The sequence below is a fragment of the Chrysemys picta genome, chromosome 2 (assembly GCF_011386835.1).
Source record: "Chrysemys picta bellii isolate R12L10 chromosome 2, ASM1138683v2, whole genome shotgun sequence".
Classification (NCBI taxonomy): domain Eukaryota; kingdom Metazoa; phylum Chordata; order Testudines; family Emydidae; genus Chrysemys; species Chrysemys picta.
The window spans coordinates 8056454-8200632 of record NC_088792.1 but is presented as its reverse complement, the minus strand read 5'-3'; positions in this window follow the sequence as shown (position 1 = coordinate 8200632).

Genomic DNA, 144179 nt, shown 5'->3' with positions numbered 1-144179 from the left:
CATTCACCTCCTGGGTGTGATGTTCTGTCCCATCTAGTGGCACTGCGACCACTTAGAGAGAGAGATAAAATAAGTCTGCTCTACAGCATTCGCTAATAGGGAGCTGGCTTTTAGCTCATGCGGTAAAGGCTCATGCACTAAGCTCCTGAGACCCCAGGTTCAATCCTGCCTGCTGAGGACCAGGGTCTGTCGGCATTACACTTACAATCTAAATAATCAAGACAGATAGGAAGGGAAACACCCACAGCAAGGTGGAGGCGCTTGCCTGAGGTTCTGGACATACCCAAGAATAGAATCTACGTCTTCCGAGGCCAGTAGCCAATCCTCTGCCTCTTACACTGCAATGCTACAAATGGGCAAGTTTCCAAGGGTTTGGAGCTGAGTTAGTTAACGTTTTCTGATTTTTTAATTAAATGTTTCATTTCTCTAATGGGCTAAGCTGAGGTCCAGGCTCAAACACCCCTAGAGAATCAATGCTTGAAAAAAATATCCATGACATTTAGGGCATTTTTTTCCCTACTGCTTCCAACCAAGATTACTATAAAACTCGGCAAGAGCCAAAACCCCAGACAGAGAGGAAATTACAGTTTATCCACGACTTTTCCTGTTTTCTACTATGGATCTAACCCTCTGCAGATGGGCTGAATGGTTTGGGCCTATTTTGTGATGGTTCCATCTGCAAGGATAGCCCTCTTCTGTCTGCAGGAATTGTAGGCTTGGCCTTTCTAGTTGCCCATAGAAAACCAATCTGGTTATTGAAACTCGCCAAGTCAAATGTTTGGAAGGGTTTTCTTTAACCACGCTTTTCGGAAAACCTCCTTCTTGGAAAAACAACAGCACAACTTCCTGGTTGATGGTCGATTCACTGTCTTGGAATGAGCCACTTCACCCACTGCTGGGATAGGGTAGGGGATCACATTCAATGTTTGACATCATCCCAAGGGAAGAGTTGTGCAACGCAGTGGTAATTTTAGGTTTGCTTGATATTATGTGCTTTATGGTAGAGCTTCGGCAGTCAGCAGCGTTGAAGTGCGTCACGGTTTGTTTTTAGGAACCACTGTGTATTTTTCTCACTGTCACACGCCACTGGTAAGTGGCAGGCTGGAATCTGCCATTTAGACCTTCTCTCCTCAACATAGGCAACTTCTAACTAGTGGATACATCTCATAGGTTAGAAACAAAAAATTGAATATATTCTGTATGGCCCAGCGTACTGCCCAAAACAATATGATTGTGACCATGGAGCTTCGAAGGTTCAGAGATGCGGTCTGGTTTAGCTCAGCAGCTGAAAGCCTGGATGCTTAGCTGAACATACAGGGATTTCTTTGGGTCTGGAAAATCGAGCTGGGAAATTTCCCAAGACCAGACTTTCATGGCATTTCAAGTACTTTTTGTTTCCAGCCAACACAGAGACACTGATGGAACAACTTTCTTTCCACTTCAACCCTTCTTCTGAATCCTATCTCAGGCTAGGTCTACACTGAGGGGGGGAGATCAATTTAAGATACGCAAATTCAGCTATGCAAATAGCTTAGCTGAATTGGACGTATCCTTTTTGACTTACCCCGCTGTGAGGATGGCGGCAAATCAACCGCCGCGGCTCCCCTGTCGACGGCGCTTACTCCTCCTGATGAGGTGGGAGTACGCGCGTCGATTTGGGGATCGATATATCCATCTAGATGAGACGCAATAAATCGGTCCCCGAGGATCAATTTCTACCCGCCAATCTGGGCGGGTAGTGTAGACTAGCCCTCAGTCCAAACTTAAAGTGGTCAGGACATCTCCACTGAAACATTTTGTTCTTCAAAAAATGGTGTGTGCGGGGGAGGGGGAGTTGCAAACATTTTCCCAATGCTTTGATCAGCTGTAGTCAAAAGCAAGACATGAAGAAGGACATGGCAATGAATTCAAATGTTTAATTAATTAGCAGGCCAGATCCTCAGCATAGTTCGACTGAAGTCCTCTCTTCCTTCTAATCCCTCTTAAAACTTACTTCTGATGCAGTTGTGATAAAAAATTAGCCAACTAACAAGTACCAGGAAGAGGAGCAGTTGACAATAAATAATAATTAAAGCAGATCAAACTTTTTTGCAATGCAATTTTCCCCATCAGAAATGTTGTTTTGTCAAAATCAATATTTTCCTCAGGAAAATGTTGATTTTGAGTATCCTTTTTGATTTCCCAACTAGGAGAATTTAAACAAAAGGAAAACCTTGCTTCAGGAGGCCTTTTTGTAACAAAAAATGTCATTTCAACCCGTTGAATCATTTTATTTCAATTAAACATGTCCAAAATGTTTGTCTCGGCTTTTCTCATTTGAATCTTTTCAGATTTTTCCAGTTTGCATAAAAATGTTTCAATAGTTGGACTTTTTATTAGGATTCTGACTGGAAAAGTAATTTTGCAATGTTGAAATTTCTCACAAAGGAAAAAATCCATTTTCTGAACAGCTCTACCAACAATTATAGGCGTGACTGGTAGTGCCTTCTTTTATTAGGTTGCCTGTCACTTCCCGTTAAGAGACCAGTTATCAGTTGCTTATAACTTTGCCGATTTTTAACAGTTTGGGCTGAAATTTTCCAGACTGGGTTTTTGCCTCAGGCTGCTTTTTTTTTTTTTTTTTTTTTTTTTGGTTAGTTTTATGTTAAATTTCAATCAAAACCAATTTGGATAGCTCAGTAGTTTGAGCATTGGCCTGCTAAACCCAGGGTTGTGAGTTCAATCCTTGAGGGGGCCACTTGGGGATCTGGGGCAAAATCAGTACTTGGTCCTGCTAGTGAAGGCAGGGGGCTGGACTCGATGACCTTTCAAGGTCCCTTCCAGTTCTAGGAGATAGGATATCTCCAGTTAAAAAAAGAAAAAAAAAAAAAAAAGTTGCTTCCAAGAATAAGGTTAGGGAGAAATATATAGTGTTGCCCCGGTTAAAAATATGTCTTACTACTGTTTCATTGAGACGTTCTAGTGCCCCTTTGCTTTGGAACAAGGCCTGGAAATTTGTCCGGGAGTAGGCCTTTGTGCGAGGGATGTGCCTTTCACTACCTTGAGAAAATCTGCCCAAATAGACTCATAGACTTTAAGGTCAGAAGGGACCATTATGATCATCTAGTCTGACCTCCCGCATGATGCAGGCCACAAAGCCGTCCCAACCCCTTTCCCTTGACTCTGCTGTTGAAGTCCCCAAATCCTGTGGTTTAGAGACTTCAAGTCGCAGAGAATCCTCCAGCTAGCGTCCCCTGCCCCATGCTGCGGAGGAAGGCGAAAAACCTCCAGGGCCTCTGCCAATCTACCCTGGAGGAAAATTCCTTCCCGACCCAAATATGGCGATCAGTAGAACCCCGAGCATGTAGGCAAGACTCTCCAGCCAGACCCTCATTGGCCAATGATACTATTTACCAGCGATGGCACAATGTTCATTTGACCAAAATCATGTTATCCCATTAAACCATTCCCTCCATAAACTTATCTAGCTTAATCTTAAAGCCAGACAGGTCCTTCGCCCCCACCGTTTCCCTCGGAAGGCTGTTCCAATATTTCACCCCTCTGACGGTCAGAAACCTTCGTCTAATTTCAAGCCTAAACTTCCCCATGGCCAGTTTATATCCATTCGTTCTCGTGTCCACATTAGTACTGAGCTGAAATAATTCCTCTCCCTCCCTGGTATTTATTCCTCTAATATATTTAAAGAGAGCAATCATATCCCCCCTCAGCCTTCGTTTGGTCAGGCTAAACAACCTGAGCTCCTCGAGTCTCCTTTCATACGACAGGTTTTCCATACCTCTGATCATCCTAGTGGCCCTTCTCTGTACCCGTTCCAGTTTGAGTTCATCTTGGCCAAGTTAGAAGCCTTTGATAAAATCACAGTTCATCCATGCTCAGTAGAGATTTCTTCGATTTTAGCAGCTAAAATGTATGACAGTTCCATCCATGCTCCGCCCCCTCGCAACTCCTAGCGCTGACCACACGGCACCTGCTCCATTGCTATAGAGTGACTGAGCATACTCCAGCCCAGGGCTACAGGGGCAGCTTGACTTTCCCAACAATAGCGGCTCTTATCTGCCTGGCTCGGGAACTGAGATCCTGTGCTCTCAGAGTTGCAGCACAGAGGAGGAAGCCACCTGATTTGAATGCAAAGGGGACAAATGTTGGACCACCGGGGAGGGAAAGGAGTAGATTGGGGCAAGGAATCTGGGGAGACTGGGACTGGAGGGGAGCGGGAAGTGACTGGGACTGACTAGGCAAGGAGACTGGGATGGGGAGATGGACGCAAAGGGGGGAGGAGCTTCTCTGCTTCAGGGACTCCTATGGGATTTGCAGCAGGGCTGGGTGCTGGGCCGGCTCTGCCCCAGAACGGTCCTTGTGTAAAGGGGCCAACAATGAATTGAGTCCATAGCTGACAAGCTTGCGCTCTGACCACCAGAAGCAGTGTATCTGATTGGCTGGATGAGACTACGCCCGGTATCGATTACATTCCAATAAATTCCAAAGCTGCATGTGACAAGGGAGAAGACGAAAAAGAGGCCAAGGGGGGAAAAAGAAGAATCAGGGCTTGTGTTTACGTCGGGTGGTGAATCTGCTGCGGACTGTTTCCATGATCCGTAACGTGTGGGATATAAATAACATGACCCGGTACCACATTAACAATTGCACTTGAGGGAGAGTGGAAAGAATGGATAAAAATCAACTTGGTAACTTGAGATTAGCGGAGCTGTGACGCTTTCCTTTGGCTAACTCCTAGCTCTGCGCTTTTCAGCAGACCTGGTGGGTTTTAAATATATGTTATGGTTCCCACGACCTTCAGATAACCCAGAAGGAGGCGTCAGCGCGTCAAGGCATGGACAGATAGGAAAGCATGTGATTTTACAAGAAAATACACCAGGCCGCTCGAAGAGCCGCTCGGTAGTGCCCCCGAGAACTATTCCGTCATCCGTGTTCCTAAAACTCTCTGGAAAGCAGTGAGGGCATTAACAGCTAGACAGCACTGTCGGGCGCGCTGGGAGGAGAAAGGAAGGCTATAAAAATTGGCTTGAAAATAATATTTATTGCTCATGAATCAGTGTGTTCCTACTGATTTACACTGGCGTACCTGAAATCAGAACCGTGCCCTATTTACACACCAGCGCTCTAAGGCAGCAAAGCACTTAAGCACTTGCTTAAATCCACATCCCTGTTTCACAAAGCACTTAAGTTTGAGCTTAATTTGAAACACATGTTTAAGTACCCTTAAAGTCACTGGGACTTAAGCAAGTGCTGTGGTCAAGTGCTGTACTGAACAGGGCTGGTTGGATGTACTAAAGAAGGGAAGGGGTAGTTGATGGTTAGGGCAGTCGCATGTCACTTAAGAAGCCTCAAGTCCTTAATCTATCACATACCTTCTCTGGGGGGGAATGTGACTTCCTTGGGCATGTCTTTCTGCTCAGTTGCCCATCTGTAGGAATAACCTCAATTCCTTGCCTCACTGGGGTGTTGTAAGGACGGCTATATTAAAGATGAGGTTCTCAGAACCGATACAAATGGTGACTAGATAAGTGCCTAATATTCAGACTGCAAGAGGCAGGTGGCCCTTGACTTTGATCAGAGTTCTGCACCTCTCAGGGCTGAAAAACTATGACGAAGGCACTTTTAGTGCATCTCCCAAGCACATTGCTGCATTTGGCTATGTTCAAATCACGTTATTCCTTTGGCCTAGGAATCCCCTTCACCTGTGTTTGCTTTACTCCTTCCTGTCTTATTACCAGCTTCATAAAATTCATAATGATATTAATGTCCTAATTTCATACTGTAGGGCTGGGGATTATTACACTGGCAACCAACCAGATTTACTGCCGTACTGTATAATGCAAATGTTATGTGCACATGCTTTTTTACTACTAGGGTACTGGGAGAAGGGGAGTTTTCATGGGTATGAGAGGGAAATAATAATTTGTTCTTTAAAATAAAAGAAGGGCGATACAGTGCTACTGAGTAAGGATGAGAAAGCTGGGGGGGGGGGAATCCCAAAGAGCGGCTCTTCTGAGGAATCTGTTTTTTTCTGGATAAGAATCAGAAAATCATAGAACTGGAAGGGACCTCGAGAGGCCCTTGATACTGGAGCATGCATGCCACGAGGCCAACAGTTGTGGCAACTCTCATGATATTATTGCGAGTCTCACAATATTTGATATTTTTCTTATAGCTGCAGCTCCTGGAGTCATGTAACTGTGTGAGACTCTCAGCTTTCTTTGGGGGGAAAAAAGTATATTTCTAGCCCTTGTGGTTGTAGGAAAAGGATTGAATACATGATTCCCTAAAGGTTTGAAAACCAAAAGACCAATAAAAGGAACTCAACTTTTTTTTTGTTTAAATCTCATGATTATTCAATCAATCTCGTGATCTTGGTGGGACCCGATACATGATTTCTGAATGCCTGGGGTTTGCCAATCAGGGTCAATAATACTAGGCACTTACTGTTTTCAAAGCACTGAAAAATCACTAGCTAATTAATCCTCAGGACGCTCCATTCTTATTATCTCGGTTTAACAAAAGGAGAAGCAGAGGCACAGAGAGATTAAGTGACTTGCCTGTGAGGTCATGCAGGGAGTGAGTCTCAAAGGTAGAATTCAAACTCATTTGTTCCAGGTATCTAGAGCCACTGGACCGATAGCATCCCGACTTTTCCAGCCTGAGGCCCTAGCCAATGAAAAAAAAAGTTAAGGGGCCACAATCATTGTTATTTATTATTTGTATTATGATAGTGCCAAGGGCCCCCAGTCATGGCTCAAGATGCAACGTGCTAGGGGCTGTACAAACACAAAACAGATGGTCCCTGCCGCAAAGTCCTAAGCATCAGAACTTTGGGACAGATTCCTTGGCCTCTTCTGCACCCTTTGCATCACTGCGACAGACAGATAAGTCTGATTACCCCTAAGTCCCCTGCCTGCTGATACTGGGCGACTCTCCGGTGGGCATAGCCAGTTTCTGTGCCGCCACCCCTGCCAGCCCATTGCACGAATTTCACTGAATTTCCTCCCCGACCCTTGTGTTGGTTTGTTTATTTGTTTGGTGCCAACATTGAACATTTTGGCTAAAAATGTATTGAAATTTGAAAACGGGATGAAAGATTCCATTGAAATTGTGAAAGCTGGAAAATGTGCCGTGGGTGGTATGTTCTCAAGGCAGGGAGTGTGGTCTGGTGGTTAGACCAGGCACCTGGGACTCAGGCAGGTGATTCAGTAGGGTTTCATTTGGCTCTATTATCCTTGCCCTCCTAACGAAGGCATCTGAGTCTACTTTTATTAATATTTGCAACGAGCTTCGAGCTGCTCAGATAAAAGGAGTATAAAGAACACTCCTCTGGATTACTGCTTTTATGAGCAACCTGTTTCTAAGATGTTATAGGTGGGGCTGGTAACACTGCCTATTATTAAGGGTGCTTGACACTTCCCATTATAAGACCCTTTTTTCAGTTCCCTCTCACTTCATCAAGCTATAACAGTTCCGGTTGAAGTGATCTATGCCGCCTGTCTGCCTCAGTGTGAATATTTTTAGGAAAACATCAGGCAAAAGGGTCCAGCTGTTTCCGAGAACAAGGCTAGGGGAAAATACATGATGTTGCCTCTGGTAAACGCACCATCCCTTGCCTGGCAGGGATGGTGTGGAGAGCAGTGAATGTTTGTGAAGCACTCAGAGGCTGCAGTGAGGAGCATCATAGAAAAGTCCAGGAGGAAATGAATCAGTCTGTCGTCAGAGCAGGGTTTGAGGAGTGTGCAGTAAAGAAGGCCTAGGCCCTCCCACTGAACAACGAAGAGGAAACAAAATATTGAAGAGCTTCCCTGTCAGTGAGCACTGTCCGTCCTGTGCACTCAGTGAGGCAGGAGTCCTATGGGGAAAATCTTACAGAATTAAAGACGTATCATAATGCATATGCACAAGGCGGCGGAATGAAAGGCAGCCTTAATTCTGGCATTCCCTATCTGTTCGCATGCTTGATAATGATCTTATCATGTAGCTTTTTTGTGTGTGTCATTGAGCCAGGGCTGGCTCCAGGGTTTTTGCGGTGGGGAAAAAAAAAAAAAAAAGCCGCGACCGTGATCGGCGGCAGCGCCACCGCGCCGCTTTCTTCTTTGGTGGCAATTCGGCGGCACATCCTTCCCTCCGAGAGGGACTGAGGGACCCGCCACCAAATTGTCGCTGAAGAGCCCGACGTGCCGCCCCTTCCCCTTGGCCGCCTCAAGCACCTGCTTGCTGGGCTGGCGCCTGGAGCCGGCCCTGTATCGAGCACTATAACTGGGGAGGAGCCCAAGGCTTTATCTAGCTAGCTACAGTTCTCTTGGTTTCCTGTCCTTAGACGCTCCAAAAGAGCCAAGTGCTTAGTCCCAAGAAGCCCGCCGCACACATGCTGACTCGAGACTGGGCGCAGAATGGGAGCAGAACGCCAAAGGTCATTGGGAGTGCTCAGCGGGGCTAAGAAGGCCAGAATTATTGACCGATGAAGTGTCCTTTCAGTGCACAACCCTGCCTTCCAAGTTGGGCGCGTTCTTGCCCGTATATCTGACAAAACAGGAGTGAGTGGGACCCGTTAAACTCATTCATACTAGCTACTGGAAGAGCTCAATGCTTAATGGCCAGTAAGGGCTGCAGTTAAATTCACGTATCTGAAAAGAATTCAGCACTATGGAGCATTATTGGACACCAAGAATTAGACCCTATTAAGAGGCAGTGTGGTCTAATGCAGGAGTCGGCAACCTTTCAGAAGTGGTGTGCTGAGTCTTCATTTATTCACTCTAATTTAAGGTTTTACATGCCAGTAATACATTTTAACAAGGTTTCTTTCTATAAATCAATGGAGATATCCTATCTCCTAGAACTGGAAAGGACCTTGGAAGGTCATCAAGTCCAGCCCCCGCCTTCACTAGCAGGACCAAGTACTGATTTTTGCCCCAGATTCTTAAGTGGCCCCCTCAAGGATTGAACTCACAAGCCTGGGTTTAGCAGCCCAATGCGCAAACCACTGAGCTATCCCTCCCCTTATGTATATAGTTACCTATAACTAACCTATTGTTGTATGTAAAGTAAATAAGGTTTTTAAAATGTTTATGAAGCTTCATTTAAAATTAAATTAAAATGCAGAGCCCCCCAGATCGGTGGCCAGGACCCAGGCACTGTGAGTGCCGCTGAAAATCAGCTCACGTGCCACCTTCGGCACGCGTGCCATAGGTTGCCTATCCCTGGTTTAGTGGCTAGGGCGCTGAGTCCTGGCACCTCTAGGCTTGACCATTCATAGCCCAAGCACCTCTGGGCTTGCTGTATCAGTTATGAAAGTAAAAAAAATTGCTTGAGCCCCAGCACCTCTCTCCTTACAAATGAAAGACTCCTGGGGATAGCTCAGTGGTTTGAGTGTTAGCCTGCTAAACCCAGGCTTGTGTGTTCAATCTTTCAGGGGTCTACTTAGGGATTGGGGCAAAATCAGTACTTAGTTCTGCTAATGAAGGCAGGGGGCTGGAGTCAATAACCTTTCAGGGCTCCTTCTAGCTCTATGAGGTATATCTCCATGTTTTTTGGGGGGGAAACTCTGCCACTGACCTGCAGTGTGGCCTTGGGCAAGCCATATTAACCATTCTGTGCCTTGGTTTCCCCTGCTACCTTTTGTCTGTCTTGTCTTTTAGATTGCAAGCTCTTTAGGGCAGGGTCTGTATCTATTTGTATAACAACGACCAATCTCAGTTGGTGCCTATAGGTGCTACTGTAATACAAATAATAATAATAGAAATAATTATAATTAATGGGATAAAAGAGCAAGGGAACATTGTAAGATTTCATGAGACAGATGCTTTCGTTGCTATTTTTCAATCACACTAATTCAAAGTATACGGCTTTCTGGAGTCAGACCTATGGCCTTCTTTGTAGTGACATGCCTGTTGCTTCTTATGAATATTGAGACCTCTTGGGTTCTGACACTAATCTCCGTTTTCCAGAGGAGGTAGAAGAAGGGGAAGCGATTAGGCCAAGTAACGTTGGAGAACTGGTAGCAGAGCTTGGACTTGAACAGAGGGTTTTCTGAGGCAGAATGCACTGCCCTATTCACTAGGCCACACAGCTTCCACTGCTTAAGAACCAGAGTAAACAAAAGCATTTCAGAGGCTATTATCTGCAACACAAACGTCATACCAGAAATGCAAGGCTAACTGCAGTTGGAGGACTTTGGATGATCTTTTGGAACAAGTAGCCTTGAGCCATCAGAACTTATGAGGTCTGGTATAACTTAGGTTTGTTTGGGTTGTTTGATTTTTTTTTTTTCTTCTTCAGAAGTTCCTCCTTCATTACAAACCCTTCATTCTCTTGCCCTGCCAAGACCAGTCAGTGGTTTGTCTGCAAATCCAATCTGACCACACGCTGTGATCTCAAGGCCCAAACCCGCAAGCACTTAAGCCCGGCAGTGATGTTACAAACGCGGTCCCATTGAACTCCTACGCTTAAGTGCTCCCAGTATCAGGCCCTACGGCTTTAATCAACTGAGATCAAATCTTTCCAGGAAGAAGAAGGAAAATTATTCAAATCAAAGATCTGCTTGAGTTCCAGGGCAAATAGTTGGGCTGGATTCAGGTATTGCTGGGTGAGGTTCAATGGTCTGTAGTGTGCCGGAGTTCAGACTAGCTGATCCCATCTGGCCTTCAGATCTGTGACAATAAACAAATAATAATTGAGGAAGTCAGATTAAAAAGAAAAGGGAATTAAAATCAAAGGATTCTCCCCCTCCCCCCCAAAAATTGGTAGTTAAGGAGTAGCAGCCCAGGGACTCCCACTTTTTCTCATTGGAAGCAAAAGTTCAGAGGAGCACGAATCAAATCCTGAAAGGAACTCAACCACTACAGAGAGCGTCTTCAGAGGGCCATGGTCTGGAAATCAGAGGGGCAGCTCTGTTTTGCATTCATTGACTTGGGGCTTTGACACTTCGATGCTCCGTATTCTGGCTTTGATCTGTCACTGTAGTTTTTCAGAGGGGGTGGGGGGGCGCATTCCACTCAGCTATGGAGAATTGCCCTTTAAGACCCCAATCCTGCTCCCACTGAAATCCATACCAAAATTCCCCAGTTTCATTTCCTATCACATTGCATTTGGAATCACAGGGTCCGTCCTCACCACTGTGGGCCAAGCAGGCTCTCTGCATCTTGCAGATTTAAAACCATCCATTGAACAAGCCCTAATTCCCCAGAAGAGTTTGGGCCCTGATCCTGGATCAGTGAAGTTAAGTCGGGGGTGGGGGGAACAGATTTGTCTAAAAGTGTGTTAGACCAAAAGATAAACACCAGAACTGGAACTACTCCCAGAGAGCCTGATCCAAACCTCAATTAAATTACTCAAAAGAGTCACTTTGACTTCAACGGGTGGTGGGTCACACCCAGAGTAGTGTCGCTACTCCACTTGAGTAAGGGTGGTGGAGTCCAGCCCTTAACAACTACAGCCTCACCCGAGATAATAAAGTCCGGCAGAGTTTAATAGGCTGTGATAACTTTTCTGTAGCATTTTCAAACCATTCTCTGGGATTTATTCGAAAATTAGTCGCAATCCCATCACATTTGGTAGGATGGTCCCAAAAATCCAGGAAGAGGATCTCATTCACTCTTTAATTCGGCAGCTTGTTAGAGCAATTTCTAGCAGCCCCTGTTAAACTGCTGTAGGACCCAACTGGCTTCCAGACAAAAGGAGCTGGGTGATCAGACCTGACTGTTACATGGGTGCACTGGAAAGCACAAGGAACCTCACACCCCCTGTAGCATCCCACACAAGGGCCAGGTTCTCTAACAGTAACTACTGGACTCAAACGGATACAGAGCCTTGTCACGTGACAGTTATTTGGTTTCAAAGCTCTGATCCAGGTCACGTGTCTGGGGCCAGAGAATTAAGTTCCGTTTCTTGCCAGCTCTCCTGTATGCTGGGCCCTTATTACAGGGACAATTGCTGCCCCCAGGGGAACTCCTTAAGTGAAAGAGGGTGAGGACGGGCAGAAAGGAAGTAGAGAGATGGCTCCGCCTCCTTTCATACCAACCTGATTGCCCCACCCCCTTTTCACACCGGCTCGCAGAGCAGATCATATATATCTGTGCTTACAACTGTCATTCCCCAGCTCTTAGAATGACAAAATGGATATTTTCCTCTCTAGTGGATTATTTAGGGTATATACAGAAAATCAAGATTCCTGGGTTTTGTTCCACATCCTGCCACTGACTCTCTGTGTGACCTTGGGCAAGCTACTATACCATCCCATGTCTCAGTTTACCTGCCTGAAAATGGTCATACTTTCCTCCCGTACCAGGGTGTTGGGAGGCTTAATTCCTGTCTGCTTTGAAAATGCAAAGCGGGACCTAAATGCTCAGTCTGGCTAATTCAGCCATCACTAATAAAGCAATTTACTCGTTAGAACTGTGCATGCTCACTGGCGTATTTAAAAGGGCTAGGGTCAGATCCCAGGTTGGTCTAAATCATTGTAGCTCTGCTGTCTGCAGGGGAACGATGCTGGGTTACATCAGCTGAGTCTATGTATCGGCCAGTCCTCAGCAACTTTTGGGGGGCTGCTCAAGGAAAAAAGCCGAGGAAGGATATTTGGGGCTATAATGTCTAGTGTAGGGTTAAGCTGCATTTCTGATTAACATGTAACCCTAATGGAAAAGCATAACATAATTTAATAGGGATGAAACCAATAGTTTTATAGACTACACAAGGCTAATTTATCTATCTATCTACCTATCTATCTATCTCCATACACCCCATCTATCTATCTATCTATCTATCTATCTATCTATCTATCTATCTATCTATCTATCTATTTCTAACCTACCCACGGGAGGAAGTGTGGATTGGATAGAGCACTCAACTAGGATCACTTCCCAGCTCTGCCATTGGCCTGCTGGGTGACCTAGGGGAAGTCACTTCACCACTCTGTGCCTCAGTTTCCCCATCTGTAAAATGGGGCTAATGATACTGACCCTCCTTTTTGAAGTGCTTTAAGCTCCACTAATGAAAGGTGCTAAATAAAAGCTAGGTATTATTATCTCTCCCCAACATATCCACCTCTCTAGCCGTCATCTGCTTGAATCACACTTGCAGAAATCTCCTTTAAAATAAGATAAGGAAGCACATGTCCTGAGCTCTACTATACTAAATAATGTCTGTATTTTTCTGGAGCACTCCGGGGCTGTTTATATGAAAAAGCGTGAAGCACAAATAGATGCATTATATTGCACATGACAATTAGCATGTGTACCATGTAGACTTCTAAAAAGATGGTCCTTTTATGGCCGGGTCAGAGGACTTGTGGGCTGTGGGTAGTGGTGTCTGCTTGATAGATATGCTTAACGGCAGAGATTTTCTTTGAATCACCCAGAAAGTCAGGATGCCAAGGAATAGTACGGGTTCACTGAGGCAACAGTTTTTTCCAGCTGAAAGCTAGTCATCCCGAAGCATGGATGCCAGGCCCGAGCGCAGGTCTGTCAAGACACGCAGGGTTAGGCTTTCAGGAGGGGGGAGGAGGGCCTCTGACATGATCGCTAGAGGCAACAAAGAGGTAACTAAACGCCTGGACATGCGCTGCAGGAGGCAATTTCACTGGTCCGGGAAGACGGAGAAACAGCTGTGTGAGATCAACGAGAGGGCAATGGCCCTGAAACCGCGACACCAGGGCAGCGTTCGAGCCGGATGGAGAAGCGTTTGTGGTTTGTCACTTTGGACTTGCCTGATACCAGACTGTAAATAATGACCTCTTTTTTGTTCTCTGCTAGTAAGATGGCTGCCTGCAGGAATGACCAGTGCAGCGAGCCAGACGTTCAGCTGATGTGATTCAGAGCAGCCCCATGGACTTACCCCAGGTGGGGATCTGGCCCCATTGACTGCCTTCGAGCTGTTCTGACTTACACCAGTGGAGGGTTTGGCCTGATTGACTTCATTGGAGCTAATGCTGATTTGCACCAGCTGAGGATCTGGCCCCATTGACGCCAATGGAGCTACCCTGACTTACACCAGCTGAGGATCTGGCCCCATTGACGCCAATGGAGCTACGCTGATTTACACCAGCTGAGGCTCTGGCCCCATTGACGCCAATGGAGCTACGCTGATTTACACCAGCTGAGGATCTGGCCCCATTGACGCCAATGGAGCTATGCTGATTTACACCAGCTGAGGATCTGGCCCCATTGACGCCAATGGAGCTATGCTGATTTACACCAGCTGAGGATCTGGCCCCATTGACGCCAATGGAGCTAGGCTGATTTACACCAGCTGAGGATCTGGCCCCATTGACGCCAATGGAGCTAGGCTGATTTACACCAGCTGAGGATCTGGCCCCATTGACGCCAATGGAGCTACGCTGATTTACACCAGCTGAGGATCTAGCCCCATTGACGCCAATGGAGCTACGCTGATTTACACCAGCTGAGGATCTGGCCCCATTGACGCCAATGGAGCTACGCTGATTTACACCAGCTGAGGATCTGGCCCCATTGACGCCAATGGAGCTACGCTGATTTACACCAGCTGAGGATCTGGCCCCATTGACGCCAATGGAGCTATGCTGATTTACACCAGCTGAGGATCTGGCCCCATTGACGCCAATGGAGCTATGCTGATTTACACCAGCTGAGGATCTGGCCCCATTGACGCCAATGGAGCTACGCTGATTTACACCAGCTGAGGATCTGGCCCCATTGACGCCAATGGAGCTACGCTGATTTACACCAGCTGAGGATCTGGCCCCATTGACGCCAATGGAGCTACGCTGATTTACACCAGCTGAGGATCTGGCCCCATTGACGCCAATGGAGCTACGCTGATTTACACCCGCTCAGGCTCTAGCCCATTGGTCCCCTCCAATGGTTCATGGTGGGTTCTGCCCTCCGGAGCACGGCAGTCCCTGCTAATTCACCTTCCACTGGGGTGAAGCAGGGTCCCCTGGGAGCAGCAAGTCCATCAGAGCTGGAAGAGGCTGAGGCCGGAAGCCGCTGCCACGGACCCTCCCAGGCAGCCGAGGCCCAGCCCAGAGTACGTGGCGCTGGGGGAGAAGGTGGCGTGTCTAGGGCATCCAATTGACACAACCCTTAGCGCACCTTTGCTGCAGTCTGCGCTGGTTTACAGGGGGCAAGGTTGCCCAAAGGCACTGAACAGGGGCTCCGGCCAGCTGAACTCTGGCCTGGGCTCTGCCACAAACTCCCTCTGGGACCTTGGGCAAGTCACTCGGGCGTATACCCTCAAAGGAATTTAGGCTCCTAACTCCCATTGAAAGCTATGGAATTTAGGAGCCTAAATCCCTTTGGGGATCTGGGCCCTAGTGGCTTTGCATCTCTGGGCCCCATCTGTAAAGCAGGGATAACTACTTCCCTATCTCCCCCCAAATTCATTCACATTTGGGGTTGTTTGGATGTTCTGCTAAGGTGGCGAGCACGCTAGAAACCCCTGTTAATAAACATACAGTTGCTTTTTGCACGGGTGAACGCCACATGCCCCAGTGGCACTCCTTGCTCCACTAACCCAAAGGGTGCCGGTAGCATTTCGGACTGGAAAACCCACTCCGCCTGCCAAGTCCTGAGCTCACTCTTCGGTGCATTCCCCCTGCAGCATCACTGACACCTAATGCAGAGCAGGGAGGGGCGCAGCCTGGCCTTAGGTGTTAGCGAGGTCATCAGCTGTTGAAGGGGAAAACGCAAAGCCCCGAAGTCAGACCTTGGCAGGTGGGAAGAAGGTGGGATTCGTTTGGAGCAATTTACTTCCAACCTGGGATCCTTCCTCAGAGCCACATTTTGGGCTGGGCGGGGGCCCATTTGGGAATTGCAAACACTTTTGTTCGTTAATTTAATTTTTTTTTTTAAATCCATTCCCCTTTGGCCAAGCCCCAGATTCTTTTTTTTTTAAATGATGATGATGATGATGATTAATTTTTTAATTTGTGCTTGCAAATCTGTCCTGGCTTCTTTGACCACACCTGCAAAACAAAAGCCTCATCAAAAGGGGTGGGTCGGTTTTCTGTGTGTGTGTTTTGGTTTTGAAGCCAAGTTGAAAGCGTTGCTGCCCCGGGATTTCCCTTACCCCAGCGGGGAGCCTCTGAGAAAAGGCAGGAAGATAGGCGCTCTTGTGAAGGGAAGCAGCCCTGCTGATACACCCAAAACCACAGAGTGCTACAGTGGAAAACATTGCTGTGTGAACTGTCAGCGCCAGATGCTGATAATGAAGATGCAGACGGGAGTTTGGAGGTGGTGGAAGGCGGGCGGGGGGGGGGGGGAAGCACCATATACACAGTGGACAGGGCTGCCCTGAGATTTAACTCTTACAGTACTCACTGAGGATAGGTGCCCTCCGGAAGCCAATCTGTGTTATGCACAGGCCTGATTCTCAGCCAGGCCGTTCTGGCAGCATAACACTGTGGGCAAAGATGGCCCCTGGGACTTGTGCCTGGGGCTCCCCAGCCAGTATAGAACTGTAACCAGCCTGTCTCCTAGCCCCCTAGGTAGAGAGCAGATCGGGAGTTTGGCTGGAGCACGCTCTACTCTGGTTATTCTCTGCTTCCCAATGGCCCATAGGGAGGATGTGGGGCAGCACAAGGCAAATCAGAGCAGCCCCAAGGCTGCTGTAATTTAGACCAGGAGTTGGGCCCGGGACAGGGGAGTGCAAAGGTAGCTTAAACCTACCATAACCCTCCATCCTTGAGCCAAGCACAGGAATGGTGTCACTGAGAATCAGACTCCTTTGTGGGGGTTTTGGCTGGATCCTTCTGCATAGCCTAAAGTGTGAAACGCTGAGGTGCTTCTGTAACCCGCTGGCGAGGGAGTCTTACAGGTCCTGCTCGGTGCTGAGCCGTAGAGGAGAGGAGGCTGTTACAGCCCCAGCTAAGGAGACTTGGCGGTTTAGCTCGTGCTGTAGCTGCTTGTCCTTCTGACGCTCTGGAGGTCCCCGTTTCAGGCCCCAGTTAGTTGGCCAAGATGGCGAGCGTCGCGATGCCTCAGGGGTCCATTACCCCCTCCTGTGGAAGAAGCAGATGTGTGTGTGTTCGGGGGGAATCTTTGCAACCCTCACAGTCTTTCCCCCAGACCATCCCAAGAGGGGGAGGAAGGTTTGCCTCCCATTGGCAAAGCCCCCACAAACTCTGGATGGATTCTGGGGCCTCCTAGATCCCCCTCTAGCCACTAGATGGAGCATCAGTACCCCGGTCAGCTGTGTATCTTAACACAGAGAAGATGCAACTCCAAAGTTTGTTTGGCTTTACTGCCCATGATTGGGGGATGACATTTGTCTCCTTACCCCGTGGTCCCTTCTCCTCACACAGATCCTGGGAGGGTTCTCTCTGGAAAGGGAGGGAGCGGGCAGCCGCATGGAGATAGCCGACAAAGCCATCCACACCTAAAGGGCGGCTCCTGCACATGGACACTCTCCTCCTTGAGTGTATCTCAGGGGGACAACTGAGACATTCAGGCAGAATTGTCACAGAAACGAGCGGGAGCTTTGTTGGAGGAAAGATCTTGGGTTTCAGCCCAGGAGTCAGCCCAGACTTGCCGGCTTCTCTTCCAGCTCTCTCCGAGAACAGCGTCTCCATCGCATCCCGGTCTCCGCAGAACGGTTTCCAGCTCCATCAGCGGCAACGCCCTCTCCTCCTCCCATCCTGCTCCCTCCGCCTTCCCAAACAACAAGGGCCTGATCCTTGTCTCGCACACCCTGAGTTGACTCTGCTGGCTTCAGCTGAGTAACCCCTGATTTACCCCTCTGTGAGACGGAGGAGAATCAGGCCCCAAAGAGTCACTTCTGTGCAAAGTAGGGTCCTCTCTCCACATCCCCATAGGCAGGAAGGCAGGTCACGCGACTGAAACCTGTTCTAATGTGTAGTTGGAACTTTAGCACCTATTCAATCCACAATTACAAGCCAGAGGAGACGCTGGTGGCATGATGTCATTTGGCTGGGGGTTCCCCATCCATGAATCAATTTGTGAAGGGTTGATAGAAGGGATGATATCCACCCAAACTAGGATTACTACATTGAATGGCGGGGGGAGGGAGAACATTGGATTTATGTCTTGGAATAGCCACAAAAAATACAAAACAACGACTAAAACTAATCTGCCATGGATTCCCCTTCCACAAGCCTTCACTTGGCAGTACACCAAACAAAACAAAACCAAAAACATGGCCTATAAACTGTGACTCTTGGGCAAGGGCTAGGAACTAGAAATAATTCCACCAATGTCAGTGAAGTGACTCTTGAGTGACTCCGGTGTAAGCAAGATCAGGATCTGGCTTGAAGGCATTTTGCACATCTGCATTTAATATTATTTGATTAAGATAGCTGCACCATGGTGCAGTATAGAAGGAGTTTATATTTCCTAATAAAGCGACTCAGTAGGCGATCTGATGGGGTGGTGGAAGGGAAGGAATTGGGCTGATCTGGGATGGTTGGTCGAGCATTCACTTTTCTTTTTGCTGGTGAGCCTCTCGGATAATTCTGGGTGATATTTTTAGCATAAAATTGAATTTAAACTCACCTCTGCCGTGAGTTCACCTACGTAAATCTAAATGATAAACAGCTGTTTTTCAGTGACCGGTGCTGTGCGAATAACAGACTTGGTGGTTCACTGAGAGGTCCCAAACATTGGAAAACAAGAATTTTGTCTCGAGCGCAAAACAAGATTTTTCAAAATTTTCAGCAAATCAAAAAGTAAAAGCTCATCATAATAGCAATTAGTTTCAGGTCACACAACCATTTCATTTGATCACAAATGAAACATTCTGTTGTGAATTTGAGCGGGGGGGGGGAGGCGAGGGTGGTGATGTTTTTCCTTTAAAAAAAATAAAAAGGAGGGAAATTTCAAGACTAAAAACGTTGCTTCCATCTGAAAAATCACAACTTTGGTTTCAGAAATGAAGCCTTTCCACTTTTTCAGATTTTTCTTTTTCCAAAATGAACGATTCCTTGAAACTGACCTGAATGTATGAAATGTTTTGGTGTTGCTGAATCTGCACTTTTCGCTGAAAAAGGTTCCAGACAAGAAATTTCATCCAGCGCTAACTGTGACCACTCCCTTTCGTGCTGCTCAATAGCGTCTCATTTTTATCTTCTGCTGCCCCATCTGCCTGTTGCATCCACCAGTTTGTCTTTCATCTTATACTGGTCAGTTCTTTGCAGCAGAGGCTCTGTGTTCTCTGTGCACACAGTATCTAGCACAATGGGACCCTGATCCATAGCTCTGGGCCAGGTAGACTGTTTACAAATAATAAAACACCATCAGTTTGCTGGGATGGATTAACTGCCTTTGCACCAGTGTCATAATGATGACAATAATAACACCTAATTACTTTGTAGCACTCAGATCTCAAAGTGCTTTAATGCATTGATTCTCACAACACCCCTATGAAGGAGAGCAGTGCACCTATCCCCCTTTTGCAGATGGGGAACTGTGACAGAGAGAGGCTAAGTGACTTGCCAAAGGTCACACAGGAAGTCTGGCAGAGCTTTAAACTAAACCCAGATTTCAACCGGTGGCTTACCGCAAGACCACTCTTTAGCCCTTGAGCTTGCACACCCTGAAGCACCTGAATATCTTTATGTACGAGTCGTTTCATTGATACAAATGTGACTAGTCCCATGTATAACATCGCTCACATGCTTAAGTATTTGCAGGATCAGGGCCTTATGTTGCTCAAATCTCTCCTTAGGCACAGAAAGCGAAGCCATTTTGTTCTCCGCATTGCTGTAGCATGTTACAGAAGACAGAGAGACACACACTGTGCTCTCTCTTGGAGGCTCACAGGATTGAAACCTCTAGCCCGCAGCCTGTACCCTGACTACTTTATTCCAGGGTAGGATTTAAGGAGCTCTCCATTGCACGACCAAATTAATCTGTCTGGGTACAGAGAAATTAATGAGCACATAAACATTCACATGCCTTATTCTCTCTCTCACACACACATCTTATCCATGTGCCATTTCTAGAGCCCTACCAAATTCATGGCCATGAAAAACGCGTCACAAACCGTGAAATCTGGTCTCCCCTCCATGAAATCTGGTCTTCTGTGTGCTTTTACCCTGTACTATACAGATTTCACGGGGAGACCAGTGTTTCTCAAATTGAGCATCCTAACCCAAAAGGAGTTGCGGGGTTGGGGGGATCGCAAGGTTATGATAGCGGGACCCCTATAATTACCACACTGTGAAATTTCAGATTTAAATAGCTGAAATCATGAAATTTACAATTTTTAAAATCCTATGACCGTGAAATTGACCAGAATGGACTGAATTTGGTAGGGTCCTAACCATTACACACACTCAGCTACAACATACTATTACACACACTCAGCTACTTACACTAAACCATCACACACTTTAGTGCTCACACACATAGAGATACGCCACATCATGTAGATCCTATGACTTCCCACCTCCTCCTCTCAACCCCATTGCCCTCAGGTCATTTTATTTTAAAAATATATTGCTGGTTCTCCCACTGTCATTGTTACAAGGAAAAACCAAAGCAAATGAAAGTTGTTAGGCCAGATGAAATGTAGAGAGATTAGTCCTCTGTTCGCTTGGGACACTTTGCACTAGCCATTTCATTCACTTCCTTATGATTGACACATTTGCTGGCAATGAAACCAACCACTTGGCTGCCAACTGGAGCTTGAAAGCAATTGGAAATTATCATGGCTGCTGTTATAACCCGGAGGGCCTGCAGAAGGAAATTCTGTTTTGTTGACATGGCAACAGTGACCCAATCAATCTGAAAACGAATTAGGGACATGGCCAATAATTTGGAAGGGCTGTGCTTTTTTCTGAGACGCTGTAGAGCAGAAAAAGAAAGAGAAGAAGAAGAAGAAAAAAAAGTTAGCGTGTGCTGGAATGGCCTATGAAAAAAAAAGTCGCATTACACATCCAAACTATATAGGTGGTAAGTTGGTAACTGAAATCTATGCCAAGATCAGGGAACCTCCAGCCAGAACAGATGTGGGTTTATAGAGGCGAAGCGGGCCTTTAAAATGGGTTTAGGGAATTTCCAATTCAATAGTATGTTGATATAAATGTGAAGACATGAAAATGGGTATTTAATGGGATCTGAGCTTTTAAACCGAAAGAACTGATGAAGTGGCGTTTTTATGTGTCCCAGCCTGAAGTTCACTTTACGCAAAAATCACGGTTCTCTCGCGCGTCAGCCCCGATTTCTTTGCTTTGGGAGCACTGGCAAGTCACTAGACAAAGCCCCGAAGGGAGCAATTCAGAATGATGACATCATGAACGCCGTTATTGTTCCCTCAAGGTATCAGTTTATATTGTATTCAGACCACCCAGACCGTTTGCACTCATCAAAGCTCCACTCTGACGAAGAAAATGTCTCATTTCACATTGAAGAATTGAGAATAATAAAGACATTTGGGGCCAGATCCCTGGTTGGTGTGAATTGGCATTGACTTCAATGGAGCTAAACCAATCTATGACAGCTGGGAATCTGGCCCATAGATGGCAAGCATGCATGAATACACACACACACACACACACACACACACACACACACACAAACACACACACATTGGAAAAATTTGGCCTGTGTCTATCTATCTACAAATACACTCATTATTTATTATTATTATCATCCCTCTTCGTTACGTCATGGGGATTTATGTTTTAAACAATTAGCCTTCACAACACACAAGTTCTTGAAGCCTACAAAGGGGAAAGCAACTGCCTAAAATTTATCCCCAGGACTCACCAATAAATCCTGACCCTGAAACGACTCCGTAGGTTTGGGTAGTCGGGAGGTTTGTTAAACCCCCCTGCAGCATTCCTGCATGGTAGGTGCTCAAAAGCACCTGTTCGCCTTTGACTTTTCGTAAAATTCTCACAGTGCCTGACAGCGCTGTCTCCTGGAGGTCACTCTCATGATGTCTTGCACTCCTGGCAGGTTCTTGAGCTGCTCGGGATCGCTCCAAGTGTCCCAATTGTTTGTTTATTTGCATAGGGCAGCACCTTGGAGCCCCATCAGGGGCCAGGACCCCATTGCATTTGGCACGGTACAAGCACAGAAGAAAAAGACAGTCCCTGCCCCAAAGAGCTTATAATCTGAGTATACGGATATGTCGCCTCTGCAAAAAAAAAGGCATATTCTTCCCTCAGGTTAGTGACCGTGGGTTAAAACTGCAGCGAAGACACACAGCTATGCGGCTTGGATCTCAGGTTAGCACTTCGAGCTCAACCCTGGGCTACCCTACTGGCTTTAACTCCAGCTGCTTACCCGAGTCAAAAGCTGAGGTGCTGTGGCCTCACGGCTATTTCTAACCCAAGATAGCCAACTCAAGTGAAGAATCTGCTCCCTTTTTTTTTTTTGCAGTGAAGATATACCCTAGTCCAGTGTTTCCCAAACTGGGGCCGCCGCTTGTGTAGGGAAAGCCCCTGGCGGGCCGGACCAGTTTGTTTACCTGCCCCGTCTGCAGGTCCAGCCAATCGTGGCTCCCGCTGGCCGCGGTTCGTTGCTGTAGGCCAATGGGGGCTGCTGGAAGCGGCAGCCAGCACGTCCCTCGGCCTGCACCACTCCCAGCAGCTCCCATTGGCCTGGAGCGGCGAACCGCGGCCAGTAGGAGCTGCCATCGGCCGGACCTGCGGATGCGGCAGGTACACAAACCGGCCCGGCCCGCCAGGGGCTTTCCCTACACAAGCGGCGGCCCAAGTTTGAGAAACACTGCCCTAAGGCAAAAGACAACAGGCAGACAGGGATGTGTATACGTGAGTAATGCTAGAGAGCTAGAGGCCAAACTTTTCCAACCTGGTTTCCTCGTTGGCTCCTAAATCTTACTATTTCGGCACATAGAAATGGTATCCCGGCGTGCCGAGCACCTACAGTTCCCTGGGAAGTCAGTGCAAGCGCCCAGCACCTCTGAAAACCAGGCCGTTGTCTAGGAGCATAAACGTGGATTTATTAATATTTGTATGACAGTAGCACATAGAGATCAGGACCCCATTGTGCTAATTACCATGCACGTACATCACCCCTCCCCCTTCTTACAGTCTAAGAAGACAAGACACACAAAGGATTGCTTAGTATCCCTGTTTTACAGCTTAGGAACCAAAACACAGAGATACCAAACATCTTGCCTAGGGTGACACAAGGAGCACAGGGTAGAACCAGGACTTGAACGTCAGTGTTTCTGAGGCCTCGCCCCCTGGCTGACCTTCAAGAGCAGCCTTCTGTGGAGTAGGAAAGCTTAACATTAGGCGACCATGTTTGATAACGTAGGGTACCGAGCCGCCGCTGGTATAACGAACACGACTAAAACACAAATACCGTCTTAAAGGGGCTGTGCCCAGCTCCAGAATTTGAGCCACATGTCTATCTAAGAGAAGAAATTGACGCAGAAACATGGGGTATAATCTTAGCCCTATTGAAGTCAACGGCAAAACTCCACAGCCCTCAACTGTGAGTCACTCCAGGTCTTTTTCAAAGCTCTCTGACATCCAGAGGTCTTTCTATTTAGGTCAACAGGCGTTGGATCAGGCCTCATGTGTCATCCACTTAATACAATTTACATATTATTTTTAAAAGGCTCTTTCCCCTTTACCTCCCCCTCTTCCCTAAAAACTGAAGAGAATTCAATTTAAAAAAATCTTAAACCAAATCTTTCCTGGCAGATTATAAATTGTGGACTATTTACCCAGATAACTGGAGTGACTGTCAACACCTGCCTTCTGCCAATAACACAGATTTAGGACCGACTGTTTACACATGGGGCATTTTGCAGGTATATTAATAATCTGGTTGAACATGCAGCATGGTTATGCATAGTTGGCGAATGGTATTATTTACCCAAGGCACCACAGCGGTTCTGTCAGAAGCTTTCCATTCCATCAAGTGCTGTGCATACAGGGGGACTGAACCAGGGACCACGAGAGCTAAAAGCAGGAACAGGTACAGTTTGCACGGGAAACCAAAACACGCACACACACACACACATCCTCTATTGAAGCTCTCAAAAGAATAATACATTGGTGTTGAATTGGCCTGTGTTTAAGGCACTGGACTGAGATTTGGGAGATGAGTGAGATTGCCCGAGTCATTTGGCTGCTCTATGCCTCACTCCACCATCTGTAAAATGGGGACTTATGATTCTGTCTTGTCCATGCTGGTGCTAAGCTCTTTGGGTTGTGTGTGTGTGTGTGTGTGTGTGTATAAAGCCTAGCACAATGGGCCCCGATTCTTGGTAAAAGGCCCAGTCCTGCCTTGTTTGAGTCACTGTGAGTTTTGACTTGGACTTCAGTGGGAGAAAAATCAGATCAATCAGGTTTTGGAGCCCAACGTTTGCTCTTCTCTGATCCTGTGACCATCCTGGAGCCAGGCCAGCCCCTAGGATAATTTAGAGCGGCCTCGGAGCTGTTCTAAGTTGTGCCAGCTTATAAGAGCTCCCCCCCAAGGAGCCATTACACCAGCAGAGGATCAATGGGCGTACAGTAGCACTGTGGCATGGCCTTTCTGCCCACCCTCCTAACTGTCCCTTATATGACCCCCTGTAGTGGGGCTGAGAAAGATGGGGTGAGACATCCAGCCTGTCCCCCCTGGAAATTCCACTATGCTAAGGGAATCCTCCGCTGCTCAGATAGGGCAGTGTTAGGTCCCTTTTGTACCACTGGAACGATGCAAAGAGTTCCTCCTGGGGGCCAGGATCTGGCCCTACATCTCTACTCATGGAAACAAAGGGCCTGATCAAACCCACTGACATGAATGGGAGTCTCTCCCTCAACTCCAGTGGGGTTTTGGATCAGGCCCAAAGAGAGAAATTCCTCCTCGAAGATCACAGCGTGAGCTGCCTTTCTGCACTATCGGCATTCTCCCCCCCCCCCCCCCCCAGTTATAAATAGCAATGACAGTAGCTGCCGGGCCCCCTTTTGACTCCCCTTGTGCTTTCCAAAGGCAGCACAATGATTATAGGGCCGTCTCTTTGAGTAAACAATGCCTCCTTCGCGTGGTACTGTTTCAGCGGCCTTTGCCCTGTCCCACCATGAACTGCGGCAGGAAGTCCTCCTGAGCTATCAGCAGGCTAATTAAAGGAACAGCCTGGAGACCCCCTAACCTCCCAGAGGGCCCGCAGCATTGTTCTGGCCTCCGTCAATGCACATGACAAGGTTACGGCTGCAGAAGGTTGAAGTGGCTTCTTCAGTCAGCAAAGTTCCAAGAGGAGATACCGTATTTTATAGACACTGCCCAAGATTAGCTGCGTATAATAAATGGGCCTTTGTCATGACAAGCTAAAGCCCTCTCGCTTAAGGGCTTGTGTGTTTCCTGGCAGTTCTCTCTTCACGACTAATGACCATCATCTGCCATCACGTACGTGCCCCGTTGACAACAGCTGTGGGTTGTGTGCAAGTTTAATTAAAGGGCCAGGGCCTTATGCATTTCGCTTACATTAGATACTCCAAATATCAACCCCTTGTATTGTTCTTCCCATTAAAGCCACAAACGCTTGCTCTGAGCAACTAGATCCTTTTTTATTTCAAGATGGCACAACGGTAACACAGTGCTGCCAACTCAGAGCCTTCCAAAATCACAAACTTGGCTTAAGAATCAGGAGATCTTTAAAATAATACATTGGGGGTTCTTTTTATTTGCCTCTTGGATTTGGAGACTTGAGGGTGCACAGGGGTCATCTTTTTGAGGCTTTTTCTCTGCACTCATGAGGCCTAGAACTTTTTTTTTAAATAAAAACTGAGGATTTTCCCATTATGCACATGAATCCAGTAGCTGGAGCTTTAAGAAACTGTATGAGAATCCCAGGCTAATTCCCAAGAGCTGGCCACACGGGGAACACAACTGAAGATTGTTCACTGCGGCCGATTCTGAGCTGTCCTCGGCCCTCCAAGATGGACTTTGCCCTTTTGTCTCTGCAGTTACACCCCACATCTTTGCACACCAGCCACAGTTACCCCACTCCTGGTTCTGCAGCTGCTTCCATGATTGCTGGTGGGGTAGGACCCTGTTTGTTGTTGTAGTACCTACATGGCTGCTCAGCTGTACACAAGTGTCCGTGAGTCCGCTCAGCCTGACTGCCATATAGAGCAATTGACATCAGGAGAAGCAGATCTTCCCAATGTCCCAGAAAATGGGTGAGTTCTTCCTTTCTGGATGACAGCCAAGGAGAGACTCAATGGGTTGTGGTCCATGATGGTGTCACTGGCTGATGGATCAGAAATAGAGCTGTTGTAATGAACTTTCAGCAGAGTTTGAAGCCATAACACAGATTGCTGCCACTTGAGTTGAATGAGTAACTTTGCTAGCTGGCAGCAATAGCAGGCTTTTATCCACTAGTGGGCAAGCCAACACACATTTTGTCAATGCTAAGGGGAGATATGATTGAGGTCTATAAAATCATGACTAGTGTAGAGAAAGTAGATAAGAAAGTGTTGTTTACTACTTCTCATAACACAAGAACTAGGGGTCACCCAATGACATTAACAGGCAGCAGGTTTAAAACAAATAAAAGGAAGTATTTCTTCACACAACGCACTGTCAACCTGTGGAACTCCTTGCCAGAGGATGTGTGAAGGCCAAGACCATAACAGGGTTAAAAAAAGAACTAGAAAAATTCATGGAGGAGAGGTCCATCAATGGCTATTAGCCAGGATGGGCGGGGATGGTGTCCATAGCCTCTATTTGCCAGAAGCTGGTAATGGGGGATAGGGGATGGATCACTTGATGATGACCTGTTCTGTTCATTCCCTCTGGGGCACCTGGCACTAGCCACTGTCAGAGGACAGGATACTGGGCTAGATGGACCTTTGGTCTGACCCAGTAGGGCCATTCTTATGTTCTTATGTTACATTTGGAGACCTTGGACAAGATGCATCGGGATGAAGAAACCCTCATTCCTGATTGGTATGTTGGATGATTGTCTCCTGCTACCCAAACTCATTGTTTCACCTTTGTTTAGATTTTTTTGTTTGTTTGGCTCTGGCCATGCATTTGCCCAATCACCTAAACAAACCAGATTCCAGTCCCAAATGCCCGATGAGTGCCCTACCCACTGGGCTATTGGCTACCATGGGGTGGGTCTCTCCATTTTTGTGTGTGAAAAACATCAAAAGAGCTAAGTTTCATCCCATCCTGATGCAGAATGGGGAAAAAAATATTTATGGGATGGAAAATCCATTGTCTGCCCAGCTCTACTTGGGGGCCTTGGAGTTTGTCTCCACTGCAAATGTAAGCGGGGGAATGGTTCCGCTATTGTGGGGAACTTTCCTGGCTTCTGCACTACCCCGGTGAAATGGGCTAGCGAAAGGATCCGAGTCCTCACTCCCACTCCCTTTACCCAGAGGCCTCCCTGCCCTTGAGGTCTCCCCTTCCACTCTCCTGTCTGGCAGAGTCCTCGTAAACCCCGACAAGGCTGGGCCCAGGATTCCTGGGGGGCTCGACCCCCAACCCTGCTGTGGTCACCCAGGACAGGGGCTAGGGTGTCCCCACTCCGAGGTGCTCTCTCTTCACTGGGCACCTCCCTGACCCACTGATCATTTCATACAATTTAAAGCAAATACAAGTTGTTTAATTAACAATTAATTTTAAAAAAGAATAAGGAAAAATGGGAAAGGTTAAAGGAAACACATCACCCCGCTCTGTGGCAGGGAACATTACAACCAGTGTCTCTGGAACGTCAGGGCAGTTCACAGTCTGTTCCTTGTAGGTCCCAGGCTCCTTCTCAGGCCCTGGCTGTGCTGCAGAGACGCTGTGGGTTGGACACTTGCTCTGGCGGGGGCCACACGCTCTCAGGCTCTAGAGGGCAGGACCTTTCTTCCCAGCGTCGCCCCCGCCCTGACAGGGTTACGATCCCCTCCAGGTCTGGCCTGCAGAGCCTCTTGGCTGAGGCGTCTCCCTGCGCTGGGCCCTCTGCCCAGGGTCTCCCTCCTCTCCCGAGATGCTCACGGCACCCGGCTCCGGACGGCTCCAGCCCCAGCCCCAGCTCCAGCCCCACTCTGCCTCAGCCCGGCTGCTGCTGCTGCTCCGCCTTCAGCTCCCTGGGCTGCTTGTCTGGCCCCCCTGGCTCTGGTTGCTGCAGCTCCGCCCCCAGGGCAGCTCTGCTCTCTCTGGGCTGTGCTCTGGCTTTGGGGCTGCAGTTCTGCTCCCAGCAGCTCAGCTCGGGCCCCTGCCCTCTCCTTAGCTCGGCCCCACTCTGTCTGACTCAGGCCATTCCAGCTCACACCAGGACGGGACCCCCCTGGCCTCCTGACTCCCTGATTAGCTGCCCGCCCTGTCAATCAGGCTGATCTGGAGCATTGGCCTCTCCCCATTGTTCCTGGGGACTGTCAGTCTCAGCTCCTGATTTGCCATCGACCCCTCCCCTTTTAGAGCTGGGAGCTAGCCAACCAAAACACCCCCACTGAATGTTAGTAAGGGGGCAACAGTCCCCTCACACAAAGAAACACCTGCAATATCAAAAGCAACAGAGAGTCCTGTGGCACTGGGGCCTAGTAACCCCAACAGCACCTTATAGACTAACAGACATATTGGAGCATAAGCTTTCGTGGGTGAATACCCACTTCGTCAGACGCATGTGGTGGAAATTTCCAGAGGCAGGTATAAATATGCAGGCAAGAATCAGTCTGGAGATAACGAGGTCAGTTCAGTCAGAGAGGATGAGGCCCTCTTCTAGCAGTTGAGGTGTGAAAACCAAGGGAGGAGAAACTGCTTGTGTAGCAGTTTCTCCTCCCTTGGTTTTCACACCTCAACAAAAAGCAGTTTCTCCTCCCTTGGTTTTCACACCTCAACTAGAGGGCCTCATCCTCCCTGATTGAACTGACCTCGTTATCTCCACACTGATTCTTGCCTGCATATTTATACCTGCCTCTGGAAATTTCCACCACAAGCATCTAACGAAGTGGGTATTCACCCACGAACGCTCATGCTCCAATATGTCTGTTAGTCTATAAGGTGCCACAGGACTCTTTGTCGCTTTTTACAGATCCAGACCAACACGGCTTCCCCTCTGATACTTGACTGCAATACCAAGTCTCAGAGCCCACATCAATTGATTCACGCTCATGGAGCTCAGGCCGCAGAGCTAAAAATAGCCATGTACATGTTCAGGCTCGGGCTGGAGCCCGGCCTCTGAAACTCAGCAAGGGGAGAGGGTCTCGGAGCCCAGGCTCCAGCCCGAGCAGGAACATCCACACTGCTGTGTTTAGCCCTGCAGCCCAAGACCCGTGAACCTGAGCCAACTGACCTGCCTCTGAGACTTGGTGCCATTGGTTTCTCTTTGCGGTGTAGATGTACCCTTGAAAGCCATTCGTAGAGTCTAAAGCCAGAAGGGACCACTGTGATCATCTAGTCTGACCTCCCGTAGAACACAGGCCAAAGAACTGCCCTGAATTAATTCCTGTTTGAACTACTGCATATATATTTAGGAAAACATCCCGTCGTGATTTAAAAATTTCCAATGATGGAGAATCCACCACAACCCTCGGTAAATTGTTCCAATGGTTAATTACTCTCGCTGTTAAAAAAAAATTGTGCCTTATTTCTAGCCTGACTTTGTCTGGCTTCAATTTCCAGCCATTGGAACTTGTTAGACCTTTGTCTGCTCTACTGAAGAGCCATCTGTTGTCCAATTTCTGTTTCCCATATAAGTACTGATAGATTGTGAGCAACACACCCCTTAACTTCTCTTTGCGAAGCTAAACAGATTGGAGTCTTTCACCGTAAGGCATTGACATAGTTCTCCACTCAGTGTCCCCCTCTGGATCCCTTGTTTGACTCTGTGACATGACCCCCATTTCTGGTTGGTTTGTTTTTTTTTTTTTTGCATTCTTTGTCCCCCATAATCAGTTGGTATCTGGTGACACTGGCTCCATCCTCTCCTGAGGGTCCTCTCCTAGATATCAAATAGGCTGGCACCTTTCACCACCATTAAAATTCACATTGTTTTCCTTCGTATCTTCATCAGCTCCCCTGTCTGAATATGAAGGTTCCCATATAAGCCAAACTTGGCCTTCTCTGGTGCTAGACCCTTCTCAGCATTACTCCTACTACATTAGATACGGGACTTCAGCCAGTGCAGGTTACGAAAGCTGCAGCACCATTAAGCGAGTCCATCTCTCCGACTTGACCACCACGCCTGAACCTGCAAGGGGAATGTTTCCTCAGGCAGCATCACTTAGCAGTTGTCTCTCCTATCTCTTGCCTCGGCGTCACTGACTACGAGGTAGTGTCTCCGTGCATCTGGGCCGGTTCCGCTTTGCTCAGCGTCCATTTGAGGACTAACACGCCAGTCCTCGCCTCTGGGGAAATCAGGTTTAATATCCAGGAGCCAACCCCTGTAATAAAAAGTGATAATCACCATTCTAAGAGAGTGAAGGGGGGGAACCTGTTTGGGACTGATGAAGGGGGCGGGACGGAAGTACAGCAGGATATGGTCTAAAATCACAAAAAATATAATGTAGCAACAGTAATAAACTGGAGAATGCTGCCTAGTCTGCATCATAAAACCAGAAAGCAACTGCAGTCCTGCTGTGCAACTGAGCAAGCACTTGCCCCTTGCAAAGGCCTTTCCATCTAGTTCAGGCTGAGAGCAAACCCAGATGGGTGCTGTTTTCGTCACGTCTTCCTCTTGCGAGTGTAATATTTTCCAGAATGCATTTTTTTTTTAAGTTTAAGTAGGCAAGGACAAACAACACAGTTTCCCTTCTATCTAATGAAATCCATCTGCCTAGGCCACGCGTCCCTATAGGAACTCAACATCAGCTCGCTTCATCATAGCTATACGTTGAGACGTGGAATTGATTTGGCCTCCCTGAAGTTGTGCCGGGCTCTTTGGCTTTTAGGGTTTCTGGGGGAGCTCTTTTCTTTCTGTTTTAATGGATGTGTTTTCCCCCCTTGATTTTCTTTCACAAGGGAATCGCTATGAAATAATTCATGGTCTCCCCTAGTGTAGACCAGATAGCAAATGTGAAAAATTGGGACAGGGGGTTGGGGGTAATAAGTGCCTATATAAGAAAAACTCCCAAATACCGGGACTGTCCCTATAAAATCGGGACATCTGGTCACCCTACCCTAGTGAAACTTGGTCTGAGTCATGACAAGCCATGATGTCCCATCGGTGCTCTTTTGTGCCTTTAGACCAAACGCCTGCCACCTAAGGGGCACAGATCATCTTGAGAAGCACAACTCCCTGGGGAGGGTGGCAAGTGTTACATCTGTTATATACCTCTCCCCAGCTCCCATCTTGCACCTACCCTGGTCTGTAGCCATTTTTGTTGTGGGTCAAGATTTTGAAGCTTGATTCTGATCCCGCTCATCCTGGTGTCAGCAGCAGCTCCATGGAAGGCAACTCAGTTGCAGCATTGTAAAAGTGGCATGAGATCAAGCTTCGAGCCCTTAATTTAGAATTTAAGGGCCAGATCCTCAGTGGGTACAAATAAGTTCTCTTGACGTAGGAGGAGTGGTGCTGTTTTAGGCCAGCTGAAGATCTAACCTACATTCTCTGGGGCAGGGAAAATGTGTTTATTTAATGTTTTAATAGGGGCACAATAATGCATAGCTCTCCTAGAGCACTTTTTATCAGCATACCACAAAGCACTTTATGGGGGAGGTGAGCAACACTACTCCCATTTTACAGATGGGGAAACCAAAGCACAAAGTGGTGACGTGACCTGCCCAAGATCAACCAGCAGCCAAACCAGGACTAGAACCCAAGTCTTCTGAGACCTAGACTGGTGCATGCGCCGCTACACAGATATAACCAGGCCATTGGGGAGATAACTTGGTACCTGTGAAGCACCATGCACACCTATCATACTATATAAATAGCAATGATAAAATGAGACACGGGGATTTGAATCATCTTATTCGGTGTAAATCAATGACCAAGCTAAGACTAGAACCAAAGAATCAGGATTCCCACCTTCCCTACTCTAACCACTAGACCACACTCTTTACCTTACTGCTGCATGTGATGACTCAGTTAAATATTTTTCCAGTGTCACCAAATGCTTAATTACAAGTCTCTAGCACAAAATGTAGGCAGCATAGTAGCTAGCCGTCTGAAAAGCAGGAGCACTAAACCAGCACTAATTCCCAATCTGAGCCCGGAGAGAGTAGCGTTCAAGTTATCTTGATTGGGGAGCTCACACTTACACGTGTTTTTTTTATTCCTGGCCTTTTGGATAGAGAGTGAAGGCAGAGTACTGATGAGTGCACCTCAAGAGAGCCAGCAGAACCGGAGAACATTAGACCTGTGTAGAAAATACATATACATTTATTGTAGTATGTAGAAAGGAAAGATATGGATGAGCTGGAGAGAGTCCAGAGGAAAGCAATGCAAATGATAAAAGGTTAAGAAAACCCGACTTGTGAGGAAAGGTTAAAAAAAACTGGGCATGTTTCGTTTTGAGAAAAGAAGACTGAGGTGGGACCTGATAATCTTCAGATATGTTCAGGGCTGCTATAAAAAGGATGGGGGTCGATTTCTCTCCATGTCCACTGAAGGTAGGACAAGAAGCAATGGGCTTAATCTTCAGCAAGGAAGCTTTCGGTTCGATATTAGGAAAAACTTCCTAACTCTAGCGTAGTTAAGATTCAGAACAGGCTTCCCAGGGAGGCTGTAGAATCCCTGTCATTGGAGGTTTTTAAGGAGAAGTTGGACCATTGCCTGTCAGGTATAGTCTAGGTCAGTGGTTTTCAACCCGTGGTCCATAGGCCTCTGGGGATTTGCAGACTATGACTAAGATTTCTAAAGGCGTCCTCACCTCCATTTTTTAGGGGTCTACAAATGAAAAAAGATTGAAAACCACTGGTCTAGGTTTACTCAGTCCTGCCTCAGTGCAAGGGACTGGACTTGATGACCTCTCAAGGTCCCTTCCAGCCCTACAATTGTATGAAAAAGATACTCTGTGTTTCCAATTCCCTCACATTTCACATTGAATCAGTCCCTAGTTCAGAGCCAGATCTGCAGTTTATGATGTCCGAGAATTGATTTGCTTTAAGTTCTGCGTTTCCCTCATTAAACATTACTAAAAGGTAAGGCAAAGCCACAAGACCACACACGTTGGCATTCGTTGGCATTCAGACCGTATGTATGCCGTGCACAGCTGGCACGCCAACATAAATTAATGTTTGCTCCCATCTAGTGGGTGGAAGTAGAAATTGCACGGAGGTGGAACATTATGCAAATTGACTTTTCAGTGAGTTGTGGGTAATGTTTAGTGTGGGGGGGTTAAGCTGTATGATTTTGTTTCTATTATTGGTTTTTATCTGTAAAGGCATTTAATGGATCATTGTGTTTTCATGCAACTCTTAATCTGCGTATTTATTACAAGGGAGCTTTCTGATCCACCACAGCTGTCATTCTGGAGAGAAACCCAGAGATGACAAACAAGAATGGGTAAAAGGGCTAGCAGGATTAGACAATGCATCATAAAAGGCTACTACTACATTGGAAAGGCAGCAATGTCTGATGACGAGACCATTAGTCTGGAAGCCTGGAGTCTATTCCCAGCTTTACCACGGACCTGCTATGTGACCTTGGGCACTTTTCTGGCTTTTTGTCTATTTAGATTGTAAGCTCTTTAGGGCTGACACTGTCTCTTACTATAAGTTTGTACAGTGCCTAGCACAATGATGCTTTGATCTTGTTCTCGACTTCTAGATGTTGGTGTAATGCAGATAATAATGACGGTGCTGACTTCATATCCTACTGAGGTACAAGTTCTGGGTTAATGGTAGCTGCTAATGATACAGGTAAACTTCACAAGGACAATCACTTAATGCTATGAAGAAGTGACATAAATCCTGCGGTGGGGGAGTGTTTCCTGTGCTGTTCAGAGAGGAATGTAAAGAAAACTTTTAGAAGATGTCATTCTACTTATTTATTTTTCCATATATAATCCTGAACAGCACAATTTGGACCTATCTGAGACCAAAGTGCTCCTCACGATTAAACACGGAATAAAGTAGATGTGATGCAAACAGACTTTTTTTTTTTTTAATCTCCCTGAAATTGAGCAAACAAGATTCTTGCTGACTGAACAGAAGTCATTCTTGTGGGCCTTATTTGCGTTACAAGAATTCCTTATGAGGGAAAATTCAAATTTGCTTCAATTAAGGGTCCAATTTGCAACCCCACAGGGATAAAGGTGGGATGGCCCAGAGGTTAGACAATTAACTGCAAAGCTGGAAGATTCCAGATCAATTCCTTGTTCTGCCACATACTTCCTGAGTCAATTGGGGCTAGTCTCAGCCTTTCGGTGCCTCACTCCCCTACCTGTAAATTGGGGATAATAATATAGTAGGGGTGGATTCTGAGGACAAATATATTAATGAGAGTATGGTGATGGGGCCCATATAATACCTTATATAGGTAAAATAGGCTCTTAAATACTCATCTTGGACATCTTCTAAGTGCTTTTGGGGGCACCTAAATCCTTTTATAATAATACATTTTATCATCCAGCACTTTTTGTCCACACTATATCCTTCACATCCCTTTCCAAAGGACGGTCAGTATCATTGCTGTCATTTCCACAAAGGGAAACTTAGAACCAGAACAGCACAATGATGTGCCCAAGGTCATGCTACAGATCAGAACTGGGAACAGAAGCCAGGAGCCATCACTCCCGGTCCAGAGCCCTCGTCACTGGAATACACTCCGGTGTGTGTGACACTCTTAATGGCTTTCATGGAGAATAAATCAGCTAGAAAACATTAGAGATGGGCCTCAGATTTCAGACCTGAGTCTAATTCCTACCTCCTGCCCCTCCCTGCCCCCAAGGTAAGATCCAGCCTTTTAAAGGCTAGTTGCAATGTCTGGTTCCAGATCCATACTCCCTTAAGTTGTTGGGATCCCAGGCTTTGTTCAGGCCCATCTCTAGATAGGGTTGCCAAATTTCTAATCATACAAAACTGAACACCCTTGCCCCGCCCCTTCCCCAGGGCTCCGCCCCCACTCACGCCAGCCCCACTCCCTCTGTCGCTCGCTCTCCTCCAGCCTCACTCACTTGCTCATTTTAATTGGGCTGGGGCAGGGGGTTGGGGTGCGGGGGCGGGAGGGTGAGGGCTCCGGCTGGGGATGCAGGCTGTGGGGTGGTACCAGAAATGAGGGGCTCGGGGTGCAGTAGGGGGCGTCAGGCTGGGGCAAGGGGTTGAGGTGTGGGAGGGGATACTGGCTCTGGGCTGGGGGTGCAGGCTGTGGGGTGGGACCAGAAATGAGGGGTTCAGGGTGCGCGTGGGGTCTCCAGGTTGGGGCAGGGGTTAAGGCTCGGGGGGAGGGCTTTTGCTGGGGGTGTGGACTCTGGGGTGGGGCTGGGGATGAGGTATTTGCAGTGCAGGAAGGGGCTATGGGCTGGGGCAGGGGGTTGGGGCGTGGGAGGGGGTGCAAAGTGCAGGCTCCAGGAGGGGGTTTGGGTGTGGGAGGGGGTGTGGACTCTGGGGTGGGGCTGGGGATGAGGTATTTGCAGTGCAGGAAGGGGCTATGGGCAGGGGCAGGGGGTTGGGGCGTGGGAGGGGGTGCAAAGTGCAGGCTCCAGGAGGGGGTTTGGGTGTGGGAGGGGCTCACGGTTGGGGCAGGGGGTTGGGGCACAGGAGGGGTGCAAGGTGCATGCTCCAGGAGGAGGTTTGGGTGCAGGAGGGGGTCAGGGCTGGGGCAGGGGGTTGGGGCACGGGAGAGGATGAGGAGCACGGGCTCCGGGAGGGAGATTGGGTGTGGGAGGGGCTCAGGCCTGGGGCAGGGGGTTGGGGCGCAGGAGGGGGTGTAGGGTGCATGCTCCAGGTGCGACTCCCCAGAAGTGGCGACAGGTCCCTTGGCTACGAGGTGGAGGCGTGGCCAGGCAGCTCTGCATGGTGCATGCTACCTCCACCTGCAGGCACCGCCCCTGCGACTCCCATTGGTCATGGTATGCAGCCAATGGGAGCTGTGGAGCCAGCACTCAGGGTGGGGGCAATGCACGGAGTCCCCCCCCGGCCACGCCTCCACCTTGGAGCCGAAGGACATGTCTCTGCTTCCGGGGAGCTACACAGAGCCAGGTAGGGAGTGTACCCACTGCGCTGCTGACCGGACTTTTAGTGGCCCAGTCAAAAAACAGATACCTGGCAACCCTATCTCTAGAAGATACAGTATGAAGAACGCTCAGACTTGGGAGGAGAACAGCAGAGATCCTTGTGTAATGAGGGAGTGCAGCTATGGACAAATGACCCGCACAAAGGGGATTGTAATTGTTTGGTAAAGGCTATCCAGAGGCAATAGATCTAATATCCTGGGGCCAACATGGCTACAATAACACTGCAAACAAAAGGTATTATGTGGCAAATATTATTGAGTAATGTTGAATATGGATCCAAGAAGCCCCTTGAATTCTCCCTCACCAGATATCACCCTTTTCTCGTTGCATTAAGCCAAACCAGTCCTAACAGACGGCATCTTGGCTCCATCTGTAGGAAGGGAGGAGGCCAAGAATTCTGGGAGTTGCCAGAAACAGAAGTTTATGGACCACTCCCAACTTGTCCTCTTGCTGGAAGCCTGGGGTCTATGGCCAGAATCATCAGGTACATCAGGACAGCTCAGTATAACTGAAGTGGGGGAGTAAAAATGGCTTAAAAGCATCTTTATAATACCCCACACCCAACCCTGGAGCTGACTGGAAGTTAGTTAAGAGCTAACTTAACTGTTCCAGCCACACCTCCTTTTGCCTCTCAATCTCCAGCATGTCCCAGATACCCACCTTCCCTCCTCTGAGACCAGAAGGCAAGGCAATGTAGAGCCCACTAGGCTGGTTTTATGAAATTCAGAGATTCCCCTACACTGAGGTAATTCCATTGGAGAGTCTATAGATATTATCATATCTATAGACTCCAAAAACTCAGTCCCAGCCCTGAAAGAATTTATAGTCTAAATAGACAAGACAAACAAAGAATCGGAGGAGAAATACAGGCCTAAAGAGGAGAAGCAAACTGCCCAAGGTCACCAAGTAGGCCAATGGCAAAGCCAGGAACAGAAGCCAGGTTTTCTGCCTCATAAGCCACTCTCCTATCCACTAGATCACTTTGCCTTAAAGGGACTATATCGTAGCTGAGAGTTTGCCCGACTCTCTGACTTCCTCTGTGATCTTAACTTTTCTTCGTCAGCCTTGAAGATGAGAAGGTGCCAGAGATTGCGCTGTTTCTTTTTCTCTCATTTTTCCTCATCCTCTGCCTCTTATTCTCCTCCTTCCCCCCTCCAAAAATATTTTTAGAACTGAGTGAAAATTAGAATTTCCCTCCACTGGGAAATTCCATTCCTGCCACAAGTGTTATTGTCCTGACAAAATATATGAAACATCAGATTTTTTTTCAGAATGACAAGTTCTGAAAAAACTTCAATTCAGAACTATTGAATCACTTCATTTTGAAATTTTTGACTGAAAAGAAACTTTTAGACATTTTTAGAATTGAAACATTTTGTTTCAGTTCAGCTCAACATTAATTTGTATCTGTCTGAGCTGACATGGTGCTTTGGGGTGTTGCCGTTCATGCTGCCTCATCACCCCGCTGTCCCCTAGAGCCTGGATTCTCTAGATGGGCTACATCTCCCATGGTGCACTGCAGTCACGGGACTCCCATACTGAATTGTGGCAGTTTAAGCGCTGGGGAGACTGCAGTGCGTCATGGGAAATGTAGTCCAGCCAAGGAGTTTTGCCCGCTGGGGATTATTGGCTATGAGGCACCATAATAATAATTAATGGAGATATCCTATCTCCTAGAACTGGAAGGGACCTTGAAAGGTCATTGAGTCCAGCCCCCTGCCTTCACTAGCAGGACCAAGTACTGATTTTGCCCCAGACCCCCAAGTGGCCCCCTCAAGGATTGAACTCACAACCCTGGGTTTAGCAGGCCAATGCGCAAACCACTGAGCTATCCCTCCCCCCACCAAAACTACAACTCCCACAAGACACTGCAGCAGCTCAATGAACTGATCCAAAATAATTTGCTTTGGTTCAACAAATTAACTGTTTCAATTCAGGATGACTGGACCTGATAGAGAACCCCAACAAAATTTGACAAAATCATTTTTTTTCCCATGGAAAATTTCATTTTTGCAGAAGCCACATTTTCTACATCTTGACTTTAGTAAGGTTTTTGGTACTGTCTCTCATGACCTTCTCATAAACAAATGAGGGAAATACAATATAGATGGAGCTATTATATGGTGGGTAAATAACTGGTTGGAAAACCATTCCCAGATAGTAGTTATCAGTGGTTCACAGTCAAGTTGGAAGGGCATACTCAGTAGGGTCTCGCAGGGATCAGTTCTGGGTCTGGTTCTGTTCAATATCTTCATCAATTTTTTAGATAATGGCATAGAGAGTACACTTCTAAAGTTTGTGGATGATGTCAAGTTGGGAGGGGTTGTAAGTGCTTTGGAGAATAGGATTGATAACAGTTTTCAAGTACATAAAAGGTTGTTACAAGGAGGAGGGAGAAAAAATTTTCTCCTTTACATCTGAGGATAGAACAAGAAGCAATGGGCTTAAATTGCAGCAAGGGAAGTTTAGGTTGGACACTAGGAAAAGCTTCCTAACTGTCATGGTAGTTAAACACTGGAATAAATTGCCCAGGGAAGTTGTGGAATCTCCGTCATTGGAGATATTTAAGAGCAGGTTAGACAAACACCTGTCAGGGATGTTCTAGATAATACATAGTCCTGCCATGAGTGCAAAGGACTGGACTAGATGACTTCTCGAAGTGCCTTCCACTCCTACATTTCTATGATTCTATGATTAACATTAAAAATGACCTAGACAAAATGGAGAAATGGTCTGAAGTATATAAGATGAAATTCAATAAGGACAAATGCAAAGTACTCCACTTAGAAAGGAACAATCATGCACACAAACAAAATGGGAAATGACTTCCCAGGAAGGAGTACTGCAGAAAGAGATCTGGGGTATCATAGTGGATCACAAGTTAAATATGAGTCAACAGTGTAACTCTGTTGCAAAAAAAAGCAAACATCATTCTGGGATGTATTAGCAGGAGTGTTCTAAGCAAGACATGAGAAGTAGTTCTTCTGGTTTATTCCACGTGGTCAGTTCTAGGTGCCACATTTCAGGAAAGATTTGGACAAATTGAAGAAAGTCCAGAGACGAACAACAAAAATGATTAAAGGTCTAGAAAACATGACCCATGAGGAAAGATTGAAAAAACTGGGTTTGATTAGTCTGGGGAAGAAAAGACTGAGAGGGGACATGATAACAGTTTTCAAGTACATAAAATGTTGCTACAAGGAGGAGGGAGAAAAATTATTCTTCTTAGCCTCTGAGGTTAGGACAAGAAATAATGGGCTTAAATAGCAACAAGGGCGGTTTAGGTTGGACATTAGGAAAAACTTCCTGTCAGGGTGGTTAAGCACTGCAATAAATTGCCTAGGGAGGTTGTAGAATCTCCATCATTGGAGATTTTTAAGAGCAGGTTGGACAAACACCTGTCAGGGATGGTCTAGATAATAATTAGTCCTGCCACAAGTGCAGGGGACTGGACTAGATGACCTCTTGAGGTCCCTTCCAGTCCTATGATTCTATTGAAAAAAAAAACATTTTGACAGGAAAATTCTCCCTCTCATTATTTATTATTTATTTTTATTGTTATTAATTATTATTAATAATTATTATTATTATGCCACACACTCTATTCTTCAGCCCCTTGCTGACGGTGGATAAAAGGACACAGCCTAGCAACTCCTGTGAACTCCAACTTATTATAGGCGCTTAATAGAAAGAGCTCTGCAATATACTAACCTGGATGGTCCTCATTTCTATAAATTTGGGCACCAATAATTCATACGTCCTGCAGCAAAACAAAGCCAAAAAGTGGTTATGCAAAGGCAGTTTACCCCATGAAAAAGAGGAAATAAATGTATAAAATCACCATGTAATTTTTTTTTAATGAAAGACCTTTGAACCTTTTTCTCCTTTGATAAAATTTTAAACATCTTGAAAGCATTAATGAGGTTGGTTAGTTGGGATTTTTTTTTTTTTTCTTGTAAGGAACCTAATGCTACTTTAGTACAGAGTCGTAGATGTTTTCTATTGTCTGTTCCTGGGTGGTTCAGGTTTGTGGAGAGGTGCCTAATTAATCTAATGTGATAAAAGGGAAAGGCATGTCTGATTGCAGGCTGCGGGGTCAGTTTTCACCATCAGGCCCTGAAGGAGTAAGTTGTGTGGTAGTTGTCTTCCACTGTCATTATGCAACTAAATTCCTGTCTGAGCGGCATTGCAAACACATCTGTTGGTTTTGTCATCAGCAGCAAAGGAGCAAGATGTTTAGGAGATGGGAAAGGGAAATAGACAAGCTTAAATTTTATAGCTCGTCATTTGGGTTTGTGAGGTTCTTGACAGGTTTTTGATTGGACATTTGGGGCCAGGGCAGCCCTCTGACAGAAAGATTTCCTGACACACACACCCCAAATGAACTATGGGTGCAAGGTCACATCCTTTTTCCTAGAAGCGTCACTGAATCTCCTGCCTCTTACCAGGCCGCCGTCCACCCCGTCCTGGCTGAGCTGTAGAAGAAGGCCCAGCCAACGGAGGGCTCAAAAGTCCACAGAGAACAGAAAAGAGATGTAATATCCTGAGGCGGCTCTAGGTTTTCTGCCGCTCCAAGTGGCAAAAAAAAAAAAAAAAAGACGAGCGGCGGCACTTCGGCAGCAGCTCAATCGCGCTGCTTCTTCGACGGCAATTCGGCGGCAGCTCAAAGAGGAAGAGAGGGAACGAGGGAACCGGCGCCGAATTCCCGCCGAAGACCCAGACGTGTCGCCCCGATACCGGACGGCGTGCCGCCCCTTTGAATTGCCCGCCCCAAGCACCAGCTTCCTATGCTGGTGCCTGGAGCTGACCCTGGCGAGAGGGGATCATGCTCGGGAGAGAGTCAGAGGATGACTGGACACAGGGGCAGCTGCCTCTGGGCTGTCTGTGAAGGGAAGTCCAGGGAGCCGGCAGCCGGGGAGCTAGGGCTGAAACCTGAGTCAGCAAGGGCCGGTGCCTGTTGCTGGTGGAGGATCATACAGGGCAGTGATCTGTAACAAGAAGCCTTGGGGGCAACTGCCAGGAGAAAGTGGGGACGGGGGGGAGCCACTAAGACCACAGACAAAAGCACTGAGCTCTGTCTGGTACAGTCAGCAGGCCGGTGCTTAATTGCCCTGCAGGGGAAGGCTGGCCCAGAGGAAGTATCCTGGTACTGGCCCTCAGGAGCCCACAGAGAGGCCTTTATACCTGTATCCTCCTGTCCTGGGATGACCCTAGGAGCTGGGTGAGGAACTGTTGGGTTGATCTTATTGTAACAGTTGTAAGCAACCATGGCTAGGAGCGTTTGCACTCTTTATTTCCGGCAGCCCTCACAAAGCACCTTCTGTTACTCTGAATTCATGAGTGCTGATGGGGAATCACCAAGAACTAGGAGCTGTATCATAGAATCATAGAATATTAGGATCGGAAGAGACCTCAGGAGGTCATCTAGTCCAACCCCCTGCTCAAAGCAGGATCAACGCCAACTGGGCCATAGAGCCCAGCGCATGGCATACCTAGAATGTGTGAGTACAAGCCAGTGATCCACAGAGCACCTACACCTCGCAGGGAGAGTTGTAACAGCACTCACAGAAACATCCTCTAATGGGGTCAGTTGTAATATCATGACTCCTCATCCCTCTGTGTTTCTGTTCTCCCATCTCCTTCTTCCCTCAAAACTCAGCAGTGGTATCTCGGTCGGAGCCTGATGTATCTTGAGCATCAAAGGAAGGCGAACGCAGATAGACATGTATATATTCCTGACAAAGATAGTAAAAAGCACATTAAAATCTCCAATTTCAAACAAGTCCTTTTGCCCAGCAACCTGCCAAGGCTACAAAAATAATCACTGGTGTTCAAAGAACAGATGGCAGCCATCATAGATCCAGGGCTCCAGATGCACAGAATTCTATAACATTCTCATTTCCTTTTACAAGGCAACAAAAACCCTCCGTAAAATCAACCTTTGTTTTTCCACGCCAAAACTGTACAGTGCATAAATAGTGTGTATGGGAGGGGATGTTTCATGGGACACAGGGAGCGTGGGGTTTCTTTCTCTTTCCTAGACAAAGTTGGCTCATCCCACTGTGAACATTTTAATGGGGGCAAGAAGAGAACCTGCGGTAACTCCCCACCCTGACCCTTGGCTGAAATTGACTGGTAGGAGCGTACTCCAATGTGGAGCTTGGAAGCTTGGAGATTCATCGGGGCATTGACCCTAGTGGAAATTCCAGCTGAAATATGTCCAGTTGGTTCTGATCGGTTCATACTGGCTAACTGGTGGGAAAGACCAACAGTGTCATCTGGGCCTCCTCTAGTGACCAGTGGAGATAAGCAGAAACAAGCAGAGACCAGATGGAAGATTCTAGTGAAGCCTTAATGTAATTTTTACCAAGGGAGGCAGAGAGAAGACCGGTGAGCCAAATTCTGCCCTCACTTACACCCATGTAACACCATGATAATCAATGAGGTTACCTGAGTGTAACCGAGGGCAGGATTTGGTCCACTTACATTAAAGGAGAAAGCTGAGGACTTATTGCTGAGGGATTTTTACAACCTCACGCCTACAGTACCTGAGCACTTCAGCAACATTAATTAATGTCACCACACACACCCTGTGAGGTATTGTTACTCCTACTGAGAACTTAAGTGACATGCCCTGGGTCATACAGGGGGTCTGTGGCAAAGCCAGGCATATGATCCCAGATCTTCTGAATCACAAGTCATAGCCTTAGGACCATCGATCTTCTTAGCCACCTCGGCCTCTTTTTTTCATGCAACATTTTATTGTAAAAATAATTTAAGATGAGATTTGCAGGTCAGAGCTTTACACGGTTGAATGCATTTTACAAAGGTATTGGACTTTTAAAGTAGTGCTCCACTTTGAACGGATGGTATACTTTAAGGGTCATGGAGAGGGAAATCTGGTCTAATTGTGAAAACTCACTTGCTGGCAGCATTTGGAGGAGAAATCAGAATGGGGGAGTTTTAACTGCGCTGCAAAAGCAACAGGGAGAAGTCCAGAGCGGAGCAGAGGAGTCAGGAAAGGAAGAATTTTAACAGAAAAGTCCATCCACTAAGAGTCATACTTTAAATTAAAGGGACTATAAATTCACCCTGGAGTACTTGTAACTCATAACAGCTCCAGGAACCTACAATGGAACTAGAGTCTTGTAATTCCGTTACCTGTTGTTCGTTCTGCAGATAGTACCCGTTATTGATCTACTCAGGGCTACTGGGGAATGGGGAGGGAGGCAAAAGAGGGAATTTGCTCCAGGCCCCCCATTTGAGAGGGACCCCAAAACCTGTGAATTTGAGTGAACGGTGTTGCCAACCGGTCCATGGGACTCGCTGTGCTATTCAGGTTTGGCCTGGCCGCACATCTGTCATGATGGAGGGACAGCCAGGATAACTTTGAATGAGTGACGACCTGGTGCACCAGGTCACAATGCTATTCCCTCAAATTTGGCCCTGCTGGCACTCCATCGACAGAAGGGTGGCTGGGCCAAACCTGAGTGGCGTGGCACTGTGACCCCATGTGCCAGGTTGCAGCGTCCAGAGCAGGCAGCCAGGCCCAGCCCTGTGGGACAGGAGCCGCCGCTGATTGGTGAGTGCTGGGGTGCTCACTCTCCAGCCCCGCGTACCGTGTGGCATCAGTTTCAGATTTTGCCCCTGGCCCCCAAAATCTCCGTCCGGCCCTGGACCTACAGCAGCCATATGAATCACAGGCATTTACAGCCTCGTTCTTTATAGTGTGCTATGACAAAGTGCATGCGAGCGCAGTAGCTGATTTCCCAGAATGCAGAGCAGGGCTCCATGCACCTGAGAGCCCAGTGGCCCCAAGCATTTAACAAGAATCTCAGTTACTAGACTGCAGTAAAAAGATCCAGAGATCCCAGTAATTGTTTTATCAGGGAGAGGACACAGGCAAACACAAACAGAGGAAAGGGAGTGCTTGGCTGATAAAATTAATGACTCTTCATTCAGTATTTCGTGCCTAGATATTATAGCGATCGGCACATTAGAAATCGAATAGCCGGAGACACAGGGAAAAACAATATTTAAATGACCCCCCTCCCCAAAATGCACTAAGAGAATAAGTGATGCAATTTGATGAACATAGACACTACCACTCAGGATCAGACCTGTGGTCCATCTAGCCCAGTATCCTGTCTCTGACAGTGGTCCATATCAGCTTCCTTAAAGGAAGGGGCAAGAACCTTATTTTAGATTCAAAAAGCTACAATGATCAAAAATTAACATGGCACACATTAAATGGATTAAAAACTGGCTAACTGATTGGTCTCAGAATGTACATGTAAATGGGGAATTGTCATCAAGTGTGTATGTTTCCAGTGGGGTCCTGCTCGGAACAGTTCCTGGCCCTATGCTATTCAACACTTTTATCAATCATATGGAAGAAAACATAAAATCATCACTAATAAAATTTGCAAGGGACAAAAAAATTGGGGGAGTGGTAAATAATGAAGAGGACATGTCACTGATTCAGAGCAATCTGGATCACTTGATAAACTGGGTCCAGGCAAACAATCTATGTTTTAATACAGTTAAATGTAAATGTATACAGCTAGGAACAAAGAATGTAGGCCACATTTACAGGATGAGGGACTCTATCCTGGGAAGCAGTGATTCTGAAACAGATTTGGGGTCATGATGGATAATCAGCTGAACATGAGGTCCCAATGTGATACTGTTACCAAAAGAGCTAATGTGATCCTAGAATGCATAAACAAGGACATCTCAGGTAGGAGTAGGTGGGTTATTTTATCTCTGTATATGGCACTGGTGTGACTGCTGCTGGAATGCTGTGTCCACTTCTGGTGCCCACAATTCAAGAAGGTGGTTGATAAATTGGAGAGGGTTCAGAAGACCCATGAGAATGATTAAAGGCATTGGAAATGCAACTGTAATGCGCATTGGAAAACATAATCTCAACTATACATATAAAATGATGGGGTCTAAATTAGCTGTTACCACTCAAGAAGGAGATCTTGGAGTCACTGTGGATAGTTCTCCAAAATCATCCACTCAATGAGCAGTGGCTGTCAAAAAAATGAACAGAATGCTGGGAATCCTTAAGAAAGGGATAGATAATGAGACAGAAAATATCATATTGCCGCTATATAAATCCATGGTATGCCCACTTCTTGAATACTGTGTGCAGATGTGGTCACCCCATCTCAAAAAAGATATGTTGGAATTGGAAAAGGTTCAGAAAAGGGCAACAAAAATTATTAGGGTATGGAATGGCTGTCATATGAGGAGAGATTAATAAGACTGGGACTTTTCAGGTTGGAAAAGAGATGACTAAGGGGGTATATGATAGAGGTCTATAAAATCATGACTGGTGTGGAGAAAGTAAATAAGGAAGTGTTATTTACTCCTTCTCATAACAGAAGAACTAGGGCTCACCAAATGAAATTAATAGGCAGCAGATTTAAAACAAACAAAAAGAAGTATTTTTTCACACAATGCACAGTCAACCTGTGGAACTCCTTGCCAGAGGATGTTGTGAAGTCCAAGACTATAACAGGGTTCAAAAAAGAACTAGATAAGTTCACGGATGGAGGATAGGTCCATCAATGGCTATTAGCCAGGATGGGCAGGGACGGTGTCCCTAGCCTCTGTTTGCCAGAAGCTGGGAATGGGCAAAAGGGGATAGCACAGTTGATGATTACCTGTTCTGTTCATTCACTCTGGGGCACCTGGCATTGGCCACTGTCAGAAGACAGGATACTGGGCTAGATAGACCTTTAGTCTGACCCAATATGGCCGTTCTTAAGGTTAAGGGGTGAATTGATTACAGTCTATAAGAATCTACATAAGGAACAAATATTTAATAATGGAATCTTCAATTTAGCCACATGATCCTGTGGCTGGGAATTGAATGTGGAAATAAGGATGCAAATTTTTCACTGTGAGAGTAATTAACCATTGGAACAATCATGGTGGATTCTCCATCACTGACATTTTAAATCAAGATTACATGTTTTTCTAAAAGCTCTGCTCTAGGAATTATTCTGAGGCAGTTCTCTGGCCGGTGTTATACAGGACATCAGACTAGATGATCATAATGGTCCCCTCTGGTCTTAGAATCTATGAATCTCAGAGCAATAAGTTCCACAGTACAATTGTGCATGGTGTGAAAAAGTATTTCCTTTGACCAGTTTTGAAGTTGTCACCACTCAATGGCATTGAATGTCCCCTGGTTCTTATGTCATGAGCAAAGGGGAAGAGAAGTTCTCAATCTGCTTTTTCTGGGCCCTTTACTATTTTGTATATTGTTGTTCCTCTCTTCTCTAAGGGTAAACAAATCAATTTTTTCAGTCATATGAGAGTTTTTCCATACCCCTAATCAAGAGAAGTGGCTCACTCAAAATCTTTTACTTTAGGGCGACCAAATAGTTCAAGGTATTGGTAGTGAAATGTAGCTCTTTCACCTCCTTTCACACCCAGATCACCCATTTCAATCCAGCCTAGAACTGTAGGGAATGAACTGTATTACCATCTGATGGCTCTGCTGAAATGAGCTAGCAATTTCACTCCAGCTCTTGGATGATCGGTGGCCTCATCACCACTAGCACTGTTACAGCAAAGAGGCCAGGGAAATTGACCTGCCTTCTCACTTCTAGAAGCAATACTTCCAGGTCAGGGTTGAAATCTATTCTGAAGAATGACTATGCTGATGGCGCTAAGTGCATGGTAAAAATATGCGAGTGTTTTCTAAAGTTGCCCAATAGTTTAGTTTGCCCTAAAAACATTATTTTGAAAATAATACAGTTTTATCTATCCCTCATCACCATGGTATCTAGATGCATTATCAAAATTGCATAGAGCCAACAAATAGTCTAAAGTAAATTTTTTGGTTCTTTGTCCCTTTTAGCCAGGATGGGCAGGGATGGTGTCCCTAGCCTCTGTTTCCCAGAAGCTGGGATTGGGTGACAGGGGATGGATCACTTGATGATAACCTGTTCTGTTCATTCCCTCTGGGGCACCTGCCATTGGCCACTGTCAGAGGACAGGATACTGGGCTTGATGGACCTTTAGTCTGACCCAGTACGGCCGTTCTTATATTCTTATGTTCATGAGCACTTAGATTCTTTCTTTCTGCAAAGTCTATTGACCTTAGCTATATCTACTCTACAGAGTCCATATCGGCATAGCTACATCTTCAGAGCTATGCCGACATAACCCCATAGTATAGACACAGCCTACACCAATGGAAGGAGTTTTTCCATCAGTGTAGGAACACCGTCAACCCGAGTAACAGTAGTTAGAGTGACAGAAGCATTCTCTCATCTGTCTACACTGAGGAATAGATTGGCATAGCTACGGTCCTCAGTGGGTGGAGTTTTTATACCTCTGACTGATGTAGCTATGTTGACCTAAATTTTAGTTGTAGACCAGGCCTAAGTTACTCTTTTTGGGAGGTTGTTGTTATAGTGGGAAAGCTAATTGAAGAGTTAAAAAGAAACAAAACAAATGAGGGAGACAACGTGGGTGAGGTAATAGTTTTACCCTGGAACAGACACAGCTACATCTACATTGCCTAAAACAAACTAGTCAGTGGTGATTCAGCTGGGAGGGAGTGGCTGTTTCAGGGGTCGGGTGTTGTGAAGGGTGAGTCTTTCATGCCTGAGTTAGTGGTTCAATTCCGGCCTAAGTCACTAATCCTGAATATGGTTACCAAATGGTGGTTACTAATGCACGAATGTCCGTATCCCAAACATACCAGCAGTGTGGGCATTTGTTGAGGTTCACGTGCCACTAGGTAAGGTTTCTCTTTGATCCCAGAGAACATAGTGGCGCCTGTGTCATGGGAGAAGAAAGAGGGGAATTGGACAAATAAGAGAAGAGTTGTAAGGATGGGTATACCTATAATTGAACTGAGGGACGGTCAAAATAACAGTCCAATCTTCACTTCCTCTTATGGAGTAGAAGGGACTAATGTCAGCATAATAGGACATTCTAGAGGTGATTTTTCCTATACACTGTTATTTCTAAACATAATGGACCAGATCCTCGGCTGATAAAAATTAATATAACTACACTTAAGTCAGTTGAGGAGCTGGCCCAGTCTCCACGACTGTCTTTCTATATTAACATTAAGGCTCAGACACAGTAGGCCTTTCATGGCGTGTTTTAAAGCTGGGTGTCACCCACACGAAAGGGAAATGTCTTGCCAATCGGCCACCGGTATGCTCAGACGAGAGCAGGGCAATCAAATGTGACAGCAAGGGATGTGATGACAGCTCCCAGTCTATAATTTATACCTCCCAGGCCGCACTTGTACATCTGTTTTATATTGAGGTTGGTTGTGTGTGTTCTAACACGACACTTGGAGCGTTTTGTCATTTCCCTCCTTGCAGACTGTACCAGGAGAATTACCGAGGAGTTAGAAGGTGCTGGCTTAGCTAGGATGGCAGAATGTTCTCCCTGTTAAAGGGCCAGGTAAAGGCCCTGGAACTATAGACCCTGGCCTATGGCCCCAGCTCCCAGAGTCACATAGCAGATAGGAACCTCAGCTGTCATTTAAAAAAAAAAATGTTTCTCACCCTCACTGATGCAAAGGAAAACCTGACATCTGACTGAGTCTGCAGAGAGCCTGAAACAATAGCTCCAAAAAATGTGGATCCCTCCATTCATCTTAACTCTGAAAGCTATTGACACTCCACGGAAGGGCAGGAGGGTGTAAGGGGCCCTGCATAGAGTGCACTAAGGCCTTGGATTGCCTTAATTTGACCCTTCTTTGGTGTCCTGTCCATATGTAACAGGTTGTCAGCAGGATTGTGATGTAGGACCTTGATTACTACTGTACAGGCCCCCAGAACTTGAGCTAAAGGACTAATGTTGTTAGCTGACAGCAGTAGTAGGCTCTTATCGCTAGTGAGTTATTACAGGCAGATGTGACACACACTTTGCCTGCTGAATCCTTCTCCCCCCAACTCCACCATCACACGTTCCAGCTCTACAGTACACCTGCAAGCTGATTTCTGACGTTAAAGGGGCAGTACACAGAAAATAGGGTCAGAGCTAAGGTCACCACACTTGCCATACCTAGAAAGTGGTGACTATTAAGAACAAGAGAAAAAAACAAGTGAATGGGGACTGTCATCAAAGGTCAACAAGTTGGACCTTCTTCCCTCTGTCCCCCGTCACACTCATTCATTCCAAGTGGAGTGTTTTTTAATTATTTGCTATGAAGCAGTTGAATATTTATGCTCTTTCTCCTACCCTGTCTATTTGAACTGTAAACTCTCTAGTGGAGGCACTGTCTCCAGCCATGTGTGTATACAGTCTCTAGTATGATTTGGGCTCCATCTTGGTCAGGGGCCCCTTAACACTACCATGCAATCAGTTGGTCAGGTGACTAATAGTTTCATGGGGTGATTTACTGGACTAAGCCACTGGCTTGCACTTCCTAGAACAACATGTTCAAGTCCCCGTAGGATCAGGTTAGCTTTGCATCCTCCCAAACGAAATAAATTGAGCTCCATGCAGCTTACCACGTGAAAGTTTTCCATAAGAGACTTTTCAACCCAAAGTCGTGCCTGCTCTGCGGGGATATGTGAAAGGTCCCAGGGCGTTTTTTGCACTAGATGTCCCAGGGTGTTTGGAAAAGTTCATCCTTTCTCCAGCTGTTGTTCAATGCACTGTGCACCCTCGCCACCATCCAGAAGTGGCTGCATTTTAATGGCATTGTGTGCATGAAACGCTCAAACTGCTGGGGGATCCTTGGGGTTGAAAGGCACTCGATCAATATTCCAAGTTACGATGACTGCAGCAGTGCCCAAGCAGATCACATACTTTAGTGACAGCTTTTCAGTGCCATTAGCCATCCATGGTCTGTGTTGGTTGCAATGAGAAGTCTGTTTCATGTTAACCATTTCCAAATGGATTAAACTAGAAACCTGGAGAAATTTCCACCATCCTGTACAATCTCCCACACAAGGGAAACATGTTTTAAAAGAACACGGTCAGGAATAATAGTCTGTCTGTTATGTTTTCCAGACACATTGACCCAAGATTTGAAATGTTGATAACCTTCAAGCTCTCGAGAGCTGAAATTCCTACACTAGAGCAAAGAGTCTTTCCTTATCAGACAACAGTGAAGTAGAATAAATTGCTTGCTGACACGTATCAATAGCTTCTGCCAAATTATACATGATTTAAGGCAACTAATGCACTATGTGATGATAGCTGAAAGCAGACATATCCCAAAAGATATATTACTTACCACCTGCTTGGACCAGATGCATAAAAATTATTCAATACAATTCGGGACAGCTTTGCACTTCTAAAATTATGACATTGAATTTCAGTTGAGTTTTTCATGGTAGTTTCCATGACACAATGTTCTCCCTTTATGATACAGGTAACAATAACAACAACAAGGAATACTAGAGGATTGTATAGTGATCATCCAAAATGAGAACTGGCCTAGCTCAATGAAAAATGTAGAAGTTTTCATTTTGAAATTTGCAGGGAGGGAGGGGAGGGTTTTGGTTTTTTTTGGAGAATACTTTGTAAAATTATTGCATCAAACTTTTTTCTCCAAATCATTATGAAAATGGTTATTGACATTTTTCATTTAGCAACAACTGGATTTGGTAAAAGAATATGCTCGATAAACGTTCTGATTATATTTTCTATGGTGTTTTCACTAAAATTAAAAGTAATGTTTTGATTTAAGAAATGTAATGATTTTTTTTGGCAAAAACAGATAGATAGATAGATAGATAGATAGATAGATAGATAGAGGAGGTGTATGGAGATAGATAGATAGATAGATAGATAGATAGATAGATAGATAGATAGAGGAGGTGTATGGAGATAGATAGATAGATAGATAGATAGATAGATAGATAGATAGATAGATAATGGTGAATTTTTGTGAAAAGTGTTGAAAAGAGGTTATTTTTTATTTTCTAAAAACTCACTTTTTTGTTTAAAAGATTGCCATCACTTCTATCTCAGACCCTGCAGTATCACTGCAGTAAGGCGTCGCATTTTGAACTAGTATTATTGTAGTGTTGTTATAAGGATAGCAATACTAAATCAATAGTATCTGGAGGCCTCCGCTGAGACTTTGGTTCAATTCCCAACTCTTCTACTAGCCCACTTGGTGATATTAAGCATGTCACGGCCGCTTTCTGTGGCTCAGTTTCCCCATCTGTAAAATTGAGATAATGATACTGACGAGCTTTGTAAAACACTTTGAGATCTACTGACAAAAAGTGTTGTATAAGAACTGGGCATTATGACTGGTATGTTCAGCACTGCACAAGCACATTGGAAGAGACAGTCCCTGCCCCAAAATGTGTGCAATCTAACCAGACAAGCTCAGCAATAGGATGAGAGAAAATAATATTCCTATCCAATATTGTGTTGGAAACAGCTGCACAGACGAATTCAGTGACTTGCTAAAGGTCTCACAGGAAACATGTAGCAAAGCCAAGAAATGAACCTGGATCTCCCGAGGCCTACTCTACGCCCTAAACACATGATCAGTCTTCCTCTTTGCTGCCACTCATGTTTATACTTAGAATGAAGATACTGCCAATATCTACAATGGAAAGATTCCAATCACCAGTATCGAGATATGTGACTATTTTATGCTTTTCCTTTCTTAGACTAGAGGCAGAGGATGGAGAGCCAGGATACTTGGGTTTTTTCTGCTTCTGACCTTGAACAAACAACGTATCCTCTTAACCAAGTAACTGGGCGATGAGTCAGATATGTTCCCATTGTGACCCCTGTTACTTCCACACTGCAATTAAAGATGGGAGAGACCAAAGCCAATAACATGCACGTAGACCACAATAGAAGACATCGACAGATGTCAACATAAATGCCCCTTTTTAAGGCCTCAGCCAAAGATGGCACTTAGAATCACCAGTTCCAATGTGTAGGGCAATTCTCTGGCATGAAAGCAGACACCATATGTTTGCAAGAAGACACACAAGGGGACAAGAGCACCAAGCAACCCTGGTATGCATCCTGCTATGAACATCGAAAGCAACACAATACTTGTGAGTGGCAAAAGACAGGTGAAAAATGCTGTTGCGAAACACTGCGCTACAATGGAACTTAGCACCGCTAAAATGGACCAAATTGCAGCTGTAGTTTCAGTTTACAAACCACCAGGTGCAACTTCCGTCGGGACACCATGTGGGGTATCCTAGTGTAACCCACACGCCTCCTTGGTGTGGGGCTCTGTCCCCTCTAGTGGTACTGAGACCACTTAGAGATTAATGCTTAGCTAAGGGCCTGTGGCTGGAGGCTCATGCATTTAGCTCCAGAGGTTCCCAGGTTCAATACTGCCCAACGATGACCGGGGTCTGTCGGTGTTACACTAGCAATGACAACAATGGGGGAGAAGTGAAGAAGCAAGCAACAACCAACCTGACCCTGCTCTACGATCCTAAGCACAAATGTACCTTCCAAAGTGCGTGATGGACCAAGAACAATGTCAACCTAGCCTGGATCACCTCTGAAAATGCAGGCAACTTCAGAAGGGAGGTCACCCCAAGGTTGCAGCATAGACCAGTGCAAGTCACAACAGAGGCTGCAATACAATCCAGGAAAGCAAAGTACCCGCCAATATTCAATTTCAGGAAAGCCTTTATCTCTGAACTGAAGGAATCCATCTCTAATATTACTCCAACACATGAGCACTATGGAGAAATTTGTCTCCCTGGTGTTGAAGACTGTCCAAAGCACGTCCCTAGGGGGTGTTGGACACGATATCTACCTGGGCTTTCAGAACAAACGAGTCAATTATATAAGAGATGTTTAGAACTGTTTGACTCGGATCCCTTCGGTGAAGAAACCCTTGGGCTTGGGGAAATGCTTATGAGAGAGAGCAGAAAAGAGCAGCCGATCAATGGAATGCTTCGTGCTAGTACCCTGGATGTTCATAACCTATACACATGCCCAGCCAGATTTCTCCAACATGCGAAGATTCATTTACACAGATGATCTTTGCATCTTTGCATCACCACTCAGTCAGGAAGATTTGAGGACACAAAGCATTCTAACTGGCTCCCTGAGCGTACTTGGAGAATATTATCATATATAGTTCCCGAAAGCCAACCCTAGGAAGACACAAGCATGTACTTTCTGTCAGTCCAAGGAAAAAGTCCAGATATCCTGGGAGGGTATAATCCTTGAGCACTATGAACATCTAGTGTACCTTGACGTCGCATTAGACTGAATGCTGGCATTCAGGGAGCACATCCAGGAGCTGAGAAGAAAAAGTGAACTCCGGGAACTGTGTACTCCAGAAACTGACCAATACAAAACAGGGAGCTGACCACAAAAGACTCCAAGCAACCACTCTCACCGTGTGTCACTCAGCTGTGGAGTGCTGTGGCCCATTATGATCACACCTGAGCCATGCACACAAAATTGTCACCTAACCTTGTTGCGTGGCTTAGTTAATTCTGGGTGAATCCTTCAGGAAATATGCACCCAAGGGAGTGTTCTGTCTCTCTATGGCAGCAGTCCTCACCCCTCAGCCCCAGAACCTTCACACTGCTGAGATCACAGCAGCTTCAGAGCCACATGGAGCAATGGCTGGTAATCCTGGCTCTCCCTCAAAGGGGCAGTATACGCCTCCACGACCCCCACATAAAGAGGCACTGAGGCATCAGACCATTCAACCGGGTGGGGGTTTGCACAGTGCCCCTCACATGCCAGCAGTTCTGCTGCAGTGCAGGGAAGTGATTACCCCGAGCCCAGCGTTTCCAAAGTCCCACACCTGCTCCCTCCATGCCCAACCCCTGGCCTGCCCTATGCAGGTGTACAGAGCGTGCACACCCCCTCAACCCCATGCAAGATCCCCAAACCTCAGCACCCCCACTCCTTGGGCAGCAGGACTGCCCTGTGTCTGCTCTATGGAGGTGCATATTCCCTAGAGGCCAGATTCTGTTCCAGTTGAAGCCAAGAGCAAACTTCCCGGAGAGCATGGTTTGGTTCTGAGTGAATGGCTCTGCACTGGCTAATTACAGTAGGGTATTTTTCAGTATGGAGCGTGGTCACCTTGGGTGTGAAGGCCACACTGGGTATGTCTAAACTACACCACATGGGTAATCTGGGTTTACAAGGGTTGGACCCAAGTCTCACAACGACACTCCACAGAGCTTCTGATTTGAGTGTGCAGCTTGAGCTGTGTCCACACTGCAAAATGACAGGACTTGGACCTGAGTCACAGTAGGACTAGGGCTCCGACCCACCCCCCCAGCAAGGTCCTAGGACCCAAGTCCTGAATATCTGCTGATGTGAGTCAGACTGATTTGTGTGCATGATGGAAGGGGGCTTGGGTTCAACCCTGAGTCAGAGCCTGGCCTTTGCATGCAGTGTAGACATACTCAGAGAGTGCCCACAGCCCTTCCTTCCCCCTTGTGCCTCTGCACAGGGGTGCAGGAATCCCTTGGGTACAATGTCAGTGTGGCCAGGTGCACGCCCCACACACACCCTGAGGGGCATTACTGAATGGAGCCAAAGCCAGACCTAGTGCCCTGCAGGGCAGCCAGCAGCCCACCGGAGCCACTCTTGAGTACACAACCACATGCAATCTCAGATGCATTGTGCTTGCCTCAGCTCTCTGTAGGCACCGTACCTCTGGCACTGGTGCTGTGGAGTTCGGTGATCGCTCGTAAAAACAGAGTCCCCGGTATCACAGCTGCGTGCTCCCTCTCTGACTCACTGCAGAACGGCTCCCACTCTAGAAGCCCAAGTATTGCCCGCATGTTTGCAACTTGTGACTCCTCCCTTGCGAAACCCCAGTGGTTTAAAAAACAACGAAGCCTCCTCCAGGAGCTGGGTCTAGAGTTGACAGGCCCTTGGACTAACAGTCACGTGGTCGGAAAAAAAATGATCAATCCTGATCTAGTGGGAGAGGTTAGGATGGTCTTAGGGTTAAGGTATCAGCCTGGGACTCAGGAGATCTGAGTTCCAACATCTCTGCTCTGCCACATACTATCCTGTGTGACCTTGGGCAAGTCAAATCTTCCGTTGCCTCACTTCCCCATACTGCTTCTCTACCGAGGTGCTGCAAAGAATGATTCAATGGTCTCTGGGAGGTGCACATGAACTCTGGTAACAGAAGCTGCATAAGTAGGTAGATATTGCGAATATCAGAGCTCTAATTCAAGCCTGTGTATGTGCATCTGTCTCACCATCTCGTTTCAAAACTCAGCAGGAGACCCGGTTTCTCCATCCACGTTCACATTGTATTTAACCTTTGTAATTACGGGCCAAATCATACTCTCTTGTAGGCAACAATTCCCCCACATCATCACCAGCATGGTTGGAACCCAGCCCCTTTAATACTGCCACCCAGGCTGCAATCACTTGAACTACAGGAATTACTCCGTTTGCCAGCAGCAGTAGTAGGCTATCTTTCAGTGGCTCAGCCATTAGCAAGGGGTGGTGACACACTCTGCCAGTGTTTTACTCAAGCAAAACTCCCACTGAAACCAATGGACGCTTGGCTTGAGAAGATTTGGCCCTCTCTCTTTAATCACACAGTGCTTCCAGATTCACTTTGTAGGGAAGACAAAACACCACGGGAGGTTTTATTGTCCTGTAGCTGAGTCCTCAGGAAGGCCTGGGTTATTCAAATAAGTGAACATGACTTTAAAAATAATAATTAGGAAAGCCTTTAAAATGAAAGTCATACAGAAGGCTGAACAAATTCCAGAGGCCAGCGCCTCAGTGTGGTAAATTGTCATAGCTCCAATGAAGGCAATACGGCCAAACCCTCCGCTGATGTAAAATAACACCGCTCTGTTGAAGTCAGCAGAGTTATACAGGTTGACACCAGCTGAAGTCCCGGCCTTTAACTTTTCAGAGTAGGGCTGCTTATGTTTGGGACTAGAGGAACAGCAGTGCCACGGTCTACAGGTAGGATCATGGTGGGCCTTCACCATTGTGTTATTCCAATTTGACACCACTGTAGTGCCATTGAAACCAGTGAGGTTACATTGGTGTCATACTGGAGTGCCGTAGTGGTGAATCGAGGCCTTTAAGTATCTCAAGGCTTTCGGGAGGGGATAACCCAGGATCTCATATCACTAAACTGGTGGGTGCAACATCTGGAAAGCAGGGTCTGGTACTTAGACAGCTATCTGTGCATTGTGTCCATCTGAATCAGCTGGTACTAAGCAGGGCCAGGCCTGAATCAAAGTCCAAGGTCACAACAGCCCCAGACTTTTGATGAATACGGACCTTGATCTGAACTTACAGCTTGAATCCGAGTTTGGCGTGAAGCTCTGTGGGTCAGGGACCGTGTGTGTTTTTGTCTACTCATGATGTTACGCAAATAATAATTGGTTGCAGATTCTGCAAGCAAAGCTGCCAGTCTGCTTAGAACCCGCCGCCCAGCTGACTAAGGGCTCTGGCTCGTGTGATCCAGACAATGTGAGCTCATTGTGGCTTCTAATTCCTGACCTGCTGCAAGAGTCAAGCTGGGTAAGATTACACAGCAGATATGGCGGCAAACTCAAGCAGACCCCGATGACAGGATTTGATCACATGATGACTGTAATTCATATAGCTGCTGATTGGAGCTGCCCTCCCTATGGAATCCAATGAAGGCAAATTTCCTTCATTCCCCGTCACCTCCCTCTTGCCTGACATTCAGAACTATCGACTGGATGCTATGGGCAAAACTGGCCTGAGCTAAGAGCTCTGTGGTCACCAGCAGCAGCTGGAAATGTCCTCTGGGGAAAGGACAGGAGGCAAGGGAGAGTCCCAGCAATCCCGCCAGGTCAGATCCTCAGCTGATGTAAATTGGCATCGCTTCCTTGACATCAATGGAGCCGCTCTGATTTACTCCTGCTGGGGATTGGGCACCTCATTTTATGTCTACACAGTAGCGTTCTTACATGCAGCAATCACTTCATCCATCCTGAAATGCGGCCATCTCTGGGGTGGGATGGGGAAGCCTGTGCGCTGCAGTGAGGGATGGGGGGGAGTGGTCCAAGCTCCTACTCTTCTCCCTGAAATGAGCTCAGCGGCCTGCGGTTGAACTGGCGTCTGTTTTAGAAAGACATACAACCACAATTGAAAGACTCCGATTCCATCACGCTCCTTGGTCATCTGATCCAACAGCTCACTCCGAAATGTTTTCCTAAAAGGTAGACTCTGGTTCAAACAGGAATTGTTTTGAGGGCGTCTTATGGCCTGTAAAAACACCAAGGAGTCCTTGTGGCACCTTAGAGACTAACAAATTGATTTGGACATAAGCTTTCGTGGGCTAGAATCCACTTCATCAGATGCCTGGAGTGGAAAATACAGTGGGCAGGTATAACTATACGGCACATGAAAAGATGGGAGTTGCCTTACCAGGTGGTGTGTCAGTGCTAATGAGGCCAATTCAATTAGGGTAGTTGTGGCCCATTCCAACAGTTGACAAGAATTGGAATCTATGAACTTTTTGAAGTACCCTTCCTGTTAAAAATGTAGGGTTCCTACAAGCGTAGGTGCTGACTCCGTGGGTGTTCCGGGGCTGGAGCACCCATGGAAAAAAAATCGTGGATGCTTAACACCAACTAGCCACCCGCCCATCAGCTGTTCGGTGGGCCCCACCAATCAGCTCTTCCCCCTCCCATCCCAGTGCCTCCCGCCCACTGCTGATCAGCTGTTTGTCAGCAGGTGGGAGGCTGGGGGGAGGGAGGGAGAGGAGCTGGAGCAGGAAGAGGCAGAGAGAGGGTGGGTCCTTGGGGGAAGTGGGTGGAGCGGGGGCGGAGCCTCAGGGCAGAGCGGAGGTGGGGCACCCCCGGGAAAAGCTGAAAGTCAATGCCTGTGTCTACAAGGACAAAATGGAACTGTACAGAATCCTTCTGGAAGGTGTCTTATTTCTACTGTGGGAAGTGGTGATCAATTGACTGGGCCTTGAATCTGCTCTTGAGAGCTGAGAATCTACGTTAACTGTGCTGAAGTCAACACCTCTCAGAAAGTCAGAGGCTAGGAGCCAGTTCTCCTAGCTGCTGCCAATAGGAAGCAAAGAGGACTGTGGATAGTGGAGAAAGCTAAGAGTCGTTTGCTTCAAGTGGTCTGCAAAGGAGAAAGGTGGCGGGGGGGGGGGAGAATATTTGGCTTTAATCAGTGAACCTCAAGAACTACCAAGGCTCAGTGTGGTCAAGGATAAGCAAAAGGATTATCTCCACGGATTGTCTCTTGATGACTGGAAAGAAGGGTTTTTATGGTTCAGAAAGAGCTGTCTTACAGGATTAGTTTATCTTCTGCTTAATGTTTATAGGTAATGACAGATCTAGATAATCGCCAAGGGGAGGCAGGTTGATCTATTGAAAGCCCATCGTGACCCCGCAAAAGCTGTGCCACCCAAAATCACTAGTCACTTTTGTACATTTAGGAGAGAGAGCTCTTAGCTCATCTGTCTCCCCAGGTTGATGATGGTCCCGCAGGGTTGCCTGTTCTACAGATACGTCTGCGCTGGAGTGAGATGGTGTCATTTCCAGCTCTTGGAAACATACCTGAGCTAACGCTGATCCGAGCTAGCGCACGAAAACTAGAAGTGTCACTGTGACAGCACAAGTGGCGGGTAGGACTAGCCACCCGAGCATGTGCCTAGGGTCTGACATGGGACCATACTCGAGGAGGCAAGCCCCTCTTGCCACTTGTACTGCCCCAGCTACACTCAATCAAAGCTAGCATGAGTATGTTTCCAAGAGCTGGAAATTACATCGTCCACCTCCAGCGTAGACACACCCTAAGTATGGAAAATACCATGGTTATGTCAGTTACCTGGGGCAGCGAACACTGACTAGTTCTTGATACCCTCCGGCTAGCCTGTATACTGCAGAACCTCGCTCGTTCCCATTCTGCTAGTCCACAGGCTCCATAAGTCCTATACAAACACGTGGTGGTCTCTCCAGCCATGCAGGCCTTTAACAGGAGGTGCTGTAGTGAGGGCTTGTATGATATACGTGACTGAACATTGACTGGTCCTCTACAAAGTATTGTCAGGAAGAATTAAAAGTAAGGTACCGTTGCAGGATAAATGTACAAAGTAAGTTGGGTGGTACTTGCTCTTTGCATGGCATGCATTTCCCTTCTTGCTGATTTGCAAATTACAATAATTTGCAATAGGTCTCATAATCATTCCTGGGAAATAGCAAGGGTTTGCTGCGGGTGTATATACATACACATATCATGTCCTTCATAGGGAACACACAGAGAGATAGGTTCAGGAACCAGGTCTGTCTGAGTTGCTGAAGTAGATTAGAGTGAAACAGACAAAGTTCACAGGCCTGTGGATGCCAACATACCTCACTACTAGCTTATTATGCCCCAGGGTGCACAGCTGTGCCCTGGGAAAGACACGATTAAGCAATTTCTGCTTGTGCCAGATTCTGATTCATTTTCATGCCTCCTCTTACCCTAAGGCCAAGTTGGCTTGGCTGCTTTTCCCGATTCTTCCCAAGAGCAGTACCAAAGGATCGAACCCTTTTCCCCCTTTCACTTCATTGATTTGGGTCCTATGTTACACAATAAGGCGCACACAGATTTCTGGTATGTATTCAGGTGCCCACATGCCAATTCCCTTCTGAGGCTTTGTTTCCCCATTCAGGAGGCAGGTGCTGTGTCACGGGCTTCTGTTTCTCACTAGAATGCTTGATAAAGCTCTACAGGACAGTGGTATCTAACAACCAGGAACCGGCTGCCAAAAGACAGACAGACAGACACACTGTATCAAGCACTGGATTAGAAATAAACAGAAATGTTTTCCTATGTTTTTTTTTAATTGAAAATGCCATTTTTGCCAAAATTGAAACATTTTGAAAAATGTGGCAATCTCGACAACATTTTGTTTTGGGGAAAAAAGCCCCAAATGAAATATTTTGATAATGTCCAAACTTCCCTCTTCGGCATTTTCAGCGTGGAACATTTTAATTTTTCATTTCATACCAACTTTTCAAAATAAAATTCATGTTTATCATTAAAAAATAAGAAGCTCTAAAAGGTCAGCATTAGACAGAAACGTTTCAATAGTTAGCGAAACAACATGTTTCGATCAACCCAAAGTGAAGGAGTTTGGGTTGGAGAAGTTCATTTCACAGGAACAGATTTCGTCTGAAATCTTTTGTTTTCGTTCCCTTTTGGAAACAGAAAATGTTTTGAAATTGCAGAATTTCCTGTGAAATGGAAAATAGGATTCTCACCCTGGCTTGTGGACTCGGAAAGGAGGCCCTTGAAGAATTCCACCTGGACTTCAACAATTTCCACCCCACCATCAACCTCAGCCTGGACCAGTCCACACAAGAGATCCACTTCCTGGACACTACAGTACAAATAAGTGATGGTCACATAAACACCACCCTATACCGGAAACCTACTGACCGCTATACGTACCTACATGCCTCCAGCTTCCATCCAAGACACATCACACGATCCATTGTCTACAGCCAAGCCCTAAGATACAACGGAATTTGCTCCAACCCCTCAGACAGAGACAAACACCTACAAGATCTTTATCAAGCATTCGTAAAACTACAAAACCCACCTGGGGAAGTGAGGAAACAGATTGACAGAGCAAGACGGGTACCCAGAAATCACCTACTACAGGACAGGCCCAACAAGGACAATAACAGAACACCACTGGCCATCACATACAGCCCCCAGCTAAAACCTCTCCAGTGCATTATCCACGATCTACAACCTATCCTGGAAAATGATCCCTCACTCTCACAGACCTTGGGAGGCAGGCCAGTCCTCGCTTACAGACAACCCCCCAACCTGAAGCAAATACTCACCAGCAACTACACACCACAGCACAGAAACACCAACCCAGGAACCTATCCCTGTAGCAAACCTTGTTGCCTACTCTGTCCCCATATCTACTATGGCAACAGCATCAGAGGACCCAACCACATCAGCCACACCATCAAGGGCTCATTCACCTGCACATCCACTAATGTTATATATGCCATCATGTGCCAGCAATGCCTCTCTGCCATGTACATTGGCCAAACCGGACAGTCCCTCCGCAAAAGAATAAATGGACACAAATCGAACATCAGGAATGGTAACATACAAAAGCCAGTAAGTGAACACTTCAATCTCCCTGGTCATTCTATTACAGATTTAAAAGTCACTATCATTGAACAAAAAAACTTCAGAAACAGACTTCAAAGAGAAACAGCAGAACTAAAATTCATTTGCAAATTCAACACCATTAATCTGGGCTTGAATAGGGACTGGGAGTGGCTGGCTCATTACAGAAGCAGCTTTTCCTCTCCTGGAATTGACACCTCCTCATCTATTATTGGGAGTGGACTACATCCACCCTGATTGAATTGGCCCTGTCAACACTGGTTCTCCACTTGCGAAGTAACTCCCTGCTCTCCATGTGTCAGTATATAATGCCTGCATCTGTAACTTTCACTCCATGCATCCGAAGAAGTGAGGTTTTTACTCACGAAAGCTTATGCCCAAATAAATCTGTTAGTCTTTAAGGTGCCACCAGACTCCTTGTTGTTTTTGTAGATACAGAATAACACAGCTACCCCCTGATACATAAAATAACACGGAGCCACGGGTCCTCTCCAATTCCTATTCAAGCCAGTAGAAATCTCTCCATTTACTTCAGTGGGATTTGAATAAGACCCAAGGTGGATCGGTTGGAGTGTGGTACGGGAAGATGTAATGAAAGACAGTGCTTTGGTGTCTGCCTGGCATACAGTGGATGAAGGGCTGAAAGGACAATTTATTAATTCCCTCTATGGAACATGCTTATTTTCCAGCTTTAGGTCCATGGCTGGTGAGGCTTAAGGGTCCCACGGTAACTTTGAAAGATGCAGAAAATATGATTCAGAAAGGACTAAAAAAAAATACCAAGGGCAGAGTGTATGAGGCCTTCCAGAGGGGTTTGTAAACTTGTCCATCTACCTACCCTCCTGGAGCATAAGAATCGCAACTCTCTTGGCCAGGGTATTTCCTGTCCTATAGGGTGAAGTTCATTGAATCACACTGAGATCCTGTAAATGAAACCCCCTTTCCAAAGCTCCATCCATCCATCCATCCACCCAGTGAGTTCTGGATCAGGCCACCACCTGTCATAGAATCATAGAATATCAGGGTTGGAAGGGACCTCAGGAGGTCATCTAGTCCAACCCCCTGCTCAAAGTAGGACCAACACGTGACCAATACTGTCTTGTTGTTCCCTTGTACTCCCTGTCACTCTGTCTGTATCCATCTGTTGTCATCAGTCTTATACTTAGATTGTCAGCTTGTTGGGAGAGGGATGGTCCTTTTGTTCTGTGTTTGTACAGAACCTAGCACAATGAAGTCCTAGTCCCCGACTGGGGCTGCTAGGAACTATGATGATACAAATACTAATCAGACCTCTGTCTATCTAGGTTCCAATATTTGGGACGAAGGTACATTTATTTCACGTACATTTAATGTTTTTCATTTGCCCAAGCACAGCTCCAGGTGCCCATTGGCAGAACCTCCCTGCCTCCGAACCTGTCGCTGCAATCACCGCAAGCATTATTATTGTTTATATCTATTGTGTTAGCACCTTGGGGCTGTGACTGGGGAATCAAAGCTGGCTTGTGCTAGGCGCTGGACACAGCTGGTCATCTAAACATATGATGAGAGACAACAGGTGAAGCAAAGCAAACAGGCCAGCATATGCGTAGCTCACCCCCTGCCTAGCTATTACCCAGCACCCACATGTCTTGACAGAGACAAGTTTTCATCTTCATTTCCTAGGATCACAGCCCCAAATTGTGTCCAGAAGCCCCTTTGCCTTCCTCGCACCGAAATTCTTCCGCCGAAGGTGTCCGTAAGCCCTGCTGCAATTGCACGGGGGTACACACGGCCTGCTCACCAGGCACCATTTTCACTGACAGTGTGAAACAAGACCTTGTCAAGGGCACATCTTTAAGCACTGCCTGCCTGCAGGGTGTGCTCATGCCCGTTCTTGCTTAATGAGGATGTAAAGAAGTCAGTGGGGGGAGTAAAGGAAGTAAGGTTTCAAAGGAAGAGGCCAGAGCAGCCCCCTTCATTTATACTTGAGTACATTTAAAAATCAAGACGCACACTGGGGCCAGATCCTCAGCTGATATAAATCAGTTTAGCACCGGGATCAATGGAGCTACACCGATTTACACCAGCTGAGGATCTGGCCTGTCTAATGACAGTCAGTGAAATAAAGATGGGCCCCTTATTCCCAGTGACTTGGAGGTTTTTAAGGCCTGGCTTGACAAAGCCCTGGCTGGGATGATTTAGTTGGGAATTGGTCCTGCTTTGAGCAGGGGGTTGGACTAGATGACCTCCTGAGGTCCCTTCCAACCCTGATATTCTATGATTCTATGATTCTATGACTTATCATGAGTTCTTGGCGCTACAATCTGACCCTATGGAAACACATAACAGCTATGGAGGAGCTGGGGAAAAGAGTCTCCGGAGGAATCGAAGGCCTCATGTAACCCAGGGAGTCTCCTGCGATACTGGGTAGCAGTTGGCTGAACTTGGCTAAGAACTAATCCAGAGCTCACCGAAGCCAATGGGAAGACCCCCTTTGCTGTAAATGGATCAGGCACCCAGAGAGCTGCTGTTCCCTTCATAAATGTAAGCATGAATCAGCGTCAATCAGTGTCCCTTTAAATGTGTACCTACCCTGTGGCAACTGTTCGGAATAAGCTTGTTAAGTTCTGCAATTCCCTTCTCCCTCGCTGCCGAGGATAATGATGATTAATTATTATTTTATTGCTGTAGAATCTAGGTACCCCTGTCCCAGGCTAGAACCCCACTGTGCTAGGCATGGTATAAACACAGGACAAAAAGGCAGACCCTGTCCCAAAGATCTTAGGCTCTAAACCAGGGGTCAGCAACCTTTCAGAAGTGATTTGCCGAGTCTTCATTTATTCACTCTAAAGTTAAGGTTTCGCGTGCCAGTCATACATTTTAACGTTTTTAAAAGGTCTCTTTCTATAAGTCTATAATACAGAACTAAACTATTGTGGTATGTAAAGTAAATAAGGTTTTTAAAATGTTTAAGAAGCTTCATTTAAAATTAAATTAAAATGCAGAGCCCCCCGGACCGGTGGCCAGGACCCGGGCAGTGTGAGTGCCACTGAAAATCAGCTCACGTGCCGCCTTCGGCACCCGTGCCATAGGTTGCCTACCCCTGCTCTAAACTAATCCCACTGCCGTGGTTGCGAGGAAATTGGACCTCGCTCTGCTGAAGCAAACATAGCTTTGTAAAGAGAGCCCACAACAAGCTGGGTGCAGCAGATGGAAGGACTGAACCCTTGTGGCCGTGCAGACCTGCCTTAGATGATTTGTCTGCGGGGAAAAAGTAACTTTCAGAAGCCCCGTAGGGGCAATGAACTTTCTAATCGCAACAACCCAGAGTGGTGTTTCAAGGCACGAGGCAGACAGCCCTAATGGGTTCAGGGAGCGCTCGCTGCTTATCCACTGTGATAAACAGAACTACTCGTTCATCAGAAACAGTGACACAGGAACAGAAGGTTCCTCTTAAGGTGAGTCTGGCCATTTGTCACAGTTTACAATTACATTCCCTATTCGGGAAAAACAAAATCCATCTCTTTAATATCTGCAGCCTGCGGGCAGACGTGCGGGACACGAATCTGTGTTAGAAACAAAGGGGAAATTCGTCGCCACCTCGCTAAATCTGGGCTGCCCCAATTGATGGGCAGTGGCCTGATCCAGGATTCAGTCTAGCCAGAGCACAGAATACTCTGGCCACCCCCTGTCCTGCCCTTAATCTGCCTCTCCCCCCATACTACAGCAGGGGGGATATAGGGCTGCCTCTACCATTCCTGCCACCGCTGCAAACTCACCAGGGGAACTCACCAGAGGCTGTTTCCTTACCCTTTTACTCCACCAGCACAGCATAAAGGGGCCTCAGCAGGAGAAAGAATTGGCCCCAGAGTTCCTAGATAGTATTGGGAGGGTAAATAGTCTGGGGGTGTGTGCATTAGAAGGGCAGTAGATAGATAGATAAATAGATAGATAGATAATTATTATGTGCCTAAGACCCCAACGGAGATTATGCTGGGCGCTGCACAGACATCTGGTAAAAGGCAGTCCCTGCCCCCAAAGAACCAGCAAGCTTAGGTTAAGCTGACACATGATAGGAGGCTGAAGCAAACCAGCAGGAGTGGGTGGAAGGATGGGGTGAGAGGCTGCTTTGTCCTAGAAGAGAAAGACAATTTGATTGTTACGGTGCAGTTGGGACACAGGCGATGTGGGTTTGAGTTCCCTGCTCTGCTACAGACTCTCTGTGTGATACCGGAAAAAGCACTTACGTCTACACTGCACTGTAAACCCAGGTCTGGGGGACCCAGGCTTGTGGAGTCGGTGTTTACAAGCCCATGCTTGAGGGTCCACACTGCATTGTAAATCTGGGTTCACAAGTCCTGGACCCGGGTCTCACAGCTGTGCTAATGCAGCCACACTGCACTATACAGACCTTCCGGCTTGGGTCTGTGGCTCAAGCTGCATCCGCGCTGCAAAATGACAGGGCTTGGACCTGAGTGACACTGGGACTTGGGTTCTGACCCACCTCACTAGCAGGGGCCTAAGACCCATGTCTGAGTGCTTGCTGACCTGAGTCAGACTGATTTGGGTGTGGACAGAAGTGGAGCTTCAGCTCAAACCTAAATCAGAGCCCGGTCTTAGTATGCAGTGCAGACATACTCTCTGCCTCAGTCCCCCATCTGTGCAATGGGGATAACAGCACTGCCCTATCTCACAGGGGTGTTGGGAGGCTAACTAGTAAAGCCCGTGAGGTGCTCCTGTAACCCACACACCTGCTGGGTGTGGTGTTTTGTCCCATCTAGTGGCACCGAGACTGCTTAGAGAGATAAAATGAGTCTACACTACAGCCTTAGCTAACAGCCGGTTGGTTTTTTGGCTCATGCACTAAGCTGCAGAGGCCCCAGGTTCGATCCTGCCCGCCGACGACCGGGGTTTGTTGGCGTTACACTCAGATACTATAAGAACGGGGCCATATTAGCACCTAAGGGAGACATGGGTAGACTCCAACAGGGGGATGTGAAGGACTCAACTGGCATCACAACTGTGCACTGAAGGAATTGATGGCCTATTTTATAGAAGTATTATTCCCTCAAGAAGTGCCCCCGCCGCGATCAATAAATACAAATAACAATAACGAATGCCTTGCACATGTATAGGCCCTTCCCTCAAGAGATCTCAAAGCACTGGGCAAGCCATCACGCCCACAGCATCCCAACAGCCGTGTGAGACAGGATGCCCATTTGACAGCTGGGGAAACCAAGGCATGGAGCAGTTAAGCGATTTGCCCGAGGTCATGCAGGGAGGGAGTGATAGAGCTCTCTTGTGCCTCACAGAGAGAGAAATAGGCGGCTAGTGATACTACTTCCTGCCCAAGAACAAGAGCACATTCTGCGATCAGGGGGCAGCCACGGTGTAAGGGGGGCAGGGGCATAGGGGTGTACAAAGAAATTTGGGGATAGAAGGGATGAATGGGAGGGGAAGACAGCATTGTCGGAAGACAGCCGGGGTGGAGGGGAAAAGGCCAGGTGACGGGCATGGAGAGAGACGATGGGAATGGACCAAGAGGTGGAAGTGAGAAAGAAAACGCCCAGAAAGGAAAGAGAAGCAAGACAGGTAGAGGAAAGGAGGCCCTTATGGCTAGTTGACAGGCTTGGGAGTCAAGAGAGCTGGGTTCTCTTCCTGGGTCTTCCACTGGCCTGTTTGGGGACCTTGGGTAAGCACGTCACCTCAGTTTTCTCATCTGTAAAATGGGGGTAATAGTACATGCTGGCTTCCCGTGTAAACGAAAGATCCTGGCTAGAAACAGCAGCATGAATGTACTATTATTGGATGAGGGAAGGAAGGGGACAGGCTGATTCAGAAAGTGCTGCTCATTTCACGTGCTTTCCGCTGCCTTGAAGGACGTGGCAAAAACAGTGAAGTGTTTTCCCCTTGGCTTCCCATGGAGCTTTATCCGGATCACCAAAGGCTTTTCTGGCTGGGTTGGGGGGTGGTTGGTTTTTTCCGCCTGTCTTTTCCAATGGGAAGTAACAAGAGTTTGAGCAGAGCCCACAAAACGCTGCCTTGCTGCAAACAAACCCTGATGTCAGAAGGGAGAGAAAAAGGAAACCTTGCTTTCTGATGCAAAGCGGTGACGTGTTCCCGACGCATCCTTCCCAATTTCCCTCCTGGCGATGGATGCCGTCAAGCCCCCCTGGCAGCCGCGTCCCCATACGCTGAGACGTGTCCTGATCGGTTTCACCCTAACCTGCACCCAAGAGGGGGAACCATGCTGTGTCCCCAACAAAGTGGCAGCTCCCTGGTGTGCCAAAAATACAGACCCACCCCTGGTTCCTCCTGCCTCAGTGGTTGTTTCGTTTTTCTGCGCAGACACCTTCGAAAAAAGCGAGGGCCGGCGAGGCACCTCAAAGCAGAGGGTTTTACAGCTTAAGCAAAGCCTGACCTCTGACCCGCCCCCCCATAGGGGAGCAATAATTGTTGACAGGGCTGGAAAAAATGTTCTCATTGTGAATATAAACAGGCCGGACAGAGCTGCAGCCACTGCCAGATGTTACTGGGAAATGTTTAGGATCGGAGTCAACATATGAAATTTCCATCACATTTTTATTAATTAAAAAAAAGGGGGCTCTGGGTGGTAGGTTCTTTTCCTTTTCGTCGACACCGACGTCAGCAACATTCTGCCTCCCTTTATTTGCATGTGACTTTTTACATGCTATCTGGGATTTAAAAATAAACCAGTGTTGATCGCCGGAATGCTGGGCGTGACAGAGGCTGTCACGTCCGTTTTCTTATTTCCCCCCCACCTTCCCTTCTCCCCGCGGCTTGCAAGCCCCTTATGCACACTGCCGAGCCATTACTCACCCATGCTGGGGTTACTCAGGGGAGTAACTGCTCAGCAGGGTAGGAAATTCCCAGCCGAGCCCTTGCTCTGTAACTTTCCCCCAGCGGTTCTGATCAAACAGCCTGATGAACGTGAATGAAAATTGCAAGCAATCTGTTGTTTCCACAAGTCCAGATTGGATCATATGATGGCTGTGTACTCATGTTGCTTAACACCCTGCTGGAAGGCGCTCAGAGGCCATGCTAATCAATGTGGTATAAGAACATAGATCGACTCCAATAGATGCTGATGGTGTGGCTTGCTCAGAATCCACCCGGATTTCATCCCTTGCAATTGTGTTGGATCAGGCCATTCATCCTTTCTCGGTGCCCTGCAGTCTATCAAGCCATCTAAGGCCATCAGGTCTATTTTCAGGGTACGCCCAGTCTCCTCACGTTCCTTCACCCCTTTGCCTCTTTCCACGAACGTCGCCATACAATTGACCCGTCCTGGAGTTTTCAAAGGCGCTTAAGGGTGTTGGGCACCCATCTCCCATTGGGGAGCGTCCCAGCTCCTAGATTTCCATCTTCAGGAACCGCTCTCCTGGGCGAGGCATTGAGCTGTCTCCCCTGGGGGAGTGAGGGACAAGCTCGCATGCTGCTGTGCTGTGACACGCTCACATTTAACCTCACTCAGTGAGAGCTGGGCGCTGTGGTAGGGTTTGTCTCTGCAGTGGCCCACCAGGGCACGACTCATCCAGCCACAGGTCTCTGCTGATGTGTCGCTGTCTCTATGAGGTAGCAGTGCCTGGAGCCGCCAGCTAGCCACACTTCAATCCTACCCTTCCGGGGCGTTAGGGTCCAAAGGAAATCAGGAGCCAAGAAACCACAACTCAAAACAGGGTCGTCCCATGCGTCTTTGGTGGGATTCTGCCCTTCTATTCAGGGCTTGTCCATGCTTCAGCTGATGCCCAGGGCCCGTCCGTTCCTTTCAGCAGGAGGCTTGTCTGACCAGTAAGCCAACTCAGGGCACAGTTACACTTAAAATACTGCCTCAGCGCAGCTGCACTTTAATGGAGACACTCTGAGCCGACGCGAGAGAGCTCTCCTGTCGGTGTAGCTAATCCATCTCCCCGAGGCAGTAGCTATGTTGATGAGAGAAGTTCTCCCATCGGTGTAGGGGGGTTAGGGTATTATAACTATGTGGCTCAGGGCAGTGGATTTTTCACATCCCTGAGCAACGTCGTTATAGCGATATAGGTCCATAGTGTAGACCAGACCTTAGTCTCTGGGCTGCAACCCCAAGTCGCTCTCATCAAAATAAGCAGACCTCTGCTCTCCTGATGGGGCAACCATGAACTGGGCTGTCTCCTCCTTTGAACACCCTTCTCCAGGCCTGACATATACTGCAGGGGTAGCAGGGCCTACTGGGTCCACAGACCCTCCTGAACTCTCTCCTGAGGCCTCTCTGCCCTGTCACAGGAGGCTAATCCCCTTAGGCCTGTGAGAGAATTCCCGGCCTCATGAGTAAGGCTACGATTATATCATGGCGGTCATGGAATCTGTGACTTCCAGAGACCTCTGTGGCATTTTGCACTTCAGCCCTGGGGCAGCGGGGCTGGAGCTGTCAGCTGGCGGCCCCCCTGCAGCTCCCCCCTCGCTGCTGCCCAGCCCCCACACCTGCCCAGCCACGGCCACTGTGGAGGGACCCCCAGCAGCTGCTGAGCTGCCACAGGTGGTGGAGGGTCCCCTGGAGCTTCCAGCCACCACCAGCAGTGAGGGGACCCCAGAGCTTCCAGCCACCACCAGCAGTGAGGGGACCCCAGAGCTCCCAGCCACCACCAGCAGTGAGGGGACCCCAGAGCTCCCAGCCACCACCAGCAGTGAGGAGACCCCAGAGCTTCCAGCCACCACCAGCATTGAGGGGACCCCAGAGCTCCCAGCCTCCACCAGCAGTGAGGAGACCCCAGAGCTTCCAGCCGCTGCCGGCAGCAGCGGGGATCCAAGAGCCCTAGCAACTGTGTGTGCTGGACCCCACTCCCTCCCCATTTTGTCAGGGATATTTTTTAATAAAAGTCAGGGACAGGTCACAGGCTTCCGTGAATTTTTGTTTATTGCCTGTGACCTGTCCCTGACTTTTATTAAAAATATCCATGACAAAATCTTAGCCTTACTTATGAGGAATGGTCAGATACTAGGAGGCTGGACGGGTTTTGCTGCATTACTCCATCAGGCAACATAAATGACTGAGCCCTATACTTTCAGGGACTTCTCCTGAAGCAACTTGTGGGTCTGCTCCCCTGCCCAGCTTCTCAGTTCCCTGCTCCCACTCAGTGCTCCATGGACTTGGGCTCTGGTATGTCAGCCTCCCTCCGTTCCCATTTTCAGGCACCGCTCTCCAGGACAAGACAGGAGCAGTCTCCCCCACAGAGGAGGACAGGCCCAGGGCAGTGGGATGAAAGACTGGCAAGCCAATGTCCTAACCAGAGCCTGAAATGGAGGGGAACATGCACCTTCTACAGAGCTTGCCTGATTCCTTGGTGGCCTCTCAACACCATCTAGCCCGGCGAGCATGTGTTCGTCTCTTCTTCCCATGGGGTGTGGTCGTTCTCCCTGGGCGGCTGATGACAGCGAGTTGAACCAGGGGGTGTGGGACTCTGTGTTTGCGGGGACAGGGGTCAGAGGGAAGAGTAGGTGGGAAAGCTAGAGGGCATTGTGTCCGCTGTGGGGAAGCGGTGCCATTTTTGCAGCTGGAAGTTTGGGAGTTGTCCATGGATTATCTGTGTTGACTCCACCCGGACTTTCTCCTTCCTGCCAGATCAGAGCTGCCTGTGTATAAAAGTGGGTGTGTTTCATATTTTACACGGGTAGCTTTGCACTGCTCCAGTTTATGCAGGGTAGAAGCTCGCCAAGGCCGAATACGTGGCTTGGTCACCTATTGGAAGCCAGTTGCTCTGGAACTGGCACAACAGACCAGAACCTCAGCAGGCATAAACTAGCATAGTTCTATACACTTCAATAGAAATACACTGATTTACACCAGCTGAGGATCCGGCCTATGAATATCTGACATCTCCATGTTGTGCTTTCTCCCCAGGAAGAAGAAGGGTTATAGCTTTAGGGGAATGATGGGGCACAAGTTTTTTTTACCACCTAATGACTCTTTCTGGACCTCACATCACAAACACACGGGACCAGATCCTCAGATGGGGTAAATCTATTGCAGTCAATGGCGGGAGATGCTCAGCTGATGTAAATCGGCAGAGCTCCCTTGGGGATCAGAGTCACGGCACTATTTTGTATTGCCGGTGGAAGTCTCAGCAGAGAAACCAAGGAATGAACTGGCCACAGAGGCTTTGTCTCTAGAGAAGGTCCTTCTAAGTGAAGGCTATTACACAATCGGCTACGGCTACTGCTCATTTTTGCCGTGTCTATGCTGTGGATGAGTACAGAGCTTCATTCTCCAAACCTGCCAACACAGCACTTTTAACCAGCACTGGAAACATTGTTGGGGGGGAGAGGCAGGATGCCAGGCAAGTCTCAAAACTTGGACTGGTTTGAATGAGCACCTAATGGTTTGGATTATAGTGGGGTTCAAGCCACAATAGCCAGAGACAGATATCCATCACTCGGAAGTTTGGGGCGGTTTCGATCCAGCAACTCGCTTTTGACCCATTTCTAATTCACTTCCTTCTGCAAAGGATCTAAAACTTCTGGAACTGCAAAACTGGACTCTGATTCATCCAGAATCTGCAAGAATCTTGACTCCCATGGACGCAGGAGTTGTGAGGGCCTAGCACCTTATAGGAAGCTCGGACCACCGCCCAAGACTGGAGATGGAAATCTCTTCGTCACAGTATTTGGAGCATCTGTTTCTGGTCTCCATCAGGACACAGCAATGAAGATGGAAAATCACAGGAGGGAAGGAAAGAATGAGCCAGATTCTATTGACCCTCTGTCACGGTGTACGCTACTCACTGCTGTTTGGCACCCACTTCTGGTGATTAGCTCCACCCGGTTCAGCCCCGCTCTCTTGGTCTTCCAGCATTGCGGACCTCCTTTCGCTCCTGCTTCACAACTTGTCACTCCAGCCAGGATTTCCTCTTTCGGGGCTGGGCGGGGGGTGTCTTTCAAAATCTCTCTGCACAAGTGGCTTCAGGCTGTCTTCACGCCCTCTGCCCTATGTCACGCCAGCAGTGACACAGGCAGTCTTCCCATTCACTGCCCCAAACAGTACTATTCTGCATGGTAGGGAAATCCATACCCACCTTCTACGCTGGGTTCCAGTCCAAAGCCCTACAGCGAACAGTTACGTTCTGGGTCTTCACCAACTCTACTGCTGTCTTCCCTGGATTACCTCCTCCCGTGCTTCTTTAACCTTCTCCTTCACCAGCCTTCCTACTCAGACCCCAGGCTCTTAGGCCAACTAGGTAAACCCTTCCTCATGGGTTCCTATGCCTTTTCTCAGGGGGTTCCTATCCCCCCCTTCCTTCTCCCTTCCCTTCTGCATGAGCCCCAGCCACCTAGGGCTGACAGCCAGAGCTCTTCAAAAAAGAAAAAGGACTCAGCTGACGCCTCCCTTGACACATTCCCGTGCCTTCCTTGGGAGGCCCACCCCTTGGTCTGAGAACCGCTGGCTCAGATGTTACCTATCCTTTCCCTCCACATTCTGTCCTTCTGTCCTGACTTGCAAAGACCTTGCTACCCCAGTCCTGTCCCCCTCCTCCACAGCTCTGCTAATACACTTCAGTCCTGGCCTGCCACTTCCCTCCAGCCTGAGCTCTGCAAACTCAATTTGACCCTGACCTATGGCATGTCCTGTTACACGAATGCTGGGCCTCTCCCAGCAATGGCTGCCCAGTGTGCCAAACTGAAGATGGTGCTAGATGGGTACTGGGAGGAGAGTCAATCTCAGCTTTACTCCTTACTTAAATCAGCTTAAAGCTCAAGTCTAGATGGAAGGAGAAAGTGACCCTCTGGACTTGCTGTCTCACCTTGTGCTGGGCTCTGGAATAACAACCGCTAGCTCTTACACAGCACTTTTCATCATTAGAAATCAAAGTGGGGGGAAGTATCATTATTCCCATTTTACAGATGGGAAAACAGAGGCACTGAACTCTACTCAAGGTCACACAGCAAACCACTGGGAGAGCCAGGAATAGACTCGAGAGCTTCTGAGTCCCAACCTAGTGCTCTAAGCACCTGACCACACTGTCTCCGTGAGCAGGCTGCTCTCCAGTTACATTCCCATAGAACTGCATTGTACAACGGGGGCTGGCATGTACCCAGGAGTATTGTGCCTGCTGTTGGCACAATTCACCCATGAGCACAGGACCTAAATGGTGCCTGGCCCTAGTTTAACAAGGACAGGGAGCTCCTTGGGTTCTCTTTCCCTTTTGTTTAGAAACACAGGGCACCAGATAGGCCTTAGCCGCTAATGACGAAGAAGACGACATGATTTGCCAGACTGGAGCAGACTCTACGTCCATCCAGCCTTCTACCCTGATTCTAACAGAGTTCACTACGTCGCTGTGCCCCTCCCCAGTTCTCTTTTCATCTCACTGCCTCTGCAATGCTCTCCATGGACGGCATGGAATATCCTCCTGACCCCTACGGGAGTTCAGCCGGTGTTCAGAAGCATGAAACTTGATCCCCTTGTCCTACTGTTAGTTTGGAGAGCTACAGCCATTGTTAATGACCTTTAAGCAACCCCGGGACAAGATGGGTGAGGTAACATCTGCCCAGACCTGAAGAAGAGCTCTGGGTAAGCTTAAAAGCTTGTGTCTCTCACCAACAGAAGTTGGTCCAATAAAAGGTATTACCTCACCCAGCTTGTCTCGCTAATATCCTAGGGCCAACACGGCTACAACAACACAGCAAACATGAAACAATCCAGTCCTTTCACAGTGCCAGGCAACAGCGTCTCTCTCAATAACCTCCTGTGGCAGTGAATACCGTACCATGACTATGCAGGGTTGTTGTAGCCGTGTTGGTCCCAAGCTGCTAGAGAGACAAGGTGGGTGAGGTAATATCTTTTATTGGACCAGTAAAAGATATTACCTCTCCCACCTTGTCTCCCTAATACCATGACTATACGGAGTGACAGTCTGCTAAAAAAACAAGTGATTCTAAGTGTCTGTCTGAACAAGATTTGAGGGAACTTCCCTCTTTGGTAAATTTGCTTCCTTAAAAAAAAAAGATGACCAGACTCACAACTCTGCTTAGTAATAACACCATTGTATACTTTGCAGTGTTGTGTGTATGTTTTCCACTGCCCTCTTCGGGACGCAAACAAACTATTCTACTGTGTTTCATAAGCTCTGTGCTACCGTTAACCAGGGAAGATTCTCCTTTAACTCAAGGAACAGATGGCTGTGTTTTTGCAGGATTTGGGGCCCATCAGCAGGAAGTTCAGAATGGCTGAGTGTGCAGCACCGTGACAACCTGGATGTCTCCATATGGCCATAGAGTTGTTATTCTTAGCCCTGGTCTACACTGGGGGGGGGGGAGGGAGGAAGCGATCTAAGTTATGCAACTTCAGCTACATGAATAACGTAGTTAAAGTCGACGTACTCAGATCTACTTACCGCGGTGTCTTCACTGCCGTAAGTCGACGGCTGACGCTCCCCCGTCGACTCCACCTGCGCCTCTTACCGAGCTGGAGTACAGGAGTCGACAGGAGAGCGCTCGGGGGTCGTTTTATCGCTTATTAAGTTTGCGGATGATACCAAACTGGGAGGGATTGCAACTGCTTTGGAGGACCTGGTCATAATTCAAAATGATCTGGACAAATTGGAGAAATGGTCTGAGTTAAACAGGATGAAGTTTAACAAAGACAAATGCAAAGTGCTCCACTTAGGAAGGAAAAATCAGTTTCACACATACAGAATGGGAAGAGACTGTCTAGGAAGGAGTACGGCAGAAAGGGATCTAGGGGTTATAGTGGACCACAAGCTAAATATGAGTCAACAGTGTGATGCTGTTGCAAAAAAAGCAAACATGATTCTGGGATGTATTAACAGGTGTGTTGTGAGCAAGACACGAGAAGTCATTCTTCCGCTCTACTCTGCTCTGGTTAGGCCTCAGCTGGAGTATTGTGTCCTGTTCTGGGCACCGCATTTCAAGAAACATGTGGAGAAATTGGAGAGGGTCCAGAGAAGAGCAACAAGAATGATTAAAGGTCTTGAGAACATGACCTATGAAGGAAGGCTGAAAGAATTGGGTTTGTTTAGTTTGGAAAAGAGAAGACTGGGAGGGGACATGATAGCAGTTTTCAGGTATCTAAAAGGGTGTCATAAGGAGGAGGGAGAAAACTTGTTCACCTTAGCCTCTAAGGATAGAACAAGAAGCAATGGGCTTAAACTGCAGCAAGGGAAGTCTAGGTTGGACATTAGGAAAAAGTTCCTAACTGTCAGGAATAAACACTGGAACAAATTGCCTAGGGAGGTTGTGGAATCTCCATTTCTGGAGATATGTAAGAGTAGGTTAGATTAATGTCTATCAGGGATGGTCTAGACAGTATTTGATCCTGCCATGCGGGCAGGGGACTGGACTCGGTGACCTCTCGAGGTCCCTTCCAGTCCTAGAATCTATGAATCTATGAATCTAGACTAGACACAATAAATCGATCCCCGCTGGATCGATCGCTGCCCGCCGATCCGGCGGGTAGTGTAGACATTAGTGCTTTTCATCCTAAAGTGCTATAGAAATGTAGGGCTATTGGTGTAAACTCTGTTGACGTCAATTGAGTAAATGCCAGCAGAGACTCAGGGCCCTTAAATGTATCTACCATTGAAATTAAGCCACCTCTGGGTAACAAGGAGCAGCTAAGGCTCTGGTTCAGCAAAGCCCTAAAGGACGTACTTAACTTTAAGCGTGGGAGCAGTGCCTGTGAAGTTCAATGGTTCTACTCGTGAACTTACTTTTACGCATGTGCTTAGGACTTTATCTGAACAGAGATGGGATTGTTCAGATGTTTAACGTTAAACATGTGCTTTTTAAGTGCTGTGTGGAATCAGGCTCTAAGAGCAACACTAGTCAGTGTTGTACGTGCCTTACCCTACACCGTAGACAGTACTCAGAACATCGTATTAACACAAGCTGGAATTCGGCTGGGATCCTGGCACTAAGACCTCCTACTCTCGCATAAAGCCCCATTGGCTCTCGAATGCCAAAAGTCCCATTTACCTTCTGATCTCTTCCAGCGTGGGCCCTCCTCCCATTGCCCTGAGACAATGCAGCTCTGACTCAGAGGGCAGCTTGCCACTTTTTGACTCATCATCTCAGCTTTCCACAGCAGATAGGTGTTCCCAGGAGAACTTGCGTGCGAATGTTCATCCAGCCTGACCCTTCTGAGTTTGGGAAAGCCAGAAGGAGCCCGGCACGAAGTTCTGACGCGAGCAAGCAAAGCACTTTGCTGAGAGAGGGAAACAAGAGGGCAGCCCAAAAGAATTCGTTTCTTAATAGCTCCCTAGCAGGCCCTTGTGGCCCTAACCCTGCCAGAGCGGCTGGCTGAACGGTCGGATCTAAGGCAGCTTCGTATACACCCAGCTGGGTCTCACTGACCTGTGAGTCATTTGTTTTATTGGTTGCTTGATTTTTATTTCCCTGTCTTTAGTCGCAGGGTTTCAGAAAAGTCTTGGTCAAATTGCTCCACTTTCACAATTTTGCAAACCCGAAACCAGGCACATTTAGACTGAGCAATCTTTTGCCATTAATCTTTTAGTAGGTACGTTATTTTCCTTCAGTTCCAGTCCTAAACTGTTTTGCTAACAGGTGGTATGTTTCGCCCCAGAAGTGGCTGCATTTCAGGGGTCGATGAAGCGATCCTTGCCTATATCCGTGTGTTATGCTTCCAGAGCAGCTTGACGTCCTATGGGGTGAAAGGGGCTTTACACATGTAAATGCACCGAAGTGCAAATCACACAGGACTACTGAAATTTCTGGCAGGCATACCTCATGGCTGCGGTATGTTTTCCTAGGGGGGATTTTAATTGTAACAGTGGTGTAATGCCCAGCATGGGGAGACGTGCTTGAGCCATGCCATACCTTTCCCTCCTGTTTCAGCATCATAAACCTAGACCTAAGGGAACCTAACCCTTGTAAAGACTGGTTTGTAGCTCACTCCAGCACCAAATCCAAATATTTATTCAAAGGATGTTAGAACAGGCTCACAGCTTGCACGGTGCCCAGATTTCTCTTCATTCACTGCCTTTGTGGGAGGGGATCAGCTTTACCTTTGGAAAGTTTTATGGTAAATTCATGTCCTAGCCCCTCCTTGAGACCTCTTTGCTGAGACCAGCAATTATGGACGCTTCTGTGACCGCCAGCCACTAGGAATTAACTGCGGCGATCCAGCTCATTGCTATAATGTCACTTATGATCATTAGAACCCTGTCTCTGTAACTGCCAGCTCAGTCCACAGCCGGCTCGTTCGCCACTGAAAGCATGCACACCTCCAGCCTGAGCACAAGGATTAAATACCCTCGCTAACAGCTGTAGAGGAGTCATACCCTCTGCAGCTCAGGTACCGAGGGGGAAACATCAGGCACACTGAACAGAGGGTTATAGATGCACTAAAGCGTTGAACTGGTGCATTAGGCTCATAATAAGCACACCACACCCATCCTGCTTGGAACCACTACAGTACTTGCCACAAGTGTTGTTCCAAACCATTTCAATTGCAATGCCTTCTAGGCATAGGCGCCGACTCCGTGGGTGCTCTGGGGCTGGAGCACCCACGGAGAAAAATTAGTGGGTGCTGAGCACCCACTGGCAGCTCCCCGTGGCCCCGCCCCCCTGCTCCAGCTCACCTCCACCTCCTCTGCGAGCGCGTCACCACGTCCTGCTTCTGCCCCCTCCCTCCCAGCGCTTGTGCCGCGAAACAATTGTTTCGCGGGGCAGGGAGGGAGGGGGGAGGAGGGGGAACATGGCACGCTGGGGGAAGAGGCGGGGCCGGGGCGGGGATTTGAGGAAGGGATCCAATAGGGGCAGGGAGAGGGTGGAGTTGAGGCGGGGACTTGGGGAAGAGGTTGGAATGGGGGCAGGGTCAGGGGTGGGGAAAGGGTGGAGTCAGGGTGGGGCCAGGATGGGAGGGGGGCACGAGCACCCACCGGCGCCGGAGAAAGTTGGCGCCAATGCTTCTGGGAGAAACGTTATCTATCCCACAGCCAGGGCCGGCTTTAGGAAGTGCGGGGCCTGATTCGAATACCCAGCGGGGCCGAGTCTTCGGCAGCACTTTGGCGGTGGCTCCTTCACTCGCTCCGGGTCTTCCGCGGCACTGAAGGACCCGCCACCGAAGTGCCACCGAAGACCCAGACCGCCACCGGGTGAGTAAAAATTAAAAAGTTAGGCACTCTTCTTTAGGGCACGGGGCCCTCTTAGGCACAGGGCCTGATTTGGGGGAATCGGCCTAAAGCCAGCCCTGTCCACAGCTCCCAGTCCACCTCTTGGAAGCAGTGGACCCTGGGATGTTTTGAAAGACTACCAGTACTCTGTAGGACAACAGCAGGAGGACTACTAGAACTGTTTTTATGCCAGCACCCTCTCTCCCCACTGGTACAGACTGAACGGGTGGCCAGCAAGTCTCCTCCCACCTGCACGGGGAGCACTTCTGTGTGTGGATGCCATATGTTTCACAATCATTCTGGAGGCACCACACAGGTCTTGGGGTGGTGAGGTTCCCTAGTGCATGTAGCAGCCTGCGTGGAACTCGGAAGGAGGAGCACATGTTGCAGGAGGGAAGAATTTGGAGGAGGCGCCCAGAAGTCAGTCTGTGTGCACATGACTGGAGCGAGCTGTAGTTCCAGCATCTCTATAAAGAGACAATTTAGTTTTAGACACATGGAATCTTCTCATGTTATTACTCAGCGCATAGTGTAAGAAACGGTGCAGGCAAGGCCCAGCTAGTAACAATTCCTTAGACTGTAAGTTCCTGTGCACAGGGACTCTTTGTTCTGTTTGTACAGCTCAACAGGTTCCTGATCCATGACTAGGGCTTCTAGGGTCTACTGCGATACAAATAATACAGCATAATAACAACCAGCGCGGATCAAACACTGGGGAAATGATTCTGAGGGGAAAAAACTGAAATGTCAAAGTCGGGTTTTTTTTGCAGTGTTCAAAACTGAAGCATTTTCCATGTTCCACGAACTTGGCTGCGATAGTATTCATGGGATATTTTAATCAAAATGACGATCAAAATCATTTTTAATTGTTTTTTTTTTCATTTATCAGAGGAAGTTAGGAGCCGAAATCCCTTTGGGGATCTGGCTCTTACTCTCTCTGTGCCTAGGGTGACCAGACAGCAAATGTGAAAAATCGGGATAGGTGATGGGGGGGTAATAGGAGCCTATATAAGAAAAAGACCCAAAAATCAGGACTGTCCTTATAAAATTGGGACATCTGGTCACCCTATCTGTTCCTCACTTCCCCCTCTGTAAAGTTGTGAGGATAATACTTCTCGCTCCCACCCTTCATCTGGTCTGTTTAATTTGTAGACTCTTCAGGGCAGCAACCATCCCTCTGCGTCTGTACAGCGCCTAGAGCTATCAGAGCTAGATCTTAATCGGGGCCTTTGGGAACTACTGCAATGCAAATAATAGTCACGCAACCCATGGCTTTGCTCTTCTTCTTTCCCAGGGTAACATCGTTTGTTAGAGCTGCTGCACTTGCCCCTCTGGCATCTCACAGCCCTGAAAATCCTGATATTCTAGAGGTATCCCTGAGCGTCCCCTCTCCCCAGCCTGAGCTATGTAGACACTGAGAAATGAGTGAGGGAAAAGTTCCCACAGGCCATCTCTCTGCCAATGGAAGAGAGTTCCCCACAGTCACAGGCTAGCATTTGAGCTCAGTTCAGGCAGATAACATCTCGCAGATGCTCTACCACTTTCAGATAAACAGGCCCCCTGCCTAGCAGGAAATTTGTCCAAACACACACACCCAGCGGAACACCCAAACCCACACCTTTTGACTTTGGCATCCCACATAGATGGCAAAAGGAGAAGGGCTCAACTTTATTTTAAGGTGGTTAAGCACTGGAATAAATTGCCTAGGGAATCTCCATCATTAGAGATTTTTAAGAACAGGTTAGACAAACACCTGTCAAGGATGGTCTAGACAATACTTAGTCCTGCCATGAACGCAGGGGACTGGACTAGATGACCTCCTGAGGTCCCTTCCAGTTCTGTGATTCTACGGCCCTTTATCTTGTGAGCCTTGGACTTCTTTATTCGTGTGGCTCGCTTGTTATCCTGAGAGAACTGGCTGCAAATCCTGTAGTGGGGGGCTTGAGCTCCTCCTACTGGTGAAATGCCGTCACTTGCCGAGCTTAACCTCCAGTTCAGTATCTAAAATGTGAAAGACTCAGGGTACGTCTCCCCTGCAATTAGACCCTTGCGGCTCACCTGGGACAGCTTCCTCGGGCTCACAGGGCTCCGGTTAAGGGGATGTTTAACTGCAGTGTAGGCATTCGGGCTCAGGTTGCAGCCTGAGCTCTGGGACCCTCCCACCTCGCAGGGTCCTAGAGCCCAGGCTGCAGTCTGAGCCTGAATGTTTACACTGAAATGTTACAGCCCCATAGCTGGAGCCCCAGCCAACTGACACAGGCCAACTGTGGGTGTTTAAATGCAGTCCACTTCGGGTCCATTACAATAACCCCTGAGTCCTTTAGTGACTGTTACGCCACAGGATTATGGCAATAACTTTGTGGGGCTGAATTCCAGATTTTAGACCAGTGTTTAGCAGAGGGAGAATCAACACTAGATTACCAACAAACTAACAACATCAGGTGATTACGCAGCATCGTTTGCCCACCAGAGTGTTTAACAAATTATGAAATGATTCTCTTCGCCCACCACGGAAAGGCAGCCACCTCTGGAATGCACCACAGCAGCTGCTCAGCAGCTCTGCCTAACAGTTTGGGAGAGGAAATGCTATCCCACCATGCCCGCAGGATTCCAGCCTACGGGTCCAGATCGGGAAGGATTCACAGCCAACTGAGATTAGCTCCTCACAGTTCCAACCTGCTCTCCCAGGTAAGAAGATTCTTTCTTGTTCTCCTGGGAGATCTAGGGGGTGCCCATTTGAGCCTCAAGGCTGAAATAATGGGCAAGGCGTGTTCAATGTGGGTCAGATCCTCAATGGGTATAAATTGGAGGAACTCTGTTGACTTTAGTACAGGTGCAGCAATATGCACTGGGTCAGGATCTGCATTAGAACTGAGACCTTTCTAATGGGATTGTCCCCTGGTGCTCCCTAAGCAGATGTCTCTAGCACAGAAGGTCGCGGCTTCTGTTCGCAAGGCTGCTTGCAAGCATCCAGCTGATGGCTGTATGTAGGAGGCCAGCATCAATCTGTTGCAGTTCTCTGCCTGATTTATGGAGAACAAAAGCTTTGCAGCGGCCAAAGCTAATCTTGAAAGTGAATCCAGTGGACAGTTTGATTAAAGGCCAGGGAAGCTTCTGATTTCCAATCAAGTGCTTGTAACCCAGAGGAACATTCTTTATTTTTTCAAGATACTTCCCTGTCTGCAAGCTGTTCTATTTCATCCCTGCAAGCATCCGAGTATCAACCCAAAGGAGAGAGGGGAAATATTTAGAGCAGTCCTGGGCAGAGGGGGGCAGCGCTAGTCATTATGGAATGCAAATGAGCAAAGGCAAAATGTAGGCAGAGTATTGAGAGCAAATTCCTAACAGTGCGATCTATTAGATTGTGAATAATCTCACCAGGAGAGTGGTTTCTATTCCTGGCTTTGCTAGTGACCTGCTGTATTGCAGTAGTGCCTAGAGTTTCCAACCAGGGATGAGAACCCCATTCCTCAACTTTCTGGGCCTCAGTTTCCCCTGTGCGTGTGAGGGGGAAGCGATCCTTTCCTTTATAAAATCATAGTATTGTTGGACTGGAAGGGACCTCAAGAGGTCATCTAGTTCAGTCCCCTGCATTCATCACAGGACTAGGTATTTTCTAGACCATCTAGGGTGACCAGATGTCCCAATTTTATAGAGACAGTCCCGATATTTGGGGCTTGTTCTTATATAGATACTATTACCTCCCACCCCCGTCCCGATTTTTCACACTTGCTGTCTGGTCACCCTAAGACCATTCCTGACTGGTGTTTGTCTAACCTGTTCTTAAAAATCTGCAATACTGGAGATTCCACAACCTCCCTGGGCAATTTATTCCAGTGCTTAACCACCCTCACAGTTAAGAAGTTTTTCCTAATGTTCAACCTAAACTGCCCTTGCTGCAATTTAAGTCCATTGCTTCTTGTCCTATCCTCAGAGGTTAAGAACAATTTTCTCCCTCCTCCTTGTAACAACGTTTTATGTACTTGAAAACTGTTATGTCCTCTCTCAGTGTTCTCTTTTCCAGACTAAACAAACCCAATTTTTTCAATCTTCCCTCATAGCTCATGTTTTCTAGACCTTTAATCATTTTGGTTGCTCTTCTCAGGACTTTCTCCAATTTGTCCACATCTTTCCTGAAATGTGGTGCCCAGAAGCGTACACAATATTTATAAAGCACTTGAGATGTATGGATGAAAATTATTAAACTTCACATCAGGCATATGTGAAAGCATTCCAATCCCCTGGATTGTCATAGACTGATAGACTTTAAGGCCAGAAGGAACCATCATGAGAACCTCCCACTCAGTTATTGATAACTTTTAATTATCCGATACTCCCTATTCCCTGAAACAGGGTTATGTTGTCTACTAATGACAACAAAAAATTCATTCAAACCTCAATTATTCAGTGTCCCTTCAGGACATTCTCCAGACTGTTCACATCCCAGTCATGACATTGACATTGTTAATTGATTATTGAAACAGCTCCATTTTACAGATGGATAAACCAAGCCATGGGATTCAAGATCACAGAGTTCAGGAGCCAAGAATGGACCATAGAGACCCGAGTTCCCATCTCAAACCATTACACCGCCCTTCCTCTTCCCGGTGAGGCTACAGCTGGCCAAACCTTTTCCATTAAACTTCTTTCAGTTAAAGAAAAATGACACTTTTTTCTAAATAAAAAGTTGCACAATACATTTTTGTGTAATTCAAAGGTTTTTTTAATGGAAAAAAACAAACAAAAAATGTTTGTTTGTTTTTAAAAAAACTGGACAATTGTACCCCAAACTGTAAAATTGTCATAGAATAATTTGCAAATTAAAAAAACAAATCATGGAAAATGCCAGCTCGACTTGAGACATTTAAAACTCGTCTGGTAAAAGCCATAGGGAATATGCTATTAAGCACAATCCTGGAATGACAGGGGATAGATGTGGTGAATTGATAGGTCTTTTTGATCTCTAATTTCCATCAGTCCATTTCTGCCCTTAACAACAATAATATTTTGCACACACGCAGGGCTTTTCCTCCACAGATCTCGAAGCATCTTGCATTAGTGGGCCAGCATTATACAGATGAAGGCATAGTAGCACAAAGTTGAAACTTAAATTTTCAAGTGATCTAATGCATAGGGGGTGCATCCATATTGGGTGTCCTCTGGGAAACACCTAAAGGCCCCTGATTTTAGAGGTGCTGAGCACCCAAAACTGCAATGAAGTCAAGGCAAGTCTTGGGTGCCTCACTTGAGACCCATGGAGCTGACTTCTAGCAGTGCTGCATACCCACAGATGAGGAACACAAAGTTAGTGGAGACTGCTGAAGATGTAGGTCTAAGCGCTTTAGCTACCACTGGTCATTTGGTGTTGTTTTTTCTTTTGGTTGAAAAACGGTTTTTAGAAGGAAACAAAAATATTCAGGGAAAACTTATTTTTCCTTTTAAATGTTCTAATTTTTCAGCTCACCGAACATTTTCATTTCACTTCACATTTTTGTTTTAGTTTTGGAAAGTTGAATTTTTTTCCCCCTGTCTTTTACAGACCGAGGGAGGGAGAAATTAAGCCACTCACCCTGAGTCACAACAGGGCTGCGGTTTCAGACTAAGTCTTCTACAGACTAGTCTAGGTCCTTAATCATAAAGCCATCCTCCTTCCATGTCTCAGAAACCCATGGCTAGACCTTCTGTGACACAGCTCCATAAACCCAACTTGTACATGGGGGATTAGCAGGCTTTCCTCATGGCATTGTTCTCAGCTGCACAGCTCCATAGGGCCTGTCTCTCTGTCCCTTAGGGGGAACGAGTCCTTAGCAGCAGCTCTTGGCATTTCTGCTTTTGTTCCCCTATGACTCCGAGCTTCCTTTGATGATGTCTCTTTTGTAGGAACATCCTTTGGGTGGGTGTTGATCCTCCTGCAGCACTCCTCAAGCTCTGAGCACGGTCTGTTTATTTAAACTTCCATTGCATTGGGTGACCTTCCTGTGTAGCTGCAGAGAAGCGGACAATATTATCTCTCGCCTCTGGCCCAGCCCTGCAGCTTCTCTGGAGCGAGATCCTGTCACGCGCTCACAAAATCTGTGTAGCACGACAATTTGTCCTCTTATTGATTAATCACCCTCACCTTTCGACTTCAGTGAAAGCAGATTCTAGGAGGGAGGAGAAGATAAATGTCTTCCCCCTTGGAAGGAACAAACTGTGATCTTCCCCTGTAGGTTACATCCAACCACTCATCATCCAATGATCATTTGTCACCTTTGTTTCTGCTTTGCTTGTTAGACCGTGCTAGGCTTGAGCATGACTGGAGCTGAGCACTGGTTTTCCTATTAATTATGTTTATTATCTGTGGAGGGAGGAGACCTGCACGATTTCCAAACTTCAGGCCTCATTCTGCAAATTTATTTATTATTTATATTACAGCAACACCTAGAAGCCCTATCCAAGATCAGGTCCCCACTGGGCTAGGTGCTATACATACTCATAGTAAGAGACAGTCCCCTTGCCTGGACGATTTTACAATCCAAATACACAGGACAGACAAAGGAAATATTACTATCCCCACTTTATAGATGGGCAGCTGACACGCAGAGAGACCAAGGGTCTGATTCAACAGATGTTGGAGATTCCAATTGGCTTCAATGTATGTTGGATGAGGCCTAAACTGATTTGCCCAAGGGCACAGAGGACATCAGTGGCAAAGCTAGGAATGGTGCCGAGTTCTAGTCTAGTGCAATGGGGCTGTCCACATGCAAAAGTTGAATGGGTATCACTATTTGGATTAGAGGGGGGGGTCGATATTTTACTGAAATAGTTACACCAATATATGGTTTCAGAGTAGTAGCCGTGTTAGTCTGTATCCGCAGACTCTAAGGTGCCACAAGTACTCCTGTTTTTTTTTTACACCAATATAGTTATACCCAGCATGGATGCAGTTACGCTGTATAAAGGTGCTTTATACTGGTAGAGCTGATTCTCCCTCCCATAGGGGAAGAGCTATAACATCATAAGCACTTTATACATCATATTGCATATATTGCTATATATATTATATCTATGGTATGTATTACAGCTGTGTCCATCTTCGGGCAAGTTGTGCTGCTTTAACTACACTAGTCTAGTTAAAACAGTACAACGCGTATGCGTAGACAAGACCTTAGCCACAAGGCCATCTTTTGCTCCCAGCGTGTTCTCTTATTCATCCCAGTAAGCACTACTCTTAGCAAGGAATGCAGTCCGGATTGGGTCCAGGCCATTGAAAGCCACTCTGTTTAATAACATGAGCTCTCGCTCTGTTTGTATGTATCACTGTGGAAGAGGTGCCTCTATTTTCCTGTTTGAGATTTGTTTATTTTTCCTTCCAAAACTGAAGCGGCCCGTGTTTGCTTTTTATTTCACAGGAATGGTTTTTGATCTCAGCCCCCCTTCCTTACCTACTTCCACTTTCCCCTGCTCATGACTGAATTCCAGCCAGTTTCCTTCATCCAGCTTCTTGATCTCTCTGACGGCAGTGTTGGTAGACATTAGTGATACCCGCTTTCATCCTGAAGGATCCCAAAGCATTTGCAACTACATGTTCTCCAAGCTAGACTGCACAACAATTCACCGCCTGCAAAGATATGTTTACCTGAGGTATACTATTCAACCACTAGATGTCTCTGCATAGCACACCAGGCAGGATGCAGTTCCTGGTAAATAATGGAGACAAAGTTGGAATCCGAGCTGACTGGAAGCCTGACTCTGATTGACCATGGGATTTCCAATGCCTTTTGTAGGTCAGTTTGACTCAACTGCTGTAGTAATGGCAATGTCTGCTGATAGCCCTTGGGCAGACAGCTTTGGTAGTGCAATGAGATCCAATCCCCCAAATTAAATAGGCTACTTGTTATTATGGCACTCGATTATTATAGATTATTATTTATATTACAGTACCAGACAATATCAGGGCCCCATTGTGGTAGGTAATATGGGTGTGTGTCTATATATATATGTATATATGACACACACATCAAGACAGGCTTCCTGCCCTGAAGAACTTGCAGTCCAAATACCCAAGAAAGACAACAAGTACAAAAAAGGAGGTTTATTACAGTGTTTCTCAAACTGGGGTTGCTGCTTGTGGAGGGAAAGCCCCTGATGGGCCGGGCCGGTTTGTTTACCTGCTCCAGGCCAATGGGAGCTGCTGGAAGCCGCGTGGGCCGCCGCTTCCAGCAGCTCCCATTGGCCTGCAGCGGTGAACCACGGCCAGTGGGATCCACGATCGGCTGGACCTGAGGACGGGTCAGATAAACAAACCGGCTCGGCCCACCAGGGGCTTTCCCTACAAAAGCGGCGACCCCAGTTTGAGAAACACTGATTTATTAACCTCACATTACAGATGGACAATTAATAGAGGTTAAGGCTAGAAAGGACCATTAAATCATCCAGTGACCACCTGTACATCATAAGCCATTAAATTTCACCCAGCAACCCCGCACTGAGTCCACAGAGAGATTAAGGGACTTGCCCGAGGTCACAAAGAGTTAATGGTCAGGGCCCCCTGTGCTAGGCACTGCACCGATATATAAAATGACATTCCCTTCTCAGAGAGCTGTTCATTGCCCCCTGAGCATACGCCTTGCTACTGCCCCCCGTCAGGGAGTAACTGATCTTTGCTGCCAAATTTGGGTCCTCTGCCTGAAATTCCAGCTAGACGGCAGGTCTGTTCTCACTTTAGGTTTTGGAGAAACAAAGTGGGTGAGGTAAAATCTTTTATTGGACCAACTTTTGTTGGTGAGAGAGAGAGAGAAGCTTTCAAGCCACACAGAGTGGGTCTGGGAAAGGAACTCCCAGACTCACAGCAAAAGGCAAGGGGGAACAGATTATTTAGCATGAGTAGCTCGCACGTATTGTAGGGGACCTTTGAAGACGGCGTGGCCCGTTCACACCTCTGCAGTCCTAGGACAAAACAAGGGGTTAATGGGTTACATTTTGTTGCAATAAGCCATAAATCCAATGTCTCTGTTCAGTCCAGGATTTTTGGTGTCTAGCAAGTAATGAATTTAAAGCGCCCAGGCTCGTCTTGTGAAAGGGTTGTGCAGGTTTCCTTTGAGGATGAGGCCTGGGAGGTCAGACATAGAGTGATTTAATCAGTTCTCCTAATATTACTATCTCACCTCCACAGCTGGCCGATTCAATGTCCCTATTAAGGCCAGCATGTGCATCCACAACCTTTAGCACACCTCAGCAAAGCAAACAGCCACTTCCTTTCTCCTTCTCCGAAACACTGCTGTTCCCTTGGTGTTATCTGCTAAAAGGCAGCACTATCAGGTTAATATGTTACTTGGAGCGTGTACATTGGAGATGTTTGGAAATGGAATGGATGCTCTAATAATAATAATACCTAGCTCTTACGTAGCACTTTTCATCAGTGGCTCTCAAAGCACTTTACAAAAGTCCCCATTTTACAGATCGGCAAACTGAGGCACAGAGAGGCAGAATGACTTGCCCAAGGTCACCCAGCAGGCAGTGGCAAAGCTGGGAATAGACCCCAGATCTCCTAAGCGCCAATCCCTTTCCACTAGACTGCACTACCCCACCCTCCTGGGGTGTCACTTAGAGCACTGATAATTAGTGAGATGGTGACTGGCCCATCAAAGGATCAGGTTGGGGCTATTATTATTCATTGTGGGTGCACTGCTTTTTCAGGTGGTAGCTTGACAGCACTGAAGACTGAATTCTCTGTTGATCCATAGAGCAGGCAGCAGCTTTGCGAGCTCCTCCATCCCTCACTCATACCTTGGAGGGACCATGTCTAGGCATGAGTGGACAGTTTATCATCTCAATCCCATCTGTTCTATTGGAAACTGCCACCAAAGATGCAATATGCATGGTGACCTGCGTGCCTTTTGCCCTCATCCTCCCCTATGGGCCAGGTTCCCTGGTTCAACTTGATCTCCCATGATGCAACCGCAGGCATTTGATTTGCATGATACACCACATGACTTGGTCAGAGGGAAGGCCACAGTGCACCATGGGAGAAGCAGTCCCACCAAAGAGCCTGGCCCATGGGGGCCCCTGGGAACAAGAGGTACCTGAAATACTACTCCCATGACGCTTCAAACTGATCTTGAAATGAAATGTTTCGCTTTTCCCGACAAAAAACATTTTTTAAAAAGTGGCAAAATTGAATTTTTCGCACCAAAAATGTTGATTTGCATTTTCCATCCAAAAAAATCATTTGGGCAGAAAATTCCTGGCCAGCTCTAAAGATAGGGAGATAGCAGGATCTGCTGCCAGCTTCTTTTTCACAGAGACTGGGGAAGGGTAGGTGTGCTGGACTTTCTGAGGAGAAAGGGGTTGGGGAAACTTTGGGAGGCATTGGGCAAAGGAGCCTCTGGGAGCCCAGCATGAACGGGGAGACCCCCTGAAAAGCAGGTCCAGTCAGAGCCTGGGGAGGGCACTGTAGCCCAGGGAGTTGCGTTTCTCTTTTCCCTCCTCTCTCCCCCCCCCTTTTGTCTGAAGAACTAAGCCATGCAACCAACTGGGAAGCTGAAACCCTGGCTGAATCCGATATCAAGAAGGTAAGCTTCATACTTGCCTTGTTTTGCTCTGTGCTTAGCAGAATGGGCCCCTGATCATAATGACGTTACATGAATTCACATTTGCACATGAACGATGTGGTGCGCGTCCTGCCCCGATGTATTGTCTCCATCCCTACAACATCAATATGAACTGCACTGAGACAAACTGCAGATCTTTGTTACAACGCCAACAACTGCAAGACATAGACCTCACATGAAGCCTATTGGATCGGCCCCTCTGTCTGCGAATAACGCAGAAGCCCTTGGCGTTGTTCATAACCACGTCAGGCTCCAAGCACATGGAGTAATGGTTACTGGAAAGAGATTTCAGGGAGGAAGGGTGTCTCCCGAGATTTCAGCTTTAGCAAATAGCAAAATCAGATACAAAGGAGGCAGAAAACACTTCAAGCTGCTGAATAATAGAATTAATCTGTTTACCTGGTTGGAGAAGGACTTAGCCTCCTCTGAACCCGGGCCGGTGGGAAAAGCAGAGTTACGTGGAGGGTCCTTGCTAGTTCGTGATACTTTTTGTTTGTTTCTGATCTGCTTAGGAGGACAGCAATTTTCCCACCATTGAGGTGTCCTTAGTGTTTGCTGATGACATTGCTTTGACAGCCCTGGAGACAGATCCATAGCGCAGGTCGTGATCATTCAAACTTCCTTCCCACTGCCCTGCCCATATACCACCACCTTGTTCTGGAAGGAGAGCCCCTATAGCTGAGGCGTTAGTTAAGTCTCAATGTATGGGCAGACATATGCTGGACCAGAAACTCAGTTGATCTAAATCAGTGTCGCTCTAGAGGTCAGTGGAGCAATACCAAGTTACACCAGCTGCTTATCTGGCTTAGTGATTAATTCTGGTCACTAATAACTAAGACCTGTAAGTGAGCCACTGGCCAGGAGACTTCCGACCCCGGGGGTCCAAAGCCCCAGAGTCACCCTTGCCCAAAAAGACTCTGAGTGAAGTTCTTATATTCTTTGAGCTTCTTCAGCCACGCTTGGCTTGAGTGTTATCCCTAACCTTTTTTGGGGGAGGGAAAATGGAGATATCCTATCTCCAAGAACTGGAAGGTCATTGAGTCTAGCCCCCTGCCTTCACTAGCAGGACTAAGTACTGATTTTGCCCCAGATCCCTAAGTGGCCCCCTGAAGGATTGAACTCACAACACTGGGTTTATCAGGCCAATGCTCAAACCCCTGAGCTATCCCTCCCCCTGTAAATAGGGGAAAGGTGACATGGTTTATCTAGGGTTGTCTGGATTGGTATAACTATAAACAAAGAGTGAAATTATAAACCAAGGAAAACGTAAGGAACACAGTGAGATTTTAAGTCAGTGAGATTCCTTAGATGGTGGGATAATCTCTCAAGAAAACAAGCTGACGTGGTAACCGTGTCACTGGAGACATTGAAAACTGAACTAAAGTCAGTGTGGGACATTATCCTGCTTAGATAGCAGTCCTGAGAGGAACAGTGGCCCTGTGGTTGAGTCACTGGCCTGGGACTCGGCAGATCTGGCTTCTCCTCCCAGCTTTGCTACTGATTCCCTGTGTGAATTTGGGCATATGTCATCTCTGTGTGCCTCGGTTTCCCAACCATCCAAGGGTGAAAATGCTTCATTTGTGTGCTTTGTCTACTAAGATTGTGAGCTCTTCACACAAGGAGCTGCCTTTCTCTCACTGTGTGTCTGTACAGTGCCTAGCACAGTGCGGCCCTGATCTTGGTTGGGGTCTGTAGGAGCAATATAAACAATCAATAGCAGTGGCCTAAGAGGGGTTTTCCCATCTCTGATTTGAAGCAAAGTTGAGCAGTCCCCTGAATCCGGGCAGAAGGACGCTATTGTCACAATTCTGGTCCAGCATCCCTTCTTGGTTACTCACCAGATCGCTGTGGGGGAATCTCGCCTCTGACTCCCAGGCACTTTAAGTCTCCGGAGTATAGGGTTACCATATTTTGTGCCTCCAAATGGAGGACACTCCACGGCCCACGGCCCCGCCCCCAGCCCCGCCCACACCCCCGCCCCCTCCCCAAAGTCTCCGCCCCCTCCCCTGCTTCCCGCGAATATTTGATTCGCGGGAAGCCTGAAGCAGGTAAGGAGGGTGTGGGGGGAGGAGGCGCGGCCCAGGCTGGCCCCCCGGCGTTTCCAGCCTGGGTCGGCTCGGGCCCTGGGGTGCCGGCCCCGGCCCACCACCCCCGGCCCGCCCAGCACTGCCGGCCCTTGGCGGCCCGGCGCACCCCCCGGCTCCCGGCCCCGCGGGCCCGGCTCCTCGGCTCCCCGCCCCGCGGGCCCGGCCGACCGGCTCCCCGCCGGCCCAGCTGACTGGCTCCCCGCGGGCCTGGCTGACCGGCTCCCCGCCGGCCCGGCTGACCGGCTCCCCGTCCGGCCCGGCTGACCGACTCCCCGCGCCCCCGGCTCCCCGCCGGCCCGGCTCCCCGCCGGCCCGGCTGACTGGCTCCCCGCGGGCCCGGCTGACCGGCTCCCCGCCGGCCCGGCTGACCGGCTCCCCGTCTGGCCCGGCTGACCGGCTCCCCGCGCCCCCGGCTCCCCGTCCGGCCCCGCGCCCGGCCCGGCACTGTGCCCCTGGTTCCCGGCCCCGCACCGCCGGCCCCGGCCGAGCACCACCGAGCCCTCCCGATTTTCCCGGACATGCCCAGCTTTTGGGGATTTCCCCCCGGACGGGGATTTGAGCCCCCAAAAGCCGGACATGTCCGGGAAAATCCGGACGTATGGTAACCCTACCGGAGTATGAACAAAGCCCAGGCACTGTCCCAGGCCTCCTTGGGTCCTAGGTGTGGGTGTGTGCAGACCCTCTGTCCAACATCTCCACCTGAGAGCTGGACCATGCCGTCCAGCCCCGGGACCGAGTACTAACTTCTTAAATTCTCCCCCACTCCAGCTTAAACACAGCTGTTCCCAGAATTCCACCACCATCAGGGGCCTGCTGGGTCACAGTTCATCTGTCTCAGGGCTGTGTGGTGGACGTAGCATGCAACACACAACCCTTTGCACAGAGTTCTACTGTGCTGTTGCTCTTTACTTATTCACACAAGCAATACACAGATCCATACAAAAATAATTCATCCTCTAGGCACTTCCTGTCTCCAGCTCACCCTTCCCTTGGGAATCCTTGGGGTCCTCTGTGTTCGGTTAGGGAGGGTCCTACTCCCCTGCCATAACTTTCCTCTTCAACTAATGAAAAATGGCCAAAGAGAGACAGCAGGCAAGCAAGCTGAGCAGCTTCTGCCCTTTATAACCTTCCATCTCCGCCGTCAGGTGACCTCCTGGTCAGCCTCAACAGGTGACCACGGAGTCCTACCAGGTGATTTCATTGCTAGGCAACCTCTCCCCTAACAAACCTTCTTGTTTGGGAGCCAGTCTTCTGTCTAGAATGAATATCTTTCAATGGTTAAGCACTTATGTCAACAACCCTCTTTTGTTAGCCCCCTGCCATCCACCTTTGGCATGTCAGCCCAAAGATGGAGGCAAAAGTACACACATCAGTCACTTCGCCTCCACATTCAGAAAGGAGTGTGCCGATTGGGGAAGAGTTCATAATCTCACACAGAATTCCTAAATTGTACAGATTTCCCAAACTGGTGTAATAGGAACTGACAAAGAAGGGCCGTAGACTCGCAGGACATTGTTCCAGAGAGGAAGGAGAAGGGGCCTAGTATGATTAAGTGACCCTTTCAAAATATACTCCATGCAGGTGATAAATGCCAGAAAATTGGGCAGCCTCGTGAACTCCCTGGTGCCGTGAGACACGAAAAGGAAACGGACAAGATATTAGTGGAGAGGTTGATTTCTTTTTTTTAAAGCTGACCTGAAAGCCGTCAAGCCAGGCTGTTTACAAGGCCATTTTCAACAAGGATCCATCAATAGACAGCGGACACCCTGGCACTTTGCCCTTAATGCCTACAGCCTTCGGAAGGCTCCCAGAAACAAGCAATCCAGCAGGAGGAAATGTTTGTTTCTGGAGGAAATGCTTTGGAGATAGCCCTACGCCTCAGGAGTTATCTCCTTACCTAATAAAATGAATCTCCCTGGAGCACACATGCTTCTACTGGCACTTTTACGGTGCTTGGGAACCATGTTTAAACGGTGTCAGCTAAACTGATTCTTAATATAGGGCCCTGTCCTGCCTTCTTGCTTATTTGAATATTCTTTACTCGTGTGCAAGTGGCCACTGGTTTAACCAGTCAGTGTGGAGTGCTTGTCTGTCTGTATCCATCTATTACCTCTTAGCACTTAACACAATGGGGTCTTGTTCCAAATAATGCTACAAATAATACTACTAATAATTAATAATGATCTGGGATGAACCTGTGTTAGAATCATATTGTAATGAACTCTCTGGTGGTGTTTATGTATTGCCTCAATTTCTAGTGGCTGAAATAAGAACAAGTGTGTGTCCTAAGACCTACACTGCAAAGAGCTATCGGAGGAGCAACTTTCGCTCAGATGACAAGTGTTTGGGCTTGGGACGCAAGAGGAACCAGGTTCTTTCCCTACTTCCACCATGAAGTTGTGAGCAAGCATAAGGATAACTGTGAAGTTCTTAGCTAGCTATAAATTTATTACAATAGCTTAAAAAATATGGCCTACATATAGTTTTGAAAGACTCTCTCATAATGCAGTCTGGGCATGCCCACCCTCGCTGGCAAAACCATGTTACATACCCATTTAAATTTCACCAGGATCACAGTGAATTAAAGCAAAATACAAATAAAGAGATGTGGACAGGGCCTAAATCTAAACCAGACCCTCTGTCTGGTGGGAACATGACTTGGTTCTGGCTTAATTTCCCCCTGTGATCTCATGGTTTACCCCAGAGCTTTGCAGTTGTTCTGCATTTTGGAAGTCTGTTCCGCAGCTCTCTGATGTTGTGTAAATTACAGTCACATGGCAATTGAAATATGCAGTTTAAATTAGATCACCACACCACTTCTGTATGGTCTGATGCCCAAACAGTGAGGTTACGTACGTAAGAGCAAGCAGGCTGATTAAACGCCTTGTCCTTCGGAGTAGCGTGAGAGGCAGACTTTCTTGGGTCTTGTCCTTAGCTGGTGTGAGTCAGCGTCGCTCCATTGACTTCAGTGGACCTGGGCCAGTTTATAGCAGCTGGGGATCTAGGATAGAGAAACATGACAGTAAAAATGGTGCTGTGAGGTCCCTCTCTATTCTCCCTCATGGCACTTATCAAACATACTCAGTTTAAAAACCAAAAGATTATTCGTCTAGCGGCAAACTGCACTTGGGCTCTACCAATCCCTCGCTGGGAGAGGTGCGTGGTGCAAGGCTGAAAATGAACCTAGTAATAATAAAAAAAGATGACATCTGAAGCATCGTAGCTTCAGCTTTTTCACTGCCTGGGATGACAGGAGCAAGGACTATCCATCCTTATGCTTCAGGGCCTAAGCTGATCACTCGAGCTGGTCAGACTAGTCATCATTATAATGAAATTAGCCCCATGGTCTGGGTTTCTAAGCTGCCCCTCATTTCTGCAAATGGATTCCCTCAGCACCTTGGATACATCGTTTTCAGACTGCAGGATGCTCAGGAAGAGTCCGGCTGTTTGTGTTGGGTGGCCACTGCCGTGTGAGCAAGCACCACACTCCTTCTGCACCACTGTACAAGGTCAAACTCACCCCTCCTGGAGTCAGGCTTTGTCGCTAACTTATTTAACAAACCATAAAGCTCAGCCTTGCAGCTCTCTTCCCAACCTGTTGTTCCGAGGTGTGATGGGGTGTTCACCCCATACCAATCCCTGAAGGGTTAAGGTGGCTAGGTGGGCCAATTAACTGCCTAGGCTGCCTCTGGAGGAGAGGCCAGGGAGCCATGAAGACTAATTAAAGGGTGAAGCTCACCTGGACAGGGATAGGTGCGGCTTGCATAAAGCCAGGTGGCTGAGGGCAGACGGGGCTGCATGGAGGAGGCCTGCGGTCCCTCTCTAGGAGGCTAGTGAGAGAAGGGAGCTAGGCCTCAAGAGAAGGGAATGCCCAGAGATAGGTGGAGAAGTGCCTGATAGAGGCAACGTAGGAAGCAGTGCAGGGAAACAGCAGCAAGGTGTGGGACCTTAGCTGCTGGTTGTAGGGTCATGGAGCTGGAACCTGGAGAAGAAGGTGAGCCCGGGTTCCCTACCAGTCACTGGCGAAGTGGCACCATTGAGGCGCAGTGAATTGGAAGACTGCCTCGGACAGTTGGTACAGAGACACTTTGGTACACACGCACCCCGGAAGGGGAAAACTACAGTGACCTGGCTGGAGGGCCAAGCCATGAAAGGGAGCAGTCAAGTCCTGAGAGAGTGAGGGATGGAGTGAACACCCTTAGGAAGAGGTGTCAGGCTGGCAGAGCTAATCCCCAGCTGCGGCCATAAGGAGGCGCTCCAGTGGTGAGTAGAGAACCCTGTGACACTAGAGTTTTCAGCAGCCTGGGTTCCCTTTGCACTGTACTGCTATGCAGCCTTCCCCGGGCTTCATACTGCACTTTACCAGCACACATACAGGTAGGGACACACCCAGCTGCAGCTTCACACACAGATGCTGAGATTAGCTCTGCATGGGAAGGCTCAGCTAAGGAATTGCCCAGTACTCAATGCACACCCCCCTCTAGAAGGTACACCCAAAATTGTACAGAGAACTGTACAGCGTAAGCTCATGAAATTTGCCCCCTCCCTCAATGTGGAGAGGGATCTACACAGCTTTCTGCGCCAAGTTATGATTTTCACACACTGGTTTTAGACAAAACAAAATACGTTTATTAACTGCAAAAGATAGATGTTAAGTAATTATAAGGGGCAGCAAACAGATCAAAGCAGATTACCTAGCAAATAAAACAAATACACAATCTGGTTACAAGTAGAAAATTCTCATTCTAAATGTTGTTTTAGGCAGATTTCAGAGATTCTTGAAGGCCAGCTGTACTTCCCTGCATCTTAAAGCTTCAGATATTCCATTCACAGGCTAGATGACCTTCCAGGCTGGGCTCAGTCCTTCACCCCACAGTTCAGTCCTTGTTTCTTAGATGTTTACAGCAGTCATCTTGGGCAGGGAGTCCGTGGAGGAGAGAACCCCGATGATGTCACTCCCCTGCCTTAAACAGTTCTTGCATATGGCGGGAATCCTTTCTCTCCTAGTTTGTTTCCCACACCCAGTCAGTAGAAAAACACTAGTATTATCATGGAGCCCAGTACCAGATGACATGGTCACATGTCCCTGGCAGCCATAACTCAGAGGCTGTTTGCAGCATCCCCAGAAAGGCTCCCTGAAGAGAGATTAGCATCTTCAAAGACCTATCGTTTTCCCTAATGGTCCTTTCTCTCTCAGCCATCCAAACTGATTGCATTCTGTCTAGTGGGTGTTCCCCAGGTGAAAACACATGTAATAGACAATATTCCTGACTTCAGATGCAGAAATGATACATGCATACAAATAGGATAAATACTCAGTAAATCATAACCTTCCCATGATATGACACATGACCTATCTTGTATAAAACACATCATAATTATGCCATAATCATATCATAACAATATCTCTATGAAGAATATGAGGTTTAGTGGCACAGCCAGATTTTGAAACGTGCCAAGTAGTCAGTGACCTCAGCCCTTTTGAAGATTAGGCCATTTATTTAGGTGCCAAAATATGGTCTTGGGAGCCTAATTTGAAGCTCCCGTTTTTGAAAATCTTGGCCTATGTTTGCTTTGCCCTTTGCTCTTATACACTTAAAATAGGAAAAAAACACACAGCCTCAATGGGGTCCAAATAACCACGTTTACTAACCGTACACAATGTGCAAGGTCTACCTACATCAAGGCACTACTGCTCTGGCAGAGTTCTGGTGGCTTCTGAAACACAGAAGAGAGTGAAGGCCGCTAGAGAGTTTCCAAACTATTCAAAAGGATATGACCCATCTCCAGCCCAGTACAGTATTCTGCTTATCATGAACAGAGCTGTGTGGGGAAAGAAACAGATTTTTTTGGTTCACAGGCAAGTCCAAAAAAATTGGGTTGAACCGAAAATGAAATTTTTCAAAATTTCACACAAATCTAAAAAAAAAAAAAAAAAAAAAAAAAAAAAAAAAATCATGTTAGGTTTTGATCATTTTAAAACATTCGGATGGTTTGAGGAAATTTTGAACCGAAAGATCAAAATGGTTTGTTCGGAAAATGTTGAAACTAAACATTTCATTTCCCCCCGTATTTTTTAAACTAAAGTAATTCAGCAAAACCAACAGGAACTTACAAACTGTTCTGGCGTCAACGAATCTGCCTTTTTCTCCAAAAAAAAGGTTAGGATGAAAAATTTTAGTAAGCTCTAGTCATGACCAGGTAGGCTCCTCCCATTTTTTAAAATCTCCTCCGTATGTATCCTTTAAAACAGCAGTGCTGGCTAGTTCTAGCTAACCCTGCTCCTTGCACTGAAGAAAAAGCAAATTCTTCCCTCATTAAATAAAAGAACAAACATATGTTTATGCAAGTGGAAGAGGCTGCCAGAGAGATCATTTAAAGCGCAAGCTGTCCACGTGATCCCAGGATGAGGAATATGAGATGAACACTGGCGAAACCAATGGACCAGCAGATCGCTGCTGGCTCTGCTCAGTTCTTAATAGGAGGTACCTTGGGATTGCTTATTGGAAGCAATATTGAGTGGCTGATGCTGGTTACTCTTGGTGTAATATATGGACATATACCTATCTCATAGAGCTGGAAGGTCATTGAGTCCAGCCCCCTGCCTTTACTAGCAGGACCAAGGACTGATTTTGCCCCAGATGGCCCCCTCAAGGGTTGAACTCACAACCCTGGACTTAACAGGCCAATGGTCAAACTGAGCTATCCCTCCTCCAGTAAAGCATAAGTGTTGCATCCTTGGAGGCTTTTAAGAGCAGTTTATACAAACATCTGTCTGGGATGATCCCTGCCTCACTGCAGAAGAATGAACTAGATGACCTCTTGAGGTCCCTTCCAGCCCTATACATCTATGATGTACACAGAGTAGCCCCGTAAGTCCAGTAGGTTGGATATTTAGGGAGCCTTTCTAGGTTTCTGTAGCCAGCAGGGATTTCCATGGTGGCTCATCTCCGTCTGCAAGTATACTGTAAACCAAAGCTTCAGATATGCCAAAGGATCATTGCTTTTTTGTTCTCCTTTGACTACATCCGCCTCTTCCTCTCTCTCCATGATCAAGGTCTAGGGCGATGCTAACAGCCGTATCTCAGGAAACAGTCTCACTTTTCCTTTTCCTTCCTGACTTGTGAGCTTGAAGGCAGGGCTGTTTGAAATGAAAAATAGAAAGATGGAAACACTTCGTATCCTCCTTCCACTAAGACCTCGTGGCGTGCTTAAAATACAGCAGAGTGCAACTCAACATTGGAAAGGATCTCTCATATGAACTGTATTCCAGGACACTCTAAGATATTAAAATAATACTGATGATGTATGCCAGGCATTTGCTGCCCCCTGCTGGAGGCCCCACCACCTTGGCACACTCCACCCTAAAACATGTCCTGCTGGAAGGGAAGAGCAGTGAGTTCAGACTTCCAGGGGGGTTCCTAGAGAGGCTTCCCATGATCAGTTGCAGGCAGAACCAGCAAGAGTTGATTCTCCAGTGCCTAGAAAGGCTGGGTGCAGCAGGAGGCCAATCAAGGTCCATCACGCCAGATAAAAAGGATGCTTTCAATAGGGGCCAGTTCTGGGTGGCTCCCTGCTCTAACCAAGTAACCTAGCATGGTCAGAAGTCTAACCTAGATAGTATTTGCCTTGGGTCTCTGTGGACTGATGTTTGTGTTAAGGACTTTAACACCTACATGGCTATTTTGAGCCTGGTATTAATTTTTTTTCTGTAAAACCCGAGGCAAACCTGCTCCATGGGGCATCAGGCTCAGGCAAATACATTTAAATGGTTAAAGAATTAACAGAATATAAGACTGGCCAGATTGGGTCAGACCAAAGGTCCATCTAGCCCAGTGTCCTGTCTATCGACAGTGGCCAGTGCCAGGTGCCCCAGAGAGAATGAACAGAACAGGGAATCATCAAGTGATCCATCCCCTGTCGCCCATTCCCAGCTTCTGGCAAACAGAGGTTAGGGACACCATCCCTGCCCATCCTGGCTAATAGCCATTAATGGACCTATCCTCCATGAATTTATCTAGTTCTTTTTTGAACCCTGTTATAGTCTTGACCTTCACAACATCCTCTGCCAAGGAGTTCCACAGGTTGACTGTGTGTTGTGTGAAGAAATACTTCCTTTTGTTTGTTTTAAACCTGCTGCCTATTAGTTTCATTTGGTGACCCCTAGAGTCACCCTAGAGTGTTATGAGAAGGAGTAAATAACACTCCCTTATTTACTTTCTCCACACCAGTCATGATTTTATAAGGATAACAATTTATATCTAGCCGCACCTACATCCTCCAACTGAGATCAGGGCCCCACTGTGTCTTAGGTGCTGTACAATCTAAATCAAGAAGACAGACAAAGGCAATACTGCTAGCCCCATGATATAAATGGGGAGCTGAAGCACAGAGCGGCTCAGTGTCTTGCCTAAGGTCACCAGAGGATCTGTGGCAGAACCAGGAATTGAATACCATGCTCCTTAAGCCCTGTCAAGGCTTTAGCCATAAGATTGTCCTTCCTAATAGCAGAGAGAGAGCGACATTAAGAGGCAGGCACAGAGAATGGATACAGTCTCTATGGAGTTAGGAGTGGATGGAGTGAGCCCCTTGGTTGCCCCAGTAAATGACAAACAAGGAAGGGAGTGGTGAGAGGACTTGAACTCAAAGCCAGATCTCCAGCATCCTAGAGAACTGCGGGAAGACCACTAGTCCGTCTTTTCCTCTTACCCTCCGTCACAAAGTGGGGCCTGCAAAGGGGTCAGTTGCTCACACAAAGATGTTACTTGTGATTCAGTAGTCAAGGGGTGCGCGTGGACCATGGAAGATCTTGGTTTTGGTCCCGGCTCTGCCACAAACTTTGTGTGACCTTGCGCAAGCTGCCTGGGCCGGAAGCGTGGTGTGTGGAGCGTTGTGGAGGCTGGATGCAGTAACGTATTGCAGCTGTAGGCAGGGGCGGCTCTATGTATTTTGCCACCCCAAGCACGGCAGTGAGGAAGCCTTCGGCGGCACGCCTGCGGGCGGTCCGCTGGTAACGCAGATTCAGCAGCATGCCTGCGGGAGGTCTGCCGGTCCCACACCTTCGGCGTACCCACCGCTGAATTGCCGCCAAAACCGCGGGACTGGCGGACCTCCTGCAGGCATGCCGTCGAAGGCTCCCTGACTGCCGCCCCCACAGCGACCGGCAGGCCACTCCCCGCGGCTTGCCGCCCCAGGCATGCGCTTGGAGCGCTGGTGCCTGGAGCCAGGCGTAGGCCAGCGCAATTGGCCAGCCGCCCCACAAGCACAGAAAGGGAGGGGCTTGTGACTGAGTGGCAGTGCGGTGTACACCCCACCCCTCCCCTTTGCTCAAGGGAGAGCCCAAAGGCATTGCCTACTATCCCAGCATGACTTGCTGCCTAAGGACCTGGTCTCAAGTACCCTCCATTTGCACTCAGCTGAGGGAGCTTGACGCCTTCCAGGCACTTTGCAGCCCTGGGAAGTTGAAAGAGGAGTCATACCACTTGGGCCCTGTTTTGAGAGTTAAGTGGAGCCTACACCCTTGGGCTCTTGAAATTCACCTTATAGGCATAAAAACGGTTGGCACGACCCCCAGGCAGGCTAGAGTCAACAAGGTGTCATAGCCTACCAGCTTTTTCCACCTGTCCCCATCCCTTTCCGACAGGCTGCAGCCAGGCCCCCTCAGGGAACAGTGTCCAGATGCCTCCTCCTTGTTCAGGAATAATAAACACCTCAGCGTCTGGCTCCTGTCAAGGTTTGCGAGGGAGCCGATTCCTGCGTGTGTGCGTTTGACTCATTTCCTGTTTTCCTGCAAAGGGAAAAGAGACACCTGGTGACTGGTGGATGCCAACGAGTTGCATCTTCTGGGCTAGGAACCCGGAGGGGAGGGGTTTGCTGGATTGCGCGGCTTGGGTTGCCAGTCCAGCTGCCAGAGAAAACAACTGCCTGATCTATCGGCGAACTTGGCAGATACTTAGGAGGTTTGCAACTCATTATAGACATGTCCCAGGGAGCGAGGAATTTTCTTGCTCTCTCACCACCCCGGTTTGCAGTGACAGGTGCTACAGAGCCATGTTGCTCACTGAGATAATGTGTCGTTGTCCCCGGCTGGAGAGGGAATGGAACACGTCGCAAATTCATCGGGTGACACGCGCTGGCTTTCTGAAGAAAACAACGCCACCGAATTGCTTTCCCTTGTAAAAATATCCGTCACGCACTTCTGGAGTCAATTTGAATTCCCATATGTGGAGCTGGGGGAAAGGAAGAATTAATGGGATGGCTATTATTAAAACCCGCCGTGTGACTGCAAGCAAACATTCTCCAAATGTTCTGAATAATGGGAGGCTGTTAGTGCCAGCTAATTAGAAGAAATCTAATGGCTTGGTTGCCGGGGCTCTTGGCCTAGTAGAAGTGAGGTGTAGCTAACGAGCAGTGGTTAGCATGCTGCTTGCTAATTTCTTCTGTCTGTTTGACCATCGCCGAGGCAAACGCAAAGAGAAGTGGCAGCGAAGGAGGAAATCTAGAGAACAGAAGACAAGGAACTCTGAAATGCCTCTAAGAACCTGACCAAAGATATCTCGGGGAATAATGCAACACCTGCCTTGAGACTGGCTGAGACAGATGGGGGCAGCAGATGAGAGAGAAAAATAAACCACCACATTGAAGATCTAAGAGATGACAGGGTAGCATAGAGAGGTTAATAGAGGAAGTAATGCTCCTCCTGGCTCAGTCAGAGTTTTCCTGTGTGACTTCAGGCAAGTCACTTAATCTCTCTTGTGCCTCAGTTACCCACCTAGGCCAGAGTCCTGTCACTGACAGTGCTCAGTACCCGCTGCTTTAGAGGAAGTAATGAGAGGCCCTACAGGGAAAGTTTCTTTTTCACCCCCTTTAGTTAGAGGTTGGCTAAAGCCCTGAAGCAAAAGCATTTCTGCCCCTCCTTTAGCTCTAGTTGGGTTTTAATCCGTACTGTTATGACTCTGGATAGTCCTGTTATCAGTATAAATGTCTGAACCTTTTTTTAAAAAACAACAACATTGGGAATCCTTTTAGTGTACCATGAAACCAGCCTGTGGAACTGATTGCCACCAAACATCACTGCAACGAGGTGCTTCGCAGGATTCGAAAAAAGCGAATTCCAGAATCCTTTACTCCCTTTTTACACATGGCCAGATCCTGAAAACTTTACTCATCCCCCTTGCCAATGCTCCTTCCTTACTCCCGGACTAAACTGTAGAAATGATATTGCAGGGAATAAACCTGTAGTGACAGTGGTGTAGATTGGGCCTAAAACTAGTAGGTCTTTTCACAGATGCTCTAATTTCAGTGGATTATGTTGTCTCATCATCAGCCAAACTGTTAGCTGAGCCCCGGCTGTAGAACCTTGATCAGTGGTGACAGTACAGGAGTGGAAAGACCCCAGCTTCACTCTCAGATCCCAGGGTGAGTTCATGGCACTGTCAGCAAGAGAAACAATTTTTTGGCTTGAAAAGTGAGCAAGTTTGATCTGAAAGCCACTGAGGAAGAGTAAATATGGAGCCCACGGTGCTTGGAAAGGGAACACTTTGAAAGCACAGCTAGATTAACGGACAAAATGGATCTGCACTGGTCTTTGTTGTTTTATGGTTTATTGAGATCATATGCGGTCTCACCTACCCCTTCTCAGTTTTAAAAAGACGTCTCTGCCCCTTGCTCCTAGGAAGAGGGACTCCTTGGGACAACACAGGACGGGTGACAGCAGGAGGCTTGCATTACAGTCTATGATGGACTTCACCTTCAGACCATTCCGAAATTGCACTTCCAGAGTTTGGATGCTGGTCTGACTGCCAAGTAATGTCTTGCAGGAAGTACGTTACACCTGCCATGCCACAATCTGCACGGCCTAGCAGTCAAATTCCCAGGTCAAGTTTATGGGGACAGGTTTTGACCTAGGACACTCTAAACGGTTTGAGTCCCATCATCTCCAGAAGAGACCAGCCACTTTCCTCCCTGTGTGAAACTCTGGCAGCTCAGATCATCCAACCTACTTCAACGGAGAGCCCTCTCTGGTCTCTGTGTGACAGTGCGGAGGATAACGGTAGGGCATTCTCAATGCTGGATTTGTGGACTCTGGAACTGTCTTCTCAAAAGCCCAGATGTGGGGAGCATGAGGACAAGCCACCGGATTCCGCTGTGCCACTAGGCTTTTCGAAGGGACAGTTGTGGGGGCTGGATAGGAGATTAACACTGGGGCCACAATGGAGATCCCGCTGGTATCAGAGGCATTAGGGGTGGGGTGGGCAACGGGACTAGGTTATTGAATATCTGCCCAGCTCCAGATATTTGTAAGAGTTGGTTATAAGCTAAGACCAAACTTCTCCAGCTTGGGAGCTCAAAGCTAGGCCCCTCAATCCATATGAGGCAGGAATAGATCTGATTTTCAGAATTACGAACCACCCAGCAACTCCCATTAACTTCAGACAGAAGCTGTAGATTCTCAGCTTGCTTTCTTCGGGTGCTTAAATATGGAGTCAGGAATGCAACCGTAAGCATCCAAGTTGGAAAATATTGGTCTAAAAAGGCTCCTATAACAATGATGTTTGCTCTATTCTATTTCAGAGGAATTCATTTTCCAGCTGTGGGTGCAAGAGCCCTTAGATCCAGGGCCTAGAAATTGCGTAGAGCCTGATTGTGCAACTGGGCTCAGGCACTGAATTGATCTAAGCCTCAGTTTCCCTATCTGTAAACATAGGGATGAAAATAGTATCTATCTACCTATGGAAAAGAGCTTGGAAAACTTCAGCCCAAAGGAGTTGCCTACCGGGACATAAGTCCACAGTGACTTGGCTGAGAATAATTCTGGAATGGAAAGATGCTAAATAAAGGTATGTGCCAACATCTCTTGAACTCCCGTGGAAGTATTTCTATGGAGTTTTGGATCAGGCCTTCTGTTTTCATCCAGATGAAAGTATCTTTGAGTTTAATCGGTGAGGCTTAACTTTTCCCACCATAGCATGTATCACAGCAGTGCCAGAATGGATCATCGCTGGTGGAGATTGAACCTGGGATATCAGGAGCTTAATCCATGAGCCACCACTACCACCAAAATGAGAAGACCCACCTCCCTTAAGGTATGTCTCCACTAGAAACACGCCAGAGGTACAGCTGTGCCGCTGTAGCGTAGCCACATATTACAGCGACGGGAGGGGTTCTTCTGTCACGGTAGTAAATCCACCTCTTCGAGAGGCAGTTGCCAGGTTGGCAGAAGAAATCTTTCGTCGACCTAGTGGTGTCTACGCTGAGGTTCAGGTCGGAGTAATTACATCCTAGCTGTGTAGCGTAGACCAGCCCTTAGTCAAGGCTGTAGCAGACTCATGTAGCAGGCGTTTTCTACTGGCACTAGAAAAAGTTCAGAAAAGGGCAACTAAAATAATTAGGGGTTTGGAACGGGTCCCATATGAAGAGAGATTAAAGAGGCTGGGACTCTTCAGCCTGGAAAAGAGGAGACTAAGGGGGGATATAATAGAGGTATATAAAATCATGAGTGGTGAGGAGAAAGTGAATACGGAAAAGTTATTTACTTGTTCCCATAACATAAGAACTAGGGGCCACCAAATGAAATTAATGGGCAGCAGGTTTAAAACAAATAAAAGGAAGTTCTTCTTCACACAGCGCACAGTCAACCTGTGGAACTCCTTGCCTGAGGAGGTTGTGAAGGCTAGGACTATAACGGGTTTAAAAGAGAACTGGATAAATTCATGGAGGTTAAGTCCATTAATGGCTATTAGCCAGGATGGGTAAGGAATGGTGTCCCTAGCCTCTGTTTGTCAGAGGGTGGAGATGGATGGCAGGAGAGAGATCACTTGATCATTACCTGTTAGGTTCACTCCCTCTGGGGCACCTGGCATTGGCCACTGTCGTAAGACAGGATACGGGGCTGGATGGACCTTTGGTCTGACCCAGTATGGCCGTTCTTATGTTCTCATCAATCTCGAGCTGGCGCTAGCCCCTGCCTGCTATGTGCCTGGTTTACACATGCCACCCTCCCTGCCCAGCGCAGGACTCAAACCTGTAGCCTCCCGCTCCCATGGCTGCTGCAAATCCAGGGCCGGAGGGCTCCTTCCTCCTCGGCTGCAGGACCAAGCGGGCTGTTCCCTTCCACCCAGGCAAAGGCTCTGCTTTCTTTTCCCGCCTCCGCAAGTCCGGACTGACAAAAGCTCCCCTCAGCAAGCTGCACAGCAACCCCCAGCCAGGCATGTCATTACGACAGGGGCTTTAAAATAAAGCAGGGCATGCAAAAATGTGATGACTTGTCAAAGCTGCGGGCTGCAAGGTGTTTAAGGCATGAATTTCCTCTTAATGAAGCCTCGCTAAGGGAATATTGCGTTCGGCCTTGAGTGCTGGCGATGATGTATCCCCAATTTATGGCTGTCCCCTAGCGTTTCCCGGAGCCAACAAGGGGGTAGGAAAATAGCAGCACAAGGCAGGGCTTGTAAAATCACTGCCATTCAAGCGGCTGCCTGGCCCCGGGCCATATCTGTCAAGATTTTTCACAGCCTTCGGGTGCAGCCCTGCTGGGCGTGAACGCTGATTAGATGTGGAACTGGTGCCAATTTCCTCTTGGGGAGAATGGTCCGTAGCTGTCCTGAGGGGGTGGAGTGTGTGTGCGTGGGGGGGGGAGGGGAGTTCAGACCTTGTTGGGAAAGGTTGCGAAGGAGCAGGTTAATCCACGTTTACTGCCCTCTCCGGAAGTGTCCCCGCCATCCTCTCTGACCCAGCACTTGGAAACAATGGCCTGAGCTTTCCAGCCGAGGATGCTGGAATTGGCATTGCGGGGAAGGGGAGATGCCTTTTCCATCTCTGTGCAGAAGGGGGAAGTGATGCTATGTTTGAACATCAGAAGTGCATGAGTACCTGCCTATCGACCTGGGCTGCTGCAAGCAAATTTGGAGGTCCCTGCAAACCTCGCCGCCTGGGTGCCCCAACTGCAAGGCTCAAGATTCAGGGGTCCAGTATCCATCCTGCTCCTCCGTAATGGTTCTCAGGGTACCCAGGACTGAGTCACCTTGTTACCCCCTGCCTCCAATATGAGAGTGGCTGGGCAGCAGCTCCTTAACATCACCAGCCTTTCAGCCACTCAAGCATTCTCCTCTGGGTTATGCCAGCCCTGTCTTCTCCTTGCAGGTTAACAAGAGACGCACCCCAGTCCCCGAGTCCCTTTGAATCATTCCTCGGTGATCTCCAGCCCCTGACACTGGCTACTCATAGAGGTCCCAGATCCTCTGTCCCAAAGGTGCAGTGCACAACAGTTCACCAGTCGTACCTTGAATCACTGACCCTGTGTAACACACAGCACTTGTGAGCACTTAAAATAAAGCAAAAGGAGTTTCTTTAAGAAAGAAGAGAGATTCCATGAGAAGCAAGAGGGAGGAACAGAAACAAACAGTTACAGTACAAAACAAAATTGTCAACACCAGCTTGGGTCTACGGTTATTCATAGTTACCTTTCTCATCTAGTAAAGTAGCGTTCCCCCCCCCCGCCCCTCCCCCCCCTCCCACACACACACACAAAGATCAGTCTGTTGCAGAACTGGCTGGCTTCCCAGGAACCAGGATCCAGTTTTGCCTGATGTCTCCCCAAGATGATGTCTCCTCAGTGAAAGGATTCACAGTGCTTCCCCAAGATGATGTCTCCTCAGTGAAAGGATTCACAGTGCTTCCCCAAGATGATGTCTCCTCAGTGAAAGGATTCACAGTGCCTCCCCAAGATGATGTCTCCTCAGTGAAAGGATTCACAGTGCTTCCCCAAGATGATGTCTCCTCAGTGAAAGGATTCACAGTGCCTCCCCAAGATGATGTCTCCTCAGTGAAAGGATTCACAGTGCTTCCCCAAGATGATGTCTCCTCAGTGAAAGGATTCACAGTGCCTCCCCAAGATGATGTCTCCTCAGTGAAAGGATTCACAGTGCCTCCCCAAGATGATGTCTCCTCAGTGAAAGGATTCACGGTGCCTCCCCAAGATGATGTCTCCTCAGTGAAAGGATTCACAGTGCCTCCCCCACCGCTGTGTTATACTGAAACAATCTTTGTTTCTAGTCATAGGCAGGGCAAAGCGCTGTCTGGTTATGTTCCTTTCTTTCCCATCCAGAAGCTTTGATTGCCTTTGATGGCTTTTCATTGAAATTCTTGGATTAGCCTCAACAGTTGTGCTTTGCATCGCATCCCTGGCTCAACAGGGCAGGATGACAATTCCCTCCTGTCTAAATGGGCCATCACTGAGACATATTGTCCCCGGGTGACTAACTTTTATTCCATAAAGCACGCTTTCAATATAAATACATTATACCTTAAATAGTCCCTGTACATACATCTTGCAATGATCAGGAATTTATGAGCTTTCTGTAGATACCTTACATGTTACTCTTTATGGCTCCATATCCCATAAGACATGTGTTTGTCAGGTGTGAAACAAGCATTGTTTGCCAAGAACAGGGGACCCTTTGCCAAGAGAGGTCTGTGTGACAGCCTCTCAGCAGCTGTTCACTAGTTTAAAGTCACCTTTGTGCCTTCCTCATTCTGGGTTGTTCTGCAGGCAGGATTGGCCGCTGGAGTAAATTAGAGCAACACCAGGGCTGCTCTAAGTTAGAGCTGCCTTATATTCATAGACTCCAAAGGAGCTGTGAGAGGGGATACTGTTGTACACTGCTCCTCTGTTAGGGGGAAGAATTCCCTTTATCCACAGGAGTGAGGGTGAAACCTGTCCATCTGTGGGCCTGAACATGGGACTTCTGGATCTAAAACCATGCTTAAGCTAAAGGATCGACTGCAATAAGAGATGCCAAAGTTGATTCAGAAACCTCTAGATATAGTCCAGCCACTAGAGGGGAACAAAGATCTACGCAAGGCAAGCATGGGTCCCATCTGTTATTATTCAGCAGTACTCAGCCACGCCCATGGCATTGCTCGAGCTCATCCAATGGACAGGGCTGGTTTGAATTTTAGCAATAACGGCCGCTGGTCCCTCCCCTCTCTCTCTCACACACACACACACTAATGAGGGGGCAATAACTGGAGTGGCGTGGCTGCTGATCCTGCTATGCCATGCAATTACGCCCTGATTTTCATGAGTCCACCCTGAACCCTGGAAGCTGAAATCCTACAAGTATGTAGGAACTGCAACGTACCGCGGCAGCTGGAGGGCGAAGCACTGTCATGCTGTGTCAGCGTGCAATGGTGTGATGATCGCACTTGATCTTCCCTGGAGCAACTGCAGGTTCTGACATGAAGATGCTAAGCCCCCAGTTCTCCTGCACTCATGCCACGTAGCTGTGGATTCAACAAGACTGCTCCCTAGCAAGGTGCCACTCATTGAGTGGGAGGGTGGTGCAGAATCAGGCCTGACTTTGCCAAGTGGAGAGGGCTGGCTTTGTCCTCCCATCCCCCACCCCCTCCAAAGGGCAAAGAACTGCACAGCCAGAGTGAGCGCAGAAAAGGGTGAGGGCGAACTTGCCTAGAGATGAATTTTGTGGATGCATTTTATAGCTGGCTCTTTTTCACCTTTTACATCCCTCTGGAAGCACACTGGACTGAGTTCACTTCCATTTTGCTTCAGTGGAGCTACAACAAGGACCACTGAATAATCTTCATGGGTAAAGTATCAGAAGGGTAGCCGTGTTAGTCTGAATCTGTAAAAAGCAACAGAGGGTCCTGTGGCACCTTTAAGACTAACAGAAGTATTGGGAGCATAAGCTTTCGTGGGTAAGAACCTCACTTCTTGCATCTGAAGAAGTGAGGTTCTTACCTACGAAAGCTTATGCTCCCAATACTTCTGTTAGTCTTAAAGGTCCCAAAGGACCCTCTGTTGCTTTCTTCATGGGTAAGTCATCCTGCTCTGAGATGGCAAAGCTCCTCAACGGAGTGTGGAGTGTACCAATCCAGGAGATCCAGCTCTTTGCAAAGACAGGTGAGCGTTACTATCTCCATTTTGCCAATGGGGAAACTGAGGCACGGAGCAGTGAAACAACCTGCATCAAGTCACTTAGCAGGTCACAGGGAGGAGGGGGAGGGATAGCTCAGTGGTTTGAGCATTGGCCTGTTAAACCCAAGATTGTGAGCTCAGTCTTTGAGGGGGCCACGTAGGGATCTGGGGCAAAATCAGTACTTGGTCCTGCTAGTGAAGGCAGGGGGCTGGACTCAATGACCTTTCAGGGTCCTTTCCAGCTCTAGGAGATGGGTATATCGCTATTTATTATCTTGGCTCTCAGTCCAGTGCTCTACCTGGATTGTGCTGTATAAAACCTCATTTCATAGGATCACAGAATATCAGGGCTGGAAGGGACCTCAGGAGGTCATCTAGTCCAAGCCCCTGCTCAAAGCAGGACCAATCCCCAACTAAATCATCCCAGCCAGGGCTTTGTCAAGCTGGGCCTTAAATACCTCTAAGGAAGAAGATTCCACCATCTCCCTAGGTAACCCATTCCAGTGCTTCACCACCCTCCTAGTGAAAAAGTTTTTTCCTAATATCCAACCTAAACCTCCCCCACTGCAACTTGAGACCATTGCTCCTTGTTCTGTCATCTGCTACCACTGAGAACAGTCTAGGTCCATCCTCTTTGGAACCCCCCTTCAGGTAGTTGAAAGCAGCTATCAAATCCCCTCTCATTCTTCTCTTCTGCAGACTAAACAATCCCAGTTCCCTCAGCCTCTCCTCATAAGTCATGTGCTCCAGCCTCCTAATCATTTTTGTTGCCCTCCGCTGGACTCTTTCCAATTTTTCCACATCCTTCTTGTAGTGTGGGGCCCAAAACTGGATACAGTGTTCCAGATGAGGCCTCACCAGTGCCGAATAGAGGGGAATGATCACTTCCCTCGATCTGCTGGCAATGCTCCTACTCATACAATCCAAAATTCCATTAGCCTTCTTGGCAACAAGGGCACACTGCGGCTTGACAGTGGCCCTTAAAGCCAGAATCCCAGTGTTATAAAAGTGAAATGATCGTTTTTGACTAGGGTCATCTTCCTGACTTTAAAATAATAACGTTGACATGCTAAATTATTGGATGTCACTGGAGAGAGAGAGAGAGGAAATACAAGAACATTTTTCAGCAAGAAGTGGGACTTTTCTCTTTTGCAATTCCCAATCACTTGAGATCTGTCCCGGTAATTTAAAACAGCTGACATTTTCCCTACATGAAAGAATAAACATTTAATTTGCACTGCCGACTTGGGAGGAAGAATTCTAATCCTATTTGCTCAGCCTGGGCAGAAACAAAGCCGAATGCAAGATCATCTGTAATTACTGCCCGTATGCTAGTCATGGCGCGAGTAATTCAATTACGTATCCCATTGGGGTCCTTCTTGCTGGAGAGGATCACGCAAAACAATTCATACCCAACACTTAGCAAATGGGTTGTAAGTTCCATCCGCCGCTCTGGGTCAGCGGTTCTGACGTGGGCTGGGGTTGGCAATATCATGAAGACCCATTCCCCACTGGGAGCTGGGTCCAGTGGCCTCTGTGAAGGAAGTTGGTGGTCTCTAATGGGCAGGGCTTCCACAATGAACAACCCATTATTGATCCCAGGATTCATTGCCCCTTCCCCTCTCCCCCACCGCCCGCCCTGCCCCACCTCACCTCGCCCTGCCCTGCCACGTGGGCATTCTCAGCAGAAAGGCAGAGGGTTAAATGCACCATAGAGAAGAGCTAATTTTTCTCCTCTAGAGAGGCCTACAGGCAAGGACAAAACTGAAACCACAAAACTCCTGCCGAGGGTGGATCTGGGCACTGGTGAGCCTTCCCCCAGCCTTGTGGGCCTCAATCCTGTCAGTGGATTTTCCTTGCCTTACTTTTTCTTTTGTCTTTTAAACCCTGTTTTCCGAACGATTTTATCCCAAGGTGTTTTGGTTTTAGCATGGTTATAGGCTCGATGCAGAAAATACCGAGTGGAATCCTCCGGCCTTTGTGGTGCAGAAGGTCTGAGGAGATGAACACGACCTGTGACAAATCTAGGACAACCCAGCCTCGTTCAAATGCAGCCCAGGCGGTTGTAATGAGAGTGCCATGAATCTCAGCACACCGTGGGTGGGCCTGTCAGAGATTCAGGTTCAAAAACTCAAGCCCAGACCTCCATGGTTTGGGGCTGAAAACACACACGCTGCCCTGTCATGTTTCACATGACAGCCTCCTGATATCCATCACAGAAGTACCTACACGCTCTGAGATCGGCGCCTCATTATGTTAGGCGCTGTACATCCACCTGGGGAGAGACAGTTCTTGCTCTGAAGAGCTTACAGTCTGACTAGACAAGACAGACTTGGAGTGGGAGGGGAAACAGGAACTCAGACAGTGATGTGCCTGAGGCCAGGAATAGAAGCTAGGGCTCCTGTCATCAAAGCACTAGATTCATAGACTTTAAGGCCAGAAGGGACCATTGTGATCATCTAGTCCAGGGGTTCTGAAACTGGGGGTCGGGACTCCTCCGGGGGTCGCGAGGTAATTACATGGGGGGTCGCGAGCTGTCAGCCTCCACCACAAACCCCGCTTTGCCTCCAGCATTTATAATGGTGTTAAATGTATTTTAAAAGTGTTTTTAATTGATAAGGGGGGGTCACACTCAGAGGCTTGCTGGGTGAAAGGGGTCACCAGTACAAAAGTTTGAGAACCACTGATCTAGTCCGACCCGCTGCACATTGCAGGCCACAGAACCTCACCCACCCACTCCTGTAATAGACCCCTAACCTCTGGGTGAGTTACTGCAGACTTCAAAGCGTGGTTTGAAGATGTCAAGTTACAGAGAATCCACCATTTACACTAGTTCAAACAAGCAAGTGACCCGTGCCGCATGCCGCACAGGAAGCGACCTCCCTCACCCGGCGCCCGCAGTGTCTCTGCCAATGTGGCCCGGGGGGAAATTCCTTTCCAACCCCAAATATGGGGATCAGTTACATCCTGAACATGTGGGCGAGACCCACCAGCCAGACACCTGGGAAAGAATTCTCTGTAGTAACTCAGAGCCTCCCCATCTAGTGTCCCATCACCAGCCGTTGGGGATATTTGCTGCTCGCATGCCATTGTAGGCAGTCCCCTCATCCCCTCCCCTCCAGAAACTTATCAAGCTCAGTGTTAAAGCCAGTTAGGTGTTTTGCCCTCACTGCTCCCCTTGGAAGGCTGTTCCAGAACTTCCCTCCTCTGATGGAGGACAAGACTGAAGACCAGAGTGAGGCTCCAAAAAACTACACCCAGGAAACCTCCCCCCCATGAAGGAGGCTCTGGGACATCTCCAACCTAGTCCTGGTTTTGGTGGGAGACACATAGATCTTCAACCCCACCCCCCACTCTACCCCTGCTGTCTGTGAGAGTGTACCCCTGCCTCTACTTCTTGGGGGGAGCAGGCCAGCTGGCTGCCCCCCACCAAGCTTCTGCTTTTGGACGTTCTTCCTTCAACCACTGGATATCGTCAGAGGAGTCCTCTGCTTATTGCCTTCCTCGTTCAGCAGCAGCTCTCCCCACTGGGTCTTGCGGCTTTGAAAGCCCCTTGCTCATTCTGCTGTGACTTTGGATGCACCATAGGTTAAAATCCATTGCTAAACACGGGCATGGGTTGAGAGATGGTTCGTGCTTTATAGACACCAGTTCACTTGTCCTTAGTAAGGAGAGCACTGTTAGGTGCAGAGGATCATGGAGAGAACCTTGATGAAAGGTGTCAAGGGAGGGGGACAGGATCCAGATTGTGACTGTAGTGGGGTGGCTGCCCCACTCCTGAAGAACAGGGGTTAAGAGCAGCCCTGGAGAGGGCTGTGGCTGTGAAAGGCTGGGCTGACTGGGGAAGCAACCACAGCTGGGGCCACGCCCCAGTCAGGCCACAGCTAGTCCTATAAAAGGGCTGGGAGGTAGGTGCTGAGATAGTCTCTCTCTTGCTGGAGAGAGAAGGACCAGGCTGCCTGGGAGCTGAGAAGGGTACCTGAGGTGGAGCAGTGCTGGGGAAGGGCAGAGGGAGCTGGGGAGCTCCAGCCTGGTAAAACCCCAGGCTGCAGGCTTTGCTAAAAAGGCCAAAAAGGTACTGGGGAGGCAAGGAGACAGCCCAGAGATAGGCAAAGGCAGCAGGTCCTAACCCCCTTGCTGATGATGAGGGGTTTACAGACTGCCGTCTGCCCCAGTGAGCGGGGGCTAGACGATGACTGGCACTTGCCACTGTGGCAAGGTGGGAATAGGGGGCAGGGGGTTCCCTTGGGAGGGGAGACCCAGAGTGTGGGGGCACTGCCAGGGGACAGCACCCCAAGATAAAGGGGCACCGAGGTCCAGGAGGGACACGGGGGCCAGTGGCAGGTGAGACACTGGCCTGCAGAGGGAGCTCTGGGCTGGAAGAGCTAATTCCCGAGACGACCAGCAGGAGGAACCGCGCCGGTGAGTCTTTGCTTCGCTACAGTGACCCTCAGTGAGAAGCCAAAAGTTGCTGGTAATTGCGAAAGGAACCAGACTCTGCTACTGAGAAGGAGCTAGTGGCTTAGTGAAATGTACCGCCAATGCACTCTGGTGCATGAATTGTCCTATCCCATAGAAAATTGAAAAAGTTGTATAAGCTAAAGGACAATGTTGGTAAAAGACTATAGGGAGGTAGGCTGGCCAAGAATAAATTGAGGCTGGAAATTAGAAGGTTTCCCAACGTCAGGGGAGTGAGGTTCTGGAAAACAACCTAACTAGTTTGAAGACAGGGCTTGATAAGTTTGTGAAGGGGGTTATACGACAGGGCTCTCTGTGATAGCAGTGGACTAGACTCAGTAACGCAGGAGGTCCATTCCAATCCCATTTTCTTAAATCCTAAATGTTCTGATCATTCTGGAATCAGGTCACTTGGGAGTCGAGCTGATTAAAAAAGGGGAACATTTTTTTCATGAAGAAATTCAAAATAGTTCATTTCTCCCGCTTCTGAAAAGGAATAGCTTCAAACTTGACCATGTGCCTTCTACTCTCTGGGCATTTAGCCAGAGGGTTTGGATTGGCACCTATCTGTGAAGTTAAGAGGCCAGATAAGCAAAGTTCAAGGGTGGTTAGATCTAGGGTTATGGTTCAGGCCTGTCTAAACTTGGAGGAGCTACCTCAGCCTGTCACAGTTTGTTATTCTGGCTTCATGTATATAAGCGAGTGATGGCTGGGCCAAATCAGCAGGCAAGTGACTTACAGCTAGTGGACTTCTCCTTTGGCTTGACCATGAGCTCCATTAGCCAAGTTAGTTTCCAAAGGCAGGTGGTGGAAGCTCCATCATTCTCTACATCGAAAGCTAGACTAGGCAAAGTATGCATAAATACCCTGTAAGGAACCTAGATGATGGACTAGATGACCTAATAGATCTTCTAACATCTTCCATTAGGAAAATGAGAATTTCTTCTGTTATGGTGGTTTTTCTCTCAATGCGTGTGGTAGTCTGTTTCCAGTGGGGGAAGAGTTAAGTTCAGTACATTGGGGGAGTAAAATTAGATTTGTCTGGGGCATATTTGACTTGGAAAACCCCATATTCCTTTTTATTTTACTGTGATCAGTGTTCCAAACAAAGTATGTAGCTCCAAACTATAATCACTCATGCAAAATTTAAGTCAACATTGCTTCTATCGGGCTCCTGTTTTCATTTCTATGGTGGCAGTTTGCAGTGTTTTCCAGCTATGTTTTGAGGGCTTTTATTTCAGACATAGCTGGGAAACGTAGAAGGGATTTCTTTGCAGCATCTGCCATGTAGCCAAGTCAAGTTGCACAAGTCCCAAGTATCTCGAGGTTGTTTGAATACCATTCCTTAGCATACAAAATCTACCCTCACAAGTGAGGTGGGACTGGAGGACTTGGGGAGATCAGTTTGCAAGAAGACATGCCCGTTATGCATGTACTGCGTGCAATACAATTAGCTAAACTGCATGTTTATTTTAGCATACAATGGCCATTATGCACAATGTGGACCAAATCTTTAGCTGGCATAAATTTCCAGAGCTCATTGACTTTCAGTTCCTCCCAGAAACTTCATGGCCTGGAAAGCACTGTAGAAATGTGTCATTTTGCCAAAAAAACGCCAATGCTCCTGCATCCCTTCAGTGCCTCACATGCAGAAACACCCTGAATAGCTGTGCAAATTACTTATTAGAGTGTGTCTTTCCTGGGATGTAAACTCCCAGTGCAAACTGCAAGTGTAGATGTGTTACACCAGTATAAAATGGAGCTTCAAACCTGTGATGATTCTGTTCAAATTCTTATGCAGGCTTCACTGCCATACTGAAGCGTATCTATCCTTTAGCGTCTCATCCTAGTCAGAGAAACAAAGATGGAACCATATTCTATTGGAATGTGCATTTCCATCGAAACTAAACACTTTGCAAAATCACGTAGATTTCACCGGGATTTCCTTTTGGAAGAAAACTGGGGGGAAATAATTCAGACAATGTCAAAACATTTTGTTTCAATGTCATTGCGGGGAGAGGAGGGAGGGGATAGGGAGGGAAGGTTTCGTTTTTTTTTTTTTTTTTTTCATTTTGAAATGAGTTTGTTTCAATTTTTTTTAGAATTTTCTATCATGTCACCTATATTATAATTGAAACAAAACATTTTAAGCGATCCCCAAATGATTTTTTTCCCCCAGAATTTCCTTTGAAGAGAATTTTGAAATTTTGTGGGGTTTGTTCTGATTTGGAGCATAGACAAATTTTGAAATCTCAAAATCCTTCTCTCCTCCGCTCAGCTCTAGTAGCTACCATATGGTCAGAACGATCACTTCAAAACCATTTTACCACTAAGAAATTGCAACTGCTGCTAGGGAGGAGCATGGCAGCTATTTAACAGCCCACAGCGACAACCCTTTAAATAGCTTAAGAGGAAGATAGCCTGTGAGTGAACGTTCCCTAGTGCCCAGTCCCCCTGGGGTGGGGGAGGTTGTACTAGGGACCACAGAGCCTACTCCACGGGGTAGCACCCAGGGACTAGGTCTGCTGCCAGACTGTGGGCAAGGTATCTTTTCAACTGGTGCCTAACACAGAAGCCGCTAAATCTCCATTCCGGTTCCCGATTCCCAGAGGCACGCAGCACCTGCGGCTCCCATTGCTGACAGTGATGCTTTTGCCTGTGGAAGGGTATGTCAAACTCTAGTAGAAGTTGTCGGGCCCCAACTCCACCCTGCCCTGGGCCTCGTGTCTCTGCAAAGCAGGTGGCAAACGGTGTAAGAAGCAGGTGGCGAGCTCGGTTTTGGCAGCATATTTACATCCACTTAGCACGGGTATAAATGACACCACCAGGTTGTGGTTGGAGGGCCAAGGGCTACAGTTTCAGACGTGTCTCTAGGCCACAGGAAGAGCGACCCAGCGGATAGTGCACAGGGCTAGGAAACAGGAGATTTGGTCTCTGTTCCTGGCTCTACCGCTGATCAGCTGCCATTGCCTACATCCCAACCACGACGGCTATTAGCAAATATCTCCAAGAGCTGGAGCTAGGACACAAGAGGGGGAGACTCTGAGTTACTACAGAAAGTTCTTTCCCAGGTGTTTAGCTGATGGGTCTGGCCCACATGCCCAGGGTCTAACTGATCAGCATATTTGAAGTTGGGAAGGAATTTCCCCCCAGGTCAGATTGGCAGAGACCCTGGGGGTTTTTCACCTTCCTCTGCATCATGGGGCACAGGTCACTTGCTGGTTTGAACTAGAGTAAATCATGGATTCTCTGTAACTTGAAGCCTAAATCAAGATTTAAGGACTTCACTAACTCAGCCTGAGGTTACGGGCCTATTACAGGAGTGGGTGGATGAGATTTTTTAGGCCTGCAATGTGCAGGAGGTCCGAGTAGATGACCATGATGGTCCCTTCTGGCCTAAATGTCCATGGGTATGTCTACACTGCAATGGAAGATCCGTGATATGGGTGTCAGACTTGCAACGGGGGAGGGTCTCGGATCCTGGACTCCAGGCTAAGCCTGAACAGTGACATTGCTATTTTTAGCCTCACAGCCCTAGCCCCATAAATCCCAGTTAGCTGACCCAGGCACTGAGACTCGGTGGTGCTGGTTTTTTTCTTGCGGTGTAGCTGCACCCTATGAGTCTATGAGCTGTGTGACACTTTGTGTTGTCCGTCTAGAATGTAAGCGCTCTGGGGCAGGAACTGCCTCTCATTATGTGTATGTACAGCACCTAGCACAGTGGGGTCCCAATTAGATCAGGGCATCTAGGTCAGGTGCTACCATAATAATAATCCTTGCGTGTACGGGCCTAGACACCTCCCCTCCCCCACTGGGAATAAAGACGAGAGCTACAGCCTTTAGTGGTGATTCCTATTTTGGGGGGGTTAAGTGAACCCTTCCAAGAGGTGTTAACCCCCCTTTTTAAATCAAATGTGCTAGAACATCGTTCCATTCACTGACCCAACACTTCCGAATCCCCCAGTTTTAGGCTTTCAGACCTTCCCATGAAATGTATAAGTCACCAGTTCTTGTCCAGAATGCTTCTTTCTTTCTGATCTCCTTTCAGTTACATGGAAAGGCAGGGTGTGTGTGTGTGTGTGTGTGTGTGTGTTCAAAAGGGCTTAAATCGGAACTTTAACATAAATCTGACGCAACGACGTAACTTTACTGGCATCACAACCCTCTGGCTCTGTAGACAGCTATGGATGCATGGTGTGGAGACGTACATGCACATAAACCAAAAATAAGGTGTGGCAGAAAAATAGTGACCTCATCTGAGGCACCTTTTGGCAATGATTCCTGTGTAAATCTGTCAGGGTTATTTTTTTCCTAACCCAACCCAAACCAAAATTCCCTGCTTGCTGAAGCTTGCCATTATATGTGATGAATCCCAGTGCACCGGGATCTCCGAAATTTGATTTGCCATCTCCTTTGTTATTATTCATGTTGACATAGAACCTAGATGCCCCAGGTGGGGATCGGGGTCCCACTGCGTTAGATGCGACAGAACGCCAATCTGTCCCCTAAAGAGCTTAGCATCTCGTATGTGAGGCGCTGTCGACGGCTCTCTTCTCGGCTAGCTCTTTTTAGACCTTGATACAAAGATGCCTAGGCAGCCTGCAGGGGCTGGCTGTACGGTTACGTTTTGCTCTTACGTGGAAAGGGTTTGGTAGGTCGCTGTTGTAAATCCCCAGCCAGAAAGGCCTAGTCATACTGGATACGTCTCTCTTTGAAGGACCATTGATCCTGCCATGAGCAGTGCGGCCTAGCAGTATGTCTGCTAGCCTGGGGTGTAGTAGGTTTGGGTTGCAGTCCTACCTCTGGTCTGCTGGGGGCCTTTGAGCAAGCCATTTCACCTCTCTGTGCCCCATCTATTAAATGAGGTGAAGGCTACTGATCTTCGCTGGGAACCATTCTGAGATCTCTGGTTGACAAGCATCAGATGTTTTTAGCGTCACAAAGCCAGAGGTTTGGCATGGTTGGCGCAGCAGCTGTGGGAAATGAAGGGTTTCAAGTTGCAGTGGGGGAGGTCCAGGTTGGATATCAGGAAAAACTATTTCACTAGGAGGGTGGTGAAACACTGGAATGCGTTACCTAGGGAGGTGGTGGAGTCTCCTTCCTTGGAGGTTTTTAAGGCCCGGCTTGGCAAAGCCCTGGCTGGGATGATTTAGCTGGGAATTGGTCCTGCTTTGAGCAGGGGGTTGGACTAGATGACTTCTTGAGGTCCCTTCCAACTCTGATATTCTATGATTCTATGATTCTATGAAGGGGAGACAAGCCTGGAATCTGCAGCAGAGACGCGTTCTTTACTCTGCTCCAATGATGAAATCTCCAGAAGGACACTAGGGAAGGGATCTGAGTTTCTCCCAGGACTGAGCCAGTGGATAACGCTTACTAGGGGGTCTTGTCTATTTCTTAGCACAAGAGCTTGGGAGTCAGAACTCCGCTTCAGAACTCCTCCACTGACTCACCATGTGAGCTTGGCCAAGTTCCTTAATCTCCTTGTGCTTCGTTTTATCCATCCAGCTGTACAATCGGTATGGTTGCACTTCTCAAGAGTGCTGGGAGTCTCGCTTAGTTTTAAATCATAAAGTGCTCTGAGACGCTCAAATTAAAGGCACTGTAGAACTGCCAAGTACTAGCTTCGTGCTGCCACTGCCCTCCAGTGGATTGGCCTCAGTGACTTCCTGCGGCAATGAGTTCCATAGCTCAATTAAGTGTTGTGTGAACCTGATCGTGATTTACATAATAAGCAGAGCTCACAGCACACCCACCTCCTAATTCTCAGCTATCTTAGTTTAAAAGAACTCAACTGTGGCCTTGTCTACAGGGTGCGTTTGTCCACGCCGGAGGAGTGCAAATTTTAGTGCGCACCAGTGCGTCACACACTAACCGGCCTGTATGGACGCTGCTGACATGCACTAAAAGTTCCCGAGTGCACGTGAATGTAGTGCCCTTTGAAATGGGACTCCATTAACATGCACTTGGGGACTTTTAGTGCACACCAGCCTGGGCCAGGCTGGCCAGATAGTGTGTGACATGCTAGTACAGACTAGAAATTTACATCCCAGGTGGTGCAGACTAATGCACCTTGTAGACAAGTCCAGCATGTCACGCACTCTGTACTGCAAACAGCTAACGAAGGCTCTGCTTTAGGAACAGGAGGGTCTGAATTCAATCCCCGGGGGCCTCTGCACTAGGCAGTATAGAAACAAGTGTCAAGTCCCTGGAATTTGTCATGGAGCTAATTTATTTGACAAAAATCACGCGCGTTATTTGGCCGCTGTGCCTTTATTTATTTTCCGAACGTCTCATCTTTCCCATCCCCCGTCTCTCCAGACTCCGCCATCCATCAAACAGCTCCTGTCGGAGCAGAAAGGCAGCCAAGCCCCTTGTCTGTCTAGGCAGCACTCTCCATCCCACCCACCTGGACGCCATTAGAGCTTGGAGGGATTCCACCCTGTCAGTGGCCTTGTGTCTGATTCATGTTCAGTCTGAGTGGAGCGGGAGTCCCCACGGGTATTGCTATATCCCCTTCCATACATTCAGCAGCCATGTGGCCCACCTCCAACATCTTACAGAGCAAGCTGTTTTGAGAAGATGTGGTGGATCTTTGTTCAACTCAGCCAGGGACCTAAACGGTGAGGGTATAACAAGTGGGTGGAGTTCGCCTGTCCCAGCACACGTCATTGTTTGAACTGCAGTGGTACATAGAGGCCGCACTGTGCCAGATGCTGTCCAAACCCAGAGGAAGAGATTGCCCCTACCCTCAATACAAGGGTGGGAGAAAGGGAGCATTACTGTATTATCCCTTCACTTGCATCTGAAGAAGTGAGGTTCTTACCCACGAAAGCTTATGCTCCCAATACTTCTGTTAGTCTTAAAGGTGCCACAGGACCCTCTGTTGTATTATCCCTGTTACAGATGGGGAGCGGTGGCACGGAAATTAAGTGACTTGCCCAAGGCCACCAGTGGCAGAGCCAACAGCTGATCCCACCTCTGCTGAACGCCCGCCCCAGAGCCTTAGGTATAAGGCCGCCCTTCCTGCAAAGTGTAACTGAGGAGGTTGTGGAGAGAGAACTGAGCAGGGACCATGGGGGACAGAATCAATTCACAAACACACCCCATCGGCAGGACCACGACATCCACTGCCCCGCCTCAGCAAGGCTTTTCAGCCGCTAGATCCGCGTAAGCCCCTACAAATTGCCCTCACCGATCCCCTTCCATTCGAGTCTACTCAGAACAAGCCGCAGCAACCCCAACTGCCACGTGCAAAGCATACAGAAGAGCCTGCTGCCTGCCCACGCCCCTCAGACTCCCTGTAGAACTTCAGTGCTGGGCTGTCTGCTAAAGACAACACGCAGTTACTACAGAACTCTCTTCTAGGGGACGAGAACCTGCGTGGTTCACTTTAAAAGGCGCGGGATGCTACCGCCTGAGCTAAAAGCAACCACTGTTAGCAGCAGGGTCCTGGTTCTCTTTGTGAGCCTAGCTGCTCGCCCGTCACCAGTATTGTCAACCGCAAGCATTGATAAATCATGAAACTGACTTTACAAATCACGTGCACATTTCCAGGCTTTCCTCCACAACCATGAGGATTAAAAGCTTTAAAAAACAATGGAAGCTCAGATTCTCAACTCCAGGAGCTGCAGCTTTAAGAAAAACATTCACCATCATGACACTCAGGATAAAATCACAAGGGATGGCACCACTCCCTCACACTCCCACACCCGCTGGAGAACTGGGATCAGTTTTACCATGAGACAGAGGTTAACAAAGGGTCTTTAGCCACGGCAACATAGAAGAGACACACATCCTGCTTTCTTTGTTCCGGTCAAAAAAACATTTAAACATTTGTTTTGCTTCAGGTGCATGAATTTTTGCTTGTTTGTTTTGTTTTTTAATAGATGCAGATATAGATAGGTAGATTAGATCTATCTATCTATTCTCTCTTGCTCGTCTACTTGAACATTCTTTGTTTTTATAGATTCCAAGGCCAGAAGGGACCATTGTGATCATCTAGTCTGACCACAGGCCATAGAACGCCCCCACAATAATTCCCAGAGCAGATCTTTTAGAAAAAAACATCCAACCTTGAGTTTAAAAATTGCCAGTGACGGAGAATCCACAATAAATTGTTCCTGTGGTTAACTACTCTCACTGTTAAAAACGTATGCCTTATTTCCACTCTGAATTTGTCTAGCGTCAAACTTCCAGCCATTGGATGGTGTTAGATCTTTCTCTGCTAGATTGCACTATCCAATATTTGTTCACCTGTAGGTATTTATAGATGGGATCAAGTCACCCCTTAACCTTCTCTTTGCTAAACGAAATAGATTGAGCTCTTTGAGTCTTATCACTCTAAGGCAGGTTTTCGAACCCTTTAATCTTTCTTGCAGCTCTTCCCTGAACCCTCTCCAATTTATCAACCTCCTTGAATTGTGGGCACCAGACCTGGACACAGGATTCAAGCAGCAGTCGCATCAGTGCCAAATAAAGAGGTAAAATAACCTCTCTGCTCCTACTGGAGAATCCCCTGTTTACGCATCCCAGGATCACATTAGCTTTTTTTGGCCACAGCGTCGCACCGGGAGTTTAAAATAGCTTCTTTTGGCTGCTCCTCCAGCTCGCACTTAGACTTGAGGAGCAGGACTAGCACCCTCCAAATGGTTATTTCCTCTCCCTTTCTTCCTGTTCTATCCCACTCACATCTGAGCCCCTCGTTTGTGCATCCCGTGCAGGGCACTTTGAACTAGTTCCACGCACTTCAAAAAGAGACAGCGTTTCCTGTTTCTGCAGCCCAGCCAACTCTTTAATCCATTTATTCAGCCGCTATTGTGTGCCAAGGTGTCCCTATGTTCTTGTTTGACCTCTTCTTGAGGCTTTCTTTCACAGATTCGTTCCCTTCCCACTGTCTGCACTATGAAGGCATTTGCTTTATATTATAACGTGTGAGATAAAGCTTACCAAGGAGGGGGCATTGTCTATTCCTTCCAAGAAGGGACACTGGAGCCCCAGCTCTGTCCTTTCCCAACGTACCATGACACTGAGCAAGGCACGTAATCTCTCTGTCTGAGTTTGCCCGGCTGTAAAATGGGGATAACAATACTTCAGCTATCTCAGAGACGGGGTGAGGCTGGTTCATTCATGCTGTCCAAGCGCTCGGAGTTCCTTCCCTGGGAAACATCGCCTCCCATTCTCCAAAGCGACTCATGATTTCAGGTGCCCAACTTGAGACCCCTGGAAAGGGACCCGATGTTTTTCGAAAGTGCTGAGCTTCCACACTCGGAGAATCAGGCCCCGGGATGGCGTCTTAGGTGGAGTGTTCGAAAACTGAGCTGCCCAAAATCACTAGCCACCAGGAGCGGCGAAAGGACCCTAGAAGGGTGAAGGAGCACTGGCATCTGAACTGTGGACACGCCCTCCCACGCCACCCCATCCCCTTCCTCATGCCACCCTTTTCCCACGGCCCTGCCCTCACCCCACCTCTTCCCCCCCAAGGCTGACAGAAGAATTCTTCCGTTGACCTAGCTACTGTGTCTCAGGGAGTTGGACCTACCATAGTAATGGGAAAGCTGCTCATGCCACTGTAGTAAATGTCTATACTGAGGCGTTGCATTTTAAGTGTAGATACAGCCTTATTCTTTCTATTACGGTAGCATCTAGCGGCCCTGATCCGGGTGTAAAGGTCCTATTGTGCTAGGTGCTGTACGCCCACAGAAAATCAGACAGTCAGTACCCCAAGGAGCTTCCATGTACGAGACCCGGGACGTGGACCGACCGGATAAATGGGAACCTCCCCAACAGAGTCCTGTTCTTTGTACAATAAAAATGCTTCCCCCCAAAAGCCCCTACTAAAATCGAAACGGGAAAGGGCTGAATTCTTTATCTTCGGCACTTCTCATTCTGCCTCGTCAATGGACTGAAAATGCAACCCAGCCATAGACCGTTGCCCGGCAACCTGGCTACCCGGTGTCATCATTTCCTATCATTCCACGGCTGGTTTGAATTGCAAGATCTTTTGGATGCTATTCAGACACACAAACTGGGGGGGGGGGGGAAGTCTCCATTTATTTCACAACCTGCCCTCCACCCCTCTCGCTGCTGTTAAGTCCTAACAGCAAATTAGCTACCCGCTGCCAAAGGCAAACATACATCATCGAGTGACGGCTCCTTCTGCTTCCACCAGTGACCTTTAGAAAAGAAACAGCCCAGCGCAAACAAGTGGAGATAAGGGCTCGCGCTGGACGTGGCATTTTTATTTGCTTCAGGTGTGATTTATAAAGCTGTCCCTTAGCTCCGTCAGCAGCTCCTGGCAGGAAGAGTTGCTTTCTGTATCCTCCTCACACAGCAATGGGAAGTGATTTAACTCTTTGGCTGCTCCGAGAGGGTCAGGCGTGGTCAGTACATTGTGTCTCCCAAGGCAATGCAAGAAGAGGGCTGGAACCCGGCTGCTGCTAGCTGGCCTACTACGGCCAAATCCAGCCGTGGTGTAAGAAGGTGCAACTCAGCTGCAGTCACCTTTCTTACACCAGACAGGCATTTGGTCCATGGTGCATGGGTCTCCTCTGATTTTCCGGAGCCCACGCATCATCATTATTATTTCTCTTGTGACGTCACTGAGATCTGGACCCCCGTCACAGGAGCTTACATCTGTCTAGGTAAAGGACTTATATGGCCCCTATCACTGTCGTATCTGAGTGCCTGACAATCTTTGATGTACGTATCCTCACAACATCGCTGTGATATAGGGAAGGGCTACAGGGAAAGACAGTGCGACCTGGTGGATAGAGCACTGGACTGGGACTAAGGAGATCTGGCTTCGCCACCGGTCTGCATGGTGACCGTAGATGAGTCTTTTAATCTTTCTGTGCCTGTTTCCCCATCTGTAAAATGGGGAGAATGACACTGACCTCTGCTGTAAAGGGCTTTGAGAGCAACTGATGGAAAGGGCTGTGAGATCCCCATTATGAGTATCCCCATTTTACAGATGGAGAACTGAGGCATAAAGAGAGTAAGTGACTTGCCCAAGGTCACAAAGTGAGGCTGGGACAGAACCAGGACCTGATCTTCTGAGTCCCAGGTCAATGCCTTAAGTGCAAGACTCTCCTTCCAGTAACCACCACCCACTGGCTCTACCTGACCCAAAAGGGAACTTCCCTCTGGGACGGAGGCATTGACAGCCGATATACTAAGCTTGTCTTGGTGTAGCCGCTCTTTGCCTACCTTACGGGAGTGTGCTGCACATCCTACACAGGCGCCTACTCACCCACTAGCTGTATCCTGCAGAATGAAGGGGCGGCTCCAAGATCGGCACAGTCTACTCTGGTCTTAATCAAATACATCAGGATCCTTACCCACTACTGCAGACTGACTCTCAAGGCGCAGCGACTTGTGTGTTTCACCCGCACAGCGGGCTACTCCAGAAGAAGGAACTTCACTTGGGTTTTTGGTTAATCGGTGCTATGTGTTCTTCTGTTTGGAATATGCCCCTGATATATTTAAATCAGGTGGATGGACCAAATTACCTCTTGAGATCCCTTCCATTTCTATGATTCCATGATTATTAGGCAGATTACAGGGCCAGATCCTTGACATAGCAGGGTTGCTTTATAGCTGCTGCGATTCTTGCCCACCAAGTTTTCCAGGAAGCGTCAAGCGCGGCCAATTCATTCCAGCGGACGATCTGGCCCCATGTCATTATCCCAAACACTCAGACCCACTCCTACAAAATCCCCCAGCCCCTCCTGTTACTCACTTTAGAGACGGGGGGGGGAGTGGCCTTTATGATGTTTTTGCAAACATTATTAGACTGTCAAAGAGAGGTGTCGGGCAAGGCTGCTGAAGAAAGGGATTTGACAAGTGTATTTATTTTAAAAGGCAACACAATTCAGCCCATTTAAAAGCACGGCAGAATTGTAAATGCTCCTGGGAATCAGCCATGAAAATATTGGTATCCGTAGGCTCTCTAAAGTATAATTAAGGCAGGAGTTGATTGACTGAAGACAAATAGAACGCTAGCAATGAAGGCAATTATAGAAAACATCAGCTCCCTCCCATTTCTGCTCTGGTTTGTGTTCATACTCGGTCTATGCTCATGCTCTTATTGGTTCATTCACTGTGTAACCAGTCAAGATCCTGCGTGCTAGAGCCTAGTCCAGTGAAGCCGATGGCAAAATGCTCCTTGCCTCCAACGCAGCCAGGAATTGGGCCCCAAATAAAAGTCTTTGCAAGTAAAGGCATTGCTGGCTATTTTGCAGAGGTTTCACTCAGCTAGACTGCCTTCCTTGGGGCAAAAATCTGTCTGGGGATTGGTCCTGCTTGGAGCAGGGGGTTGGACTAGATGACCGCCTGAGGTTCCTTCCAACCCTGACATGCTATGATTCAAGTCATGGCCCAAACCTTAGGTTTGGGCAGATGAACACAGCATATCTCAGGACCACGAGCAATTTTTTTTTTAAATAGGGAGATATACCTATCTCATAGAGCTGGAAGGGACCTTGAAAGGTCATTGATTCTAGTCCCCTGCCTTCACTAGCAGGAGCAAATACTGTCCCTGACATTCCCCACCATCCCTAAATGGTGCCCTCAAGGATTGAACTCAGGGCCGGCTCCAGGCACCAGCTTACCAAGCAGGTGCTTGGGGCAACCGCTTCGGAGAGGGGCGGCACGTCCAGCTGTTCGGCAGCAATTTGGCGGACAGTCCCTCACTCCTGCTGGGAGCGAAGGACCTCCCACTGAATTACCGCTGCTGATCGCATCACGGCTTTTTTTGTTGTTGTTGGTTTTTTTTTTGTTTGACTGCTTGGGGCAGCCAAAACCCTAGAGCCTGCCCTGATTGAACTCATAACCCTGGGTTTAGCAAGCCAATGCTCACACCACTGAGCTATCCCTCCCCTGAACATAAAACTGAGTCCAAGACACCTTGGTGTTTCCTTGGTCCTGGTGCCCAGTCAGGCCTCTATCATAATTTAGAGCAGCCCTCAGGTGCTGAAGATAACCTTAGGAATCATCTCACTTGGAATTCTGTGTTCAGATCTGACCACCCTATCTCAACAAACATAGAGCAAAAATAGAATCATAGAATCTCAGGGTTGGAAGGGACCTCAAGAGGTCATCTAGTCCAAACCCCGACTCAAAGCAGGACCAATTCCAACTAAATCATCCCTGCCAGGGCTTTGTCAAACCTGACCTTAAAAACCTCTAAAGAAGGAGATTCCACCACCTCCCTAGGTAACTCATTCCAGTGCTTCACCACCCTCCTTGTGAAAAAGTTTTTCCTAATATCCAACCTAGACCTCCCCCACTGCAACTTGAGACCATTACTCCTTGTTCTGTCATCTGCCACCACTGAGAACAGTCTAGATCCATCCTCTTTGGAACCCCCTTTTCGGGTAGTTGAAAGCAGCTATCAAATCCCCCCTCATTCTTCTCTTCTGCAGACTAAATAATCCCAGATCCCTCAGCCTCTCCTCATAAGTCATGTGCTCCAGTCCCCTAATCATTTTTGTTGCCCTCCACTGGACTCTTTCCAATTTTTCCACATCCTTCTTGTAGTGTGGGGCCCAAAACTGGACACGTTACTCTAGATGAGGCCTCACCAATGTCGAATAGAGGGGAATGATCACGTCCCTCGATCTGCTGGCAATGCCCCTACTTATACAGCCCAAAATGCCATTAGCCTTCTTGGCAACAAGGGCACACTTGACTCATATCCAGCTTCTCGTCCACTGTAACCCCTAGGTCCTTTTCTGCAGAACTGCTGCCTAGCCATTCAGTCCCTAGTCTGTAACAGTGCATGGGATTCTTCCGTCCTAAGGGCAGGACTCTGCACTTGTCCTTGTTGAACCTCATCAGGTTTTTTTTGGCCCAATCCTCTAATTTGTCTAGGTCCCTCTGTATCCTATCCCTACCCTCCAGTGTATCTACCACTCCTCCCAGTTTAGTGTCATCTGCAAACTTGCTGAGAGTGCAGTCCACGCCATCCTCCAGATCATTAATGAAGATATTGAACAAAACTGGCCCCAGGACTCTTGGGGCACTCCGCTTGAAACCGGCTGCCAACTAGACATGGAGCCATTGATCACTACCCGTTGAGCCTGACGATCTAGCCAGCTTTCTATCCACCTTATAGTCCACCTTATAGAAGGTCCACCAGGTCCATTCCAGGTCCACCAGGCATGTATAGACCAGACCAAAGCTGCAGACTCTACTAGGCTTGCTTCAAAACTTCCCTGAAAAAAATAAATCCTCGAAGTTCAGTTAGAGAAATTTACCCAAAACGTATTTAGCTGCAATGGCTCTTTGCCCTGCGAAATAGGGTTGGAAGTAGAGCTGGTCAGGAATATTTCAGCTGATTTGTTTTGTCAAAAAATGCCAATTGGTGGACACCAAAACTTTTTGTGAAACAGGGCTGGGTTCATTGAATTTCCCAACTAGAAAAAAAAAGTCAAGAAAAGAAGTTTAGACATTGTCGAAATGTTTTGAGTTGACATTTACAAAATGAACAATTCCATTTCAAAATGACTTCTCCTTTTGAAAATTAAACTAATTAGTCTGAAGAAAGTTTTAAACTACAAGGTCAAAAAAAAAAGGTCAAAATCAAAACAAAACATTTTAAAATTATCAAAATAAAACATTTCATTTGACCCAAAAAGGAAAAGCAAAAAGGTTTTTCAGTTCATGACTATTTTTGAGATTTCAATTTTTCATCCCAATTCAAGACAGGAGGCATTTCAAACTTGAAAATAGTCACAGAATGGGAAAACTGTGTTCCATTCGTCTGGTTGGAAAGAACTTCTGTTTTTTGTAATCCTACCAACAATTTAGACATGAAGTGAGAAATATGGATGGGCTGCCTCTTGCATCGATATTTCTATTAAGTGGACTGCGTGGCCCATGCTGTTTTCTGTCACGTACTGCAAGTTGAAAGCATACTGGGGGGAATTTGGAGAAGTTGGAGAATCCTGGCAGTTGCCATTGGCCTAGTAGTAGTAATAAAATGTTATATTAATAAATACCTAGCTCTTGTATAGTGCTTTTCATCAGTAGATCTCAAAGCACTTTACAATCAGTATTATTATCCCCATTTTACAGGTGGGGAAATTGAGGCATGGAAAGATGACGTGATTTGCCCAGTGTCACCCAGAAGGCCAATGGTGGAGCCAGAAATAGAACCCAGGACTCTTGAACACAGTCTCCACTAGGCCACACTGCCTCCCATAATTTGCATATTTATATATATGCAAATATATATAGTTTTATTGAAGTATTGCAACTTTGAGCTTGGAGGAAAATGTCATCATGTGTTCTGTTTCTGAATCATTCATTCCAGGGGATTTCCCCCCCTCCTCCCCTTTCTTCCCAGAATATTACAACAGACTATGGAACCCAGGGAGGAGTGGATCTGCTAGGGAAACCAGACCACCCTTACCAGAGAGGGCCTGTAGGGGCCTGTCGGGGTGGCTACTAGCCAAGCCTTGGGTCCACGGAGAGAATGAATACGTTGATGCGGAGATGTTGTCAGCAGATCTCAGAAGCAGATACATACACGCTGACTGGAATTTCTGTGACTTGCTTCAGTTCAGGGATAAAGGAAAAATAACCCCATGTGACTGTTAAACTAACCCGCTAACAACCTGCAGCCTCTTAGAGTTACCAACACCTTCTGCAAAGCTACTTGCTAGAAGAAGCCCCTGTGGTGGAAAAATAAAGCTTTAGGGCCTGACCCTACAAATTGCTGAGGCCCTTTGAGAGGTGCTAAGTGTCCTCAGCGCCCAATTAAGACATGTTGCTGTTATGAGGTTATTACGGGAGAAATAAGAACCCAGGCTAGGCAAATTGCCCAACTGGGAAAAAATACCTTTTATACCTGATGTGACTATAACAGGACGTGTTGACCCTTTAAGATGGGTTCCAGAAATAGCTTGGCCTAGTTCCTGGTTGCAGCCCTGAATGCTGGGAGTTGTAGTTCCCAGAGGGAACATGTGACAATAGGGTGCAGCAGGAATGCTGGGTCGGGGGTGGGGATATAAATAAAATCCCTTTTCTCAGAACAAAGATACTTTTGAGCAGGACTTCTGTTAACCGGGAAGGGGTGGAATTTGTTTTTGCTGGAAGACTAAATTAACACACCGAAGAGGCAGCATCTGCATTTCTGTGGTGAATCTGTTAAAACCCGGCTCACAGTGATGTATGAGTCTGTTTCTTTGCTACATACATGGCGTCCATCCTTAGAGTATCTAAGTTCCTGGGGGCTTCTGAGGGAAAGGGGCAAAGTGTGTGGTGAGGCCAAGAGTCTTAAGATGACTCAACACTTCTGAATGACTTGAGTGCAGCCACAAAGAGATACTGTCCTCATAAAGATGGCCTCTTTCTGGCAGCAACACTCCTGTTTTCCCAAGGCTAGTGACAAAGTAGTTCTTATGTATCCTGCCGGTAAGGGTGTCTACACCTTCCTCAAGTCAGAGATCAAATACTGGATCCACCCATGGGAGATACATCAGTAACCTGAGAATACTTAGCCCGTAGTTCGAAATGAACTCACCAAGAGGCCTTGCATATGCATTGACTGATGTGGGTGATAATATGGCACATGCTGGCTGAGTTCACGGCAGGCAGAACTCTTTCATTGTGTCACTATTAAAGGTGGCTGCAAAATGAACATCAGCTATGGAGTCAAGGAGCAGAGGGGGAGCCGTGTTAGTCTGGATCTGTAAAAAGCAACAGAGAGTCCTGTGGCACCTTTAAGACTAACAGATGTATTGGAGCATCAGCTTTCGTGGGTGAATGCCCACTTCGTCGGATGCACTCAACCTCTGTGAAAGTTCAGATCTGGATCCAGGTCTAAATTCTGCCATGGACAAGGATATATTTGTGCTGTGGATTTTAGACAATATGCTGCCCCCTGTGGAAGTCAGTACAAAAATGTTTTGGGGATGGATAGTGTTAGTGTGTGCACTAGTGCCCTCTTCTGGACAGGGCTGGCTCCAGGCACCAGCTTAGCAAGCAGGTGCTTGGGGCAGCCAAGGGGAAGGGGCAGCACGTTGGGTTCTTTGGCGGCGGGTCCCTCATTCCCCTCTCGGAGGGAAGGACCTGCCACCGAATTGTTGCCGAAGAAGAAAGCGGTGCAGCTGAGCTGCCGCCGATAGCGATCGCAGCTTTCCCCGCTCCCCTGCTGCTTGGGGCAGCAAAAATCCTGGAGCTGGCCCTGCTTCTGGAGGAGACTAGAACTGCTCAACTCTGCTTAAGAGACTCTGATACCAGCAGAGGAAGTGGAGTATCTTCATCAGCATGGCTGGCTGCTGACTACAGGAAGAAGAGTCTGAGTTCTCTGCTGCCACTTGTCCATAGCACGCAGCACAGCGATAAGAGTGAAGTCCAAACTAATAATAGGTTGGTTACAATATTCTCCTAGGCTCATCGGTTGTTAGAATCTTCTGGGAAATAATTAATGTGTGAGCCAGTTCCTTGTTATTTGCTTGACAGATGTTAACCAAGAGGCTGATCTAAAGCCTGCTGAAGTCAGTGGCAAGACCCCATCAGCTCCAATGGACTGTGGATCGAGGCCTAACTGAACAAGCCTTCTTAATGTTCTGACAAAGGAAAATAGCCCATGAAGTCCTCAGTGTGGCCTAATGGCTTGAGGTGCTGGGCTAGAAGCTAAGAAAAGTTGGTTCTATTCCAGGCTCTGTCGCCACCTTCCTGACATTCAAGTGACTTTGTCTGTTTAGACCGAGATACAGACTGTCCTTTACTACGTGATTGGCCGCCTCCTAGCGCAATAGGGCTTGTTGCTTCCCAAGTGCAAAACACGATGACTCCCTAAAACTTCAAGATCTTCTGCTCCTGACTGACGTGCCCTTTCCATGCAACAAAGTCAACAGAAACTTTGGGGATGGCTGTTGTGTATTTTTGGGGGGGGGCACACCTCAAAGCTTTGTATTCCTCTTGCAGGGCTGTCCCTAGCCATTTTGGTGCAGCTACACAGCCCCCCCCTTTGGGGGGGCTATGTGGGGCCCTAGGCCTCTGAGGGGGCGCTGGCCCCAGACCTCCACGGGGAGAGGGCTGGGGGGCGGGGAGGACCACCCCCCCGGAACTCGCCTGGGGTGGAGAAGAGGTGGGGCTGGGGCAGAGCAGGGGTAGGAACTTTGGGGAAGGGGTGGAGTGGGGGCGGGGCGGAGCAGGGGCGGGGACTTTGGGGAAGGGGGCGGGGCAGAGCAGGGGCGGGGGCTTTGGGGAAGGAGGGAAGGGGGCGGGGCGGAGCAGGGGCGGGGGCTTTGGGGAAGAGGCGGAGCAGGGACTGGTGCCCTACGCAGCTGCGTACTTTGCGTATGGGTAAGGACGGCCCTGTCCTCTTGGCTCAACGGGGCCTTGGTCATAGTTAGCACTCCACACCGCTGCCTGGTTGCTTTTTTAGCTGTTTCCATGGCAGCAGGCCCTGCAATGAGAACCAAATCTTGGCTGAAGGGAGGTGAGGGGGGGAGATATCCGGCATGAGGGGTGGGAGGTCTCTGACAGCTGAGGAAGTGCAGGACCTGAGCTCCCTCCACTCGCCCCTCGGGCGGGTTGAGGGTTTCTAGCTCCCAGCGGGTGTAGGGGAGAGCCGGGCTAGTGCTGCTGCTCATAATTAGTTGTAAAGATCCCACAGGGATTTTCACTGTTAGTGGAAAAGGTTCATGTTTACAGCGATGGAGTCTTTGGGAGCGGGGGTTGAAAAGCACATGGGAAAGCAAGCACGTTCGACTCTGCTGGCTTTTCCTTTCTGTGGCTCTTCCCCTGAGCATGGGTTGGGGGGGGCGGAAATTGAGCGTGTGTATGTGTAGGAGGCAGTCTGCTAGCAGAGAGTTCAGCGAAACTCTGTGCGCTTCTGTCTTCAGTATCTTTTACAGGAGCCGTATCCGCGCTGTGATCAGCGTGCTCGTACGACTGCGCGTCAGGGCTTCAGAAAACCTCCCGCTCATTCAAAGGCCACAGAGCAGAAAGCATGTAGGGCCATAGACACGGCCACTGAGCGAGCAGGGGGATGGTTTTCTCGCTCAAGATGCGCATCCCTGTGCACCACCTTGGTGCCTTCTGAATTCTGAGATGATCCAGTGTCTGGGGCTGCTCTAAATTATGGCTCCCGATGGAACTGTTCTGGCTAATCCACCTTCCCACTCTTGAGCCTCCCCCCTCTCTGCTCAGCTTCCTGGAAGGACCCTATTCCAGGGGCACTGTAGGGCTGCCAGTGGCTATGCCACCCTAGCATTATGGCAGTTCCTGATGGGGAACCAGGAAGAATCTTCAAAGAAAAGGTTAAAGGGTGACTTGATCACAGTCAATAAGTACCTACATGGGGAATAAACATTCGGTAAAGCAGAGAAAAGTCTGACATGATCCAAGGGCTGGAAGTTGAAGTTAGACAAATTCAGACTGGAAAAAAAGGGGTAAACTTTTGACACTGCTGGTAATTAGCCACTGGAACAATTTACCACGGGTCGTGATGGATTCTCCATCACTGGCAATTTTTAAATCAAGATCGGATAATTTTCTAAAAGTTTTGCTCTAGGAATTGTTTTGTGGGGGAGTTGGCCTTATACAGGAGATCAGACAAGATGATCTCAGGGGTCCCTTCCGGTCTTGGAATCTATTAATCTATGAGACCTTTTCGTCTGGATTAGGGCCTAGAACTGGGGATCCTTGTGTCTGCACTGTAGAGAGAAGAGCAATGCTTTGTGCCTCAGAGCCCAGTGTCTAATGAGCCTTTGGAGTGTCCTTCATTGACAGCCGTGTGAAATTGCCAGGTTTCTTGAGTCTATTTGTTAAATGTTTTAATCCAATCCAGATTTCCATGGAATTTCACAGGGTGGAAATGAGCAAAGCAAACCATGTTAATGTTGGGACATGCCATGTCTTTTGCATGACATCCGGCTTGCAGGGGGAGGTAGAAAAGGTGATGGGAGGTGATAGAAAAAAGCATGACAGCCTCTAACTCTTTTTGGGTAGGAATTAGATCACAGGTCAATCTCCCAATGAAATGCAACTTTGCCTATCCCAGCCCCTCCTCCTCAACCCAGAATTATTCACTAGGCAACTTGGCTAAAAAACATTTAGATTCTTATAAACCTAGAGAACATGATTAACTCTAGTGAAATAATAGATTCTTGGAGACTAATATTCTAGCAAAGACAAAGGAAAAGAAAAGCAGTGAAAGCACATGAATCCTCTATTTTAGGGGAAATTATTTGTCTTGCAGATTTATATGTCCCTACTGCCACAATAAACATAATTACAGGGGTATCTGCAGTGCTTTCATCATCATCATCATCATATTCCTATTACGCCTCTGGTGTTTAGGGCAGTGACGAAGCTCCTCCACTTGTGTCTGTTTCTGGCAAGTCTTTCAATGCTTTCCCAGCTGTGCCCCCAAGTTTTTCATCTCAGCTTTCACGGCTCTTCACCATGTTGTTTTCGAGCAGCCTCGTTTTCGCTTGCCTTCAGGCGTCCATCTTATTGCTACTGTGGAAGTAGCAATAAGTTTAGTTTTAGCAATAGTTTCTCCGACACTACTCTGGTGATGGAATCAGTTTCCATCTGAAGCAAATAACCGATCCATCTCCAATGCCTCCTGGCAATGATGGTGCTCAGATCCTCTTGGCTGCACTGCACAATAGATCTTGGTTTGAGATTGTTCTGGGCCAAAAGATACAGAGGATTTTTCTGAGGCAGGTTGTATGGAATGAAGACAGTTTGGACATGTTGTACTTTCTCATTCCCCAGCATTCTGCACTCTAAAGTAGTGTTGAAAGTTCGCAGCTCTGATAGATCTTGAGTTTGGTTTTGGTGCTGTATTTTGATGATTTCCAGACTGTATTTAAGCTTCTGAAGGTGTTCCTGGCTTTATTGATTTTGTTCCGGATGTCCTGGCTTGTTCCACCATCCTGGCTGATGGTTCTGCCCAAGTATATGAATGTTTCTACATTGGTGAGAACATAATCCTCTATCCATACTGGTGATGGTGAGGCAATATTAAAGGTCATGATATCTGTCTTATTGCGGTTGATTTTCAGTCCAATTTGCTGGCTGAACGCGTTGAGTCGAGTTGTTTTTTCTTGTATATGGTGTTGGGTATGTGATAGGAGAGCGACATCATCTGCGAAGTCCAGGCCTTCAAGGGATGAGAAGAGTGCCCATGTAATGCCTCTTGGCATTGCAGTGCTTTCAGCTGATTGATGACGTAACTAGTTTATGGCATGAGCTCTGAAAAAAGAGCTCTGTACAAATGTAGAGGTGGAGTTCCATGTTGGTCTCTAAGTGGCTTCCAAACGGAATTGTAACTGTAAACAAAAAATGTTTTCTAAATGCCAGCCCAGCAATCACACCCAAGTCTTGTAAAGTCAAGATGGCTTCTTTCTGGTTCTAGCATAATCACCATTAGCTATTCTATGGCTGATGTCACCGGGTGGCACTATTATACATAGTCTCCCAAGTTCTTTTCTTAGTGTGTGAGCAAGTTTTGACTCTTGGGAAGAAATGTTGTAGCATTGGTGGGGGTGGTGTTTGGGCTCTGCAAGGTTTATTTGTGTAAGAGACAGCTTGAGAGAGAAGCAGCTGTGTAAGCCACTGGATAGTTGTTTTCTGCCCTGGTTCTGATTAGAGGCAGCTTCTGAGGCACCGGGAAATGAAGCATTTGTGTTGGGTGGGGTTTCCAGGAAGGAGTGATTACCCTGCATGCTGTTTGACCACCTCGTTTCAGGCTTGGTGTACATGTGTAGAAGCAAGTTACACTTAGAACGCACCCAGACTTGTATCACTGTTTTCTTCTCCACTGGGAAGCTGAACGGCAGAGCCCTGGCAGATCTCCTGCCTCCCAGCAGAGGGCCAAGACTGCAAAAGAGTAATGATTCTGCCGTCAGTGACAGTTCCTGATTATGAACTGATATACCACTTCTCTTGAATACCGAGGGCCAGAGTCTCAGCTGGCATAAATCTGAGTAGCTCCATTGAAATCTGTAGAACTACACCGATTTACACTAGCTGAGTATCTGGGCTATTGGATCTGAACAGAACCATTTTGGTCACAGAATTCACCCCAAGCTCAAAGGCTGTGGGTATTTATGGGACACAGTAATGAAGGGTGATGGCTGCCATCTTGTCCGACATCATGTTGGCCTCCAGAGGTAAAAGCATGAGTCTTTACAACTTGAGCTAAAAAGCCAGTCTTGTAGTTCTTGAAGAGTTAGGAATGTGGGGGAAAGAGCTGATTAGCTAGATGGGCTGTCAATCACCTAGAGAGGCAAGGGAGGTACTTCTTCCTTGCAGAGGGTTCTGGGTAGGGAAGCCCTCTAAAAAAAACTCCCTGGCTTCCCACTGGGAGTCAGAGTTGCAGGAGGAAGGGACACTTGGAGGAACCTGGACCTGTTGAAGTTATGTTATGGGACAGATTATTTGGGGAGGTCTCTTTCTTTTGGGGATGGGGAGAGAAGAGGGGGATTTAAAATAAATCTTGGTATTTTTAAACACCTCCAAATTGGGTCTTAGAATCATGGAATCATAGACTTAAAGGTCAGAAGGGACCATTATGATTGTCTAGTCTGACTTCCTGCACAAGGCAGGCCACAGAATCTCACCCACCCACTCCTGTATCAAACCCCTAGCCAATGTCTGAGCTATTGAAGTCCTCAAATCGTGGTTTAAAGACTTCAAGGTGCAGAGAATCCTCCAGCAAGTGACCCGTGCCCCACACTGCAGAGGAAGGCGAAAAACCCCCAGGGCCTTTGCCAATCTGCCCTGAAGGAAAATTCCTTCCCGACCCCAAATATGGCGATCAGCTAAACCCTGAGCATGTGGGCAAGACTCACCAGCCAGACACCCAGGAAAGAATTCTCTGCAGTAACTCAGCTCACACCCCAGCTAACATCCCATCACCGGCCACTGGGCAGATTTACCGCTAATAGTCAAAGATGAATTCATTGCCAAAATTAGGTTATCCCATCATACCATCCCCTCCATAAACTTATCAAGCTTAGTCTTGAAGCCAGATATGTCTTTTGCCCCCACTGCTCCCCTTGGAAGGCTGTTCCAGAACTTCACTCCTCTGATGGTTAGAAACCTTCATCTAATTTCAAGTCTAAACTTCCTGATGGCCAGTTTATATCCATTTTTTCTTGTGTCCACATTGGTACTGTGCTTAAATAATTCCTCTCCCTCCCTGGTATTTATTCCTCTGATATATTTATAGAGAGCAATCATATCTCCCCTCAGCCTTCTTTTGGTTAGGCTAAACAAGCCAAGCTCTTTGAGTCTTTGGGTCTTGCTGCTCTGTTGGCCAACCTTGCTGCTGCATTTTGCCATGCAGTCTCTGTAGCTGTGGGAACTGGAACAGGCACACATCCTCTTTCGCTCAAGCTCAGAGGGGACCCGTAACACACACGGACCGGTGGCGTGCAGAAATATGCCTTTGCGACCATCAGAGGATTTCCGCCGTCGACCACTCCTCCTCACCAAGAGAAACACGAGCAGGCCAGCTCAGACCGCCTACGTGCAGGTCACCTCTTAGACACAGGATGATGGGCAGATGAGAACCGTCAAAACCTGATGGTTGAGTCACCCCTGCTAGCCATCTCCTTCTTGAGCCCATTACTCTATGTGCCACAGCTTAGAAATCCCCACCAACACAGACCCAAACATTTGTTTTTGAAATCCAGGAGTTTTTTCCTTTGAGTAGGGCAAGGCACAATAAGCTAAACAAATTAGGTCGTGCTTTACAGCCCCCGGGGGAACGGAAGCTCACACATCCCTTATGTTCACGGTGGGCCTTCGCCCACTCCAGAACTAATAAACTAGCAAAGCTGGAGATGGGAGGAGGAAGGAAGATAGGGTTGTCCCTTTTGCTTCATGATCTTGGAGGGAGCTACTCTGGAAAATGACTCCTGCATAGCTGTAGCTGCCGCTAATTAACTTCAGTGAGGTTCTCTCTTGGCAGGAGCTGCCGCAGACAGGCTCCTGCAGGGCCATGGGTCTGGTGTGTTCTCACTGCTGGGGCCAGTGAGAATGTGTTAAACTGGTCTGCCCTTCAGTAGCAGGCACTGATGTGAAAAATAAGCCCCTTGACTAAGGAGGTGGGTTGGTGTTTGTAGTGCCCGCGTCAAAGCTTGCACAACAAGCTGGCCTCTGCCCCCCTCGAGGACAGCTGTGATGCAAAATGCCCATGCTTGGTGCCGGGCTATATCCTCAGCTGGTATAAATTGGCAGGACTCCATTGATTTCCATGACTTATGAGGAGAGGCTGAGGGAACTGGGATTGTTTAGACTGCAGAAGAGAAGAATGAGGGGGGAATTGATAGCTGCTTTCAACTACTGGAAGGGGGGTTCCAAAGAGGATGGATCTAGACTATTCTCAGTGGTACCAGATGACAGAACAAGGAGTAATGGTCTCAAGTTGCAGTGGGGGAGGTCTAGGTTGGATATTCAGAAAAACTTTTTCACTAGGAGGGTGCTGAAGCACTGGAATGGGTTACCTAGGGAGGTGGTGGAATCTCCTTCCTTGGAGGTTTTTAAGGTCAGGCTTGACGAAGCCCTGGCTGGGATGATTTAGTTGGGGATTGGTCCTGCTTTGAGCAGGGGGTTGGACTAGGTGACCTCCTGAGGTCCCTTCCAACCCTGATATTCTATGATTTCAATGGAGCTAGCCCCGATTCACCCCACCTATGGCTCTGGCCCACTGAATGCTAGTCAAGTGAAATGGCACATTCGAAAGCTATAGGAGGATGAAGACAATTTCATGGGAAACCTGGGATGTGAAAGTAAATGGGCACCAATGGGCCAGATCCTCATTGGATGTAAATCAGAAATGCTCCCACGAAGCCAATAGAACTACATTGGTTTCACCAGCTGATGATCTGGCCCATCTCCTTTAGCTGTAAGGGGCCTTGAGGAAATAGATCAGATAAAGTGACACCTTTTTATTGGACATACAATGAAGGGACAGCTTGGATCAAGAATGCCTGTGTGTACAGTTACAAAGAATCCAATTGTTATCCTTTCCATAATTAAAATCACAGGGAGGGCCAGATCCACAACTGGTGTAAATCAGGGTAGCTTTGAATTCAATGGCATGATACTGATTAATACCAGCCGAGGATGTGGTGCTCCGTAGTACCTAACTGCAGGGAGCTTGTATGATTGGTCAGTGGAATAGGGGACTGGGCCTCGAAAGACACTTCAGTTGCATTCCTGGTTATGTCTTGGTTCCGTACTTCCCACCAGTGATCCACTATGTGACCTTGGGAGATCACATGACTTATCTGCACCTCAGCAAAACCATCTCTAAAGTAGGTTTGACATTGCTCAGCTCACCTGGATTGTGGTGAGACTTAATTTTTTCACAAGCTCCTTAGATGTTTCTCTTCAGAAGAAAAAGGGGCTTTAAACTTGACTGTTATATAAGCAGATTTGGGGGAAGAGGGAATATAAGAAATCCTTGCTGGTTTTCTTAAAGTACCATAGGCAGGACATGCCTGTTAGCCCGTAGGAAACACTGAATCCATCAAACGTTCCCTCTAAAACACTTTTGTCATGGACTGGGTGCTGAACGCAAATCCAGGAGGCTGGACATTGTTTTGGGTGCGAGTCAGCAAGAAGCAGTGGAACACCTGAGAAGCAGCAGAAAGCCAAGGAGAAATCCAGAACAAGCCCTAAAAGCATGGCCCTGAACAGAAGCCTAGCAACAGGGCTTTTTGGGCAGAGTGCTGTCTGGAAGAAGGCTTGAAACTGTGAGCAAAGAAACTGCCTCTTGCTGTTTGATTCCTATTGTGTTTGGAAATTCTTTGTAAATAGGACTGCATCCCAGAAATACCAGGCTCCATCCTCAATTCCTGACAGAAACAACCCACCAGACTCCCAAAACTGGCTAGTGGCTTGGGTCAAAAGGGTCAATATTTGTTGCAATATCTCCCAGGGGGACAAGAAATGCAGCCTCTTTCATTACAAGCTAAGCATACAGTGGTGAACATCTTGCAAAGCCAACATTCATTCAGTATCTACCGACCTTGTTATATTATTGAAAACCTGCCGAAGTCAACAGTAACCCACTCGCCCCCTGCCACACTCACGTGGCACGTGGAAGGGGATCAGCATGTTGATAGAGTGTCAGAGTCACTTGGATTCTGAAGTGATGTATGTGTGTGGGGGGGGAGGGGTATTTTCTATTTTTCATGCACAATTACGGCTGTGTGTTTGCCCTTTATGAAAGTTGCTCTGAGACAACACATTTGGAAAGCTGCTTCTGACCGAGCCGAAGCAGCTTCAGCCCAAATTGTAATCCAAGATGCAGAGAGCCTGTTTAATACCAACAAGGATGCCATAATTTGGTGACTTATTTTCCAAAGGTCAGACTGCAACACGCTTCTCAAAGGATCAATGGGACTCCTCAAACAGTCAGATGCTCCGCAGCACGACTAAGGGTAGAAGACTGTTTGGCCTTAAATAAACATACAGAGCCGGATTCTGCCTAGGATATGAGCATCGGTGACGGGGAGCCGTAACATGCATTTGAGAGCCAAATATGGATGGCCCTGAGATGTTAAACTGAACCACAAGCTCCAAAAAAATCGTAGGATTGAAATCGCTGGGAGTTGCTATTTCCAAACGCTTTCCAAGCACCAATATACCTGAGTGTAATTATGAGAATTTGCCCCCCCTCCCCATGCCCTTTCACCAACATTTCAGACTTGGGTGCCTAAAATTAGTCATCTATATTTAGCCACAGGTGGCGTGATTTTCAGAGGTGTCGGGCATCTGGAGCTCCCACTGAATTTCCAGGGCTGCACTTCAAAGGCACAACCTAGCCCTTAGCTAACAAAGTGTGTCTTCAAAATGAGCCTCGGAGTAGGTCCTAACACACAGAGGAGAAAGTGTGAGACTAAACTTTATTTCCTGGCCCTGTCACATGATCAGAGTCAGGGTGACATAGGTAGCCATTCTGTCACATGACGGAGGTGAGCATCTATTGTCTCCGCTGGCTTTTTATTACAGTTATCTGCTTCTGCCCCTCTCAAAACTACTGTTCCACGCCCAGAGTAAATGTTCTCTTGTGCCCCATCACTAAAACTACTTTGGCTGCTTTGGGAGGATCTAACTCCTGTAAGCAAAAGATGGGGAATAACTAGTATAGAAAAGTATCACCCCACCTGCCCTCTACTAACAGAAAGACACCAGATCTTCCCTCTTCAAATGGTTGCAGCTGGCATCGCAAATATATTTAAACCAGCAAACCAGTCATCCTTTTCCAGGGGCTGAATTGGTGAAATTCCCTGGCCGTGTCATGCAGGTGGTCACTCAAGATGATCACAATGGTCCGTTCTGGCCTTCTTTGATGGGGCAGCTGCCCCTCACTGGCTGGCCAAGGGTTAATAGCAGCCCTTGGAGCAGCTGCACAGAATCCAGCCAACCAGAAGAAGGCTTAGAAGCAGCCAATCAGGGCCACGCTTGGTCCTATAAGAAGGGCTGCAGTGCAGAGAGGAGGGCAGTCTCTCCCTGGAGCTTGAGGGAGAAGGACTGGCTGCCTGTAGAGAGAAGTACCTGGGACAGAGCAGTGCTGGGCAGGGTCAGGGGTGTAAGCAGAGCTCCAGCCTGGCTGGCTCCCAGACTGTGGCCTTGATACAGGAGCCAAGTAAGTGTTGGGGCTACAGGGAAGTGGCCCATGGAAAGCAGGTAGTGGCAGAGGGGTAGGAGAGACAGTGAGCAGCTGCCAGCTATAGGATCCCTGGGTCGGGGCCCAGAGTAGTGGGTGGGTCTGCCCCCCACTTTTGCCCCACTGGCTGCCGAAGGAAGTGGCCAGCCAAAGGACTGCAGATTGCCCCGAGCATGGGGCTGGACTAGGGGCTGCAGTTCACCACTGCGGTGAGAGGTTGGGCGAAGGACCCCAGAAGCGGGGAGACAATGGAGTTGGGGCACAGCCGGAGGGCCTTGCCCTGAAGAGGACGCCGCAGTCCGGGAGTGACGCGGATCCCCACAGACAGCGGAGTCGGTGGAGAAGACACCACAAGAGGAGGGTACCCTGCTGAAAGACAGAGCTAATTCCCGGAGCAACCAGCAGGAGGCGCCAGGGTGGTGAGTCGCACCCTGTTACACCTTCAAATCTGTCATTAGTTAGTCTGCCTGTTGCTACATCTGTGGCTGATGCGGGGTTCCCACAATGAAAAGGGAGTGAGAGATGGTTACGACCAGTGAAAATGACACAATGGGTGACTCAGTGTATCGGATCAGTAGCTGCGGCTTATTCTGCAAAGTGTCCGGAGGGGGTAGCAGAGTCTGTGTGTTTCTGGGTCGCACGTTCTGCCCTGGGGGGCTGCACAGATTGGAGACATGCCTGTGCACTGGTTGTCATGCATGCAAATCCTTTTGTACCTCCCAAGCCAACGCAGCCTGACTCTAGCATATTCCCAGGTGCTAAGCAGGTGAGTTATGCCAGCAAGCCAGTCCGGCAGTTTTGTAGCCACCAGAGACTGCAGTGCACTGAAAGCCCAGTTCCCAGCACAGACTCCCACGGAAAGTTATACAACTGCGCCTTCCTTTCTGTTCCCCCGATTGGTAGGCTGGAGTATCGGACATTCCTAGGTGCCTCCGGTAGCCCACGCATATAAACTGACACTCCACTGCCAGAGCCTTTAATTTCTTGTGGTCGACCACTCTCCCCTGCGACTTCTCGGGAGGAAGCATTACATTTCCTCCCGCTGGCTTTGAACTTCTGGATTAGCACTTACCCTCTTGAGCGCTTCCTGTACAGAAGGATTTTTGTTCTGCAGCCTTTGAGGGAAACCTTGGGTGGCCGCTTCCAGGTCTGTCAATCCCTCTTCAGTCCCAAGGGATAAAGTCCTGCCTCAGTGTGTGATCCTGAGGCAGAGGGGCTTCTAGTGGCTAGCATGATCTACGGCCCTCCATCCTCAGCAGAGCTCCCACCAATGCCAGTCCAAGGCCTGCACAGAAACCAGGGACAGAACACGGCCCTTATGTGATCCAGGAGCTCTTAGTTATTATCATGATCACTTAGTTGCTCAGTGATGTAGTGTTGCATCCAGCATCACTCACGGGGAGAAATTTTGCAGCTGAAATTATTTTCAGTGAAAGATGGAGAGTAGGGGAATAAGACCGATCACTGCATAAGCTGAGCATCATGGCGCTCCTGGTGAATGCTCTCCGCTAGGGAACACTTTGAACAGGCAGGAGGACACGGCTTCTTAGCCCTACGCCCCCCGAGCATTGGCAGTTCCAAACCTGCAAAGGAGACCCTCCTAGGGGGTAGCCTGGCTTCCCACAGAGCCATGCTGTCAGTGGGCACCGAGCCATGCCAGAGCCATGGCCCTTTCTTTCAGGGAGGGGTCAGTGAGAGCGAGTCAGTGCTGCTCCTGGGAGCACTAATTGCTGATGGTCTTTGTGGCAGCTTCTGAGAGGGAGACACAGTCAGAGCAAGAAGGGAAGTCGCGTAGCTTTGTGAATAGACCAGAGGAAGGAGGGAGAGTGGGGGGGGCTGCTGTCTTATCCAACAACCGTGTAATCAGAGCACACCATCGGAGGGCTAAACTAAATTCCAGAGGGTAGCTGCCTTTGTGGGGAGAGCACTGATTGGACTGCCTAGCTCTGTCCCCCAGAATTCCTGTGTGACCTTGGGCCTTTACCCTCTCTGGATCTCCGCTTTCCCCAGCTGGAAACATGGGTACAACTATATTTATTCCACAGGATTGTTGTAATATGTAATTCAATGAATTTACCACCTTGCAGGAAACCTGTTCTATGCAAAGTAAATAGTTATAAAAATGGTTTCACAGCATGAGGAAGGAAAGACTGTTATAGACAAGATCAAATCCCACCACCTTCTCCATAAGAGCAGGGATTTTCTCCAATGTCCTTGGCTAAAAGTTACATAGCATACTGATTCTATATCTGCACAAACTTTATGGTTGTCAGCTATCCCACAGCCTCTCCTGTGCTTCATGGTCAGCAGGTAGGACAGAACCCAGAATTTCAGCTCCAAAATCATAACCTCCCACCTTTAGCTCAAAAGACAAACCTCTTTCTTTCGGCTTGGTGTTAGAGTTCATATAACCTTTGTGCTAGCCACAATCTAGGGGCAAGCAGGCACACACTTGGCGGTCTGATGGTCAGAGCCGGCTCTGGCTTTCTGGCCGCCCCAAGCAAAAAACAAAAAACAAAAAAACCGCGGTAGCCAGAACAGCAAAGCAAAAAAAAAAACCTGCAGCACGGCCGGAGCCAGGGTGCAGGGGGCCTCCCTGCCCTGCAGATGTGCCCCGGCTAGCGGGGGGAGGGGGAGGGAGCTGGGGGGAGAGAGAGAAAGGGGGCGGCCAGAGCTTCAGTGGGGCGCTGCCACGCGGCCCCTCCTGCCGCGCCGCCTGCCGGGAGGGCTCCACGCCGCTCCGGTCGGCTGGGAGGGAAGGACGCGGGCTGCCCTGCTGGGCTTGCTGCAGGGCGCTCCCGTCCTCCACGCTGCTGCCCCCTACAGGGAGGCCGGAGCAGAACAACAACAACAACAACAAAAAGTGGCCGTGCCACCCTAGGCTTGGGCGGAATGCCGCCTCCTACAAGCTGCCGCCCCAAGCACCAGCTTGCTCGGCTGGTGCCTGGAGCCGGCCCTGCTGATACTCCATCCAGGAGAGGGAAGTGGTGCACATCACAACACTTGCCAAACTGTGTGCTAGCTGGCTACTGTTATTCCCTCCAGAAGTGGCTGCATTTCAATGGCTGGTGACGCACTGGATACTTCAGGGAAAGAGATGCCATGCACATGTAAAACATTATTATTAATTGATTAGCATTTCTCATTGCAAAACGTTTCCTTTTTCGGGTTGGGCACCAGAATATGAGCTTAGGTTTAACTGAAGAGTGCAACAACAACAAAATTCTCTGCAAAAC